Genomic DNA, 128,346 nt, shown 5'->3' on the forward strand with positions numbered 1-128,346 from the left:
TAGAGCTGATTAATTTTAACATCAACCACAGTATGTGCATCATCATACACCAAGAAAGAGGAAATCTACCTTCCCAACTATCGCGGCTGCATTTGAGAAGTGTAGCTTTGGTGCAACCTTGTTGGCAGGATGCTCTGCCCAGATTAACATTTAGTTTTGATATAAATGAAAATTCATTCTTAAGGTTGTTTGAAAAAAACAACGCCCACCTAGACCAATTAGAGATCTGGTTACTGGACTATAATGCCATATTCAGAGACACAACTAGTTCCTTGTATCCTTCAAACAGACTGTTCTCAGCACTTGATATTTCTGCCCTTTGCAGCCCTGTATTCATCGTACTATTGGGCAATGTAGTTGGTGGGTGGCTCATCTGTCCAGGGGGTGGCCTTTTTCCTGTGCTAGGCATGGTTCTACTCCCCAATAAAGGATCATGTTTGCAGCTTGGGCATGTTGAAAGATCCAGCTTGGTCACTGGAGGTCCAAGTGCCTTCCATACCATGGAACACTTTCCATCTGCCAGTGTGCTAGCTGTGTATGGTTGATGGTTTTGTACAATTATAACTACATATTACATTACATTATGGTATGGTATGATCCAGCATAAATCCAGATTTATGCTGGATCAACAGCACTGACAGAAGTGGATTTTCCACCCCTTCCTTTGCAGGGCAGCCCCTCCAGCCCCCTGAAAATGCTACACAGGGAGTCAGGAGACCCTGCTGAATGAATGGGGGAAGTGTGGTGTGTGGGGGAGGGGGAGATCCCCCCCCAATCAGGTGGAGGGATGTTATGTGTGCAGACCCCTTCCTCTCATGGATGGCAGATCCTGGATCCAACCGTTTATTTGAAAACATTTATAGTTATATCATATCACACACACACAAACAGGCTCGCACGCACGCATATAAAAAAGCAGAGAATTGCATTGTATCAGAATATGCTTAGCAGGGGTGTTGCTAGGCCTGGGCCCATGGGGCCCTGGGCCGTGGATCTATTCCCCAGAGCCCCAAGTGTCCACTGATTCCAATGGAAGATTTTCTTTTAAGCTTAATTGTATGGGGTGGGGGTAATTTTCTTCAGGAGAGAAAGAGAGAAATGGGAGTGGGAAGGGAGAAGTGGAGATGGGACAGCAAGAAATAGCAAATGAATTGCAATTAAAGAGGAATTACTGATTTGGGTTGATAAGAACATAAGAAGAGCCCTGCTGGGATCAGACCAAGGGTCCACCTAGTCCAGCATTCTGTTCACACAGTGGCCAACCAGCTGTCGACCAGGAACCCACAAGCCGGGCATGAGCACAACAGCACCCTCCCACCCATGTTCCCCAGCAACTGGTGTACATAGGCTCACTGCCTCTGGTACTGGAGGTAGCACATAGCCATCAAGATGAGTAGCCATTGATAGCCTTTTCCTCCAGGAATTTGTCTAACCCCCTTTTAAAGCCCTCCAAACTGGTTGCTGTCACTACTTCCTGTGGTAGCGAATTCCATAGTTTAACTATGCACGGTGTGAAGAAGTATTTCCTTTTATCTGTCCTGAATCTCCCACCAGTCAGCTGCATAGGATGACCCCGGGTTCTAGTATTTTGAGAGAGGGAGAAAAATGTCTCCCTATTCACATTCTCCACACCATGCATAATTTTGTACACCTCCATCATGTCTTCCCTTACCCTCTTTTTTTCCAAGCTAAACAATACCAGCTGTTGTAACCTTCTCTCATAGGGGAGCTGCTCCAGCCCCTTGATCATTTTAGTTGCCCTTTTCTGCACCTTTTCCAGCTCTACAATATCTTTTTTTAGGTGTGGAGGCCCGAACTGTACACAGTATTCCAAGTGTGATCACACCATAGATTTGTATAGGGGGAGTATGATGTTGGCAGTTCTATTCTCAGTCCCTTTTCTAGTTATGCCTAACATAAAGTTTGCTTTTTTCACAGCAGCCATACACTGAGCCGTACAACTGTACATTTTCACTGAGCTGTCCACCACAACCCCAAGATCTCTTTCCTGGTCAGTCACTGCTAGCTCAGATCCCATGTGGCTATACTTGAAGTTGGGATTTTTTGCCCCAACGTGCATCACTTTACACTTGCTTACACTGAACTGCATTTGCCACTTAGATGCTCATTCTCTCAGTTTGGAGAGATCCTTTTGGAGCTCTTCACAATCCGTTTTTGTTTTAACCACCCTAAATAATTTGGTGCCATTGGCAAACTTGGCCACCTAATTCCAGATCATTTATGAACAGGCTGAAAAGCATTGGTCCTAATACAGATCCTTGTGGGACCCCACTATTTACTTCCCTCCATTGGGAGAATTTACCATTTATTCCTCCTCTCTGCTTTCTGTTCTGTAACCAGTTACTGATCCGTAAGAGGACCTGTCCTCTTATTCCATGACTGCTAAGCTTGCTCAGGAGTGAGGGACTTAGTCAAAAGCCATTTGGAAGTCCAGGTAAACAATGTCTACCAGATCACCCCTGTCTGCATGTTTATTGACACTCTAAAAGGTTAGTGAGACAGGACTTACTTTTGTGGAAGCTGCGTTGATTCTTTTTCAGCAGAGCTTGTCCTTCTCTATGCTTACTAATTTTATCTTTAATCATGCCTTCAACCAATTTACCCGGAACAGACGTTAAGCTAATGGGCCTGTAATTTCCCGGATCCCCCCAGGATCCCTTTTTTGAAAATCGCTGTTACATTGGCCATCTTCCAGTCCTCTGGTATAGAGGCTGATCTTAGAGACATGTTGCATATTTTGGTTAGAAGATCAGCAATTTCATATTTGAGTTCCTTGAGAACTCTAGGATGGATACCATTTGGGCCCGGTGATTTATTCGCTTTCAATTTATGACTAAGGTTGAGAACTTCATCTTTTATCACCACTATTTGCCTCAGTTCCTCAGACTTCCTTCCTGAAAACATCATTTCAGGCACAGGTATCTGTCCTATATCTTCTGCAATGAAGACGGATGAAAAGAATTCATTCAGCTTCTCTGCAATCTCCTTGTCCTCCTTCAGTACTCCTTTAACTCCATTGTCATCCAATGTTTCAACTACCTCCCTAGCTGGTTCTCTGCTTCTGATATATTTAAAGAAGTCTTTATTGTTGGCCTTGATGTTGTTAGCAATATGCTGTTCAAAATGCTTTTTTGCATCTCTTATTGTCTGCTTGCATCGTCTTTGTGCAAGCTTGTGCTCCCTTTTGTTTTCCTCACTTGGACAAGACTTCCATTGTCTGAAAGAAGTTTCTTTTCTCTAATAGCTCTCTTAACACTGCTCCTTAACCACGCCAGCAACCTCTTGGACAAGTTGGTGCTACCTTTCCTAACCTGTGGTATACATTTTAGCTGGGCTTCTATTATTATGGTTTTGAGTAATCTCCAAGCATTTTGAAGGGATTTAATCCTTTTGACTCCCCCTTTTAGCTTCCGTTTCACCAGTTCTCTCATTTTAGAGAAGTTTTCTCTTTTCAAGTCAAATGTGACTGTGTTGGACTTCCTGGGCAATTTTCCACTTAAATATATATTCAGTCTGATAGCGCTGCGATCACTGTTTCCAATTGGTTCAACATCATTTACTTCTCATACTAGGTCCTGGGCGACACCATTTAGGATTAAATCCAAGGTCGCCTCCCCTCTGGTCGGTTCCATGACTAACTGTTCTAGGGCACAATCATTTCGGGCATCTAGAAATTTAACCTCTTTCTCATGGTTGGAAGATGCATTTATCCAATCAATGTGGGGGTAATTGAAGTCACCTATTATTACAACTCTTTCTCGTTTGGAGGCCTCCCTGATTTTGTTTTCCATCTCAAGGTCACTCTGAGCATTCTGGTCTGGGGGACGATAGCATGTTCCTAGCATTAAATTAATTTTGGAGCCTGGTATTGTCACCCACAGAACTTCTGTGGAAGAGCCTACCCCTTTTAGGTGTTCTAGTCCGCTCGACACTATGCCTTCTTTGACGTACAGGGCAACACCTCCCCCAGTATGCCCGTCCCTATCCTTCTTATAGAATTTATATCCAGAGATGACCGTATCCCACTGGTTCTCTCCGCTCCACCAGGTTTCTGTAATGCCCACTATATCCAGGTTTTTCTTTAAAATCAAGCACTCTTAACTCTCCCATTTTGGCATGGATGCTTCTAGCATTTGCATAGAAACACCTGCACACAGTATCCTTCCCTAGATGCCTCTGGCATGTGCATCTTTTGCTCTGGGGCATTGGCCCCTTGTTCTACCATGTACTCCTGGCCTATTTCCTCACCTTCTATATTTTGGCAATCAAAAACATTTTCATCTTCATCCCTTTGGGATGATTTAACCTGAACTGGATGCTTCTGAGCTCCTGTCGGCTTTCCCCCACAGTTTAGTTTAAGAGCTGCTCTGCCACCCCTTTTATGTTTAGTGCCAGCAGTCTGGTTCCATTTTGGTTCAAGTGGAGCCCATCCTTCTTGTACAGGCCCGGGTTGTCCCAAAACATTCCCCAGTGGCTAACAAATCTGAACCCCTCCTCCCAGCACTACTGTGTCATCCATGCATTGAGACTCCTCAGCTTTGCCTGTCTAGCTGGTGCTGCGTGTGGAACTGGTAGCATTTCCAAGAAAGCCACCTCGGCATGAGAGGATATTTGTTTGTCTACTGAGGAATGGGTCCATTCTAAGGGATCATTTCCCTCTTCCTCAGAATGATGTCCTCCTTCCCCAAGACCCGCATTCTCCATGACAGCAGAGGAGCTGTCACCCTGGGAGTGAGACACAGCTAACGGGTCCCTGAAGGTCTCATCCACCAACCTCTCTGCCTCTCTTAGCTTCTCCAGGTCAGCAACCTTGGCCTCAAGGGAACACACTTGTTCCCTGATAGCCAGGAGCTCATTACATGAAGCACACACCCACTACTTCAGTCCAGCAGGTAGATAGTTGTACATGTGGCACTCAGTACAATACACTGGATAGCCCCCTCCCCACTGCTGACTTTCTACCTTCATAACTGTTTGGGGGGCTGGTCCCTGGAAAATGAAGTTATTTACTATGAGAAGGTGGGGAAATTATTTATAGTTATTTATTTACAGTTACTGTCAGGGTGGAAACTGAGCCAATAGAGCCCCAGAGCAGTTCTGATTCTGAGGAAGAACAGCAATCTGTGGGAGAGGAGCTCGCTCATCTCTCACAAGCACAGCAGCTGGCAGAGATTCCTCCTGCTACTGCTGCCAGCATTCCTGGGATAGATAGTGACCCTGGCAGTGAGAGAGCGCTGGAGGGGGGCTTGCTGGACACTCGGCGCCGACGCAGGGAGCGACGACAGATGGAGGGCGCAGAAAGGAGACATACCGCTTGTTTGGCGCTCAAACAACAGTTGTGTCCCGCGGACCCAAGGGAAAGAGAGAGGATCTCTCCCTAGCCCATAAGTTCAGGGTCTTCCCGTGGTTCTCCTTCAAATGGGGACCAACTGCCTTACCTGGAGCTTAGGCTACTCTGCTATCTTTCCCCAGTGCTGTTCCTTGCTATGTCGCTAGTGATTAATATCTGAAAGAGTCATAAAGTAATAAAGGAATAAAGTCTCGGAAAGAATCCTCGTCGTCTGTGTCCTGAGTTGGCTATTGGTGGGGACTGCAAAAGGCAGCTAGGGTGCTCCTGACAGTTACTTTCTGTGAGTACAGAGTAAGGAGGGAAGAGTTCACTGCACTGGCTTCCTTGCCCTGTTGCTAAACTCGCACAATTGCTTAACTTGCTTGTTTGCTGATGCTTTGTCACTGGGGCTGAGATACTTTGTCACTGGGGCTCCTCATGCTCAGAGAGCTGGCTCCCTCGCAAGCATGCCTCCTTATATAGATAGGCCCAACTACTGCTGTAGTGAATCTGATTGGAGGGCCTCATTTGAATAGCAAGGGAGGCTGTGTGTGAACTCCTGATGAGCACTGGCTTTCAGTGGCTGGGAATGTAGGTCAGTTGGTCCCCCAGGGAATGGTGATTCCTATTCAGGAAGGAGGACTCTTAACAATAGTGAATGAGAGACCTATTGATGGGAGATCCTCTATTCAATGGGTCGTTGGAGGGGACAGCAAACAAAGGGTAGGTGATCTAGGAAGGCTGTGGCTTGCAAGGTCTGGATCCCTTTCCTGTGTGTTTTTTTAAACTTAAATGATATGCTGAGCCCTTAAACTTGCTATATTTAGTGAACTGCTCTTTAAGGCTGAAAGCCTGAGCCTTATCTGAAGCTAGCCTGCCCTTTTTTCCTGCTTTAAGCAGACTCTTATTCCCCCTTTCTAAGCTTGGGGTTACTTTAAAATATGTAGCTGATGTTCTTTTCAACCACTCAGTGGTCTTTGTTAATGCAAGGCTACAAGGCCTATAAGTTCTAGCTGGATTCCCCCCTCCTATTTAGCTCTCTCTCTCTCACACTCTTGTTAGTTTGTAAGGGGTTGACCCTCTGGGATGTAGCTGTGCCCTTGTTTTGGCTTCAGCTGCTATTTATCGATTTTAAATTGCTACCTGAGGTACTTTCATAGATAATTAAGTAATTTCACTTACCTTTGCCTCGCACAGTTGCTTAACTCGCTTGCTTGCTAGCGCTTTGTTACTGGGGCTGAGACACTTTGTCACTGGAGCTCATCGTGCTCAGAGAGCTGGCTACCTCGCAAGCATGCCTCTGTATATAGATAGTCCCAACTGCTGCTGTAGTGAATCTGATTGGAGGGCCTCATTTGAATAGCAAGGGAGGCTGATCTGGGTGGGGTGCCAATTTAAGAACCTATTTTATTTGAGCTGACCTGGATGAGAAATTAATTGGCTAGTTTTGCCTTCTGTGAAATTTAAATAAATCCTAGTCATTATTTCTAAATTTGAATATATTTCTATATATTAGCATATGTGAATTTGTGTCCTATGGGTCTGGGCCCCAAATCCTTTAAGTGCCTAGCAACACCCCTAATGGTTAGTACAGATGGCCCACCTTTTTGATGGTCTTTTCTCTCTTTCCTTGGGCTCTCTTTCCTGGCAGCCTTCTTACTTTCACCAACCCAAGACTGCCAAATCATTCTGATTCAAGGGCTTTGATCCCAAGCATGCATACTTGGAAGTAAGCCTCATTTGCAATCCATAGGACTTGCTTTTGAATAAACTGCTTAGCTTCCAGTTGTAAATCAGCCCTTCTTAAGCAACTGCGATTATGACACCCAGGAAGAATGAATCTTGATGACAAATGCAATTTTGTTCCCACTGAAGTGGAAAGAGATAAAAGTAATTAATCCTCATTAAGCACAACTGGATCAAGGACAAACTAAGACATAGCATGGGAAATATAAGTAATGCCAGAAGGTACCATCCCCATACACTTACTTCCTACCCAATTTCTTTCAAATTAATGGGTGCAGAGAAGAATTTGAAATTGTGGAGGCAATTTATTTTTGTAATATTTATAGCTAAATGCTACAAATGTTGAATATTCGTCTGCTGTCCTGACCTACATACTATAGCTAATGTGTCAGCATTTCACTGGAACCATGAGAGCAGACTGGTTATACAGGAAATACAGTGTGTTTTTCCATAGCATACATACAGTAGTTTCGAATTACCTTCTATCCCTCCACATCCCATACAACTAAAATTTGCAGTCAGTGCATTCAGTCAGAAAAACACAAACCCAAGACTGGCCTAAAAAGCCGCTTTTAGTCCTAAGGTGAATGTTTCTGGGCTTGCTGGCACAGGTCTTTGACCTCTCACTTGACAATGTTTTGACTTGGGCAAGGACCTGTGAAAACAAAGTTTCTAGGACTGGATTCCTATGGCCACTTCCTGTGCTCTGCTGACCACACACTGACATGCATGACGGCTTGGTTGCAGTAGGGCGGCGAGGTAATTTTAGATCCTGGTCTTACAGGGGGCCCCTTTAGATGGCCATGTTAAGTTACTTCAGTTGAGAAGGACACAACTAACGTTCCTCTCCCTCCTCCAACCAACATTCTGTGCTTTGCAACTGCTTCTACATTCCTGACATGTTAGAGAGACAGAGGGGGAGAGAGAGAGAGAGAGAGAGAGAGAGAGAGAGGAAGGAAGGAAGGAAGGAAGGAAGGAAGGAAGGAAGGAAGGTTACAAGAGCTTCGCTAGCTACTGGTCTGTTTCTGGGCACAATTCAAAATGCTGGTTATGACCTATAAATCCCTATATGACTTAGGACCAGGCTACCTGGAAGACCACATTCTCCTATATTTATTTATTTATTTATTTTATTATTACATTTATATCCTGCCTTTTTGCCTCTTGCAAGGAGCCCAAGGCAGCTTACATGGTCCTCTTCCTCTCCATGTGATCCCCACAACAACCCCATGAGGTTGGATACGCTGAGAGTCTGTGATTGGCCAAAGTCATCCAGTGTGCTTCACAGCCGAGTGGGGACTAGGACCTGGATCTCCTGATTCCCAGTCCAAGACGCTAACCATTACACTGTACTATACCACTTATGAGCCTGCCCAGGTCTTAAAATTTTCAGGAGATGCTGTCCTCTCAGTACTGCCATCTTCAGAGGCACATTTGGTAGTGACACAAGAGAATTTCCTCCCACCCCCCGCCCTATCAGGAAGAACCCTCGGCTCCAGCTGCTAATTGCCCTGGGGACAGCAGAGCTGAAGGGAGGCACACTCAGGCCCCATCTGTTACCCAGAAGATTCAGGGCTGGAGCACCTCTATTCAAGTGCCAAGTCAAGACCACCAGCAAGGGGACATCAGTCTGGTCCCAGCTGGATATAAGCAGGGATGTATGAATCAGTCTATATCTGATCTGTGCCACTTTCACATGGATTCAGTCAGAAGTCTGTCCGTCCAATTTGCTCATCATTCGGTGATTTAAACATGCACACACACACACACACACACACACACAAATGTATTTATTTTCGTACATAACTTTCCCATTTTTGAACATCTCTTTCCCCTCAAATATGCAGTTTGTATGCAATTTTCCCTGCTATATGCAATTTTGTATGCAATTTTTGGGCTGAGGACTGCATCACAAAATTTTTGAAGTGCAGATTCTGATGAATTACTATGTTTTAATCCACATATTAGTCTGGGAAGGGTGAGTTAAGTCAGTTCACTTTAAAATTAAATTGTGGACCAAATGAAATTCTCCAACATCCCTATATATAAATGCCTGTTGACAACATACCAATTTGTTCCAGCATTATCAAGCAGATTGCCTGCCTCTCTACCTTTTCCCCTGCATTCCCTTTCCCGTGTGTGTGTGTGGTCTTTTTAATTTGGGGGGGGGGGCTCTCTCTCTTTCTCATTGATGTGAGCTGCAATGGGAGACAATATTTGTCTGAAAGAGGATATTAAAATATAACTAAGTAAAGAAAAGTGAGTGGAACAAAGGCTTTGAAAGGCTCTCCAGATTTTTCTAAAAAGCTCTCGCTGTTTCAAGTCCCAAGGGAAAAAGAACAGCAACAACAAACCACATCAGAGATGTTAGGAGAGACAGCTTCTGTAACGGTTTGCCTTAAAGTGAATTTGACCCCAAAGGGTCAACCACAATTAATAAAAAAACCAGATAAACAATTACATGGGATGAGTCAAGAATAATACTTTGCATTTCATGCGTTCAAAAGGCTTTCTCTTCCCTGTTCCAACTGCTAGTGAAGAGAAGCCACAAGATCTAACAAAAGCAGGTCCAGCAAGAAGCAGCAGTTGCCAAAGAGGAGTCTGATATGTTCTGTCCTAGTAGCACAGGGACTGCAGGGAGTGACAGAGCCCTTCACGCCTCTCAGGCCTGTCCTGCTTCTGTGAATCCTGTGGAGGGAGTACTGTATATAAGCAGAGACGGGCAGTTTGCCAGATGATTAGCTATTGGCCATACTGGCTGGGCCCAGGAATGATAGGAGTTGGCAGTCGAATACATCTAGAAGGCACCAAGTTGGGGAATGCTGGTAGCTGGACAATAAAAGGAAACATCATAAAGGTTTATTGGATAAACCCATCATGCCAGCCATTTTGTGAGAGAGTCCATGACGCTCTCTCAAAATTCCAAATGTGCTCACTGACCCAACAAGGGACCCCTGGTTTATCCTATATACTACTTTCTGAGCATGGGTCCTCATGTAGCCAGAAAGACACCATCCCCACACACAAGGAAGATACCAGCAGACTCAGGGATGCTCCAAGTGGTGAAAAAGTACAAAGCACTTTAGGGGAGAAAAACCCCCAAAGTCAGGAGGTACTATCCAAAGGGGGCAGAATACTGGGGGCGGTGGAATAGCAAGATACTGTAACCCACAAATATGAGACACCTGCCATAGGCTGTGCATTGTTCATAACCAGAAATATTGTAATCAAGGTTAACAAACAGGTTTGTTTGTTTTTTGCTTCATCGTATCAGGACTGTAGAAACTGTTGTAAAGTATGGCATGTCAGTGGAAGGGGAAGAGAAAGGTTAGTTGTGTACTTCACAACTGAAGTAATTCACAGGACCATCTAAAGAGGAGGTCCTCATAAGAGCATTAAGTCCAGGGCCTAAAATTTCCTAGCTGCACCACTGTCCCTTTCCTCACCCCTGCTCTGGGCTGAACTAGAGTTTACTGTTTTTGGACAACAAATAGAGGTGGGCATTGGAGGCAAGAAAATGGTGCAGGCTCTGGCAACTTCATAGTAACACTGGGTCTGTTCACACAACATACTAACCCACACTCATGAGGCTGAATCTACACATAGTAGTTATACCGTTATCATACCATTTTCATAACTATTAGTACACATGACACCAATAGGCACCAATAGTTATGATAATGGTATGATGATGGTGTAGCTGCTATGTGTAGATTCAGCCTCAGTGGTTGAGTGTGGGTTGTTGTTGAACCACAGGTTATTTGTTGAACTGTGGGTTAGCGAGTTGTCTGAACGCAGGACATTTTCTGCAGGGTAGCTTGTTAACCATGCAATGTAGCTTGCTATCCACCCTGAACAACCCAGCAAAAAATCATGGGTTCTCAACGAGAAAAACAAGCCACACTGCATGGTTAACAGTGTGCAGAAAATGTCCTGGGTTCAGACAACACGCTAACCCATGGTTCAGAAAACAACCCCCGCTTCAACAACCCACATGCAGCCACTGAGTATGGGCTAGCGTGTTGTGCAAATGCAGTCATTGGCTCTAAACAGGGGTTCCCAAGCCAGTGTCTGAAGAAAATGGCATTTGAGAAACATGTTGATTGTGGCTGCTTTGACTAATGTTATGCCAATCTACAGAGAAACCATTTTCCAAGTAGAACAGTTCACTTTTTACTTGCACGTGCATGCGTGCACACACACAGAGACACTTATGGTGTTTGGTTATGGTGTTTCCAAGTAAGGAAGCTGGAAGAGGGGCGAGCAGGGTTGGTGAGAGGTCGGAGGAAACTGCAGCTGCAGGCCCTTCCTGCATCATCACAGACTGAGCTGAAAAGATATGGATGGGGCAATCAGATGCAGGGTGAGAAGGCAGAGAATCTGGGCTTAAGTGGTGTGGATGATCAGAGGGCCTCGTGGGCCAGTTGTGGTAGAGGGTTCTCTAAGGTAGCAAGAGGAGCTGTGACCTTGCTAAGGATCCCTTTCCCCGTGCCCATAGGTTCCATATTTAGCATGGATGACAAATACTAACATATTTCCTTATGACTTTGCTGGCAGGCAGGTGGTTAACGTCAAACCAGGAAAGTCCTGACCTGCTTTAAGGGATTGCCTGAGGGAGGCCCTCTGGGGAAGCGACTGTGATTCACGATTAATCATACAAAAGCAGCCTGGCTCTCTCATTCTATTTTTGTACCTTGAATGTAGAGCCAAAATGTTTCCGCATTCAGAAAGGAGATACGAAATCAGAAAGGACATTTCAAACTACGCTCTGTCTGTACGTTTGACACTGGGCTTTCCTTCTGCTGACTACAATGGGCTGGTTCCAACGTAATCTATGGGGGGGGCGGGTGGTTTCCTGTGGAAAGCAGTAGAAACATGAGTGGTGCTGGATGAGAGGAAAAGAGCAAAGAGGGAGTTGATCAGGGTGTAACTCTCCAGGCAAGGGGAAGAAGGGGTGCGGAGCACATCTACAAAACCGGGCTCAAGAGGAGATCTCCCAAGCCCCACAAGGCCCCTCTGCCACCAGAGAACAAAGCTCATAAGAGCAGCAGGCGATATTTCCTTCCAAGCTCTCTGCTGTGCTGCGTGCGCTGCTGCCTCGCCATACTCATGCTGTACACCCTTCTTGGAAACAATACCACATGGAGCTTACTTTCTGCAGCTGCAGTCCTATGCTCACTTCCTTGGGAATAAGCCCCATTGAACTTAATGGGAGTTACTTCTGAATAGACATGCCTGGGATTGTTCAGGGCGAGGGAGAGAGAAGACAGGAGCATGGTGCAGAGACAGGCAAAGGAGTAGGATGGTGTGTGATGTGCTCCACAGCAAAATAATTCATCTGGGAACCCGCTGTGTCCTTTGCCCTCTTCCCACATCCCAGTGGTAACAATCAGTGGCCTAGATTGTCAGCTTTCATGTTATAAAAGCTCAATAGCTCATAAACTCACATAGACTGGGTTCACACAACACGCTAACTCACACTCAGTGGTTGAATGTGGGTTGCTGTTGAACCGTGGGTTGTTGTTGTACCATGGGTTATTGTGTTGTCTGAATGCAGCATGTTATCTGCAGGGTGGCTTATTAACCATGCAGTGTGGCTTATTTTTCTCGAACAAGCTACCTTGAGAACCCATGGTTTGTTGTTGCGCTGTTCAGGGTGGATAACAAGCCACACTACATGTTTAACAAGCCACCCTGAGGAAAATGCACTGCGTCCAAGGTTCAGCAACAATCCACAGTTCAACAGCAACCCACATTCAACCATTGAGTGTGGGTTAGCGTGTTGTGTGAACCCAGCCATAGTTTAGCTGGGGAGATGGGGATCTAAACATGTCTGAGTGGAAATACTCATCTACTACATACATTATGCAGCCAATTATGGAATATTGCTTGGAGTTTGGTGTTCTTTCTTGGTTGGGCGTATCGGTAGGCGTTATAGGTACTGGTGAAAACTTTTCAAACACAAAATAGCAGTGGAAATAGCAGTGGGGATACAGGTGGCGAGGGCTGGGAGGAACAGTTGCACTTCCCAGCACCTGCCGTGTGGTTTTGTATGGCATGCATCACCCCCTGGAGTCCATGTGTGCCAGGCTTGGCCAGATCGGGGTGTGGGGAAGAAGCTGCTCTTCCCAACCCTAGCCGAGTTCCTTTCTCTATGCTGAAACAGGCTGGAACTCCGTGCCTCAAGAAAGGCAAAATGGGTGGGAGCAGGGCAATAACTTCAATGGCTGTGGCCACGCCTGTCAGGAGCGCCCTAGCTGCCTCTTGCACTCCCCTCCAATAGCCAACTCAGGACACAGATGATGAGGATTCTTTCCAAGGCTTTATTCCTTTATTCCTCGGGACGCAACCGTTGTTTGAGCGCCAAACAAGCAGAGCGCCTCCTTTCGGCGCCCTCCATCTGTCATCGCTCCCTGCATCTGCGCCAAGCATCCAGCAAGCCCCCCTCCCCCGCTATCTCACTGCCAGGGTCACTATCTGTCCCAGGAATGCTGGCAGGAGGAATCTCTGCCAGCTGCTGTGCTTGTGAGAGATGAGCAAGCTCCTCTCCCACTGATTGCTGTTCTTTCTCAGAATCAGAACTGATCTGGGGCTCCATGGGCTCAGTTTCCACCCTGACATCATCCCCACTCCCATGAGGCCCCCCTCGTGCTCCTCCCCTGGGGCCCCGGGTTTGTGGGGTACAGCTGGTGGAAACGCCTCAGCAGCAGTGGAGCATGCACAGTTTCCGCAGGTTCCCAGGATCGCTCATCTGGCCCGTACCCCCTCCAGTCCACCAGATATTGCAGGCGGCCGTAAGAAAGGCGGGAGTCCAGAATCTCTGTGACCTCAAACTCCTCCTCCCCCTCCACCAGCACTGGCGGTGGGGGGGAGGCAAGCAATGAGGGTCGCCAGAAACCAGGGGGGACAGCAAGGACCAATGAAAAACAGGATGGATCTTCATGGACAGGGGGCGAGCCAGGCGAAAAGCAACAGGGTTAATCTGGGCTGTAACCTGGAAAGGCCCCGTGCGGCGAAGCGCGAGCTTCTTTGCGGGCGAGTGAGAGGGGAGGTATTGGGTGGACAACCAAACTCAGTCCCCCAGTTGAAGAGACGGACCAGGCTGGCGCCGCTGGTCCGCAGAGGCCTTGTAGGCTGTCTTGGCTTGCTTGAGGGAGTCCTGTAAGAGGTGGTATACTGCTTGCAACTCCTCTAAAAACTCATGGGCTGCTGGCACTGAAGAAGGAGCTAGGGTGGATGGGAAAGCCTTGGGGTGGTAATCAAAACTGACAAAAAATGGAGTTTGGTGGGTGGAAGCATGGCAGGCATTGTTATAAGCAAATTCTGCAAGAGGCAGCAAGGAAAACCAGTCATCTTGCTGGATGAGGGTGCAGACCTGGCATGTATTACGGAGACCTGGCTGGCCGAGGCTGCTGCTCCAACCCTTGCAGCCATGTGTCCAGCTGGATTTTCGTATGCACAGCAGCCGAGGGCTGGGGATCAGGGAGGGGGAGTGGCTGTTATCTACCGAGAGTCCTTGGTCTTCACCAGACCCCCTCTCCGGGAGACCAGGGTTGCTGAGTGCATGTACTGGAGGTTGGGCTCGAAGGGCAGTCTGGGGATTCTGCTCGTGTACCGTCCACCCCGCTGCACGACTGACTCCCTGGCTGAGGTGATTGAGGTGGTCCATGATGTGTGTGTACAGTCCCCTAACTTATTGGTGTTGGGGGACTTCAACGTACATTCGGAGGCCATCCTCACAGGAGCACCTTGGGACTTCATGGAGACCATGGCCTCCTGGGAGCTGCACCATATTCTAACTGGGACCACCCATGTAGCCGGTCATGCACTAGACCTCATGTTTGTTTCTGGAGAAGCGGGGAGTGATCTGGAAGTTGGGGGTATGTCCACCACCCCCTTGTCATGGTCAGATCACTATCTGGTGACGTTGGACTTCTCGGTTCCACAACCCCTCTGCAGGGGTGTAGGACCCATTAAAATGGTCCGCCCCAGGCGTCTTATGGATCCAAATGGATTCCTGAACGCGCTTGGGGATTCTCTGGGGCACACCAACGGCCACTCGGTCGAGACCCTGGTGGGTGGCTGGAATGCCGCAATCACTGGGGCATTAGATCAGGTGGCTCCGAAACGCCCCCTCCCCCTGAACAGGGCTCAGACTGCACCATGGTTCAATCCGCGGTTACGAGCTCTGAAACAGGAGGTGAGACGGCTAGAGCGCCGGTGGCGGAAGTCTCTCTCCAAAGACGATCAGACACGGGCTAGAGCTGTATCTTCAGCCTATCACGTGGCGGTGAAGGCAGCAAAAAAGGAATATTATGCTGCCTTTATCGTGTCTACAGAGTGCTGTCCCAGGAGGCTGTTCCAAGTGGTCTGGAGCCTGGTTGGTCCTGTGGCTCCGGAACCACTGGAGCATTCTAAGGCCTCCTGTGAGGCCTTGGCAAAGCACTTTGCAGATAAAATTGATCAGATTAGGTGTGTTACTCTGCACGCTGTGGATACAGTTAGTGAGCAGGAGGCGGCCTGTGGCAAACCGGTTTTGTGGGATCGGTTCCAGCTTCTTCCTCCTGATGAAGGGGACAAGGTGCTTTCATCTGTAAGGCCGACCACCTGCTTGCTTGATCCTTGCCCATCTTGGCTCATTATGGGCTGCAGAGAGAGACTGGGTGAGGGGATCAGGGCGGTGGTGAACGCCTCCCTTGAGGAGGGAGTGATGCCATCAGCCCTCAAGGAGGCAGTGATAAGACCGCTCTTAAAGAAGCCCTCCTTGGATCCTCAAGTTCTGAACAACTTTCGCCCAGTCTCAAATCTGTCATTTTGGGGCAAGGTGATTGAGCGGGTGGTGGCGATGCAGTTGAAGGCACACTTGGAAGAAACTGATTATCTAGACCAATTTCAGTCGGGCTTCAGGCATGGGCATGGGACAGAAACGGCCTTGGTTGCCTTGGTAGATGATATGAGGAGGGCTCTGGATAGGGGTGAATGCTCCTTCCTTGTTCTCCTCGACCTCTCAGCGGCTTCTGATACCGTTGACCACAGTATCCTCCTGGACCGCCTGGAGGGGTTGGGCATTGGAGACACCGTATTGCGGTGGTTCCGGTCCTTCCTCTCCGGCAGGTACCAGAGGGTAGCACTGGGAGAGGAGGTTTCGGACCCGTGGCCACTCACTTGTGGTGTGCCACAGGGTTCCATCCTCTCCCCGATGCTATTTAACATCTATGTGAAGCCGCTGGGGGCTATCATCAGGAGGTTTGGGGTGCAGTGTCATCAATATGGGGATGACACGCAGCTCTACCTCTCATTCAAATCTTCACCAAGGTTGGCCATAGAATCCCTGTCTGGAGACGGTGAGTGGCTGGATGGGGAGGAATAAGCTGAAGCTGAACCCTGACAAGACCGAGGTACTTTTAGTGGGAGACAAGAGGAGGCTGGGGGATGTGGAGCTGGTGTTGAATGGGGTACAGCTACCCTTGAAAGACCAGGTCTGTAGCCTGGGGGTCATTTTGGACTCCCAGCTGTCCATGGAGGCTCAGGTGTCAGCTGTGAGCTGGACAGCGCTGTATCAACTCCATCTGATACGGTGGCTGCGCCCCTTCCTTCCCGACCATCTGCTCGCATTGGTAGTACATGCCCTGGTCTCCTCTTGTTTAGACTACTGTAATGCGCTCCACGTGGGGTTACCCTTGAAGACGGTTCGGAAGCTGCAGCTGGTACAGAACGCGGCGGCTCGCCTGATTAAAGGCAGCCACCGGCGAGATCACATCACTCCAGTGCTGAAGGAGTTGCACTGGTTACCAGTTGTTTTCCGGGCCAAATTCAAGGTGTTGGTTTTGACCTTTAAAACCCTATATGGTTCCGGCCCAGCCTATCTTAAGGAGCGCCTCCAGCAGCACCAGACAGGCCGCTTAACAAGATCAGCCTGGGATGGCCTTCTCTCTGTCCCATCAGCCAGGACAGCTAGACTGGTGGGGACGAGGGAGAGGGCCTTTTCTGTGGTGGCCCCCACTCTGTGGAACTCCCTCCCTAGGGAACTCCGTCATGCCCCCTCTTTAATGAGCTTCCGTTGTGCATTAAAAACGTGGTTGTTCAGGCAGGCATTTGGGGTGGGTTAGGTTATTTTAGAAAATGTTTTTATTGTAGAATTTTATTGTTTTAAATTGTTTTATTGTATGCTGTACATCGCCCAGAGTGGCTGGGTGACCAGCCAGATGGGCGATTAATAATTTAATAATAAATAAATAATAAATAATTGACATAACAGCGCAAATATTGCTCCAGAGTCACATTGGTGCGCTCGGTCTGACCGTCCGTCTCTGGATGGTGGGCGGAGGAAAGACGGAGCATCACATGGAGAAGTCCAAGTAGCTCCCCTCAGAAATGGGCAGTGAATTGGGCCCCCCTATCCGAAATGACACCCCCGAGCCATCAGTGGAGCCAGAAAACATGCGCCAAAAAAAGCTCTGCCATCTCCCTGGCTGTGGGCAACCCAGAGCAGGGGATGAAATGGGCCATCTCAGAAAACAAATCCACCACCACCAGAATAGTGGTCTTACTGTGTGAGCGAGGCAAGTCAGTGATGAAGTCAAGGGAGAGCAGTTTCCAAGGTCCTGAGGGGGTAGGCAGAGGATGAAGCAAGCCTGTGGGCTTGCCTGAGGGGGCCTTCACCTGCTGGCAGGTTGGGCAGGAGGCAACATAGGTCTTGATGTCCCAACACACATGAGGCCACCAAAAATCCCACATCACTCTGTGCAGGGTCTTGGCGAAGCCAAAATGCCCAGCGGTGGGAGAGTCGTGGCACTTATGGAGGACCTTCTCGCAGAGGGGTCTAGAAGGCACATAGACCTGGTTAGAATGGTAAAGCAGGCCACCTCGCAAAGAGAAGGGGGTAGAGTGGGGGGGCAGAGGCTAGCCCCAATTCCTCCACTTTTGTGCTGACAAAATCATCCTGTGCCGTTTGCGTCCCTGCAGTCAGCCGTGATAGGCTACGTAAATGTTTACGTAGCCTATCACGGCTGACTTAAAAAAAACACAAAAAAACGCGCGTACGCAAATGGCGGCGGCCATGGCCGCCGCCATTTGCGTTCCTTATTTTGGCATGTCTTAGTCTACATCAAGATTTACGTAGACTAAGACGGCGAAAATAAGGGGAACACAAATAGCGTAGCGCGTTTTTTTTTTTTAAGTCAGCTGTGATAGGCTATGTAAACATTTACGTAGCCTATCACGTTTTTTTTTTAAACTTAGCTGTGATAGGCTACGTAAATCTTTACGTAGCCTATAACTTTTTTGTTTTTTTTTTAACTGGAAATGGCGGCGGCGGCTGCCAGTTGAAAGACCGGCCGCCGCAGCCGCCGCCGCCACCACACCGCCGCCGGAGCCGCTGCCGGAGCCGCCACCGCCAGGAAGATCCGCCCCAGGTAAGTCTCGTCCTGGGGGGGTGGCGGGGGGGGGTAGACCGTTCTGCCACCGATTTCAGGGGGCCGAATGCGCTGGCATTCAGCTTCCCGGAGATCCGTGGCGGAATTCTCTGACATCCCTAAGGAAAAGGTTAAGGCCTGGCTGGGACTGGCGCCTCGGTTGGGAGGCAATGCTCCCGGCAGTAGGGAGACGAGAACTCCACTTGCTGAAGCCCCCAAGAAATCTGAGGATTATGCTTAGAGAGCCAGGAAACACCCAGCACGATTGGGTATTGGGGAACCTTGGCCAAGTGAAACTGAATGTGCTCAACGTGGGACCAGGCACGCAGAGTGATCGGAGCTTTAATCCGGGTCACCGCGCCTGAAGAAAGAGGACGCCCATTGATGGTCTCCACTGCCAAGGAGGCAGGAAGAGGCAGGGTAGGAATCTTGTGGAGGTGAGCGAACGTTTCATCCATAAAACTGGTCGTAGCCCCAGAGTCCATTAAAGCTAAGGCCTCCACCCCACTCCACTGGGAGGAGTGGAGGTGAACATGCAATAGCAGATGAGAGGGTGGGGGGGTTGCGGAAGGCACCCACCTGGTGGGGAACTGACCCCCACACTGGAGACCCCCAGCAGGCTTGGGGGGTAGTCTAGTCAGGCCTGGGGGCGAGGAGGAAGAGGAGGAGGAAGGAGAGGAGGGGGAGGCAGTGGGCCTGCGAGTCTGGTGTGGCAGGTTTTGGCGAAATGTCCCAGCTTTCCGCACCGAAAGCATCGGTGCTGCGCACGCCACCACTCTAGTTCCTCTGGCGGCAGCGGGGCTCGGGTAACTCCCAGCTGCATCGGGGTCTCCTCCGCCCCCACCGCTGGGGCAGTGGGTGGGGGAGGGGGCAGGAAACGTGGAGGAATGGGAGGAGGGAAATCTCAGCCCCCAGTGCCCCGCCGGGTCTGCCGGTGCCCCTCCAGCCGACTATCGTTCTGGAGGCAGGTCTGGATGAGGTCCTCCAAAGTAGGTGGGCTAGGCGTGCGTGCCAACTCATCCAAGATCTCGTCGTTCAAACTGTCCAAAAACTGAGCCACCAGCGTGGCATCATTCCACTGTAAATCCTGCATCAGCAAGCGAAAAGTTGTCGCGTAGCTGGAAACTGAGTCCTTGCCCTGCCTGAGGCGGCGAATCTCCTGAGAAGCTGTCTGCATGCACAGGGGGTCACCGAAAAATCTGGCCATCGCTGTCATGAAACCTTGATAGTCCCTGAGCAGGGGGTCATTTGCGAGAAGAAGTCCCGAAGCCCATTTAGCTGCCACGCCTGAAAGTAGGTTAATGATAAAGCCCACACGAACCTGTTGTGTCAGGAAATCCTCAGGTCGAAGGTGCATGTACAGCTCTGATTGGGCATGGATAATCTGAAAAAGTCCTTTCTCACCAGAAAACTTCTCTGGCAGAGCCACTGGGCACTTGCGACAGGGGGGAATCGGGGGTGGTTGGGGTTGAGCTGCAGCTTGCAGAGCCTGTACGGCAGTTGTCAGTTGAGCCACTTGATCACGAAGAGCCTGGTTCTCTTGCATGACAGCTTGCACTGCCGCATCCATGGCACCCTCCAGAAGCAGTAGGAGCAGAGAAAAAAAAAGAGGAACAGGGACCAAGCTTTCAGGAGCGCCCTAGCTGCCTCTTGCACTCCCCTCCAATAGCCAACTCAGGACACAGACGACGAGGACTCTTTCCAAGGCTTTATTCCTTTATTACTTTATGACTCTTACAGATACTAATCACTAGCGACTAAGCAAGGAACTGCACTGGGGATAGATAGCAGAGTAGCCTAAGCTCCAGGTAAGGCAGTTGGTCCCCGTTTGAAGGAGAACTGTGGGAAGAACTCTGAACTTATGAGCTATGGAGAGATCCTCCCTCTTTCCCTTGGGTCCTCGGGACGCGACCGTTGTTTGAGTGCCAAATGAGTGGAGTGCCTCCTTTCGGCACCCTCCATCTGTCGTCGCTCCCTGCGTCTGCGCCGAGCATCCAGCAAGCCCTCCTCCCCCGCTCTCTCACTGCCAGGGTCACTATCTATCCCAGGAATGCTGGCAGGAGGAATCTCTTCCAGCTGCTGTGCCTGTGAGAGATGAGCGCGCTCCCCTCCCACGGATTGCTGTTCTTCCTCAGAATCAGTACTGCTCTGGGGCTCTATGGGCTCAGTTTCCACCCTGACAACACCCATTTACATCATCCGGCCCACAAAAGGCCTGCTGTGGGGGGATCCCCACTCCACCCCGATTATAGTTCCACATGTCTGAATTACAGGCAAAATTATTCCAAGGCTGAAAAATTCACAGGAGAAATCAGTATCCTATATTTTTGTTTTTACAGCCCCCAAAGACTGCAATCCTATACAGTTACTTGGAGTAAACCCCACTGAACACATTGGGATGCACTTCTGAGTAAACAGTAACAGGATGATGCATCTGTGAGCCTGACCATTTTGTCATAGTTGCAGTACAAGCCTATTCAGAATTCATGTTCATTAAAATATTGCCAGTTGCTAAGAAAATGAGTATTTTTCTGCATATGTCAAAAGAATAGTTTAGCAATAGAAAGAACAGCAAACATTCTATGATTGTGTTCATGACTCAGTGTTTCTTCAGCAATAAAGATGGTTGGATTCAGATTAAGGTAGTCATGCTTTAGGCCCATTGGAATCAATGGGACTTAGGTTAGTCATAACCAACCTAAAGCATGACTAATTAGACTGGATCCAACCCGCTGTGTGCACAATTCTGCAACCCTTACTCAACAAGACTAATAAGTTAGTAACTCCATAATATACAAGATCATTATGGGAGGTGTATGTTTGCCTGCACATTCTAAGCTTCTATGAAAACCTACTTACATAAATTAGAACATGTGATTATGTTATACATGAAACATTGGCAGGTGTTCACAGCTGTGTGATTTGAATCTTCAGCCTGCAAACGTACCTGCTCCAAATCCAGCCCACTATTCCCACAAAAATACCGGGTTTCCATGTGCAAAGTGTGTTCTAGGGACTGCGTGGCACATAAACATTACAATGTCACTGCCCAGAAAGCTCACAAATGACACCTCCAGCACATTCCTATGCATGTTTACTTGGAAATACATTCCCACTACATTCAGTGGGGCTTCCTCCCTTGTAAGTGTTATTAGAATTGCTGCCTAAATGGAAAACACTGGGATGGGGCAAGCGGAGGCAAAGGCTAAACACTGAAGACTAGGGGATAGGGCCATCAAACGGCAAAGATTAATTTGCATTTCTAAAATGTCCATCCTGCCATTCCCTCCGAAAGGGGACTTTCATATTGACTCAGAGACTATAAATATGACTGTACAATCAAAATAAACTTCAACCTAAATCATTAAAATCCAAACCCTCCTCTGCAAGTAAACCAGCTCTCCCCAACCTGGCGCCCTCCAGATATGTTGGACGGCAACTCTCATAATTCCCATCCAGCATGGCCAGTCCAACACATCTGGAGGGTGCCGGGTTGCCTAGGTAATTACCAGCTCCCTAAATTATGCCTGGAAGCAAACAAAAGACAAGAAACAAAGCACAGGGCTCGTACGCTCCTAGGCACCCTCACCTGACAAACACAGGTGGGCTGCAGCACTTGGCACTAAGGGCTTCACCACACCAGGCTTTTTGTTGTCGGATGTCAGTAGCATTGTTTGCCTTCTGTCCACCCCCCCTGGGGTAGCCTCTCCCCCCTCTCGGCATGAACTTTTCCATTTCAACTTCCTTCCCTCCCCTTTTCACTTCTGCTGCCTCCAATCCCTGCCTTGGCAATTTCTATATACAATCCACAGTACATTTGCAACTTCAGAAGTCTGCTCTCCCCTCCCACCCCATGTGCACAGCTCAATCTCTGCCATAGTGTACTAGTGAAACACCGGTATGCTGCACTTCCGAAGTCCCCCCCCCCACGTGCGTAAATCAGTATTGTCCTTGTCAAAACAAGCAGTGACACCTTGTTCCCAGGAGTGAAATGGTGAAGGGGCTGGAGGTCAAGGGAGGAGCGGGAGGGTGACACTCCCACTCAATTGTCGCCAATAGGTGACATCAACACCGCACCACCCACCTCCTGCCTACACAAAGTGTGTCATAGCACTGTGTCAGCAATACATGGCCGGGTGATGGTGGATCCATTGCATGGCTGCAAATAATACCGCAGGGGGAAGGTGTGGGACAGCTGCTGCAGGACAACAACATTGTGTATTGCATGCGAGAAATCCCGTGAATGAATAACAATCGCACCGGGGAAAAAACCCTGTGTCAAGGAGCCCTAAGTGTAGCTTCTGCATTGTCTTCCAAGGGCAGCCCCACATATAGTGTATCACAGTAGCCAGTCCTCCTTGAGGTCACTAATGCTGAACGGTTGATGGTTGCCAAGTCCTTGAACTCCAGGATGGGGAAGTAGCGTATAACGTGTTGTCATGTTCCTGCTGTGGCCCCAGCCAATAGGAAGCTGAGCTGGCAAGTGGAGGAGGGGAACACTTTGGGGTGCTCTTGAAAAAAATGGGATTGAGGGACATTTGGAGAATTGAGGGGGAGAAGCAGCTGAAGAAGGAAAAAAGGGAGGCAAAGACAACTAATATTCAGCTAGCTCTGGAAGCAGAGATGTCAGCTGAGCAACTTACAGCTTTGCAAATGCAACTGAGGCCTGGTGCCAATGGCAATATATTAAACTGATTAAAAGACAACAGCTGTTTGGCTGCCTGAGCCTGAAGATAAGATTTGGAAAAGGCAGTAATAGATTTTGTGGTGAAGGCAAAATGTGATGAAGTAGAGGTTTATTTAGTTGTAATCAAGTGTAATATATTGTATTATATAAACAACGTAGGTTTTATGTGAAGGGGTTGTGTCAGTTTGATTTGTGAAGCCTGTGTTTATGTTTCTCCTTAATAAATAACTTCTGACGTGTTGACACAGACTGCTTTTTCCTCACTTTCTATTCCTAATTAATTAAAATGAATGTGCCAAGACAGTGCATCGGGTGGAGCTGATAAAAATTGTTGCCAGTAGCCACTGCCTGGGCTTTCAAAACTAGGGCTGGATCCAGAACTACTGCGCTCTCAGACCTCCTGCTGCCATCTTCATCCTGATGCAATGTGGCCTGAAGCCCAATGGATCAAGACAACCAGTCCGACTGGATTATACCTGGTGCTACATTGCCACTACCATGCCCACATATTGAAAATTTGGAACCGGATGTTCCAAGAACATCAGGATCTGGTGAGGGCTTTTGCAGCATCAGGGGCCACCTCATAATGACAGTAGGTGCTTCCAGACAAAGCTTGTACTGTGTCATCATCACACTGCCTCATTCGCATAATTTTACAGGAGGTCCAAGTGGCATCCTCCATTTTTTGCCCTTCTGTGTTTTCCCACTGTTCCCTCCATCTTTTTTCTGACCAGGAAATGCTAAGGAAAAAAGATTGGAATAGCTGCACAAAGCCTTTTCATTGTTAGTGATAGGAAGCCACCATTTAGCACTGCCTCCACAAATGGCCATTTATTTGGCCGTTTATTTGGCCAAAGGTCTAGAGCAGATGTGGTACTTCTTTGAGGAGCCTCTTGGCTTCCTCAGATTAAATAAACTGGACATGATTCATTTTTAAACTAGCCACAGTTCCCTGTGACATCCTAACTCAGAGAGTTGTGGTTTAATTTATTTTTAGTGAGAAGAAATCAGAATCAAGCCATGGTTTCAGATCCCAGCACATTCTCACTAATCATAATTCAAGCCGGGGGTGGGCAGTCTTCAGGTTTGTGGGATCTTTATTTTTTACTAGAACCCTGTAGATGGGGGGGTGGGCAACTGGTGGCCCTCCAGATGTTGTTGGACTGCAACTCCCATTAGCCCTAGCCAGCATAGCCAGTGGGAGGGACAATGGTAGTTGTACTCCAACAACATCTGGAGGGACACAAGTAGCCCACCCCTGCCTGAGATCCACCAACTGGCGCCACAAAGACACACACATTAGATTAAAGAATTCTAAGCCCAGGCATTTGTTTTGTGTGCCAGAACTGAACTGAAATGAACTCAAAGTTCTTCCCCATAGAAGTCCAGTCCTGGGGGGTATCTCCACCAGTGATTTACTCTCAGCTGGCTGCATGTTGAGGTCATTAGGGATACATGACGTCGTGGCCATCCAGCAGCCACTCTGGAGCTTATCAGGGAAAAACCACATTTCCTGAGACCACTAAAAGTCTGATTCTTTTCCTTAACTTGGGTTCTCTGCGGCATAGCTGTTGTGTGCCCCAATCCCCACATTTACCTCGAATATTAGCCCTGCTGAGGGGTGTGCCTTTCACTGTGACCCTGGTCAAGGGGTGTTTTTTCTATCCCCTGTGTTTCTCAGCACAAACCAATTAGTGTCTACTCAGAAGTAACTCCCATTGTGCTCAATGAGGCTTGTGCACATCAGAATTTATAGAGATCCCCAGAATTGAAATACAGATTTTAAAGCACTGATTCCCTGAAGCCTGTAAAGCGCTTTACTGAACCTGCGATTCTCCAATTCTCTGTGTCTTTATTGCTTTAGGAAATAACTACTTCACACCTTCCTTCTAGAGATCCTGAAGTTAGAAAGGGGACTGGTTTCCAATCCCTGTGTTCCCCCCCTTTCCCAGCACAAGTATGTGTGTCTACTCGAAAGTAACTCTCATTGTGCTCAATGAGGCTTGCCCTCTGAATGCCCACATCAGAATTTACAGAGATTCCCCTGAATTGATTAAAGAGTTTAAAGCACTGATTCCCTGAGGCCTGTAAAGCGCTTTACCAAACCTGCAATTCTTTGTGGCTTGGTTTATTGCCTTAGGAAGTAACTATTTCACACCTTTGTTATAGAGATCCCGCAGCTAGAAGGGGGGCTGGTTTCCCATCCCTGTGTTCCCCCCTCTTTCCCAGCACAAGCATATGTGTGTCTACTCGGAAGAAATTCCCAGTTAGCTCAATGAGGCTTGCTCCTGAAATGCAGGTGCATCTGGACTTTCAGGGGAAAGGAGAAAGGGAGGGAGAGCGGGGGATGGGGAGGGAAACCTCTCTCATTGTTTGAGCAGCCCATGCCAGTCAGATGACATTTACTCCAACCCCCACCCCACCAGGAAGTATGTTCTGTGAAGCGATTTTTACTGGTTTGGAGCCCTGCATGGACCAAAGTACAGCAAAGCTGATTCCTTTTAAAAAATCCGGTTCTCTTCCATTCGCTTCTCCTTCCATTGTCACGGACCCATGGTCCTAGTCACAGATACCCAGCTTTCTTCCTTTTAGCAGTATAACTGGGAGAGTCATGTTGTTGTTGCCACTGTTAAATCATCTGGAGTCAAAAATCCTTACCGATATACATTCAAGCTTCCAGAGATCTACCGGTAGATCCTGAACTACCTTCTCCCCTTCAAACAATGTGGGGAACTGTGGTAGGTTAAAATGGATATTCATCTCCTCCTCTGGTGTAGTGTAGTGGTTTGAGTGCTGGAGTCCCCAGGGACTGTGGAGACCCAGGTTCAAGACCCCACTTGGCCATGAAGCTCACTAGGCGACTTTGGGCCAGTCACTGATACTCAGTCTTACCTACCTCACAGCGAGGTTGCTGTGAGGATAAAATGGAGAGGAGGATCGTGTATGCTGCCTTGTGCTCCTTGGAGGAAAAGCCAGGATATAAATGTAACAAATAAAATACTACTACTAGTAACAATCATAATAAGATGAAGACGAAGATGAGGAAGAAGAAGAAGGGAGAAGGAAAGTGGAGAAGGAGTGTGCTAACCCAAGGTTTGCTATGGCTCATTCTTGTGACAGGAAACCATGGTTTCCCATTTCATCTGAACCAGGTCATAGAGTTAGTAATTATTTCATCAGAATCCCTAAATATAATTTCATCTGTGTAAGTTCAATGAAACATGATTATTAACTATTATTCGAGAGAAGTAGCTCAAGGTGAAAGGACACATTGCATGTAGTTCTGTGATTCTTTGGGTGGGGGAGGACGGACGGACGGATTTAATGTACAGTCACACAATTAAGCCATTGCAAGTGCAATTTCAAGTGAAGACTGGTGCCAAGGGAGAGGGGAGTTTTACTCTTGCCCTTGTGCCATTTTTATACTGAAATGTGCTTCCCTAGATGCTAGTGGCATCTCTTCACCAGACCAAAATCCTGCATTTAAAATGGGGCCTTCTGCTTCCATTTTAAATGCAAGACCACAATGACTCCCTTTTTCATCTGCTTCCTTTCCCCCCTCCTTCTCTCTGTATCTGAGTCTTCTATTATCTTTAACTGATCTTGCTCCTCTTCTTGCCGCTTTCCCTCTTTTCATGGAGGGATCTCAAGCGCAACACAATGGGGTAATTTGATCGCTCATTATCTGTGATCTATTTAAAAATGGAACAAAGGGCATTTAGTGCAGGAGACGCCTTAGAGGGTCACAGCATCATGTAAAATGCCCACAAACTTCTGTGAAGGAGCAGTCTCAATCCCAGGATAAAAGCTCCATGTGAAGAAAGCCTGTATCTGCTCTGGGAGAAAGGATACAGGCATGGGAAGCAATTTTCAGCAGAAAAATAGCACAAGGAGAAAGAGTTAAGATGTCCCTCCCCCGTCCCCAATCCTCCACTTCAAATTGCATTCTGAGTGCAATCTTATGCATGTCTATTCAGATGTGAGTTCCACAGTGCCCGAGGGGACTTACTGCCAAGTAACTGTGAATAGGATTGCAGCCATAATGGCTGCATTGCATGTGTGCGTGTGCAAATGTGTGCATGCATGTGTGTGTGTGTGTACTCACATACACTCTATATACATATACACACATTTAAAAAAAGCAGAGGATCAAGGAACTATGCATAACATGTAGTTCCTCCTTCAATGTTACATTTAAGGTTCCTGGAAAAGCAAGGAATACCACTTGCACAAGTTACAACATAACCGTGGCCCCCACTATAGCATGGCGTAATACCCTACTGATCACGATCTGACTACACATAAGAATGGAATGTTTAAAAGAAAAGTAATCCCTAAAAATTTCACTGGGTTTGCTCACTCTACTTTTAACCCACCTGGTGTATGCAAAATCAGGGTGATTAAATAATAAAGAATGAATGAGTATTTCCCACCTTTGCACTGCATGCTTATGGAAACAGCAAGGATTCTTATACATGTTAGCCACTGTTAGCAAAGATCCAGAGAGTGGCAGTTAAGAACGTAAGAAGAGCCCTGCTGGATCAGACCAAGGGCCTATTTAGTCCAGCATTCTGTTCACACAGTGGCCAACCATATAGGCCAACCAAATGCCTATAAGAAACCCACAAGTAGGACATGAGTGCAATAGCACCCTCCCTCTCGTATTCCCAAGTTACTGGTATACAAAAGGTTATTCAAAATATGTTCCCAGTCAAAGGAGCATGAAATGTGGAATAAAATAATATTCCAAAAATAGCTGATTTTTTTGCTTCTCTTCTTCCTGTTAATAAAGATTTGAGTGGGTGTGGGGTATCAAACTGCCTTTAGAAGGTATCATCATACATTATGATTGATTATTACTATTTCTATTACTGTTATTGCTAGGGTTTTTTAATTGACTACATTTGTTTACATATGCATTTTTTTTATAATATAGCAAAACAAACAAACAAACCTACAGTTTAATACGGATAGAAAATAAAAGAGAAGAAAGATGGGGCCAGGGGGAAGCCTGTACATTTTATATTACACACACAGAACAGAAAATGAGGCGCCATTAAAATTAGCATGAAAATCACACAGTATTTATAAAGTCGAGAACAGCACACTATGTGTTGTGCAAGGTAGACAGTACCCCAGACCGTACTCACTTAGCCTTCTTCCTGGCATGATTGTTTCCTAGGTGCAGGGATGAGTTGGTGGTGGTGGTGGTGGTTGCTGTTATTATTATTAATGGAAGAATCTTGTTAACTGCAGTATGAAGTGTTACAACTCATAAACAGCTTTCCCTCCTGCGGGTTTTTGAGGGCCTTTGGGCAAGATACCCTCAATGGGCCCCCTCCCTCAGTTAGTTTGCCTTGTCACCACCATTGTCACCAACTGCAATCGCTTCTCGTCTTCTCTCTCATCATTGCAACCCACTTACTTCCTTGACAGACAGAGAGCCAGGGAGCAAGTAGGCAGTGACTTTTACCGCTCCCCCTTCTCACCACCACTGTTGTTGGGCCAGAATGAGTCAGGTGAACAAGCAGGTTGCAATGGTGAAGAGCAGGAACAAGTCCAGAGGGTTCTTGTTAGCGGACCCCTGTTGGGGTGTGGGCTCTAGGCAAGTGCCCAACCATGCCTACCCTTGACAAAGACCCTGCCTCCTCATCTCAACTAGGCCTAAAATTAATGGGTGTCCTGAGCAGGGGAAATACATAAGGTGTAGAGAGAAATACTTGTCTGCTTTAACATTATTTTTTCTGCAGTTGGCTCAAAGAATGTCTGTCTGTTAACAGTTGAAGTTGTACTTCAACTGAATAGCAAAACTGAGTGGGCAACTTATCCTTCTCAGGGGGCTTCCAGATGGAGGTCTCCTAGTGCTACCAATCAAAAAACATTGTGCAGCTATTCTGTCTTTTCTTGCTTAACAGATTTTTTTGTGATAAGAGAAAAGACGGAAGGAGCAGTGGGAAAACATAGGAGGGTTACAAATGAAAGACGATGATGTCTGGACTTCCATGAATGAGGCAGGATAATTACACAGTAAAAGTCTCACCTGGAAGCACCCTCAGACCCACTGGGACAAAACTAATGACCCCCAAATCTGCTTGGGTAATGAAAAATGTTGAAACGTGGTTGCACAGAGAACAAAAGGTACTAAAATTTGTAATAAAAACACAACCTCCCCTCAGGGGATTTTCTCTAACTGCCATGAAAAACAAAACACAGACAATAACAGATCAAAGCCAAAGTCTACAGAAGCCACATACTTTGAAGATTGGTCATAACCCTCCTCCCCCAAATCAACACCAGCCAATTTTATTGTGGTTGCTTGAGACTGACTGAATTGCTCATCTACACCAGGGCAGCTTATAGGGCTACATCACATTCAAAAACATCTCACCACAAAATCTTAACTGAGACATCAACAGCAGCAAAAAGAAACAGAGGTGGAGGGGGCATCTGTTTTTGATACAATATTTAATACAACCCTAAGTTTCTCTGGCGCTTGGTGTTGAGGCCCTGGTATGGAACGCTTCATAACGGAGGCTGTTTGGCTTCTGCAGTTCTGCATCTTCCGAATTCTGTGCAACGTGTTGCAGCATTCCCATACTTGGAAAAACCTTCACTTTCCTTTAAAAAAAAAGCAGTTTTGGAAACAAAAAGAGAGGAGCCCACTCAACCAGGGCTCCTCCTACTCTGCCCAACATCGTGCAGCGAAGCACCCAGCCCGGCTGCAATTCTGGCTGGCGTATCTCCCCCAGGAAAGGGGGGGGGGGTTCAATGAGGCCATTGTTTCTGCCTGAGCAGCTGCCATCCAACGTACAGAACTGGCTACCCACTGGCAGCCAAAGGCAGCACTGCGCTGCTCGCTCTCAAGGGCAATACACAAAGACTCTTTGGTTGAGGCCTTCTAAAAGGCCAGGAAGGAATCTTTATTCATAGTACGACTTTGTTATAGCCTGAGCATTGGAGAGGCTAACGTGAGTGACAGAGGTGCCCACCCACCCCAGTTTTAATACTATGTAAAACACCTTTGGGGCTATTGGCTTGCTGAAGGCCCATCAGTGTGATAGGTATGCTCTGGTCCTCCCCCCCCCCACTGCATCGTCCAGCTCTTTCCTCCTCCTCCACCTCTCAGGCCTGCTTGAGATTTCGCCACATTCCTACACAACCGCTCTTTCCCCTCCTTCCCTTCCCCTCAACGTAGAAACTCTCAGCAATGCATTTGGTGTGGGCTGAAACTAAGGGGCAGCTGAAAGACAACAAGGCACGCATTGCCTCCATTGGTGTAGGCAATCTGGTGCCTTCCAGAGGTGCTGAACTGCAACTCCCATGATCCTTGACCATGGGCCATGCTTGCAGGGACTTACGGGAGGTGCAGTCCAAAGCTTCTGGAGGGCACCTTGGGTAAAATCCAACATAAGTCCTATTTAGACTAGACCCATGAAAATGAATGGGGCTTCAGTTAGTCATGGCTAACTTAAATCCCATTCAGTTTGATGGTTCTACTCTAAATAGGACTTATATTGGATTTTAGCCCCCTTTGTTGCCCACCCCTGGCTTACAGGGCTGACCCAAGACATTTTGCTGCCTGAGGTGAAGTACAAGATGGTGCCTCCCCCATTCCATATACAAAAGTTGATTGGACTGGCAGTTCAGTCTTATTTCAACTGTTGTGACAAGGCATCGTCTTCCACTGCACCTGAAAGCAGGAGGCTGGTTTAGGGGCCACAGCGTAGGCTACATGACACCTACAGCTCCATCTCCACCTCGCCCCCTCAGCATCTGCCTCCCTCTGCTAGCTGCCTTCCTCTGCCAGCCCTGCACTAAAGCAAAAGCAGCTTATTTGACACCCACCCTGAGTTTGCACTGTCAGACAGGTTGCAAATAAAACCCCAGTTGTATCAAACCCCAGTGGGCCATCACACATGGCTGCTGTGCGCTTTGAGGGCCTGTGTTACAGCTTGCATACATCCGCAATTAATGCATGGTGTGGGACTTGCCTGGCTCTGTCAACAGCTTTTCTTCTAATCCAGCAGAAAGCGTGGGGTGAGGAATGAGATTATTGCTCTTTTGAACCTCATGAAAACAACACTCACTTGAGATGACCCCTGTGGGTGGTTAACACGAAAGCACCCATAATGCTTTGCGCTGCCTGAGAAGTAAAGCTAGGATCATTCTCACTAGATCTTTTGCATATGCATCATTATAATTGACAGATGCAGGCAGTATCTGAAACAGCTAGTCTGGATCCAGTACTTCATGCCCTTTTGCCCCCTTTCCTCCTTGAAAGTGTCTTAATTTAAATTAGTGATGGGCAAACTTACCCCAAATGAGTTGGTTATTTCCTCAGAAAGTGACAAATTCATCTGCGTAATCTCAGATGAGAGTTCTCCTTTAATTCAAAATCTCATTCTGTGTATATGAGTTTTTGCACATGCACAATATCAAACTGCAGTAGTTTGGAATCGTGTAATGCGTCATGACACAATGCGTCACCATGTTATGTGCCCCTTCCTGATTGGTTGTTTCTATGTGGCCTTTTAATGTAATGTTTACTCACCATTGCCGATCTGTATATAGAGGAGAGAGCGATGGATTGGTATATGGAGGTGAATACAACCTACGTGGCTGCTTGAACATGATTGGCTTGTGAAAAGAGTTTAAATGCCAACCTCCACCTAAAGCGTTAAGTAATGTCATCACATTTTCACCTGAAAGGGTTAAACCAACCAACTCAGCACATGTGCAGATATGCCATAGTTTAGATGCAGACATGCTCCGAAGCATGCAATCTATTCCGAAATTAAGAATCAATAAGATTCTTAAGATAGCGATCCAAGCTCACTACAAAAGTGAAGATTATGAACACATGAGCCGAATACTCATGAAATTCGGCAATATCACGAATTTAAATATACATGCTAGTAATAACTGAAGATCGACAAAGCAGCTGCAATGGGAAATGCAGGAAGAATATTTCTTCCTGCTCAGGCCTGTGCTCACTGTCAAATGGCTGAACACCTTTTCCAGGGAAGCTAGCCAAATGCAGAAGACCACTTACACATGGCTATTAGTATTGGGATGACATTTTTATTTTTAATCATTTGCAGAGAGGAAATGGTCAGATAAATCTACTCACCAGCCCTTGAAGCCAAAGAAGTTGACACTGCTACACAGAGAGCTCAAAGAAAGTAGCAAGATGAGAACAGACAGTAAGCAGTGGCTGAAAAGCTTTGCACACTGTTTCCCTTTCAAGGCGCAAAGACATCCACAGAAAAAGCAAGCCAAGGTTCAGTTGAGCATGAAGTGTACACAGACAGAGCCTGTCTACCTTCCCACAATTATATACCCACCTTCACTCACTAACCTGGGGTGGGCAGATAGTACATCTCCAACTATTTGGACTTCAACTCCCAGCATTCTTGGCCATTGGCCATGCTGGCAGGGGCTTCTGGGAGTTAAAATCCCAAATATCCAGAGACCTACCTTCTGTCTACCCCTGCACTAACCAACCCCGTATTTCCTACCTTCCCAGCCCCCGGTAGCATTCCAGTCACTAAGGTTGCTTAATGGGATGAATGCCAAGGTGAAAGATTATTTTCCAAGAGTGCTTTTCTATAGAAGCGCCCAACCGAAAATAGAAAGAAGAAAACATTCCTAACTAGACTGTAGGAAGTCACCAAAGCAGTCCCCAGACCACCAAAGGTTGAGTCTAAACATGGATCTGAACAGGTACAAAACCTTAAAAACATGTCTGGAAAGTTACAAATTAGCCCTGCTAGAAGCAGCAAGTCACCTTCTGCGGTGATGATCTATGTCAACCTTCCCCAAGCTGATGCCCTCCAGATGTGCTGGAATATAACTCCCATCATCTTGACAACATGGGCATGCTGGCTGGGGATGATGGGAGGTGACGTCCAACACACCTGGAGGGCACCAGGTAGGGAAAGGCTGATATACATGTACCTGTCTCCCAGTCTTTAGCACATGTACCCTCAAAACACTGACGATGCAGACCATTGACGCACAGAGAAAGGGAAAGTGACCCAGGGAAAGTAAGTAGCCCAAGGCCAGAAAATCCTTAAACACACACTGTCAGCCTATGATTGCAATCCTTCAGCACACATACAATGAGCCCCTGCCTTATTACTAACTCTGATTGAGAGATGGAAATGGCGGCCAAAAGACACTGACTTGCCCAGGGACTCACTGAAGATTCATCTGAGAAAAATCCTTCAACACGTACAAATCCTTCATCCATACATACAGAAAAAGGGCAAAGAGCACTAACTCCCTTGGAGGCGGGTTAAGCTGCTCCCTCCCATACTTCCAAGTGCCTTGGGTCATGGGGAATCCTGTTTGTGCACCCCACTGCCACACATATAGGAAAGAAGAGTGGGGAGGAAATGACCATCAGATTACAATGGAAAATTGCTGCTGTGTGCCTTTGCTAGTGAGTCTTACATAAGAAGACCTACAAGAAGAACGCAGATCTAAATCCTGCCAGGGTACGGCACAGGAAATATTCAAGTGGGGAGGGCAGTGCCCAAAAGACTGAGCCGTCTGGACAAGTGCCAAGCAATCTTGCCCAATTAACATCAGCAGGTTCTTCCTCTACACATGACTTCCCCATTGAACAGGAGTCTTCAAGTGCCCAATCTTAGGGCACTGCTCAGAGACAAGTGCAGGCCTTGTCTGGTGGTGTTGTGGCCTCTTTATTCTAGGCATGTGCAAGATTTCCTGAAGGGAGGGAGGGCCTTCCCAACAACTTGAACACACAGGAAATAAGGTAATTTAGTGCATGCAAGCACACTGGTCTCCACTGATTAATTTTCACTTATTTATGATTATTACAAGAGTAGTACTCTGTGCTCTTGAAGAAAAAATGCCAGTTCTCAGGATGGCAGACTTCATTATAAGCCTTTATTTATTACATTTCTAGCCTGTCTTTCTGCCATCATAAACTCTGGGCAGCACACCTGTGTTCCCCAGAAGATATCCCATCCAGGGAGTAGTGAGACCCAGAGCTGCTTAGCTGCATCAAGATTGCTACATCATGTACCTCCAGACCATCCCCCTGGGACCAGAAGAACTGCTGAGCTTGCAAGATATAAAAAAAATCCCAACGGGATAAGCCAAGTCCAGTATAGTGTATAGACTCATCCCTCTTGCCTCAGAGGTGGACATGCAGACATTCACCTTTATATGATCGATACCGTTGGCACAAGAGTGCCAGGAGATCAGATATTTGGGGGAATCTGATGCCCCAACACATGGGAGCTGAACCTCTTTCAGCCCAAGGAAGGAATTCCATTTCAGAGAAGCTCTCAGGGGCTGCATTTCAGTGGCTGGTGGGGCCAAAGCCAAAAAGGGCGGGGCTGAAAATGCAAAACATACCAGCATGTTGTAGCTTCAAGCTCTTACTGCCAGAAACTAAGCCTCAGGAGAGGCTTTTCAACCTTTTAGAATGGGGGGAAATGGCACAAAAGCCGGGAAGCCACCAAATGCTTGGTGGTTGAGGGAAAGGGGGCAGGACCATCTGTGGAACCCTGGAAGCCTGGATTGCGACCCCAGGAGGGTTGGATTTGGCCCCCGGGCCTGAGGTTCTACATCCCCTGGTCTACCATACCTGCAGAGTACCAAAACAATTAATCCCAAAGAAGCAATGAGGCCCACTTTTTTACAATGCTAATATTCTTAATCATTGCAACTTGGAGTTATCTGGGACCAAGATGATCTAGTGTCCTTCCCCTTACTTCAGCCTAAGAGTCATCCACCTACAACTGGGATGCTAGAGAAATCCAAGATGGATTCAAATAAGTTTGGATTTCTATGAATTCGACCCACTGATTGCGATATACAGAGGACAAGACTGCCTTCCTGGGAATGCCTGTTGGAAAAGATAGGCTTTTAGTAGGCACCCAAAACCTAGGAGGGTTGGCACCTGCCTAATTTGTAGTGGTAGGGAGTTCCAGAGAGTGGGCGCTATGATACTAAAGGTCCTATCCTGAGCCAGGGTGATTTGCACCTCTGAAATCTTGGGTACCACTAGGAGAGTTTCTCCTGATAAGCACAGGATCAGGAGGCGGGCCAGTAGGGGATTAGGTGGTTTCTTATGTATCCTGGTCCTGAGTTGTTTAGGGCTTTGTAAACGAGTACCTAAACCTTAAACCTGGCCTGGCAGCCAGTGCGGTTCTCTCAGCAAAAGTGTAATACGCTGGCAATAAGCTGCTCCCATTACCAACCTGGCCACATCATTCTGCACCATCTGCAGAACTGTGACAACTGTGCTAGATCAATGCTAGTGCCAGAACAATGAGCATCCCACAGACTATGCATCTGCTCCTTCAGGGGGAGTGTAACCCCATCCAGAGCAGGCAACTGACCCAGTTCCTGGACATGGGAGCCACTCACCCCCAGAGCCTCAGTCTTGCCAGGATTCAGACTCTGTTTATTGGCCCTCATCCAGCCCACCACTGCACCCAGGCACTGGTCCGAGGCTTGCACAGCCTTTTCATTTTATGTCATGAAAAAAAGTCAGTAATTTTATATATGTCTGCCTGGATAGGAATTTGGGGGTGGGGGATAGAGTAGCAATATGGCCAACCAAAAATTGTCCAAAGTGGGCAAGTCTACTTATTTTGGCAAGATTCCCCAGACTGGCTATTTTAGTCCAACATCATAGTTTTAAAATACAGTAGAATATCCAACCTAACTGTAGAATAATCCATCTTTTAGCGATCTAAGTAGTCACCTCAGAACACTGAATGTGCACTCTCTCCTTCTCCCCCACTCTAAATTTCATCTCCAATGAATTACCAGAGGTTGGCAGTTAAATACTTCCAGACCTATTTCTGGTTCTCAAACAATACCTTCCTTTGGAAAACATTAGTTTCCTTTCACTAAATAACTCCACTTCAAGACAAGAAACGTTCTTAGGATAGTTTCCTTTAAATGTGTTGCTCAGTGTTTAGAATTCGATTCCCTCCTCAGATCCAGGAAGCAGAGCCCCTAATAAAAGCTGTTTCTAAAGGGGGAGCTGAGGAAATATAGAGGGCATCTCTACACCAGCCTAAAATCCTGCATTTAAAAAGGGGCTTTCTGCTTCCGTTTTAAATGCAGGATCACGACTCCCTTTATCATCCACTTCCTTTCCCCCCTCCCCTTTCCCCCTTCTCCCCGTATCTGAGTCTTCTATTATCTTTAATTGATCTTGCTCCTCTTCTTGCCGCTTTCCCTCTTTTCATGGAGGGAACGCAAGCACAACACAATGGGGTAATTTGATAGCTCATTATCTGCGACCTATTTAAAAACGGAACAAAGGGCATTTAGTGCAGGAGATGCCTTGGAGGTTAATGGTGTCATGTAAAGAGTTCGCAAACTTCCGTGAAGAAATCTGAAATGCAGGATAACTGCTCCATGTGAAGAAAGCCAGAGCCCTCTCTGTTCAAAGGGATTTGGGTGTGGAACACTTTAAAGGACTGGCATCTCCTCTTCCTGCCCCATCACTTTTTCATTTTGTATCAGTATATTAGACTGTGAGCCTGCAAGCAGGGTCCATCTTTTCTTTTAATTCCTCTCTGTATAAAACTTAGAAAAAATTGAGGTCCTTTATGATAGTGACAATAGCAATGATTATTATGATAATCAAAACAAAAGCCCCCTAAAAGCAAAACCAAAGAATAAACCATTGGAAGCAAAACCCATGCTATATTAACCGTATTAGAAAATGTGAGTATAAAGCATTATTGGCAAACAGTCGATTTCATAGAAATAAATTTTATTGAGGCATAGGTTTTCAGCACACTTCTGGACCCAGCAATGTTAAAGAGCTGTCCACCTGCCTGGGATCAAAGGACCGTTACATTACATGCCACTCCCAGTTCTCTGACCGCACTGTATGGTGCACATTTTCAAGCATTCATATCGCATACATGTTTCATTTATAGGTATATGTAGTGTGCGAAGAGCAGGTAGAACACTAAATCAATTCTTCTCCAGTGTATGTGCCATGGAGAAAAGAGCACACATATCTAGAGGTTATTGCTGCTCCTGCACTCAAGAACGGAAGATGTTGTTACTTCCCTATCTTACAGACATTATGGAGGTTACCTGGAATCCGCATTCTTAATTGCAAGGTGGAAATTCCCGATCTAACAGCATTCAAAGTAGCTTCATGAGATTTCAGCTAAGAGTAGAACATCCAAGTACATCTTGAATTTATTCAGTGCTCATCACTGCTTCAAAAATCAAGTCTCCCACCTGCATCACCCCTTTTTTAGATGAGCAATACAGATTGGACTTGATTATTAATTATTGTGCAGTACTTTTGTTGACAGCAAACTATTCTGGAAACAGCGGTGGGATTTGAGCCCAGTAACACAATCCCTAATCAGCTAAGCTGGATTGTGCTCGAGAAAGGAATAGGACATGGAAAAGCTGATAAAATGTGAATATACCACACTGTTTTGAGGCTTTAATTTGTTTTTATTCTGCTTAATTGCTTTTGTATTTTGCTACAGTTATTTGTTTTTATAATATTGCATTCATATGTTTGTGTGAAGCGTTTTATTTACATTTTTGTAGACCACCCTAGAATGCTTTCAATTAAGGACAGTTAAGCAGTATTTTAAACAAAGAAATCCTAACTTGTCTCAGATGTAGGAATGAACTAAGTAGGAAGGATACTTAGGAATAAAAATCTTGTCTACAAGGCAAACAAACAAAAGGCAATACAGAAGGGAGATAATTTTAAATAAATCCAAAGTTAGATAGTGGATGGATCAGGATTTCCAACATCTACAGGCCTTCTTTCAAACATAGAAATATGCAGAAGAGATTAACTAAATTTGGGGTGGGGAGGGGAAGAGAGAGCGGTTAGCTGCCTATTTGCATGTACATAGAATCATATTTCCTGCTGAAGCGAATCTTTGGGTCCTTTCAGATGAGGGCTCTTTGCGCTAGCAGTTAGAAGGCATCGTGAAGCTGTTCCATCTTTTTCTCCTAAGTGGATTTTCAGAGATGAGGGAAAGATGGAAGAAGTGGTAAGAAAACACAGAAAGGTCACAAATAGAAAACAACATTGTCTGGACCTGGTAAGCATCCACGAATGAGGCAGGGTGATGGCACCATGAAAGTCTCACATGGAAGCTCCCTTTCAGTTCTGATCCCGCCACCAGGGCCATTCCTTGTGGCTGGAAGTAGTCACACACTCTGCTGCATCTAACTGTTCAATTCCCCAGATTTAAGGCCTTTCTAAAAACGGACGGTATCCTATACTGCTGCTGCACCTCCTCTAGTTCTGTTGTGCCAGTGGGACCCACCACTAGTGCAACAGGAGCTAGCACTTCCTAAAGCAACCCGGGAAATGAGCAGAAATGCTTGTTTGTGGAATGGGACAAGTCAACAGCTCTCCCGTCTGAGAGCTCTGATGGCTTGCCCCATTCTGGAAACATGCATCTCCACTTGTTTCCAGAACTGCTAGCTTCCCATTGTGCTAGTGGTAGGTCCCGCTAGCATGCAGGCAGTGTAGGATACTGCCCAAAAGTTTTCCTTTCGCACAATATGCACAGTTGTAACTTGTTGGTTGTGGGAGATCCCAATGTCCTTCCACAAGGTGTCTAGAATGCACAGCGAATGTGAGAAAAGGTCCCATGAGGTAGAGGACCCAAAAGGCAAAAGCCCAGATGAAAGGAGGCCCAAGGAAAGTGGTAGAGTAGGCATCATCATGCGGAGCAAACTGTACATGGTATTATTCATGGTTTTAAAACAGCATACTTAAACTGGCCACTTTGATCTTGAAGAAAAAGCGGTGGTGGTGGTGGGAATCTGGAATGGGCCCCTGCAGCAGTTTTCTGCTGAAAATTGCCCCCTCCCAGGCTATTTGCCTCCAAAGGTGCTGTTTACAGGAAGACAGTGGGACAACAGGAGTTTGAGAGCTGCCAGGCCTAGGCACATACAAGGCTCTGGGCCTTTAGTTGCAGACAATGGCTATGCCAGGTCTGAGCGGACCCCAGGCAAGGTACTGTCTGGGGGTCATCATATGCCATCCTGGCTGCTCTGCAGTTGCTATCCCACTTTCTCCCCCCTCCGCTGGTACTCCACTGCTGCTGTCTTACTTTCCCCCCATGCTCCACTGCCCTCTCCCCCAGTGTCCTGGACACTCCATTCTCCCCCCACCCAACTTTCCAGGTGGAGGTGTGAAATTATTGTTTAGTCAGGCAGGTGCACTACACAGCAAAATGCCTGCTGCCAAGGCTCCAGACATGTCCCACCAACTTCAGTTCCCCCAAAGTCTGGAGGAAATGAAGATGGCAGGTATGGCTAGAACAACTTTGCTATGCAGTGTGCCTGCCTAAATGTTAGAATAAAAAAGAGATGCCGTGTGGTGGCAGGCATCAGCCCTGATATGCAGCTGGCCAGGCTGGGTGATGCTGCTGCCCATTTCCTGTCACCACCCCCAACATCTGCCCCATTTCCTCTGGCAGATTGGAAGTGGGGCCAGGCTGCAGAACCCTGTACCCCAAAGCAAAGCCCTAGCAGACTCACTGGTTGCATAGAAAAGTGAACTCTGCTGCCTGTAGCTTCCAGCAGCACTCCAGCATTGATACTTTTGTAAGGGGGCATGCTGAATTTCACATATTGATTTGAATTAAGCAGCCAATTCTTTCACAGGAGGGTGGTAGTCACTTCTATTCTAGGGATGTCTTAGTTCAGCCTTGAACATCTGCCTCTCTCTCATTCTCGGTGTATGTTGTAAAATGGAGTTATAACAACCTACCTCAAAGTGAATTTAGTGGAGAAATATTCTCAGCCACCCTGAAAATTAGATGTAGAGATTGGCTACAAATAAGACTTATCTCAGCCTCATTAAATTCTATTCGGTACTCATTACCTACAATTTTGGTAGACTGCAGGATGTTTCCTGAACAGTTTAGTTAATGCTAATTAATTCATCCTCCATAGATTATAAAGTGTCCCAACAAGCATAGTAAATCTCCCTGGCTGCATATCAGCAGGCCTAAAATCATCTCACTGCTGTGCATTTTTGCTGGAGAGGTATTTTTGAATTGTTCTAAGCAGATAGTTTGGGATCAGGACAGCTGGTCAATGTTAAGATACTTGGCTCTGGTTTTATTAAGCTAAGCAGGATGACAAACCTCCCCCCCCACACACACACAATAGTATAGCACAAAATTTTATTCCCTAGTATTTTCTGCAATGGCTTATGCCTTATATCAGGAATTCTTTTACAAGAATAAAACTAACCACCCGTCAAACCTGTCACTCTGAAAATAAAGGGGGTCTATAAGAGGAAGCCAGAAGCTTTATCTTGTGATTCATTCTTCATTTTCTTATGCATTGAGTCAGGTTTGTATTTGTCAGATTTGTTCTTGAGAAAAAACTTTTAATCTGCTATGAGGAAGAACAGCCTCTCACTGCACTTTCAATTTTTATTGAGCATGTTTTGGTTTTACAAGCCCAAGCAAGATCATTAGACAAAGATAAAATTAAATCTTTGAATAAAATAACTGTCTTGTGAGCTGAAGCTGAATACAGACAAGAGAGAAGTGATGTTAGTCTGGAAGCTAACTGTTCTTCAAGAGGCAAATTTGCCTTGACTGATGAAGTAGAAATTACTCTGTTGGAACAGTAAACTGCTTGAGATCACTCATGTATTCAGCTACCAGTGGGCATTTGTGGCAAGGATATCTTTAATCAGCTACACCTGCTATGCCAGCAGTGTTCTCCTCTCATCTTTGTCAGGCATACCATGCAATGTCTAGGTTTGACTACTGGAACACACACCACATAGGGCTGCACTTGGAGACTGTTTCGAAGCTTCATCCAGTGCAGAATGCCTCACCCATTCTCTAAGAATGTGGGGAAGCACAAATATGAAAGCACAATTACAGCAACTGCACTGGCTTTTTCAGACCCAATTCAAGGTGCTGGTTTTGACTTTCAAAACTGCAGACTGGAACATGCACTTCACAGAGAATACCTCTCTGAACCCTGTCACTTGCAGGAAGGAAGGAGTACGACATTTTCCAGTGTTGCTTTGAAGTTGTGGAATGAACAGCCCAAGAAGGTGCACACCTTAGATTTTTAAAGGAAGGCACATTGTCTTTTCTTTTTTAAGTTGGCTTTTTGGAATCAGCACTTCTTCTGTGGTGTGTTATATACATGTTTGAATATGTTTATATTTTTTAATAAACTGTTGGATTTGTGTTGTTTCCAAGCTGCCTTGAGCTCAAGGAATACCCAAATAAATACATTTAAATTAAGCCAACAGGTTCTTCTCAGATTTCAAGTCATCAAGGAACACCATTACATGCTTTCATTACTCATAATAGTTCCCCATCACACAGATTGCACGTTGGTAAGTGCTGCTTGTGTCTCTGCCCAGTTGTGCTTGCCACGCCACTGCAAGTACTTGTAGTATCTTTGTAAAACACTAAATGAGGAGCACTGTGAAATCATCCAAGCACGCTTCATCCCAGCTTCCTTTCCAAGTACTCCACCATGAATACTGGCACAAAGCTCTAATGAAGAGCAGAATCTGGAATCTTAGGATAACTAGCAAGTCAGCTAAAGAGGAGACTGCCCAGTTTCTTAAACCACAGTTTAATAGATCATGGTTTATAGACAGTCCTTAAACCACAGTTTCCTAGTTCAGACATCATGGGAAACTGTGCTTTAAAATTAGGAGGTCTTCTTTGCAGGAGAGTGCACAAGAGGACAGGAAGGGGCTCAAGGTTGTTGTCTGTTCATGTGCAAACCAACATTTCAGGGAGCAACCCACTGCATCTGAACTGGGTCGAGTCTCCTTTTTAGTGATTTCATTTTTCCAAGTCCAATAATGATTCCTGTTGGCTCAAGTGGTGGAGTATTTCGGAATAAGGGCACCAAAATACAACACAAATCCGAATTCCACACTTGGAATACACTATGACAGTGGCACAGTTATACTGCTGTTGTACAATTTGGAGTTCTACAGATTTCCAGATCTTTGCTTTAGGGCAGAAAGTCTCACACCCGCACATGTTCACATGGAAAGGAGTGTCAAGAAGCATTAGAGGAAAAGGAACGCAAACAATTCCACATGTGGTTCACTGAATGCATTATTGGATTTAGAGCTGGGAGATCTGAGCTCAGCCATGGACTTACTGGATAGCCTTTGGAAAGTCACTCATTCTTAGTCTCAGCTCCCCATATATAAAATGGAAATATTAATTATCTATTTATTTATAAAATATATTAGGTCACTTTTCCAATAAAAAAATGCCCAAGGCACCATACAAAAAAAAAAATAACCTACCTCACAGGATTACTGTAAAGACAAATTAGAAAGAGTTAAAGCCCTTTACACAATTATTTGAATGATTACAAATAGTAACAAATAAACAGAATCCTTTATCAGCATACAAATAATCATATGAAAGACAACACCATTAAAGCAATGTATATACATGTATGGCTTTATACAAACCATTATTTTATGTTTGGAAAACATCAGGCACTTTTCCACAAATATCCAAACGATAGTCTGAAGTGTACAGCAGTGGCACCACCATGTTCTTACAATTCACACAAATGACATGTAAAATATTTGCATGTCAGTAGTGCTGCTTGGGTAGAAAGTGGGGGGCATGAAAAGAGGGAGATCCCCTCCATAAAGGACTTTTAATGCAGTAACATTTCTTTGCTTGCATGAACCACAGCATTACTTTTAGTAATTATAAAATACAAAAAAGGTCATCTTATTTAAAAATTAGTTATAAATTAACAAGCTTGAAAATTTCATGTGAATTTAAAATCTTAAAAATAAAATAAAATAGCAACACCGATCCAGTTAACACCGATCCAGTTGAACAAGTGCAAACTTAAGGTTGCAATCCTAAAACACACTTACTAGGAGTAAGCCCCACTAAATACGGTGGGGGTTACTTCTGAGCAAACATGCACAGAATTGCACTGTAAGACTATTAAAAGAACTGGTCCACCTTAATCATATTTTCTTCTCTTCTTTAGGGATGTTCTATTGAGTTGTCAGCATTCAACAATACATTAGCTTACCAATTTATGCAACTTGTCAGTTTATCAAAGCAGAGGTCTCCTTAATGCAACTATTAATACAACATACAGTAGAAACAATACATTAAATTGGAACAGTTCTATTGTAGAATACACTTCTCAGAGACCAAGAGAGGGGAGGAAAAAGCCAAAGACAAGGCTGTTTGGTAAACACTCTGCACATTTCACAAAGCCATCATTTACATTTTTTAAAACTAAAATACTACAGAAATTAAGGTCTATGTAAAAGCATATTTTATCAACTGTCACGTAACTTTTGTTTCATCCTACCACCTTTATTATATTCTAGGTCCTCTTGCCCTAGAAGTGTGTTATTGAGCACCAGGCCCAGGTAACAGAAGTTGTCAGTGTCCAAAGAGAGTAGGGGTTTCTTCACACCTGGGCAGATGGTATCAATATCCTATTTGTTGGGAGCTTTTGTGTGCGCGTTTGTTTTATTAAACATAGGGGAGCATTTAAAAATGGTTCCCAGGATTACATGGTAGAAGTTTCAGAACATTGTCTGAGTGTCTTAATATGTTTAGAGTGGCTATTCTGCTACTACTGATATGCTAATAGTAGGTAAAATACAGCTGCGCACTGGGATGCAATGCATGAAAATATAACTGAGCACAGGGACTTCAAAACATACCTTGCTGGCTCCAACAGCCACACCTCTTTTCTTTAGTTTCCCTCTGCCCCCCACCCTAGCTGGGGCACATGATATATTAAATGATTTGTGGGGGGAGGGGAAGCTAAGCTACTGGAGCAACTTGGGAGAGAGGAGGAGAGGCATAAGGCAGCAAACATGTGCTGCCTGGCCAAAAGGAGCTTCTGACTGCCTACAAAAGGGTGAACATATTGGAAGGTGCCTCAGGGGCTATGCCCTAACCCAGGGGTGCAGAGCCTCTTTCAGCCCAAGGGCCGAATTCAATTTCAGAGAAGCTCTCAGGGTCCGCATTCCAGTGGTGGGCGGGGCTGAAGGCAAAAGTGGCAGGACCAAAACACAAAAATACCAGTATGTAGTTGCTTAAAGCTCCTACTGCCAGTGACTAAGCCTTAGGAGAGGCATCTCAACCTTCTAGAATGGGGGAAAAAATGGCACAAAAGCCCAGAACCCCCACCATTGGGGGGAAGAGGGCACAGCCATCTGGGAAACCCTGGAGGGCTGGACTGGGACCCCAGGAGTGCTGGATTTGGCCTCCGGGCATGAGGTTCTCCATCCTTGCCCTAACCTACCCTCCATTAAAACCACCCATGAGAGATGCTCATCCGTTCCTCTTAAAAACATCTAAGCATGAGGATCCCACAACTTCCCAACAAATAATTCTATTGTCCAGCTATTCTTACAGTTAGTATCTCTATACCTGGATTTTGAAGATGGGGGAAAGTAAAGATGGATGATGCCCAGTGAAGTGAGTATGTTAAGAAGCTACCAAAATTATAGCTTGCAACTTCGATATTATACATAGTTATTAACTTACATGTTGTAAGGCTGCTGTTATAAAACTCTTCAAAAAGAGCACAAAACTGAGGCTCCTCTTGAACATGTAAGTTTTTGAAGGAATAGGTCACTAAACACCAACTAAAACTATTGTTATTTATGTAACTAGACCACACAGCTTGTGACTCAGGTTCATTCCTGACAAATATATTCTTATACCATAATGTAGCATAAAGCAGACTCTAGCTCTCTGAATATCTTTAAAAGAAAATAGAAGGCATTAAAAAAAAAAAGAAATGGGAAACCCTATAATTCAGAACAAGTGAAACAAAAATGGATCAGTAATGAGAATGGTAAGAAACTGAGACGTTCTTGTCCTTGGGGTAACAAATTTGATGAAACATTCATAAAAATAAATATGAAGATGAAGATCTGTACATACCATTTAACAACACTTAACACTTTGGGGTAGTCAGTGTTAATATAGTAAGATAAGTTATCTGTATGTATACACCTACAGATCACCCTCGTGCCAGGAAAAACACACACACAATGATTTTACATTTAGAAGGCTTCTCTTTAGAAATCTAAAGAGTGCCAATATAAATTCTCTCCCCTTAATCTTATTAAAATACTGTATACAAAATGTTACGAATGTTGTTAAGTATCTTGGATTCTGCAAATGTTTTAAGGAGCTTGTATAACAATGTAGAGATAATAAAAATAGCTATATGCCTATTATAAAATTTAAGTTGATCAATAAAATCAATCAGTCAATCTAGAAGTCAGCCCCACAATAACTGTACTACATGATCAAAAACATAGATGACAAAGCTTTCAAACTGCTCTCTGATGCGGAAGTCTAAATGGCCAACAACATTGGTTAGATCTTATTCAATGATGTTCTCATACAAAATGTACAGCAATTGTAATACACTTAAGGCAGTGTCCACAGTTCTTCATGAGTTTAGCTGATCAAAAGATAAATTGGATCAGAAGTGAATGAAGGTTTAAAACTACCACAGTATTAACAGTTTTAACCTTTTCTTGGATCTAATATATTCCTAAAGAAACCATTTTACTTCTACATCTTATACTTTGTGCAGTCAATGCACAACATGATGCACAAATGTTTTCTGCTTTTCTATGACATTGTGTTGAGTTTGGCACTTCCAAATAAAGACACTTCCAATGGCACATTCCTTACTTACAGCAGCAAATAACCTGCAAGTATCTCACAAACATCATGTACAGGAAAAATCTATCTGCTGCCAAGTCTGGCAAGAGAAAAAAAAAAACATTACAGAAGAAAATGCAAAAAGGATGAAGGACATCTTTGGACTCCCTTGCTCAGTTCCTGCAGTCAGAGATGTTTGAAGTACTTTAAACTGTAGCCTAGGATAACAGAAAGAAAACACACAATGACAGAAAGCAAACACAAATATTCAAGACTGCAAGATACAATGTTATGCATACAGTGGTATCCAAATACCTAAGAGAGCCAAGAATGAAAGATTCCATCTCTTTAGGAAGCGCATCAATGTTTTATCAATGCAAGCCAATTAAAAAATAATAATATTGGCAAATCCATATTGAATGAATTGTTGTACGATTTCTCAATCTTTCCCACCACTTATTCAGAGAGGACCATTTCTAGGGAGACTAGTTTACTAGATGACTGCAATCACACTGATTGCAAACTTTTATTTCCTGTACAATAGCTGATGCAATTATCAAAACCCTCTTCAAGCCAACTGACATTTCACATGTTATACCTTGGAACAAAAAGTACATTTATAAAACAATCACGATGGCTTGGATCTAACATTTGCAATCCTTCATTGAGAATGTGGGGGCAGATCATACCTCAGAGTCATTTATGTAGTTCACTCTTTCCGTAGTTTCTCAGCAAATTTTAAGGGTAAAAATTTAAGTTGAATCACATGACATTTTGTTATCTGATGACTATTTGATGCCCTTTGAAGAACTGCCTTCTTTGGCATAGTGATGAACCTCACACAGTGCAGCTTATGTCCTGGACACTTTCAAAATGAAAGCTTTGACCCAAGATACCAGACATGGTAGATTTACAGCATAAAAAAGAGTGTACACAGACCATTCCATCCCTTCTAATTTGTTAATTTCAAAAAGTTGAAAATGAAGAGCAAGTCATTGTGGTAATTTTGTAATCAAAGTATGCCTAGATCTCATGCATGTCTATTCAGAAGTAAGCCCAACTGAGTTCAATGGGACTTACTCCCAGGTAAGTGTATATAGGATTGCAGCCTGAATCTTCTTTCTATCTGGAAGCTAATACTAGAAGCCAGAATTTTCCTCTCTTATTTCCATTCAAAAATACTTCTCTTTATTTTAAGGATTTATATCTCATCTTTCAACAACAAGGCAAAGTTATTGTTGAAACTTTCCCTTCTAGAACTTGGCCCTAATAATACAAACAAACAATGTAATGATATTTGCTTACAATCTTTGGTGTGTAATACCTTCATTTCCTTCTCCCTCCTTTGTCCAATTTCCTTCTAGTGGGGATATTCCTTTTACATTGCTAACATCTGGCTTTCACAGGCACTTTTGGGTCTAATAACTTCACAACAGGGAAGGGTTTTATATGCTCAGCTTCTCTGCTTAATGCTACATTATGATGGAAGAAGCCATACCTGGTGAATTTTGCTCTGCCGCATAACTGCTAAAGGCAGGCACAGGAGTATTCTTTTAAGTGGAGAAACTGATTGCATATGTGTAAGTAATAAAACACAGGAAACTAACCTTCTAGACTTATCCCGACACCCAGCTGTGTGTTGTTGTCTTAACACCATGCGACAAACTTTGGTTAGGCAACACACTGTCAAAGTTAAAATCTAATGTTTCCCCATCCATGAGGTCATTACGAATTATTGACTCCATATCACAGTCCAATCGTTCAATAAACATATCATCTAAGTCACTAGGGAGCTTCTCCTGATGGAAAGAGACAATTCCCACTCTTCCATAACCATTACAGCTGTTCACAGTGGTGTAAGGGTTTGTGCTGTTCATCTGCATTGGGTGGCTCATAGGCACTTGTACTGAGGTTTTTGCTGTGGATGAACGATTTAAACCTGAAGCATGAGACACAGTGCTTAGAGTGAGAGACAAGGTATGGCTGTTTACGACTGAGGTTGGTTGGACATGTCCTTGGTGTGGGTGGGGACCAGGGGCAATGATTTTGTTCTGGGACTGTTGGTTGCCATATGGGGATATTGCAGAGTTAGTGGCCATTAATACATTTTGCCCCAGCACTCGGCCACTAGGCTGGGAAACATGAGTATCTACAGATGCCAAGATATCATTGTGCGGTGGTGAATCAGAAGTAAGCAGCTCCTTCAGAAGTCCTACATGGCAGTTATATTGACTAATGTTTCCATAGCTCGATTTACTGTCTTGAATAGCTTGCATAGGTATCTGCGACAAGGAGCTCATGCTAGGCTGGGCATAACTGTATTTCCTGTAGTCTGCATTTGGTGAACCTATACTTGTGTTGGATGAAGTGTATGAATAACAGGGAGATTGCTGCATCATGGTAGTGGGTGGAGACTGAGTTGATCCAGTCAAAGATGTGTTAGGGGATAAAAGATTGAGGTTATCCAACAGGTTTTCCATGTTTTCTGAACTGCTCATCTCAGAAAGGCTGGGCAGAGTTGAAGCCATTTTGGTTGTTGATGGAGGGTAGACCATGGAGTGTACATCCCCTTCTTCAAGGTCATCTTGTTCTGACAGGATTGTACTAGCATTAGAACTGGCTCTAGATCTAAAGGTACTCCAATTATTATCGAAGTCATCATTACTGTGAGAGCTGGGGCTTGCAGGCCATTTTGAGAACTGTGCACCTGGACTGTCACCATTTCCGTCTTGACCCGCTTGAAGAGCTGCTTTTTTCTTTGCAGCTCTACCTCTGCTTTTTGCAAACTTGCTGCTATTGTCCATGGATGCAGCCCTTCTCCTGGGAGACTTGCCACTTTTGCCTCCTTCTGGGTTGAGCATCCACCAAGAGCTTTTTCCCGTTCCTTCATTCTGTACTCTAATAAACTTGCTGTGCAATGACAGGTTGTGACGGATTGAATTCTGAAAAAGAAAACAGGGAGTAAGAAAAATACTGTTGCTCTATCCCAGTTATTTATCCTAAACAGACAGCCCATTCCATCATATGCATAATAGCTATAGAAACAACCTCATTTCCCAATGCAATATTTCACTTATCCCCATAAACCAGTTATTTACCCTAAACAGACAAGCCATTCCATCAAATGCATCATCACTAACAAAAGAATCTCATTTTCCAATGCATTATTTCACTCATTTCCTTCTTTTGTTTAAGAAAAATGAGAAAAGAATTTCAATATCACTATTGTGCCTAGTTTCAAATGTAAGTCATCCTATGGATATAAAAATGTACTGGGATCTCGTCGTGGCTGTTTCTGTATGTCCTTGAGATTGGAATGCTAACTACTTATTACAGTTTATTTGTGCCTGGCTCCAGTAAGGTAGAGATTTGCCAATATGACTTTTAAAAAACTTTATTTATTACCTATTATTTACCTTTTAAAGATTCTATGAAACCTAAGTAAAATCCAAGACAGAAAGAGGCTATTTTTATGCTGTATTGGTCTTGAAACCTAACCCCCAAACTACTACAACCTGCCCCTCCCCCATAATCCAATTATAACATTGGTCCAGTTGTCACAAGTTGTTCTCAGAGCAATTAATAAACATATAAACAACCTCATTTTTATTCCACCTGATAAATTGGAAAATTATTTTATGTCAGATGTTAGTTTTCCAATCCATGGTTTGGAATACATCATAGTAATGTACAAGTAACCAATAATAAATGTTGGATTTCAGAGTAAATACCCCTCCCCCCAAAAAACCTGCCATAAAACATATAGTGTGAGTGAAAGCACCAACACCTCAGCTCAATTAAAAAACCATTTTTATTTAACAAAAACTATCACTTGTTGTTAAAAGGAAAGGCCGTCTTTAAGACCTTATGCATTCCTTATTATAAACACCATAAATGAAACCAAACAGCCTTAGCTCACACCGCCCCCCACCAACCTCCCCAATTTGCAGTTCCACCATTTTACCTAATATTTAAAATGGTCTGCAATCAAATAAATCAGCTAAAGTTTCAGTTGATTACAGTGACCAGTTAATGGATGCAGCTCTACAATGTCTGGCCAAATATTAATCTTTCTTTATGTCCAATACATTGTTTAAGCTTATCTTGCTTAATACGCACGTATTGGCAAAAATTATAAATACTACTGTGTGTGACCAATGTGAAAAAATTTCATAAAGGTTATGGATCTTCAACATTTTCCAAGACTGCTTATTGAAACTGATACTACACACTGAAGTTGGACAGAATCCCACTCTTTAAAGAAAATACACTGGTATTAAGATAACTTGCTGTTCTCTGGGCATCTCTACACCTGCAGTTTATTGCACATTTATGATTGGGCAACTCACAGAAGTTTGTGGGTCCAACACATGACGTCGTCATCCTCCAGTCATTATCCCACCATTCCCCCCTGCCTATCCCATGTTATCCTCAAATGGAAAAAAAGTGGTATTTTCCCAGTCCAGGCAACAGGAGTACTGCGCCATTTCGGGTCCTCACCATTTTCATCCTGCAGTCCTCAGAACAAGGCAGTAGAGTGACAAAGCAGCATTTCACTAGCATGCCCTGATGCACATTCCACCGTAGAGAGGAAAATCGGCCCGGCACGCCCAGCCTGCTGGAATGCCCCCATGAACTGCATTCCCGGAGGTTGAGTAAAAGGCAGAGGCATTGGCAAAACACGGAATGGGAGGATGGGGAAGCATGGGCGGTGGGCGGGGGGAGGCTGTCTGTATGTCAGTCATAGCCCAGCCACCGGTAACATGCGAGGTGAAGGAAAGGGGCAGGAACCCAGGAGGAATTATCGCAATGCCTCCCAGCATGTGCAATGGTTCTTCACGGAAAGGTGGTGATGTCTCCAAGTGGCATCACCACCCCCATGAAAAGGAAGAAAACAAAAAATTACACGATGAGGACAGCCATCTGAAGAGAACGAGCCAATCCCACAAGGATACCAGATGGGGGACGCACTGGTATTGATGTGGAATTCTCTACCCATGTGATGGAGCCCTCTGACAAATTCTCAAGTTCAAGTCTGAGCAAAAACAATGAGAATAATGGGAGAATGATAGCCAAATCTTCAAATAAAAGGCTGTGCTTTTTTGCAGTATCATTCTGACAGAGTACTAAATTTATAAGGGCTGCTTCGCATTTTGTGCAAGGTCCACCATCCATATGTGATTTCATCTATTCTTTGCTTGCTGCTTCTGAAAGGTTCAAGAGATGTGCTTTGAGTTGTCAGCTGTCCCTCTCCACCCAAAGTAATCAGTTGTTTTTAAATGTGCCTGTTTTCCATCTCAGTTATGTAATAAATTTATAGCTTTTAGGGGGTTTTGCTCGATCCTGTATTCTAGTAGCAATTAGCTTGTTAGGTTGCCAACTTCTTAGCATATTGATTTCATTATTCTTTGTTAATTATAGGGCTGGTGCTCTTTGTTGATTTTAGAGATTCAATGGGGCACAGAAAAGGAGGTATACTGGACCCAAACTAGTAGGTGCTTTCAAAGCTAAAGGAATCATTTGAATTATATTCTGAACAGCATATGTAGACAGCACAGAACACTGCTGTAATTTGCTCCTCACCTCCCATCAAGGTTCAAGGAGGTGAGCCTCTGGGCAGTATCCAATGCTCTCTGTGTGCTAGCAGGACCCATCGCTAGTGCAACAGGGAGCTGCAGATGCTGAAGCAACCAGAAATGAAATTCTGCTTATTTTTACAGTTGCTTTAGGAAGTGCTAGCTTTCTGTTGTGCTAGCGGTTGATCCTGCAGGTGCAAAAGAACGAGTGGAGGCGCAGCAAGAGTATTGGATACCGTCCTCTTTGTTTTGTACTAAAGGCCTGTGACACCCCTGCATTCTGATGTAGCTCAACACTGCCTCCTAGAGCATCTGGTAAAATGACACCATGCTGGGATGCCTGATTACGCTAATCTTCCCAATATACATCCAAAAATGTTATAATAGACTAACTGGTTCAAACTGGCTGCATCTTTTGAGATGTATGTTTAGTCATTAGGAAGGTGGGTCAAACCACTAAGTAATTTTCTGATTTGCTGGCTACTTCTTGAATAAAGTCCTATTTTTTGGGGGGGGGAGGTGTTAAATATCCTGCTTTGCTAATATAAAGAGAAGCAAGTTTTTCTGGCTTTACTTCTGTTATCTGCCTTAAAAGAGATTGGTGAGTTCCAATCAGTACCAGAAACAAATGTAGCTAACTGCTAATTTTCCTAAAGGAGCTCCTCCATTGCTTCATTGTTGCAGGATAGATCTATGACCTTGACACAATTAAATCAGCAGGAATTTCCCCATACCCATCTTAAAAGTGTAACAAGCTTAACACCATGCCCTCATTCAGAAACAAACATTCATACCTACTTTAAAATGTTTAACATGAAACAGAGTTCTGTGGAACTTGAAAGCATGAATATTTGTTGTTCCAAACAAAAGGTATTATTTTGCCAACTCTGTAAATTCTACTAAGGATGCTTCTAAATGAACAGCTCCTAGCGCTACCAATCAAAAAGTATCATGCAGCTATTCCATCTTATCTTCCTTAACATATTTGTTTCTGGTAAGAAAAAAGATGGAGGAAAGAGTGGGAAAAGACAGGAGGACTACAAATTGCCTGGACTCTCCATAAAATTCTGTGAATGAGGCAATGCAATTGCACAATAAAAGTCTTGTACCAAAGCCCTATAAGTCACTGGTGCCATTTCTGCAGATGGAGCCTTATGTTACAAACTCCCCTGGTTTCATAGAATCATAGAATAGTAGGGTTGGAAGGGGCCTACAAGACCATCGAGTCCAACCCCCTGCTCAATGCACATAGGGTACTTCCACATAGTCCTAGTGCTAACAATCTGAAGGCACTGTGCATCTATTTGGTCTTTTCTTACTTAACAGATTTTCCGTGGTGAGAAAAAAGATGAAAAAAGTGATTGGAAAACACAACAGAGCTATGAGTAAAAGAGGACGTCTGGCCCCCCCAAAATTCTATGAATGAGGCTGGGTGATAGAGCAATAAAAGTCTCACCTAGAAGCACCCATACTGCAAACTGCAAACACACAGGTTAAAAGCCAAACCAGATGAGGACTTGTATCTTAAGTATGTGTTTTCCTGTTTGCATATAAAGTGGGGGTGGGGGCTCTAAGTCTCATGTAAAATGGAGCACATAAGGAAGAAGGGTGAAACTTGACCCCTTGCCCACCTTACCGCACTATGCTCCGCTGTTTTCTCCAGTACACTTCTGGTGCTGGAGGTGGGCTGAGGAAAAGGCTTAAAGCAGCAGAGCACAGGGGGGTGAGGAAGGGAGAGGGATCAGATTTCACCTCCCTCCCCCACATGCCCCTTTTTGTGTGAGAGGTAGACCCCCACCCCACCCACACACGCACAACACATGCACACACAGTGCTTTATATGCGAATGAGGCAAATATGTGCTTTAGTTACATATAATTGCTCTGCATGTCTGGCTCTCTTAGAATATTCAGTCGGGAAATACACATGGCCTGGAAAACCCAGAGAAATGTGACATTCTGTCTGTCTTGGTCGCTTACTCAAAATAAAGGCAAATAATATTCTGCCCCCAAAAGAGTCACAAAAAACTGTTCTGTAAAACACACTGATTAAAAATAAATAAGTAGTACTGTTTTAAAATGTTTTGTAAACATCATATATCCTATCTTACCCCAGCCATAAGGTTTAGTATTTATGATGGAAACAAGCGTTATCTTGTGCACACACACATCTGTATGGAACTTTTAATCCATCCACGCATGGAAGTGTTTAGTATTTTACAGAAGCTACAGACTTCCTTAGTCATCAGAAAGTTACAATCTAGTATTCTTGCACTAAGGACATTCAAGGTCACTCTTGGAGTAGCTAAGCCATCTCCAAATTCTGCCAAAAACAACAAAAGTTCCAAACAGGAAAAGGTTTGCAGCAGAGTGCCGGTTACATAAATTCCTGTTTTTCACACAGCCAGGGGGAGATTAAAGAAATGATGATTTACTACCTTGGAAAAAAGTGTGGAAGAGGAGTAAATATTGCAAAAATATGTAGCGTAGTTAATGATGTTGTGTCTATAAAGTTTTGCCAAATGAAGACATGACTCGATAATAGTACAACTTCAAGCACTGAAACTTGGCAACAGGGCAAGCAAAGTGTAGCGACAGGATTTGGAGGCTGCCTGTCATTGTAAGTGGCTATATGCCTAGAAAGAGCCTTCAACAACACCAGAAATGCTGGAATTTAGTGTTTATTCTGAAAATAAACAAGAGTTTCACTTCAAAGCATAAAGTGTAATTCAAGTTCTATTTGCCAATTTCTTTACAGGGTTGATTGCATCTTCATCTATAAGAAAACTCTGTTGCAGTTACCAGCCTATGGAACTATGCCTTTGTGAGACAGAAGCCTTCGATCTCAGAGGCTTCCGAGTATCCAGTGCCCTGCCAGGCTGCTGCTAGCAGGGCAGGAGCTGTGCGACAGAGGCGATTTTCACCTCTCTGTCTTCCTGTTTGTATGTTCTCCTCTAGATGGGCTTCTGAGCCTGTCTAGAATAGTTGCACTGCTGGGGGCAGGACTGGGGCTGGAGAGGCCATCAGAAACATCGTATCCTGGCCTCTACTCTCCCCTCCACACCCACCAGAATGGCCCCTTTCAGGCTTCTCCAAGGTCCTCTGAGGCTGCTTTTGCAACCTCGGAAAGCAGCCAGTGGAGTTTTTTCCACAGCAGTTGTGAGGGGACAGGGGGAGGGGTCAGATTCTGGAGTCCCCCTTCTGAGATTGTGGCAGTGTCTATGGCCTCAGAGTGGGGACTCCAAAAAAATCCTATGGTCCCTGGGATGCTCTCCCAGAACCATAGCATTGCTCTCTTTGGCTCTAAACTTTACAAATATCAGCCTGGAAACACTTTTGCACATGTGAACATTTATTCCATGTTGCTCAAGGTTTCACATGCTATTATTTGCTGCCTCTTGCATCCCATCTCTTCAGTCATGTTACCTACCAAACTATGCCCTCCTCAATAATTTTAATGCTACCCAAACAACTTGTGAAAACACACACACACACACACACACACACACACACACACACAGAGGTTCAGAATGATGTATGCAGATTATGCAAGTGTATATTAATCAGATAACTTGGATTTGCAGAATTAATTTGGTTCAAAGAAGACGTCCAGTATATTTTCAGTATGGATAATGGCTTCATTTTCACTGCACTTTTAGTTTTATTTCAGCCTTAGGGAAATCAATGGTCAACCCAATTATTTTCAGTGGCCAGTAAAATAAACAGATCTTAAAAATAAAAATAAGAATCTGACCACCAATTATCACAACTTTCCAACAGCTGAGGATGAAGTTTATTTCCCACACATTTAGTTACTGAACAGCTAAACCAATAATGCACAATGTCCTCAACCTCTCCATTACCTCAGACACAAAGTAATACATTATAAGAAATATTCCAGTATCTTCTTTCTAGCACAGTAGAGGGCATTTGGTTAAATGTAAGTACAGTGAATGCATTTCAGTGGGATTCAAATGCATGTATCTTATTCATTTCAGGGAATTTCTATACCACTTTTCGTTTGTTTTTCTTAAAAACCCAGTGCAGTTTACAAGATAACATCATGATAAAAATACAATAAAACCAATCATTAAAACAATAAATCAGTGGTAAAACAACACCTCGTTAAAAAACTAGAGGTAGCTGGAAATGCTAATAGTCAGGGAAATGCCAGGGCAAACAAATGTGTCTTCAGTTGCCAGCAGAAACACTCACACTAGAAGTCCGCCTCATCTCAATAGGGAGATCATTCCACATGGTGGGCACTACAATTGAGAAGGCAATCCTTGCCCCACAGCCAAACAAACCCCAATAGGCCATGGTATGGTAAGTAAGGCCTCCCTCTCAGCATACAGAGACTGGGGCAGCCTATACAGGAAAGGGTGGTCTCTCAGATAATCTGGTCCTGAGCTCGTAGGGCCTTATAAACCAACAGTAACACCTTGGACATGGCTCAGTAGCCAAGTGGCAGCCAGTGCAGAGCTTTCAGCACATGAATCATATGTGCATGGCAACAAAATTGGGCACTATCAGTTCTAGATTTGCTAATGATCTCAGGGCATTTGTTTAACAGACCAATCTAACTTCCTAGCTACCTACCTGAATACCCAATGTTCTGATGAGACAAATTATCTGAGGGCACAAATGAGCAGTTCAAGAAAAATACATATGAAAGAGGAGACTGAAAATGTAGCACTCTTGCCTGATGCTACATCTCACTGGGAAAGCATTTATTTCCATTGCATGAATAATATATTTACCTATTAGACAGATTCCACAAGTTCCCAAATTTTCTAAGGAATTTCCAGTGGAACCCATTGAAGGCCTTCTCCATTTCTAGGGATACCATCAGAGGGGGAGGCCTCTATTCCACAGCTGCCATTGTATCAAAAATGAGTCTGGGATGGTCTGCTCAGTGCTGAACATAATGATTATTATAAACCGATATCACTTATGATTTGATCCTTTGACAATTATTATTATTTTATTATTTATTGCATTTCTATACCACCCCATAGCTGAACTTCTCTGGGCGGTTTACAAAAATTAAAACATTAAATACAATATAAAAATTTTAAAAGCCACTTACAAAAAAGCACATAAATGCACACAAACAATATACACAAACAACATATAATTAAAAACAACACTGAACTATTAGACATAACTAAAGACACATCCAGGACCAATTAAAACTCATCATGTGCTGCCAAATGCCTGGGAAAAGAGGTAGGTCTTAACCTGGCGCTGAAAAGATAATAATGTTGGTGCCAGGCGGACCTCATCAGGAGCTTGTTCCACAGATGGGGGGGCCACCACTGAGAAGGTCCTCTCCCTTGTTGCTGCCCTCTGAGCTTCCCTTGGAGGAGGCACTCGGAGGAGGGCCTCAAATGCTGAATGTAGTATATGAGTAGGTTCATTTCAGTAGAGGTGTGCCATCAGGTATTGCAGTCCCAAGCTGTGTAGGGCTTTATAGGTTAAAACCAGCACCTTGAATTGAATTTGGAAGTACATAGGCAGCCAGTGCAAGCAGGCCAGAGTCGGTATTTTATGTTCGAACCTTCTGGTCCCTGTTAACAATCTGGCTGCTGCATTTTGCACAAGCTGCAGCTTCCAAACCGTCTTCAAAGGGAGCCCCTCATAGAGTTCTATTAGAATCTGTCTGGGGCATGCTAAAACAAGCACATTTGGGACTGATCACTAATTTTGTTGCTATAAGAGGACTGGCACAAGCTCCCTTAACACATTAATAATGGCTGGATTATTAGGGGGTTTGAAAGTTACTGTAATTATCAAACTCACAAAACGTAGGACATAAGAATAGATGTAGATATACTCATTTTCAATTTAAATAGTCATTTTTGGTATTATTTTAGAACATTTATTCTAACTGAAGGGTTGGGCCAGGAGCTTTGATTGCAAATATAATGAATTCAAATAATCATGGATACACAGATATGTAACACATAATTTTGTAATTTTAAAAAGCTCTCCAGATTTTACAGAACTGCACTCCAGGATTTAATAACAGTGTATTCCTTATACTTTGCTATATAGTTAAAAGTTTCCACAGTTAGAAAGTTATCATGGTCATCTGCCTTATGCCTGACTCAGATGACTATTTACTGCATCAAAATTTCAAACAATGCCTTTAAAAGAACATCTCTCTAATACCTTTGAAGGAAGTTATGAACTGCGTCCCTGGGGACCTGAACATCTCTCTCATCTATTATTCTGTCCTATTTATAGCAGAATTATGACTTATGGGAAATTTCAAACAAATAAGGACAGTTTGTATATGTCTGTTGCTTGTTTCATTTATTGTTGCTTGTTTCATTTATTTATTCTCTATCTCTATAGTACACTGCCTTGTCAGCTTCTATGTTTTTTATTTTAAAAATGTCTATACCATTTGAACAGGCACTTTAAAAAATGAAATGTAAAAGGCTTAAAAAAATTACATAGCAGAATTAAAAATCAGCAATGTAAACTCATACAAAAGTAGGAAGTAGCTAAAAGCCCCAAGTAACCAAAGCCCAAACCATACATCATAAAAACGCTCCAAAAAAGATTAAATGCCAAAAACAAGGCTAAAAATGGAAAGTTCAGCAGAACAGAAGTTTTATAACTTGGTAATAAACAAGAGATATAATATGCAATGAGGCCTCTTGGCGGTGCCACAAAAATGGAATGGCCTTTCCAGATAACGTCCCATTCTGCACTGCAAAATATTTCACCTCCTGCAGTTATGGGGCACACAGAAGCCCAACGTACTGCATTTTCCAGTAAAATTTCCAGCACTTAATTTTTCCCATGGAAAAATTTCCATTTCATAAGTTCATTACTAACAATGAATGGATGCCAACTGCAAAGACACTATTATTTTGGCAGTTTCGAAGTTGCAACTAACATTTTCCAGGAGATTATCCCTAGCAGGTATGTGAGAGAATACCGTTATGTCACTGAAATACATTGTGCCTTTATACTATATCCTACTCATGTTTAGACAGAAAAAAGTCCTACAGCTCCCAGCATTCGCCAGCCAGCTTGGGCAATGCTAGGTTGTAGGAAATGTATAGGATTGCGTCCTTAGTGCGAAATCGAACTAATAGGTAGTGGCAGCGGAAATGAAGCTGCGCCAACAACCTCAGGGGAAGACAGTTGAACTCTGTTGAAATAGATGAATAGTTGTCAACCTATCATGCATAGTTCTTCGGGTTGTTAAAATGTATTGGTGCGTTAACAGTTTTCAATATCTTTGTTTTTTTCTTAAATGTAAACAAGGGAAGTACATGTTATTATTTTTACATTTCTGCAAGTATTCCAATAAAAATGTCTACATAATGCAATATTTAAACCACATTAAGTGTGCTTTCATTTCCCCCCCTCAAATATTTCAGGTCAAATACTTGTAGTGTATTAGGGCAAAAAAATAATTTGCGGTACTTTTTTAAAGCATTGTTTACTAAATACAAATGAAATAAACATGCTAAATTCAATCAATCTCTAGGTCTAGGGCATCAGAAAATTTTCCAGTCCAAAATTGCCATTGCACTCAGCAGTAACATTGCAGTCTAAGTTAGATTGATTTTTTAAAAAATCTAATCAAATAAGAAGTTTTCCCTGATTAACTGGGCAGCAGCTTTTAAGATATATAACTTTTAATGGAAGTGGTTATAATAGCTGGAGATGGCAAGCACCATCTTAAGAGGCATTCTCCCTTCTCTTACACACATGGGGTTTGTCTCTTCTAAGATTCTGTGTCTGCTACACAGTATGTATGCATCATCTAAAAACAAAGAAAAAATGTTTCTTGCTTTAGAAATATTATTTTTAAATCACATGCAAGTCAATCAATAGATTAGAAGATTAATCAAGCTCATATGGCTAGTTGATTAACATTTCTTTAATCAAGTTGCAGCCCTAATAGGTACAGATGGAAATCAAAATTACCCTACTTTGCTTAACACTATCCTGCAGCTAAGCACCGCCCAAAACAGTGAAGCACTTCTGAGATTTTGGATTTCTAAGCAAAGGAAGTTTCACAATTGTCCACCAAGAATGTCTTTTTAAATGCCTGTATTGTTTAAACTTAATATATAGATAGTAATCAGGAAAATGGTCTAAACCGATTTCAGCAAAGGTCTTCCCTCCTTTGTGAATTACAATCTCTGGGCTGTGTAGGTATCAAGCCATCATGGACTTATGTCAAGCACTGCACCTTCAAATGTTGCTTGGAAAGTAATGGGAAGCTAGTTCAGATGGTGAAGTGCTATGCATCACACTATCTGTAACTCATGCCTGCACCAGTTTATACACTGAACGCTCAAGCCTAGTCTACACTGTTATACTATTTATTAAAATGAGCAATACACTAGAATTGCAGATATTCAAGGATGAAAAATCAAGGAAGCCAATTGTTACACAGAGCTACAAAAGCTGGTGTTTGATTGCCATACTAGGCTAAGTAAACATTTTGAAAAGGTCACTTTTAAAAAGTCATATCCCTTCTAAGGTTGACAAATAAAACATCTTAAACTACTTTAGCTCAGGCTTTGTTCCTGTTAGTATTTCCTGCAACCCCAGAATCATAAAACTGGAATGCAACAGTCATTTCTGATGGGCCATGGGCCAAGAACCTTCATTGTTTTCAATGGAGGCACAACAGAACTGGCATAGCACACTGGAAGTGACACTGGAAGTGGAACCAGCCAGGCATCCATTCATGTTCTCTCCTCGCCTGCCCCCTCCTTGTCACCCTGCCTTCCCCTCACAGGATGAGTTTTCCTCAAAACTTCCAGTACCATATTACAAACACCAAGAGGAAAAACATGCCATACAAACCATAATGAGAAAGATAAATGTCTGTTACATTTGTATCCCACCTATCCTCCAAGGAGCTCAGTGTAACACTTGAAGACTTCCTGCAGCACCACATAAACTAGCTGAAAGAATATTGAATGGGATAGGCAGCAACCAAGATTAAAAGAATTTATCAAGGCAGCATATACAAGAATATAAAATTCTATTTAACATTACTAGCTTCTAACTGCTGTGGCACAGACTTATTCTTCACAAAGTGCTTATTTCACTGCTGGCAAAACAGCACAATATCAATATTTTTATTCCACTTATTGTAAAAATACATCCCCCCCCCAGTGCTTCAAGGAACAATTCTAATTTTCCTAAGTTCTTTATGGTCTTTTTCATTTAAATAAAAGTTCCTCCAGCTTTCTAACCTTTTACTTGTTTATAATTTTTTAAAAGTATTTGGCAGGCAATACTTTTTCTGTTTCAAAATGTTTATTTTTGTTCCTTCAAGTTATTGTCCACCTAGTCATTATTTCTTTCCAGGCTGTTTTATGCAGCCAAAAGGAAATAAGCAATATCAATGTTTTTTGACTGGGGTAAAGGTAGACTGTAGTTCAAGGATGGGCAACGTGAGGCCCTCCAGATGTTTTGGGCTACAGCTCCCATCATGCCTCACAGCTATGCTAACTAGGGCTGATGGGAGCTATAGGCCAAAACATCTGGAGGGTCACCAATTGCCCACTCCTGCGTAGACCACCTACGCAGGTTCTAGTAAAGAATGTTGGACTAGTTGAGCCTTGTTATAAAACAAGAGTGTATATAGCACACAGGCTGTAATCACACTTACTACGAGGGAGTATGTCTTACTACACACTTACTATGAGGGAATATGTCTCATTGACATCAGTATGATTTACATGTTGAAGAATATGCTGCTAGAATAGGTAGGCCTCAACTAATGAAGAGGTCCTTAGTAGGCACTCTTGCTTTGTAAATCTAACACATAGCACTGGACAATGAGGATTCTAGTAAAGAAAATGAAATGGACAAAACAATGCTGAAGTCTACCCACCTGCATACTTGGCTGTACTATTTGTTAGGAAGCCAACTTGTCTATTTAAAAACAAGAATGGAAACATTTCTATGTAATCATTCTTAAGGAGAAAAAATTATCATCACCTTTATTAATGTGAACACCAACATTCTCAGTTCAAACTAATGGTCAGCCTAACAAAATGCCCTAATGTTTAACCAGTAGTCACTAGATCCAGATTTTCTAGGAATGATATAGGGTAGTATTGAAGAGTATTTTACTGCCTGTAGTTCACTCCTGGCTTTGAGCAATTTCAAGTCGAGGAACAACTTGTGCATGAATATGTTCTAACCAACTTTAGAAATTGCTATTTTCCATGTATTTGTTTAGTTATCTCACATCAAATCAATGGTGTTGATAATCAGTACCAATAGCTGTTCAGATTTCCATAAGCTATTGTGTTAAACAAAACAAAAAAAGTTTTATACTTGATGCATAATGAATTGGATACTATCAGGTTTTAGCATCAAATATTATGATTAAACTCTTAGTAAAAAGAAATAGTGGTGGCCTTTAAACATTAGTTACCCAAATTAGCTACCCAAAATCCACAGCTGGGCTTAGAGTTGGAAAGCTGAACAACTCTATCCTCGAATTTGAATACTGAAGATGAAAATGGAGACATGAATTGAAATCCAATTTCAGCCGCTGATCATGTAAAAGGGGTTGTTTATACTGTTAAGAGAATGAATGGAAACAATAGCTTTGAAGTTGTTAATTATTAAGCTAACAGATGGGCTAAGTAGGAGGGGTGGGTTTGTCCTGCTATTGTTACTGGAGTCAGCCCAACAAGGTATCCATCATACCCTGGCTGATGGTGGCAACAGCTCCTCCTCTTTATCCTCATGGAGTAGGTACCAGCTCACAAGAATGAGAAAGAACTGCTGCAGTCTTAAAGACAAGCCTAGAGATGTGAAGGCCTGGGGGAAAAATGGGAAAATGTGGGGAAAATTTTCTTTTTTCTGAGGACCATTTTTATTTTTTTTCCAAAATAATTGGAAAAATTGAACAGCTTTGGATTATGAAATATTTTCTTTTAGAATTTAAGACAAAGTATTTATATATTGTTACCTGGCTTTTACTCCTCCCAAAACGATTTCTAAAAACGATGTAATAACACTTTTATAGAAAGACTAAGGATGTAAAATGTCTGAAAATAATGAAGCCATGGTGAAAAATATTTTTTAATCCTCTCTGTAAGATTCCCAGCACAGTTAGTTCTTTCATTCCTTATTAAAATTATTGATCTAAAACATATTTTACTGATAGACATTAGTTGCCCAGCATGTGAGTAGAGTCACCACTGTGCATTCTTGACAGCTTGGGTTTTGTTGTATAGAGTCCTGTCTTTCTGATGCTGTAGCAGTCATTTAATGTAGTTCTAATCTATTCAGAGAATAATTACATATTTACTGAGTTTACTTTTAAAAGTTTAAAAATATCATGATAATTTTATGAGCAAACTAAGTCATACTTAAAATAACTTTAGGAACAGAAAGTCTGCTTTATCTTCCTAAAGCAGCCCTCCCAAACCTGGAGCCCTCCAGATGTTTTGGACTACAGTGCCCAGCATTCCTGACCATTGTCCATGCTGCCTGAGGCTGATGGAACCTGATGTCCAAAATATCTGGTGGGCATCAGTTTGGGGAACGCTGTCTTAAGACAACAAAGTGACTTTAAATCTGTAAGGAGTGCTAAAAAATAATACTGCTTATTTTTCTATTTTTCCAAAATTTCCAATTTTTCCACACACACCCAGCAAAAAACCTGTTTTTTTTCCCATGGCCTCAAAATTTCTGAATATTTTACATCTCTACATAAGCCACAGATTGGGTAGGGATCACTCCTGATGTGAACTTTCTTATATCTACCGAATCTCCCAAGCTATAGCTACTGCTCAAAAGCTGGTCCACACCTGGAGAAGCATCCTAGTAAAAGAGCTACTACATCCTCAAAGATGACATGTAGCTAGGAGGGGAGGGGAAACAATTTCTTCCACTCCTGTAGGTTCTTATCAGCTCTGGAGGGGTCACGTACGGGGGAGGGGTCACGTACGGGGGAGGGGTCCCACCCCCATTCACCCACATGATAACAATGCTTCTCACCCACAATTAGGGACGTGTGAGAAATTTGCTCCATCAAGGTTTTTTTTTTAATGGATTTACGCAATTTGCACCTCCCAGACCGGCATGTGGACCAGAATGCAAAAATCTTCAAAGAAAAATGTATACATTTCCAAAAAGCACACAAACACACTTTAGTCAATGGGTCATGCATCCAAAAATGCATACATTTAAAAATGTGCACAAAAATGTGTGCACAAATGTATATATTACAAAAAATATGTAGAAATTTTTATACAGACTTTTTAATTTAAAAAAAAAGTTACAAGCTTGTGTAGAGATGGGCCAGAACAAGCCTGAACTCAAAAACCTAATAGATCTATCCATCCCTATCCACAATTGCTTGGTCACACTAGCGCTTCAGATTGTTTGTGCCCCTTCAAGGAGATAATGGTGCCATGCACCAGAAGTGCAAGCCTAGGAATTTGTTCTGAGTACCAGAAATGAATGGCGCTCATAGTCCTGGTTGGTTGGTTTCCTCCTCCCCCCATTTTCTTAATTTCAGAAGTAAAATGGGGTGGATAGCTCATTTTGTTGTTGCCATTGTTAAACACCTGGAAGTCAGAAATCTTTGCCGATGTACTAGAGATCAACCAGTAGATCCTGACCTATTTTCTGCCCACCCCTGGGCTACAGGATTATCACCACTGATACCTAGCAGAGATAATCATCTTGAGGATAAGACATTGCTTCCTATATTGCACTGTGCCTGATTATGTTAAGAAGAGATGCTGCCTTTTAGCCCACCCAAGAGACACACGTCTAATTAATATAACCCCATCCGACCCCCTATCCCAGCATTGGCTGAGCTCTTTTGGCAGCAGGCTGTGCTGAGGAATATGATGCAACTGAGACCATAGGAGCCAAGGAGCAGGCAGCACAACTACCAAGAAAGTTCTCCACTTTTCAAGAAAGGCTGCCACCTTTTTTTGAGGACCATAACATATTATTTTAGTACTTGCTTTATCTGAAGCCTACCATATTAGTAGAAACAATGGCTACTAACTCTTCACAGCAAACCATCTACTCAACCACCACTACCACCACCACACACCAACACATTTATTAGGGCAACAGTGGAACCTGTGGCAAATGTAATCTGTACAAAATATATTTAAAATTAGGAAGGCAGATGTCCCAAACTCATTCACCCTTTAAGCAGACCATTAATGAGCATCCATCTGCTTCCTGACCAACGTTCACCTTACCCAGTCAACCATATATACTACTCTTGCATATATAATAAGCACAAATAATAAACTGACATTCTTGTGAACTGTTGAATCTAACCCCCTATAGAATGTAACTTTTCTCAACATCCTATTTTACTAAATTCTATTTTTATTCTACTTTAAAAGTTCTCTTCATTAATTACTTGAATTTACTTCAATTATTATATTTTCCATGCCTGCTCATTGGTCTTATATACAAGTATTATGAGCAATGGCTACATAACCAGTTTACTTATGCCAGAAAGAACATGCACATGGGACTTCAAACAATGAGGAATACCCTCCTTTTCATCCATTATGATTACCTGTGTGTGAGACAGTCAAAGGTAAAGCAGGAAAAAGTAAAAGACTAGATTTTTTAATTTGACCAGTAAAGTATTATCAAATAACAGACAAGTCTTTACAGCATTAATTATCAGAACAAAAGAGAGATTAATTACAAAAAAATAAAGTTTTCTAGAAGATTCCAAAATCCAATCCCTCCCAGAAACTTACCAGAGAACTATTGAGACAAATCAGATGGAGGCCTCTCTTCCCCCACACCAAACGCAACATATTCTTAGGCACTTGTGACCTGTGTAGAGTGTCCATCTTTTGTTTACACAAATCGTGGCACCTATGGCTGAGCGCTGCTGAGCATTATACAGAATTTCTCCAAGGAGAATGAAGTCTTTCAAAAATGGACACAAGGGCAGAGAGCCTCTGACCATGCAGAGAATTACCTTGCATTTCCTTCTTTGCCTGTCCAAAGACTGTGGAATCTGGTGTCCTATGCCTTGCCTCCAGATTGCCTACCTGCCTTGGGAGGAGGCACTACCTGCCTAGGTAGTGGCCCCACAGTTACTTGGGCAAGAGGGCAGGCAACTTACTCAACTGAGTGTGAAAAATGTAGGCTTTCTTCTGAATCGACTAATTCATCAACTGGGCATCAGAAGACCAAAATGTGCACACAGTGTGCATGTGCTTGCAACATTCACGACACACCTGAGTACCCACTCCCGTCCCCCTGAATTTAAAATGTTTAGCTGGCAACCCCCAGATCTGTGTGATATTTAGGGCGCAATCCCAAGTAGAGAGGCAGCCGCCTCCGACCTCAGAGGCGACCACCTATCCAAAGCAAGGCAAGAGAGGCACGGGGGGATTGTTCCCTCTGTGCCTCTCCTGCTTTGCTCTTTTTCGCAAGACAGCCGTTTTCAGCTGTCTGGAGGCGGCAGGGCCAGCTGGGAGAGGAAGCTGCCGTACAACACATAGGATATGTTGAACACAAAGCTCTGCTGTCCCCACCCCGGAATGCCCCCCAGGCCTGCCCCTTTTCAGTCACTCCGCGCTTGTCTTCCGAGCACAGAGGATGGGGCTTCTCCATGCTGCCGCCGAGGCAGCGCAGATGAGTGGGGAGGCCAGTTCTCCAGGAACTGACCTCAGAGTGCAGGCTCCAAGGTTGGTTCCCAAAGGTCGGTTCCCAAAATAGACCATATCCAAAATAGACCATATAGGATCACTTTCTACCTAATAGCGCAGGTTGGCTTCATACTTCATCACAAGTCTGGAATTAAGCAAATGGCCAACAGCAAAACCTAGGCCATGGGCCTAAACTGAGAGGAGAGAGGGCGGCAGAAGCTCTTTTCTTTTTCTTTTAATCACATAAAATAAAATTTACAAATTAACATAAAGACTCACCCAATACATGTGTACATATCTTTCAACAAAAAATCAGATAAGGGAAAGCAACCAATACAGGTGAACATTATCTCTAAATTTATCATTCCAAAACGTGACAAAGACACTTCATCTTTCAATAAACCTATCATCAAACATTTGTTGCTCTCTAGTCCTTATATAATAAGTCAATTTCATCATTATTGCGACATTCCAGATCCTAGAAAACCAATCAGACATTGGAAGGGTAAGTATCCTTTTTCCAGAATGAAGATATTGAGATTTGTTGCTGTCAAACAATTAATTACTAATTCTACATCTTCCTTTTCCACACATCTTTTAAATAATTAAAGAGTATCCTAAGAGGATCCATTGGAAGCTTATAACCTGTTATTTGCTCAATGTAAAACACAACCAGATTCCAATAAGATTTAATTTAGCACAATGCCAAAAATGTGCATATAATCTGCTCCACAAGAACTACATCTTTATCATGTTCTAAGCCATATATTTCTTATGGTTGTAAGGTGTTAAATTTAATTGTTGTAGTGTTTTAAAATAATGTTGTTCCACTCAATTGCAACTAGGCTTTCTACCATATTTTCCCTAATCCATTGTCAAACATCTGATGGTAATGCCACTTCTAAATCCTTCTCCCATTTGGGGGGGAATTTTTTCAGCAACCCCTTTATAATCAAGTATATTTTCCTATCAATCCTTTACTAGAGGGACAAAGAGAACAATTCTCACTAGATATTAAGTCCCATATTTCCTCACCAGGTCATTAGCTGCATAACAAACCTGAAATAATTGATATCACTTCATATCATGCACGTCAAACTTTTCTTTAATATATTGAAATATATGAACTTTACCTTCTTCCAAAAAGTCTTTAACCGTTGTCAAATCTCTTTCCTCCCATTTAGACCCCTTACCTAAAAGATTCCCTTCATTTAATTTTTTCATTATATACCAAAGATGTATAAGGTAAAATTCAGGTGCTATCTGGGGTCTACACTTTCTCCAAACCTCCATCATAGTTTCAACACATGGATTCCTCAACAATCTTTCCATATCTATTTTTCTCTTATACCATACTGCCTGTTCTAAACTTGAATATACTTGTGTTTGTTCATACATTTCAATGCCTGTTTTATTAATCCAATCCTAAATAATTGCCAATATACAGGTATCATAATACTTTGAAAATAAAAGTAGATTAATTCCTGCCCTCTTCCAAGGATAACTCAGACTAGTTAATTCAATCGTAGGGCGATTTGACCAGATAAAGCTGTTACACAGATTTTGCCATTCCTTCAGCCTAGAACTTTTAACTTTAAAGGCAGACGCTTTCTGAAGAGAGTTGGAGAGCAGTGGGGATCTGCTCTTAAATGATGTGTCCCCCACCCCAATTGTCTTCAGGCTAGGGAACAAGAAGTCCTAACACTTGCTAATGATAGCTTCCCACATGCAGGGAATTTTTGATTGGGGGGGGCATTTAACTATACAATTCTGTGGGTTTTTACAGCACACAGACCATGGCACTCCTTGATGCACATATCCAGATGCCTCTGTCATTGTTTCTGGATGTCAACAACATGCAGTTGGAAAGCAACTTCATATGTGTTTTCCAGTGGCAGATTATCAATCCCCTCTACAAATACCAAGACATTACTTCTCTACCACAATCACAGTGCAGTCCAGCAGAGCTTTCCCAAGTAGTTCAGGGTGTGCTTCATCATGGCCAATCTCAGGATGTCAAAGAACCCTCAGAGGCCTGCTGTGACATGAGCGCTCTGAGGATAAAATCGCTCACATCCAACATAACTTGAATGCTACCACTGGGACAATTCAGCCTCTAGAAATGTCCAGAGAGCTGTCTGACAATGGTATTATTAAATGATTGTCAATACCTCAGTTGAAATACCATACCTCAGTTGTTAGAGGTCTGAGGATATGGACCCTGTTCTTGAACTAATACAGCCTACCACTTGTACACTCGACATGTGCCCTTCCTGGCTCATATCATCAAGTAGGTAGGGATTGGCCAACTGGGCCCAGGAGAGAGTGAATGCCTCTCTTTGAAAGGAAGTGGTCCCAGCTGTCTTGAAGGAGGCAGTTATGCAGTTGCTCCTTAAAAAAAGAACCTTGTTGGTTTCAGATTATTTTAATAACTATGGGCTGGGTATTAATGCTGCCTTTCTACACAAGGTACTTGGTGGTAGTACAATTCCAGGGATTCTTGGATGAGACTGATTATCTGGATCTATTTCAACTGAGCTTTAGGCCTGAATTTGGCAGATAACTGGCCCATTCCATCCCCCCATCCAGCTTCCTACGTCTACCAGTTTTGAATACGTGCAGAACAAATTTAAGATGTAGGGCTTCTTCACGTGAAGCTTTTATCCTGCTATTGAGATTGGTTACTCATGGAAGTTTGCAGGTCCTTTAGATGATGTCATTAACTTCCAGGGTGCCTCCCACACTAAATGACCTTTATTCCATTTTTTAAAAGATCGGAGTTAATGAGCTATCAAAGTACAGCGCTTGAGTTCCCTCATAAAAAGAGGAAAACCCACAATAAGAAGAGCTAGACCAATGAAACATATGGAAGACTCAGATAAGGGGGAAGGGGGGGCATGTAAAAGGAGTCAGTTGTGATCCTGCATTTAAAATGAAAGCAGAAAGCCCTGTTTTAAATGCAGGATTTGGGGCTGGTGTAGAGATGCTCTTAGAGTCTGCTTGAGCCTCATCCTTGTTCACTCATTCACTCCCATCACAGACCAGTAGACCAGAGCCTATGCAAGATGCTGGTGCCCCTTAGAGGTGGTGACCAAAGCTCCCCCCTCTCACCTAAAGCTCTACCTTATGCCACCTTCTCTATAGCTATTTGTGTCAGACTGCATAGTGAATAAACATAAAGGTAAAAAAATGGTTTTCTATAATAGTGATATTAAGAAAGTTAAATAATAGAAGCAGTAATCGTAAGAAAAAAATATTATTACTATTATTAATCCACAATTTTTTGTTTATGTTTGCCCCATTTTACCCCATGCTTTGTGGCCCTGAGGTTTGAATGCCATAAAGAGGCCTTCCCTACCTCTTATTTCCATAGCCAGTTAAGACCACTGCTGAGTTTTCTGGCTCAATCTCTCTTCTTCATTCTTTTCACTGAACACTGACCCAGCCAAACCTCACAATTACCCCATGACCTACTGGAGTCCTTAACTGCTTCTCTCGTTACTTAACGCATGGCCCTTCCTTCTTGCCATCCTACAGCACAAGACTCCCCATTCACGCAATAATATTCCTCAACAGAAGCTGCATGTGCAACCATATGTCCACCCCATTTACCGCTGCAGGAAAAGCATTACTGTCAGCAGCCGTCTGACAAGCCAGTCCTATCTGCACTGCCTTTTACCCATTATGTTCACAATAACCCTACATGCACATCTGCTAAACAGCAGTGGACATATGTACTTTAAAAATGTGTCCTTGCAGGCCAGTCCACAGTTGCTAAGTGGACTTTGTTCTTACAGCTTTGTGCAGAATATAAGCTTGAAAAAGAAAATCATTTAGACACATTTTCCCAATTCTGCTATTGTAATTTATCCAATTATCAATATGGTTGCCACTCAAGGCATTCACAACACGTCTTTATACAATTTATGGTCAACATCTCCTCGTGGAACTTATCCAAATAGAAGTCAACTCAAAATATCCATATAAATTCATTAGGTCAGAGATTTGCTTTATTACAATGTATTGCTCCCTAAACAGAAATCACACTGCATCACTTAACGTGCAAGCAGGAAGCCAGCTTCTGTTTTAGCATGCTCAAACTTGCATCAATAATGTAGCAGATGATACATTTTAAAATATTATGTTTGTTAAAATCAAATGAAAAGTGTTTTAATCTTCACTAGGCCAACTCTCTTAGATCTAAGATGGTTAATAATAATCACAGACTCATGACAGATCTAAAAGAGATCAAGATGAGGTCTTAGACCAATGAGAAATCTAAGGCCAGATGAATCATCCCACCATTACTTATCTATATATGCAAATGAAACAGTGTATGACAAACACAGAGACTAACAAATCAATTTGATTAGGAAAAGTTTTCAGGACCCACAGATAAAATATTAGGACCTGCAACAAAATGTTACAATGTGGAGTGTTCCTGTTTGGTGTTTCAGTCTGTCAACCATGCCTCCCCACATCATATTCCATTTCATTCCCCCTCCCACCTGGTTTTCTGTTTTTTTCCTCCAACAGTCAGTCAGCATTCTGTGGCCACTTAGCATGCTCAGCCATGGCTGGCTGGGGTATGCTGGGAGTTGTAGGACTTTTTTCTGTCTAATGCATAGGATTGCACCTTAAGTGCATTTTCTATTCCTGTTCTGACCCTGAGCATCTAGGATGGAACAAAAGGAAATCCGAAACAGATTTCTTTTTACATGCATATAAGCAGACTATAAAGGGAAATTTGGTTTTTTAGGTTTCCCTTTATCCTATCCTAGATGTTCTGGGCAAGCCGCATTATATTAGGTCAAGATATAGCAGCTTGCCAAAGGTATCCAGTGGGCTTCAATGTCTGAACAGGGATTTGAACCTTGATCTGCTGTACTGAAACTTAATAATATCTATTTTACCATACTGCAGCAGAGAAAAATAACTGCTTGTTATTTACAAATATATGTTTATGGAATATAATTTGAGTAGAGATTCTTCTTCCTGAGAACTTGTCTTTAGCTCGCTGCTTAAATGTCCGTAGTGGAAGTTGGCAACCCCTGTCAAATCCATCTAAGTTAACACTTAATGAGAAAGAAAACAAAGCTGAGCTGGCTAGAACTTTAGGTTAATTTTAGAAGGCAGTCAGTAATCACTCAACAAAAATTTGACTTGCACACTGAAGTCAGTCATGCAAATTGCAGAATTTTCCAAGGGATACTGCAGTGACCACTGGGACTATGTCCTCTTGAATTAATAAGGCATCTTGCTCCATTTCCTCAGACACAGATTGAAAACACTGAAATCTGATTAGCTTGGAAGCAAAGCCTGTCATCACTTAATGCCTCTATCAATAGTAATAAAATGTATATGAAAAATAAAGATGATAAAGAATGTTGTATTAAAAAGCAATTCATACATTATAATTTAGAGTATACTGCAAATCAAGAATAAGTCCAACTTAAACCAATTTAAAGATTCCTTATCCCGTGCTTCAGAAGCTCCATCATTATACACACCCTTAACCTGATCCCTTTCTCCTTACTAGTCTCAATAAATTACAGTAAGAACTTTTTCTACAACCGATACATTTTAATGAAGTCTCTTACCTGCAAGGAGATATTTCATGTGATGTTCAGGACCGTCTTGAACATCAGAAGCATCCTGTTTGTGGCTCACTATAATAAGCAGGTAGCCCCTAGCTTGGCACCCAAGTTGCTGTTCTAATGTCCCTCATTACTTTGATTTAAAAGGCCTGAAGGTCAGAAGGTTCACAGTAAGTCAGAGCTGAAATAATAAATGGCTTATTTTCCATCCTGGTAGAGGAAATACATCACAGTCCATTGTGGTACATTCACAGATGCTGTTTTTACAGGAAAGTGTAAAAATAACTGAATCAGTTTGCCTTGCTACTCATATTTAAACAAAGCCCCTTACTACAATTAATACTGGGAAACAAAAGGCTTGTTTTCAACACATTCAATGAACTTAGAAGAAAACAATATCTTAAGAGGGGAAATAATAGATACACTAATTATTTTAGAAATGGAAAAGACTTTGGCAAAACATAATTTGTCAGGGATGGACAAACCAGTTACTATAAGCCACTGGCCCCTTAAGTCTAGGAGAAAGTTCAGACATAGTAACACCGCTGAGGCATTGCTTTTCTACAAATCAGAAAGAAGCTCAATTAAGGCTGCAATCCCATACCCATTTATCCAGGAGTATGCCCCACTGAATTCAAGCACTGCACTGTAGAACAGTAATTCCATGTAGCACTTAATGTAATAGTCCTATATTACCCAGCAATCCCCTTCCCCATGTACAAGATCCCTCTACAATGTTTAAAAGCAAGTGCCATTAAGTAAAGTTCCCCTGCAATGTTAATTAAAAGTGTCCTCCTTGCAGGAACTGCCAGTGTTATTTCATTCTGTTCAGTACTGCTGGGATAAACACTGATCAGTGATTAATCGCCCTTTAATTAGTCAGCTTCTGTTTCCTGCAGGGCAGGACCTAACTAGTGGTTTCTTTGCATTGTTTTCTTTCCTTTAGAGTGGAAGAGCATTATTTTGCTATAAAGGAAAGAAAAAATAATGGCTTGAATCCAACTGTGTCATTCCACTAGTAGAATGGAAACTGCTGGTAGAACCCATTTCACCTCTCCCCCCCCCTGCTGCAGCCCCTCCTCCTGTGCCCCTCAAATCTGCTCCGGAGGATAGGAGGACCTTCCAGAGCAAACTGGGGGTTCACTGGAGGCTGCCGGGGGGGGGGGGAGGATGGGGAAGTCCCATTGGCTAAGGGGAAGTTGTTCACATGATGTGGATTTAACCAATGCAAAGAAACCATTACTCCCTCGCCTGCATGGAAGAGAAGCTGACTAATTAAGAGGTAATTAATCACTAAGCCCTAGTTAAGGTGAACAGGAAGCAATAAAATGAGCGGAAACTGCTAAATCAACTAGAAATTTTAATTAATGGCACAGTACCCTTTCAAAGCTCCTATAGAGCTTTGCTTGTCCAGGTTGAGTTTATTGCAAAAAATTAATAAATCAAAAACCTGGTTTTGGGGAGAGGGGACCAGGAGGAGGACAACAGAGAAAGCACTGGAATACAACCATTTGGCACCAATCTCATCTGAAATATCTGTAAAAAGTGAGTGAACAAAGCATGGCAATTCCAGAGAAAAGAACTAGTGTGGAAGTAACCACACACAAGAATGCAAATGAGTTCTATATCAGTGTGTCGACTCTTCTGAAAAAAATCATGTATGATGAGCATTTGCAAGAAGCCAGTACTTTTCCCCTTTCCCCAGGCTAATGAACTTCTATTCCTGCAACAGTTCTTGCTGTTGGCAGCTGCAAGTTAACTCTGTTCATTCAACCACAATGTCTTCTGATCACTGGGAACAAAGCAGCAGAGTGATCACAACTTTCACAAGTCACTTTGCAGTTTAAAAAAACAATCTAACTATGAGGAAGATGCTGCTACCACTACTAGGGCCCATCAGGTTTTTTTTAAGAAGGCTGTCTCTGTAGTGGGCCAATTATGTCCCAGCCACCCTCCTTCCTATCAGGGTAGATGAGGAACAGCTGGAAACATTAACTGGCAAGAAAACGGCATTTCTCCAGCATTAGCAAACAATACTTGGGGAAATGCCTGTGCAAGAGATTGGTCTGCAACTAACTAAGCTGGAGGAAGATATTGATCTCCCACAACAATACAATTATCACGATGCATTTCTCACAGACATACAAAAGAGTTGGGAAATGCCCTTGGAGAGCGATCCATTCCTAAGTAGGAGATGGAACAAAAGTGCTGGATTGTCCACCATTTCCAAAGTCCTGCCAACCTCCAAAGCCCTGCCAAAGTGGGAGATGAGAGGATGGCTTTGCTTTGCTTCTCCCCTGCATCCCACCTCACCATGGACCTTTATTTTTTGAAACCAATGGAGAATTATGCTAGTCCCAGATTGGCGTAGTTGAGGGGCCCAGCCCTGGGGCCTCCCCAGTGAATCCAATGTCACCTCTGACCCGCTCCTGGAATGCCCCATTTCAGGGCTTAGTACCAGTGAAACACTGCCAACAGTAGGTTTACACACATGGAGGTGTCCATGGGCATAACCGGGGTCTCCCGGGAGGATGTGGGTCCCCTGCCATCACAGCTCCTTTCTGCTGGCAGAAGGGTGCCTGTGCCCCATTCCTCAATCCTGCCAGCCAGAGGATTTCAGAGTTGCGATTGCTCTGTCCATCTCTCTGTTACAGCCTCCACTAACCTGGTGCCCTCCAGATGTGTTGGACTACAATTTCCATCATCTCCCAGCTAGTGTGGTCATTGGCCATGCTGGCTCAGGATGATGGAATTATAATCCAACACATCTGGTTAGGGAAGGCTGCTTTAATACACTAAAACTGATTTTCTGTTACAGAATGTTACATGGCCATTTAGATCTTAACAGATTATCTACTTTTAAAGGATGAAGAAATGCAGAATGCTGTGCTGACTTTCGTCTTCATAATAAAAACTGCATTATCATTTATGTTGTGCTTGAATATATCATAAAATACGCTAAAAGTGTGTGGGCATTCAAAAGAGTAAAGTTAACATGTCACTGCCTGGGGTAAGATGAAAATAAAGTGGAATTTGTGTGCAGTCTCTGTAGTACATTGTATAATAAAACATTTCTGATAATAGACAGTATTAAATGCCCTAAAAACAAAAAATAATCTGTTTTTCCTACAACAAAACAACCCAGTTTCGACCCTGATAAAAACAACCACAGAATATTCCAAGATGACCATGCTAGTCTGCCCCACCCCCAGAAACACTATAGGATTTGGTTGTTGTTACTTTATCTGAATGGATGAATTAACAATGGGAAGAAACCATGGACGAATTTGTATTAATGTGTCAAAAGTCTAGCTTAGGCAATGATGGTGACGTGAACTGAAGAAATGACACAGTTTTAATACCTGGAAGGTCTGTTTATACATATTGCCAAATCATGGTTTTGTACTATACAAATGATTATTTTAGTCACACATTCCCATCTCCACTTGCGTATTCAGAGTAATGAGTTACTTCTTAGTTACATCAAAACCAGAAAATTACAGTTTGCACTTGTCCTGCACAGCAGAATTTGATCCTGTTTGAAATCCTAGTATGCAGGGCAAGCAGAAATATTAGTTCGCTGGTTTGACTTAATACCACAAACCAGGAAGTAACTAATTAGGCAAAACATGCAAAGGGAGGTAGGAATGCTTATTTAATTTAAATCAGCCGGCTTATGTAATTAATTAAATTGATCAATTACATTGATATCCCACAACCTTTAGCACAAATGTTCTCAGGGCAGCTAACAAAAATATAAAACAATGCAAATCAATCAACCAATTTAAAAAATGAACGAAGTAGAAAAAGACAGGGGAGAAAACAATCAACCAACAAGTAAATGAGGGAGAGGTAATAAAACAAAACAAAAACCTTTATAGTAGCTTAAAAGGAATAAGAAAATACTAAAGCTTTGGAATAATAAAAGTATTTTTGCCTGGCAAGTCTGTTCACTTAATTCTACTAGACCACAGAACCAAGAGAAAGATTGCGCAGTACTACTGGTAAACAACAAATATTCAACTAACTGCTTGATAGATAAACAGCAGCAACTAACTGCTTGGGTTTTTTTTAACATCTAAAATCATTAACCCAAATATATTTTCTCTTAAAGAACAATTATTTCTGCTCACAGTGCAAACTCTGGCTGCTTCCAGACAGGTGGCTCCTAGAGTTATGCAATCATTGCTCTCCCGTTGTAAGCTACAAGCAGAATTGCAATTGACTTTCCACACTACTGGGAGTATTGCATTTAAAAAATAAATGGGGTCATAAAAAGGCACCCACTTCAAAGTTTATAATGAATGCATGCTGAGCTGTAATAACCAGTTACTGATCCATAAAAGGACCTCTCCTTTTATCCCATGAGCTTGCTCAGGAGCCTTTGGTTTGTCTTTGTTGTCCCTTGACATCCCAGTGTTTCTCTTCATTCATTGTCTGTACATACTCTGTTCCTTCATCACTTAGGACTTCATATCTCAAGGATCACCTCTCTGTACATGAATCTGCTCAACAATTTTGTTCTTCTTCTCTAAGTCCTTTCCTGTCATAGGTATGCTGGGAGGGCACCAGAGATAGGGTTCTGGTGCCTCAAATCAGGAATAGCCTCCCAAGAGACACACTAACCCATTCACTGCTTCCCTTTAGGTAAGCAGTAATTTTTTTTATTTCACCAGGCTTTTTCAGAATGCTGTTCTTAGAAGATATATTTGCAGTTGCTTTTCAAATGACTGATGTTGCTGGGTTTTGTTTAAGATCAATACTTACCATTTTATTATTTTGGCATTTGTAAACCACCTTGATTATGTTTTTAGAAAAGTGGGACAGAAATTCTAGAACGCTTAGAATAAGATACCTCAGGATGGTGGCCTCTGTATCTTGGGGTCAGATTACTTTTAAAATGTACAATTTTGGAAGGGAACTGCAATTCTAACTAAAAAACAGAGAAGGGAAAATCCTGAAAAATCTCTAATCCAATGTCAAGAACAACCTTCTCCATCTCCACATAGTCTTTCCTGATGGTGACTTGCCCAAGTAGTCTTGTGTGCAACTGTAAAAAGTCCAAACCTCTACAATGGTGGAGTATGGAGAATTTAAGATCTATTCAATATTTTCAAAAGGAATAGGTCATATTTATTATTGGAAAGAAAAATTATCATAGTAATATTTGCAAACATGCTCTAGCAATGCTATGTAATGTTTTGTGTTTAAGGATATATTGTATTAAGCTTTTATTCTGCTGTTTAATATCAAAGTTGTGGAGATTTTTTATATTTAGATAATATGTTCATGGTTTTACTTCAGCTGTGAATTTCTCCATGTCAGGGGTAGGCAACTGCACATTCCAGATGTCTGGGACTACAACTCCCATAATCCCTGACCACTGGCAAAGTTAGCTAAGGTTGATGGGAGTTGTAGTCCAAACCATCTGGAAAGTGCTAGGTTACCTACCCTGCTCTAAGTATATGGTTATAACTTACTTTGAATGTGGTGCTTTGTAAATTTTTATGAATCAATCTAATAATTTTGATATAAGAAAAAGCCAGAAACCTCTTCAGTGCTACAGAAGTAGTGGGACAATAGCCAGGTTTAAGGATAATTTATTGTCCAACCACAAGGGGCATTCAAAAGATGTCCCCAACCAGTCGTGTCCGACTCTAGGGTGCGGTGCTCATCCCCGTTTCTAAGCCGAAGAGCCAGTGCTGTCCGAAGATGCTTCCGTAGTCATGTGGCCGGCATGACTGAACACCAAGGTGCACGGAACGCTGTTACCTTTCCCGCCGAGGCGGTACCTATTTATCTACTTGCAATTTCTTGCTTTAGAACTGCTAGGTTGGCAGAAGCTGGGACTGAAGACGGGAGCTCACTCCGTCACGCAGCACTCGGGTCTCGAACTGCTGTCCTGACGACCTTCCGGTCTGCAGTTCAGCATCTTAACCACTAAGCCACCACAGCCCTGGTCCACTAAGCCACCGCGGCCCTGGTTTGCAATGCAAGGGGCATTGCAAAGTGATTAATATCTGTTTAATGGTGGTGCCTTTTTCCTTGTTGGAGGAAAATTCTGAGAGTGCCTTGGACTGCAAGAAGATCAAACCAGTCCATACTCCAGGAAATAAAACCAGACTGCTCACTTGAGGGAATGATATTAAAGGCAAAACTGAAGTACTTTGGCCACATAATGAGAAGACAGGATACCCTGGAGAAGATGCTGATGCTAGGGAAAGTGGAAGGCAAAAGGAAGAGGGGCCAACCAAGGGCAAGATGGATGGATGATATTCTGGAGGTGACGGACTCGACCTTCGGGGAGCTGGGGGTGGCAACGGCCGACAGGAAGCTCTGGCATGGGCTGGTCCATGAAGTCACGAAGAGTTGGAAGTGACTGAACGAATAAACAACAAATGGCGGTGCAAATGCAGGCTATCCTCACAAGCATTTCATCTAATTTCTGCTATTCTTTTACTCTCGTTTTCCATTCCAACACATTTATTTATGTATTTATTTAATCAAAGCATTTTTATCCTACTCTTCAGCTAAAGGGCTCCCACAGCAGCTTACAAGAATCAATAATCAGTCCTTGCCCTCAGGCTTACATTCTAAAAAGAAAAAGAGACACAAGGAAAGCGATTGGGTGGGAGGAGGAATAAAGCATGATGGTGATGTTTGATTCAGTAACCCAGATGGACCCAATTGCACCTATTGTCCTTCTTGGGTGCCATGTTATTTGCTGGCCTGTTCTTCTTTTCTTTCTTCTCTTCTGCAGTTTCTTTTCTCCCCTTACAGTTACACCATGTTAATTTCACAGTTGCAACTACACGCCTACCAACCTTAGATGCTTTGTGCCAAAACAAAAGGAACTTTGAACACGTGGTTGTAAAATAGTAAGGTATTAGGATCATGAGTTGACCAAATTTAACTTCTGCTTACAGAGGCATGGGCAGGTGAACAACGCAAATGTGCCAAAAAATTAAAAAGCGCAGACAATAAAGGAAATGATGGCCAGGAAAACGGATAATACAGGATTTCTATCCATGCTAATTGTAGAAATAACTCATTTGTAAACTTTGTTCAGCAAATAACCCAGAAGTGATGAGCTAATTGGAATAAAAGGTGGCAAGTCTCAGGATTTGGCATAGACTGAGCTGCCTTCTTGCATAACACACCCTGAGTAACTCAGTGATCAGCGGCGGGGCTTTGTTAACCGCGATGCTCACTACCCAAGCAAATTGTGGCATTTTCAGATACAAACCACATGAATTTGCTGGTGTGAAGAGAATCTGTATCATATCTTTCAATTCTGTTAAACACCACAGTGCACGCAAGGCCTTAAAAGGTTATTTAATATTAATCTCAGCAATTGCTTAACACTCTAAGTGCATACTATCCTCCAGAACAAAGATTGTCATGATCGATATTTGGAGTCAATGGATTTCTGCAAGTACAGGGCTGGTCAAAATAATGGGTACAGACAATGCCTTCCTGGGAATTTAAAGTTTCAGATTTTTCTCTTTTTATCTAACGTTTAAGTAAGCAGCATTGAAGGTAAAAGAAATGAAAAAGGAGCCTTTAATGGAGGTGAAGTATCAGTATCAAGCATAACTCTTAATTTCTTCTCTTGATACTCCTCTTTTTGCCCTCTGTTACCCTAGAATAGAGATGTGAAGGCCTGGGAAAAAATGGGGGGGGGGAGGAAACAAAATAATTCAGTAAAATGGTTTTTTTCCAATTTTCCAAAAATCCCTGGGAGGAGAAACAGGAAAAATGTTGGGGTTTTCTCCCCCCTCTGCCCCAAATCATCACATCTCTACCCCAGACCTAGACAAAATGGTCTAGATTTTGAAATATTGAAGTCAATATTATGCAAGTCATTTTTTTTAAAAGCAGATTTTATGATATAAATTTATGAGATAAAAATGTGAAAAGAAACCCCTTCCCCCACAAGCAAGAATTTCATGGCATGGAAAATCTCACATTGCCATTGCATCCCCACCCCACCCCACCCCACCAAAGAACTTTACAACTCTCCCACATTTATCAGAGGCTAAAGACAGGTGCACTCTGATTCTCAAAGAGTGCCCTGAAAAAGCACCTCTAATTTATGGAAAGTGTCCTATGCAGATACTCTTTAGATCAAGAGTCCTTTGGAAATCATCTCTTTGTATATAATCAATAGTTCCATCACTTCACCCTGAGAATACAACCAGAACGAAATACATACTTGTATTCTAACTGTAGAAGTGTGTACTTTTGGCCACACACATATACAAACCCCAAATCATGCCAGTCTGCCATTTGCTAGGATTAGAGTAATCAAAGGGCAGATCACCATTATGCCAGCAGCAAATGGATAAGCAAGCATTTTCATCTCCTTAACTTGTACATCCATTTTTCCTACAGAAAAATCAACAGGAAAAGCATGGGTACTCTTTTGCTAATGAATTATTGTTTGGAATGAACAATGGGCCTATTTGCATGACACAGCTAGGCCATTGTGGGTTATTTAACCCACAATGAGCTGTGGTGTGTGCTGGGCACTTGTGGCAGCCATTTTGAATATGCAACCCCCAATTGGGAAGATTGGAGATTGCGCCATGTCGTATGAACCCAGCCACCATGGGTTATTCGAGGGTTAAACAACCCTTGCACCCTACTACTAATTGAGAGTTATGCAAGGGTTGTTTAACCCTCAAATAACCCGCAGTGGCCAGATTCGCATCACACTATACAACCTCTGATCGCCCCCATAGGGGATGTATATTCAAAACAGAACCCACATGCAACCTGAATGTGCCACAGCTCATTGTGGGTTATTTAACCCACGATAACCCTCCGCATTGTGCAAACAAGGTCAATGTGTATTTCCACCAGATTAGAAGAGAGGGAGACATGGGAAGCCATTCCATTGGTTCTGCTGAGAGACCAGGGGGCTGTCCTGATGGGGGATTTGTTGCAAATTGGGAGCATTTTGAGGTCGTTGGCGGTAGATGACATTATGGCAAATCTGCAGTCACCCCGGAGAATTCTGGTGGAAAAGCTGGATTTTCTAGGACTACTTTTATTCCATTTTATTTCTTTAATTTGGGTTCTCCACACTTCTGGTGCTGTGTACCCCTATCCTCCACATTTACTTCAGATTGCTAGCCCTGCCCAAGGGTGTGTCTTTCACCCGGCCATGACCTCACTGAGACTTTCCAGCCTTCAGAATCACCCTGCACTCCCATTTCACCAGTAATTGGTCTCCATGATGATGCACTTCTCTGATGTTTGCACTACTTTGCTTCTCCTTTGTTGTGTTAAATCGCATCTCCGGTATTGTGTAAAGTTGCTTTTTTGATGCTATGTAATGTCGCTTCACCGATCTAGCGAGGTCTTGGGAGCCTGTCATTGCAAGCAGGGAGAAAGTGCCCAGAGGAGGAGAAAGGTAATGGGGGGAAGCAATAATTCCAGAACAGTTTACTGGAATGGGATGAAATTGGGGGGTGAGTGGGCTGCTCTCAGGGGGAACCTTCAGATGCTGCACTCGAGAACCAAGGATTTGGGTTTCTCAAGGCAAAAGTGCACACACGGGGAAAAATGGGGCTGGGAGATTGCTGGAATGCAGTGAAATGGGGGGGAATGCTCTCATAAGGAGCCTATCAGTTGCTCTCCATTCATAATACTGTAGTAGCAGGGGGGATCCTGGGCATGGGCTGGGAAACAAGCCTCTCATTCGTTGAGCAGCCCCTGCCAGGTTATGTTAAGTTCCACTCCACCCACCACACCTAGAAGTATGTTCTTTTCAAGCGCTATGTGACCCCCTGAAAACTGGATTTTAAAGGTATGGTACACTTGGCTTATCCTGCTGGACCAAAGCCGATACCATAAAAACCTAGGTAATACTCCAACGTGCTTCTCACTCTGTTGTCGTGAAGATCCCCACCCACAAGTCTACTTGGCTTCTCCTCCCCCTGAACTGTTTCCATTGTAGCTGGTCATAAGAACTTTGTAATTTTAAAAACTAGTGCCAGACTTTGCTTGTTTTTCTCTTCTTCCTTGCCTCCTTTTTGTGTCATGCCTTTTAGATTAGATTGTAAACCTAAGGACAGAGAACAACTTGTTCATTACTGATCTAATGTAAGCTGCTCTAGGAACCTTTTTAGCTGAAGCAGGATAAAAATGCTGTAAATATAAATGAAATCTGTCTCCTATATTGAAGTTTTACTTTTGTGCAAGAAAGAATAACTACCATAGAAATGACGTTTTCCATGACATCATCCATTCCAATCTGATTCCAGCCTGGTTATGGGACAGAAACAAGCTTTGTTGCCGTGGTGGATGACTTACGCCAGGGAATGGATGGTGAGAGTGCAACCCTGTTAATTCTTCTGGACCTCTCAGTGTCCTTTGATACCATCAATTACGTTATCCTTCTGGGTCATCATGCTGGGGTGGACTTAGCTGGCACAGTTGTGTGCTGGCTTTGGACCGTTCTGACAAGACGTACCCTGCTTCCAGAGGAAGACTTGTTGTGAAACCACTATGGCTCATTCACTCACATTTTACAGGAGTTCCACACAAAGTCATCATCCATTTGTAATCTTTCTGTTTTCCCAGTGCCGCTTCCATCTTTTTTTCTTACCAGAGAAAGTCTGACTTTTTTGAGGACAGAAGGTTGATGCTATCTCCACAGGTGTAAATACCCTTGACACTACTCTTTCATCTTCAAGAGCTCTGGTTTTTATGGGAGTAATAACCTATTGAGCAAGTGAACCTATCATAGCTCAAGCACACATTCAGTATAACCTTCACAGTGGGTGCGATTTTTATCACCTTTAAAAAAACATGTTTTTGTAGTATGGGTATATATTATATCAAAATACCACTTAAATGAAAGAGCTTTCATATACATTTTTAAAATGGGGGGGGGGGGTTTACACACGAACCTTTCCAGTCACTGCAATTTTAGCGAGGTAGTTAATGGCAGTGATCGAAAAGTCTCTCCCCGACCCAGCATTTTTAAAAATTAGCATTACAGTTGTGTAATAGGTATAGCATTACCTATTTTTTAAATTAAAAAATCATTAAAAAAAAACCCTTTCCAGTCACCACCATTAAGCACCTTGCTTAAAATACTCTTTTATTTAAATGGTAAAAAATATAGCCAGGAAAGTGCTTTAGCACTACTTAAAAGATCGATTAAAAAACAAATGGCTCATAAAAATTGTGCCCACTGTAATGAATGCTGAACTGTGACACATTCAGCTGCTTGGTAAGTCACTGCATGTATCAGAACGATGCCCCTTAAAAAGGCAGATGAGAAGAGCACTGCTCATAATGGGATATATACATAGAAAATGCACAATATCCTCCAATAGTGTGGAAAGTTAATTGCAATTCCACTTGTAGCTTAATGTGGAAGAGCAACGATTTATTAGTGCTAACAGCTGTTTGTCTGGAAGCACCCATATTTAGTTAGTGGTGCTAGGGAACTTTTGTGAACCGCTGCTTTGGCTATTAGGCAGTACAGAAATGTAATAAATAAACAAATGTTTGTTCCACTTCAAGGCCTTTGGCTTATGGGGTGCTCTAAGCTTCTCTTCTGTCCCTCACGAAGTGTTACAAGGTTTTATTCTGTCCCCCATGCTCTTTTGCATCTACATGAAATCAATGGGGGAAATCATCTGGAGGTTTGGGTTACAGTGTCATCAATATGAAGATGACATACAACTCTATCTCTCGTTTCTCTCTACTAATCCCAGGGAAGCTGTGGAACTCTGGAACAGGTGTCTGGAGGCAATTTTGAGATGGATGAGGGAGAACAAACTGAAACTTAATCCTGACAAGACAGAGCTACTGTGGATGGGAAAGCTGATTGTTCTGGATAGAGGTGTTCAACTGGTGCTGGATGGGGTTGTGCTCCCTCTGAAAGGCCAAGTACATAGCTTGGGAGTCCTCCTGGATTTGGCACTATCTGTGGAAGTACAGGTGGCAGCAATGGCTAGGAGGGCCTCTTATCAATGCCTTTAGGCCGATTCATCAGCTACAAAAATGTCTGTATACAACAAATCTTGCCACAGTTACTCATTTTATTTAGTTCAGAGAATTTCTATACTGCTTTTCATTTAAAAGAAAAACATTCCTAAAGTAGTTGGGAAGCTTTAACTGATGCAGACTGCAGTGGTCCAGATGCTGACATGAGCTAAACATTCAGACCAATTCTGCAACAGCTACACTAATTGCCTATTCATTTCCTGGCCCAATTCAAGGTGCTAGTATTGACCTTTAAAGCCCTTAATAATTTGGGACCAAAAAAGAACCACCTACATCCCTATGAACCTGCCTGAGCATTAAGGTAATATACAGAGGCCCTGATCATGTGTCCACCAGAAAGGGATGTTAGGCTGGTGAGCATGACAGACAGGGCCTTTTTGTTGGTGGCCTCCATCAGGAGTTTCGAATGGCTTCCTCCCTAAAATAGGCAAGCCCTAAAATATTTTTATTTCAGATTGTTTTTAATTCAGAGGGCAGATTAGGTTTGTATATTCTTAGGAATCCTGTTTTTAGATCTTATGGTAGAATGGCTGGCTGAAATGAAAGAACATGATTTTATTTCTATTTCTGCTCATTTTTGTTTTAAATATTGATATGTGTTTCGATTCTATTATATTTTGTATGCTGCCATGAGAAAATGTTGTATGTTGAAAGTTGACTTCTAAATCTTTTAAATAAAAGATCTGATACCTTATTTGAAAGCCACAACTACCTATTTCCCCATTCTCCATATAATTGTTAGGATCTGCCACTACTCAAAGCAGGAGCATCCTAATTTGCAAAATGATACTCAGCATAAGCCACCTGAACTTGCAGAGTGGAGGTTAAGGAGGCAAAGTGTCCTCCCACTCTCCATCTTGCAGGTAGCCTATTGGTTCTCCCTGACTTGGCCTAGCTATAAAACATTTCCAACTCAGCCTTGGATCTTCAGTGAGTATTACTAGCCAGATTCTATCTTTTTCTGTGTGGCCATTTATTACCTGGTTTCCCTACCTGTTTTACTCCCAGTCTTCCAGCGTCCTTGTCTCCTTGCTGCTCCTGTGAATTATTGTTCCACCTCTTTCTGATGGACTCCTCAGCTTCTACCCTGGCTTGGAATTGACCATCCTGTGTGATATGTATGTAACCCTACTTTCCATTTATTTCTCAGGCCTCCTGTGGTACTTGCACCGGTGCTCCAACCCAACTCTGCTCTCAGAGCTCTATCTGCTTGGCTGCCTACAGCCCAGTACTTACAGCAGTTAAAATCACAATTTCAAAACACATCTTTGTCAAGTCTTTATTTTGCAGCAAAATGAATGGTGGGGCATTCTGTATCCACTAGTTACCTTGCAGCACAAATTGCACTGAGGAAGTATTCTAAATGACATAGAGTGCTTATACACTTAAGCCCTTTAGCACAGCTGTGGAATTGCTTTTCCGCAATTAGCTGGAAGCAGAGTTAGAACAGGTTTATTTATTGCACTTTTAAACCACCCAATAACCGAAGTTCTCTGGGCAGTGCACAATACAGCACTTAATATATTGCTGTATTAGCCCTGTATTAGCACACAGCATTTAATATACTGCTGTATTAGCAACCAGTGCCCTTCGTCGTGGTCAAGACCCTTCTATAATGTCTACTCACAATTAAGTTCCATTCAGCAAATGTCCTTTCTAATGCTAATTAAAAGCGTCTTATTTGCAGGTTCAGCCTGTTTTACTGCTTCTTGTTGATCTGAGTTAGATTACTGACAAATAGCCTCCTACTGGACCCTTGAACAGCCTCTCTAAAATTATCCCAATGTCAGTTTCTTTTTCTGAGGGGGTAGAGATGTGAAGGTCCAGAAAATACCTGGTGGGGGAAACCCAATTTGTTTTCATTTCTCCCAGGCCTTTGTATTTCTACATAGGGATGAGCCGAACTTTAATTAGTTATTTCCTCTCCTTTTTTTCCCTTTTCTTCTTAAAATGGCAAAATAGCACTTTAAAAAGAACTAATTCACCATTTTAAAAATGAGAGGAAATCACTAATTAAAGCTCCTCTGCCCCTCCTCCAACACAGGAAGAGAAACTGACATCTAGGCAACCTAGAGTATTCAAGGGTCGAATCAGGGGCTATTCATTAGTAATCCCCCAAGCATATTAACAAGAAGAAAATACAAGCCAGACAGTGAATTTACAAAGAAGAAGTGTTCAGTTTAAAAGCACAGCAACCCTAAAATCATTAATAGCTCTTTGCCTGTCCACAAATCAGGTATGAAAAGAACACAAAAAGATTATTCAGAAAACCCTGGAATACAACTGGACAACGATGACATCATGTGGGTGCTCTGCAAAGTGAGTGAATGAAGGATGGCAATTCCAGAGACAAGGGCTAGTACAGAAGCACCGAATTATCAAGTTAACAGAGTATCTAAGTAATTAAAACACACACACAATTGCATTTCTATGCAGAGTTTTTTTGAATACTGTTGAGCATTTCCCACTTCCATAAGCAAGGCGAAGTGTAGGAGCAATGCTATTTTTAGTTTCCCTGGGATGAGGTAGACCTACGGTATCTTCTAATATCTATTTATTTACAAAGCATATTGGAAGCAACAAGATTCCTAAAAACAGGCAGCAAAACTACTAATACTGCTTCAGATTTCCAAAGAGCAATGGTACCTCAAGAGTAATTCCAACTAGGGACTCTTGGCAACTCCCAATTCAAAACTGCCATAATTACTTCTGGCTGTCTTCTATCCCAGCCCCAAACTCTGATGTATGTCACATTCCAAAGCCTGAAGCCATTAAAGAATATTCAGTCCTTTGTTTAATGCTCAGTTACCAGGTGATATTCCCATTAAATTCATTAAAACTTTTACATTATCTGTACAATGTGATAGAACAGCTTCTGCTCAATATCTTCACTGGGTATTAACATGATTCTATATTGTTTGCATTAGTTACAGTTTATATTTCGCCATCTGTTCCGTCTGGTGTATCCATATCAGACGTATACCCCATGTTTACTCATTCTGAGTTCTACTGAGGCAGCAAGGCAGTCTATGGAGACTTATTAGCATGATTTGATCCGTTTTATCCTCCTAGATATTTGTATATTTGGAAGTGTTGAGAATTGCACTTACAGGTAACAATTCCACCTGCTTGCAAATGAGTATCATTTGTATTAGTTATGTCACTTCTCATTACACAGACTGAGGTTCATTTAATAAATTTAGCCACTGTGGTTTTTTTAATATTAAGTATGCACATACCACAGAGTCATCATCTCTTGAAGAAGGGATGAAGAACAAGGAAGAAAAAGAGCAAGGAAAGTAAACTCCCTAGAGATACATTTGTGATATCTGATCTGCAGGATTCCCTTAGCATAGCAGGCCTAAGTGAGAAAATTTGCCCTTCTTTAAATAATATACTTTTAGCAGTTGTGCATTTGCCACTCCTCTAAAGGAAAGTAGTGAAGTGACAAACATACTGTATTTCTTCTCTCCCCCACTCCCAATTGCAACAATATGCAGGTGTCCAGCTTCGCCATTTTCTAAACAGAGAAGGACAATGCAGTGTTATGACCACTGTGTGCTCAGCAAGTGTCAGGGGCTCTATCACTCTGCATTAAAGGGCTGGCAGATTCCTAGAGCCAAAAGAGGGAAAGCACACATGCACCTGCCGCAGAGGTGTGGTATATTCCTCTAGCTAGAAATAGTACTGCAGAACTATCTTAATTGACTTTAAACTGCTGAGCAGGCATATAAAAGTAGCAGCATTACAGTAGGAGGTAGATGGGAAGAGTCTGAGGCAGAAGAACAGGGATGGGTAAACATATCCTGAATTTTTTTTTTAAATTTGCCTCTTAAAACACAGTTGCTGGATGCTAGTCTAGTTCACAACCTCTCCAATATGAATATATGTATAATATTCATGAACATAATATTCATAAAACATATTCACCTAGGCAGCTGCATCAGTGTCATACAACTAGATAAATAGTTCAACAAGAACACGAAGGGGCAAAACTGGAAAGAAGTCATACAGAACAAGATCATCAACTGGAAATGATTAGCAAATAGCCTCAAGGCTAGTTCAGTTCATCAACCACTGCTCTTTATTTTTCACCTGTGTCTAGAAACTTTCCTACAGAGTGCTCAGGAAGATATATATGAGATTCTACTATTCCTGTGAGGTAGACTAGGCAGTGACTTGCAAAAGACCATCCAGTTAACTGCTGTAGCACACGTGAACATATAGCAGTCGCTAGAGTCGCAGTAACGTTTAGGACTGCAGAGAAAGCACCATTTAAAATTTTTCCTACCGTTTGAACTGATAAACAGCTTAGACTCAGAGAGAGAGAGAGAGAGAGAGAGAGAGAGAGAGAGAGAGAGAGAACATACTGTGATAATCTTGGGGGCCCTCTACATGGCACCACTTTCAACGTTCACTCTGTTGCTTCTGCTGTGGTACACGCACGATTTACTGCAGACTTCTCCAATGGAAAAAGCTGCTATACCCTGACATGTGGCTGTTAAAGCAAAGTAAACTGCAGCAATCTCACTGCTCTAAACGCGCAGCTGCGCAGCTACGTGAGGGTGGGGCTGCAACACTTTGGGTTTTAGTGGCTGTTTTGTATTTTAGGGGTTCTTTTGTGTCTGTCCGTTCCTCTTTGGTAAGATGTGGGTAGTCTGCTCCTTCAGTACCATGCCAACTGTTTGTGCACAATCACAGTGGCAGTCCTCCAGCCCCACACTCTTGCAATGGTTCACACATGCAAAGGGGCGTGCCCACGTGAGAGGTACGTGCCCTACCATCATTCCAAAATAGATCTCTCTGAGCTTCAGGTGTACCTCTCTATTACTGTGCAGCTGCAAAGGAACAGGGAGAAACAGGGAGGAGTGAAAAGGCATCACAGAGTGACACAATCATGAAGCATGCCTACCCCATGCCCATCGCAAACTGCAAAGTCAGTTCAAGGATGGGACAGACAGCTCAGCAATCATAGTAAACCTGCAGCAAGCTAAAAAATCACAGCAAAATGCCTCTGCAAAAATTTGCATTTTCCCTGTGAAAACCATGGTTAGGCTGTGAAGTGGCAATTGCGGCATAATGTATGTCCCAAAGGTCCTCAGCTCACAGCAGCCCCGGAGTAAAAGGCTCATGTAGATGGGGCCTTGGAAAGAAAGTAGCATAGAAGAATTTAATGCCAGACCACCTGAACTTTTTGAACTAAGAGGTCCCCATTTAGGGCCCTTGTTTGTGTAGTTCATTTCAATTATGCCCATTATGACACAGAATGAAAGCTACTATTAGCACCATAGCAATTCAAGCTGTGCAGCAGCAGATAAATGTCAAAGTCACATTCATGTTCTCATTCTAATTAGCACCCTCAGACATGATTTCCAGATAAAGAGCAGTTTCTTAAACAGCACTGTGACTCCTTATCACAGTCTCTTCAACACAACACGTATAGAAAAACTAAACCTGTATTATTCCAAAGTTTCAGTCTATTCTGTAACTTTCCATTTATTCAATATTCCTTGGTTTTTATAATCTCTATATTACCACAAGAATAAAAGGGCATATTGGCAAGAGAATGCAAAACAACATTAAATACTGATCTAGAGGATTAAACAATAAAAAGTAAGGTGAGGAAACATAATGCTATTAGTTTTTCTGAAATCATAAATAAACACTTTTCCAAATATCACAAAAAGTAAGAGCTCTTAATCCACATGCCTTGCTTTTGTTTCAATATGGCAGCACAAAGAGAAATTCTGCAACACAATTTTTTGAAGTTCTTTCCTTTCTTTTTTGTATTTGGAAGGAAGCTGGACATTTAACAAAGCAGTAAATATTCCAGGCTTGTATTCCAGCATTAGTCTGATAGCCAGAGGCAACAAGGAACTGCATGCAGGCAAGTGAGCTGGCTGGTGGGAGAGGGGCAGGGTGCACCGTCTTTCTTTTGTGCCCAACATGGACACCAAGCAGGCTGCCAGAGAAGGAAGCTCCCTCCTCCACACCCAGTAAAGAAATCCAGCCGGCAACTGCAAAGGGAAGAGCTCTCTGTCCCTTCTCTGCAAGCCCCCAGCACACTAGTAAACATTTTTGCAGGCTAGTAATTTTTGTAGGCTTATTTACATGGCCAAAATTCTTCCTAATCTTTTAGATAAAGCTCAGATATTCTACCTGCTTAAGGAATAACAGACTCTATTTGTTTATTTACAAATATGAATTTAAAACTCTCTGAATCTATCAGATATTCTGCTTCCAGAAAATTATGTGCTTGAGATCAAGTATCTGTACGTTTTGAATCATTACATCACACCCTAGCATTTCTCCTGCACAGCAGCTTATCCAGGACTAAACAATTCACTGTCAACATTCTTGAGACAGGTGGTACCTCAAACTAAGGTTCTACACTTAAATGCCTAAAACCTCACAGCAAAACCGGTATTTTTTTTCCTAAAAATTATTGGTTTTTAGGGAAATGATATTGTCCCCAGTACAATATCCCAGTGGACTTGCTGGTCTTAGAGAGGGCTGTCAAAAGGAGTCCCCCTGTCGCTTGCGTTGTGAAGCACGCAAGCATCCCCCCCAACCTGCCATTCCATGCTTTACAAAGGCTTCTGCATGCCCTATGAGTCTGAATGTTCCCACCCTAGTGGAATGGTGGTAACCAGTGGTCCCAGAATTCTGGTGGCCTTGCTCATCAATCAGAATTTGTAGTCATCATTGACCCACCTTCAAGTCCTCTGGCCATAGAGACAGAATAAGCACACTCTTCTCAATAGTAACATATGCCCATTTCCTTCTGATTTGATTTGGCATCTCCATTAATCTCTGTCAGAGAGGTAAAAGCACAATGCACCTGCATTCAATTAAGATCTTGCTTTGGATTTGTGAGGAGGGTAATGGAGTTGGCAGTTTAACTAGGTTTACCTTTGCCACAACCTGACAAAAGTTTTCTATGGGATCTCTTGTGCTGTATTGTCCATTCTCAGTGTGACGACTATGCAACGATTTCAGGCAGTTTAGGGTGCAATCCTATCATCCTTTGCGTGTTTACACAGAAAAAAAAGTCCTATAACTCCCAGCACTCCCTAGCCAGCCATGCTGGCTGGAGAATCCTGGAAGTTGTAGGACTTCTTTTCTGTCTAAACATGCATAGGACTGAGCCCTTAAACTCGGAACAGTTAGCAAAATCAGTTCTTCTGACACATTTATATATTGTATTATGCAATTGTTTTCTCTATCTGCATCTTGATAGCATGTGTGTTCTGTGTAGTATTGCAGTGGTTATATTGCACCAGTATAGTTCAAATAGGCAACAATTTTAAAACCTTGATTATTAGAGAGTTGTTATAAATCACTATCAACCTCAGCTTGCATCTGAAATGTGGGAACCATAATACAAGGTGACTGTAATCCCAACCCCCACCTGCAGAATACCACCACTGGACCACAAAAAAGGGTTCTTGTAAACAACTATCAGCCCACCCCCCACCCCCTGCCTCACATCTGCAATATGGGAATGAAATATGCCTAACTTACAAAATAGCCATAATATCTCCCAACCTCACCTTCAATATCATGATAATAATACTGGGCAGTTTATTTGTCCCTTCCTAACATAGGAAATATTCCCAGGGCAATTTAAGTAACATATTAGTATTTCCCCCACACAATATAACCACAGTTTAAAGGAATATGTACTTCTGGCTTTGATTCTACTTTTTGGAGGGCAAGATGAGAGGGAGACAATGTTGTCAAATCACTGCAAAGTCATGGGTTTCTACATGATTTCTTATGAGCGGCTGTCACTTTTTCCACTCTGATAGTCATAGCGTCAAAAGTAACCAGGAAATCTGGTTTGCAGACAAAGGAATTGTCAGCAAAGTACTTTCTTATGTCTATGCCTCTGGCACATGCAGAGATCTCCCAAGAGGGAAAGGGTTCATTTCACAATGGGCTTTAAAGACAGCAGTGAAAGATTCTCAGTGCTTTAGGGGCAACTTCCAGACAAGGCTTTTATTGTGCAACCACAGAGGGTCCAGACGATGTTGTCTTCAATGTGTTGCTCTCCCGTGTTTTCCCACCACTTCTTCCATCTTTTTTCTTACTAGAAAAAACCCATTAAGGAGGAAAAGACAGAAGAGATGCGCAATGCCCTTTAATTGGTAGCACTAAGAGCCCTCTGGAAGCTCCGTAGCCTCGCATGAAGCGAGAGACTGACCTTTCCCTTCCCACAAGTTCTCTGCATGTGCCAGAGAACTTCAGAGAGAAGCAGGGTCCGTCTCTCCTGCGTAGCATAACATGAGAGATCCCCCCCACCCACTTGCACACCTAAAGTTATCTGTAATGTATGAAGGACTCCAAAAAGAAAAGAGGGCTCTCACTTTATGCTTGCCAGGCAGGCACAAGTGGTCACAGTAAGAGATCTATGGTCAGTGCTGGAGACCTGTTGACTACACCTGTGAACTTCTGAAGCACCAGAGTGGGGATAGCCATATTGCTGTTTGCTGCTTTAAAGGGGTGGGGAAGATGTGTGTTTTAGCACTGCGGACAGATCATAGCTTTCCAAGACTAAATAAAGGTTTCTTTTTTTAAAGAAGAAGGTGGTTATGAAATGGGGTAGAAATGCTCATGTGCCTAAGGGCACAGCACATTAGTACTCAACCTCTAAAGATTAATGAAAATTAAACCTTCAGGAAGAACCACACTTTCCCTCAGTGACAAAATACTATGCTTTGAGTGCTGGAAAATGGAAATATTCAGGCAACAGAAGTACTTCCTATGGGAATGGTACAGATCCCTCAAAACTGAAGAGCATCTGTATTTTTATTGCACAGCCTCCCCTGCATACACAGACAGAGAGAAAACTGAGATATCTAATTCACATTCGTATACTGATACTATTTTGGCAACCAGTTATACTCCTGCCTTATTCTTTCAGTCCAGAGAACGAGTAAAACTAGATTATTCAGATTTACTTAACCAGAATTCACATAACTGCCAGTAGGAATGGAGAGTAGTTTTCCACGAATGCTAAAATACATACTCAAGTTACACTGAAATCTATATTAGCATTCATACCTCATGCATGCTAAGTGAATGCTGCGCAACCAAAACCCTGACCCAGACTCAAATCCTGTCCTCAGAGGCTCCCCATATGAACCTACTATAACAACCATGGTATTCCAAACAGCTTAAGTACAAAGGATGGAGAAGAGTGCTATGAGAGCACCCCTTGGGCAGGCTAGAAAAAGTAGTATCAGAGGTCTCAAGAAAACTGATGTACACAGGCTGGATGGCACTCCTAGGACAAAATGAAATGTTGTTTAATCTCTTCCCAGAATTTACAATAAGCCATTGTCTCTAAGATTAGATTTAGTAGATTAAGATTCACCAAAAATATTAAATTAAAGATTAGTACAAACATTTAAAGACACAGAGTTGTTGTAGTCAATTGGTGTTCCTTTGCTGACAGAATGCTCTTTGATCCAGCTGAGGCTTCCATCAGTGGAACAGGGAGGGAGGTGTTTTCGGCAATTCCCCCTTCCCCCTGCAGTCCCCACATCACCTCCCATGAAGTGGAAGCCTCCACTGGATCAAAGAGCCTTCCGTCAGCAGAGTGACACCAATCGGATGCAACCCACATGCAGATTGCTCATTGCTTGTAAACACACCAATCACTGTACTTTCCATAAACATTACAAGATTCAGTTAATGCAGATGCTTCATGAACAAGCTCACAGTACAAGCAGCCCTCACTGGGACAAACTGCAGAGGGTAGCCCTGTTTGTTTTCACTGAAACGGACCAAGCCTTGTCACACCTTAGATACTTACACATATACTGTGGCATAAAATGGGCTTTGGCCTACAAAGGTTTATGCCACAATACATTTGTTAGTCTTTAAGGTGCCCCAAGACATAATAACCAAGAGTGCCTTACAGCTCCTTCCCCAACTCCCTTTACAATAGTAACGTTGTATAGAATAAACATGGAGAAACTGCTTAACAGAAATTTAAAAGCAAATGCAAATTTAAAATGTTAACTTCTTGAATAATTTCACACAATGAAAATGTAAGTTCTTTATGGGCCTCAGAACTTTTGCTGCTTGTGATCATCCCAACACACACACACACACCACCACCACCGCCGCTTGTAGAGACTAGCATCAAACAGAGGTCATGTGCACCTATTAATTCATTCAAATGGACTACTTCACAAATTAGTGAGAGGTCCGATATGCTTGTTGCAAGATGCAGTAACAATATGAAGACCACAAACTATTTTTGTATGAGCCTTGTAAATTTCACAGTCTCTTAAGATCCCCGGTTTAAATTAAACAAGCAGACTTTTAAAGCCCTCAGAGCTGCAGAGATATTTGAGAAGGGAAGCCATAATTCATGGCTGCTGCTTATTATCATTATTTCTCATGATTTGTCAAAGGCAGGTTTCACATGAAGACTGCACAAAGCAAATTTTGTGGAATGAGTCCAAGTCCAGTTTTAGTTTGGCATCAGCTAAGTGCATGGCAATTACTTGGGCCTAATTATATGCAGCCTAACAGCACATGAAGTATTGCCTATGTAGACCTTGCACAGCTTTGCATGTGACACAGTATTTACCAGGATAGATTTTAACGGAGTAAAAAAGCTGCTCTCTCCACCCCCACCCCCAAGTAAAAAGCTTTTTTTAAAACTTGGGATTCATGAAGAATGAAAATCTTTGGCATGTTTCATTGTATTTGTGAAGTCCAGTTGCTGGAACTGCAGTCCAACTAGCCAGTTCAAGAGACAAGGAATTGTATCAACTGCGCAGTTAGTTTAAGATAAAACTTAAAACTTAATTCCTGAATCTGGAAATTTCCCTTCTTCATTTGCTGAACTAACACACTGCTGATAAATCATCACATTAACTCACACAGTAATTTTATGTTTGGGGTACCTAGTAAATAGCACCTTGGTCAGCAGCTACTTTTTTTCTTTTTTCTTTTTAAGGGAGTGAGGTATGGAAGGACCAATACCCCATCTCCTCCCGGAAAATGGCCTGCTGCCAAATCCCATTATCACATTGTGCTCATCTGCATTCCTATTTTTCGTCTGCCAAATCTGACCCAGGGATTGCCAGGCAGTTACTTACCCTTAGCATAGTTGTTCAGCTGGAGACTCTTTTTTGTTTTATTTTCAATTATCAAACCATATTACAGGGAATCCATTGCCAATCTGCAGTAATTTTGCTTACTCTATTAATAATTTAGATTTTCCCATTTTGCCGATAAATATTAGTAAATACCATTTTGCTCTGTCCAAAACTAAGTTTTCCTGGAAAATCCTGCATGCAATATCCATAGTATAATGGATCCCACACTACCTACATGGCCAGTGCCCAGTTCAGGGTCCATCAGAAGCTATCTACCCCAAAGATCAACTATAAATTTTTTTATACCTTTTGACATTTTACCTATTGTAAGGAAGACCAAAAGGTTAAGAGTCACAACATGTTCTTTTTCTTTATACCAGGGGGGCATCGGTTCAAAGATATGTTATTAATAAACAGGTGTGTGGCAACTATTTCCTTTCACAGAGAAAGTTTACATTTCTGAGATACTGAGTTATTATATTTGTTTCTACTAGAATGTACAGTCTCTCAAAGCTAGCTTGTGTAGAAGATGGCAATTGCTATGTTTTGTAACAGGTTTCAGGGAAGGGACGCACAGGCATCTGTCTTAGTACTAAACTATGCGGAAGCAATATGGCAAGGTACCAACCAACCTCACATATGTTCCTACATCTAGACCTGTAACCTATTCAATTTATCACCAACTACACCTTAGTGGAACAAAGCAAGCAAACTGCCTACTGTTGAAGTGCCCGAGAGGCGCCCCACCACTATGCTCTGCAGGGCTGATTCCCCGTCACTTTTAGGGGCCTCTCAAATCTGCCAGAGGAAATGACACAGCTGTACTTGCAAGCCAGCTGCCTACCGAGTTACACATCCAGCACTATTAACTTTGACAAAGGCAGGAAGGCAGAAAACTATCTGGGGAATTGTCCCCTGCTCAGATCTGTAAGTGCCTAACGGTCTCCCGGTTCGCTACGCCTCAGTTGCGATCATCGTGAGCTGAAACTCGTCGTGCAGATCGAAAACAGAAGAAAACAAACCCCACGTAACACCCACCACCCAAGCATGCCCCAGCGTCAGTACACAAGTGGCGCAAACCAAAGGAAAAAGCAATGCAGGCGGACAAGCGGGGCAATTACCCCACTGCATATGCAGATTTGCCGGGCTGGGGAAGGGGAGGGGATCATGCTGCAATGGTCCTGCGCTTTCCACCTCCATCCTCCGATTTGCTGGCCTTACCCCCACCCCCGATCAACGCAGATCGTTAGCAGCAAAACAGAGCTTGCGTCCTTCCACTTTTCCTACATGCCAAAGCAAACTTTGCGAGCGTAGCGTTGGGAGCGCAAAGCCCACCGCCCACCCCTTCGCTAACCTTCCACCCGGCGGAGCTGTTGCTGTCCCCCTTGTCCTTGAAGTAGGGCACGTTCTTGACCATCCACTCGTAGATCTGGGAGAGGGTGAGCCGCTTCTCGGGGGCGCTCTCGATGGCCTTCGTGATGAGGTCCGCGTATGACAAGTTGCCCCAGGCGTTGCGGCGGGACGAGCTGCTCTTGCGAGGTCCCGCCACAGAGGCCAAGGCGGGCCCGGCCGCCTGCTGCTGCGGGTGCTGGAGGCAAGGGAAGTCCCCGCAGAGGCAGCCGCCGGCAGCCCCGAGGTCTCCCGCCCCGGCAGCAGCCGAGCCGCCCGCGCCCGCCTCGAAGCCCTCGCCGCCGCCAGCCTCCAGCAAGCTCAGCAAGTCGCCGCCGGGCGAGGAGGCGCACAGGGCCGCGACCCGCCCGCAGCGGGACGGAGAAACGGCCCTCGCCGGAGCGGGCGTCTGTCCCGGGCTGGACGGGGCGAGCTCCGGCCGGGGCAGCGGCCAAGTGCAGGAGCGAGGGCGGGCGAGCGGCTGGAAGTCAGGGTCGGTCTCCACGGGCTGAGGCGCCTCAGCCATGGCGGGGGGAGGCGAGGAAGAAAGCAGCAGGCGGCGGGGCGAGGCGGGAGGTTCCGCTCGCCTGGCAGCGGCCTCCTGTGGAGCGCCAGCCGCCGACCGCAGAAGGCGCCGCCGTGCGCCCGCCCCTGGCTCGCTGGCTGAGCGACTGGCGGGCGGCGCGGGCGCGACAGGCTCCTCGGCTCGGCGGCCCGGCTGAGCGACTACCTCCAGCGCCGCCCCCTTTTGCCCGGGGCTGAAGGACGGGCGGCCCAATGGCGGCCCCGAAACAGCCCTCGAGGCGCTCCTCGGGGGCGGAGCCTGGCTCGGGGGCGGCGGGCGGTTCTTGCGCTGGAGGAGGAGGCGCCTGCCCCGGCCCTCTTCTTTTGCTCGGCTCCGAAGCGGAGCGGGAGGGAAACAGAGGCTGCGGCCTGGCCAGCGACACACCGAGAACCGCCTGCGGCCAGGGACGAAGGCGAGCGTCGAGGGCCCCCCCTGCGGCCTTCAGCGCCTCTCCCGTTCCTTCCGGCCCTGAGGGGCCTCTCTTTCTACGAAGGCCTCGAGTTTATCGCTCCTTTCGTGAGCGGGAGGAAGAGTACACGAAGGGTGCGTGCGTGTGTGCGTGAGAGAGAGAGTGAGAGAGAGCGGGGGGAGAGGGAGAGAGTGTGTGCGTGCGTGCGTGCGCGGGGGGGGAGAGAGGTTAGGGTGTGGTTGTGGCGAGCAAGACTTTGGCAGGCAGGATGTGAGGGTGGAGGGTGTAGTAGCGGAAAGTGCGAATGCCACTATCCGGGGAGGACAGAATAGTTATTATAAGAGACACTACAGCAGTGTCCCGCTGGTTTACCAGTCTTCAGCCAATCTTTATTATTCTAGCCTTTCCCTAATCTACTAAATCTCATCTAAATTTAGTTATCCAGAGTTAGTTATATTTATCTTCTGTCTTAGAAGATAACTTTTTTTTCTTGTATCACATTTTTATCCTGACCTTCCTTCAGGAAGATCAGGATGGAATATCCGGTTCTCCCACCCACCCACAGCTTTTTATATTTCTTTTAAAATATTTATATATCTCCTTTCATAAATATAGCCCAGCGGTTTACAAAGTTAAAATGAAACACTAAAACAATAAGCAAATACAAACAACAACAAGAAAAACTACATAGCAAAACAGTACCAGAAATAGAGCAGTCAGTTCTGAAGGCCAGTTGAAATAAAAAGGATTTTACTTGCAATCAGAAAGCCAGCAGAGATAAGGAAGTACAAAGATCTCTTCATAGGGGAGGGGCTGCAACAGCAAAGGCCTTGCTCCTGATGGAGACTAATCTAGTCTCCCCATGGGATGGAGTCTGGAGCAGGGCCTCATCAGAAGGCAATAACTGCCAGGGAGCTTCAGGTGGTGAAGACACTCCCTGAGATAATCAGGACTCCAGCATTAAAGGCATGAGGCATTAAAGGTAGGAACCAGCACTTTGATTTGGGCCTAGAAATGAACTAGCAGCCAGTGCATAGAACTGTAGAGCTGGAAGGGGTTGTGAAGGTAATCTAATCCAACACCCTGCTTAATGCAGGATCTGCAATGCAGAATGCAACTCCAACGTTTCCGAGAGGTAGCTGTCCAGCATCTACATCAAAAAAGCCTCTAGCAAAGGTGAGCCAACCACCTCCAGTCCTCTCCCAAGACAAACCATCCCACTGTCAGAGCTCTTACCATTTGGTAGTTTCTCCTAATGTTTAGCCAAAAACGATTTCCATGAAATTTCCACCCATTGGAGCAACTGCGAAAAATTTCTACCTGCTCTCCGGAGCAACCAAGAACAGTCCTTCAGATATTCAGAGACAGCTATCATGTATCCACTGAACCTTCTCTTTTCCAGGCTAAACATACTAGTGTTGTGCTGAAAAATTATTCCACATTTTTTTACTATTGTCACTCAATTTGATAGAAAATAAATTGCTTTGGAAAAGAAATTCAAAGGAGAAGAAACTTTTAGAGAAATTCTCAGAGGCTGAATTCGAGATTTTTGTACTTACCTTATGATGTAGCTGAGGAGTATGCATGTGTGTCCTGTTTTTCATTGTACAATCTCTGGCAGCCTGTAATCTCCTTGACTTCCCACACAAAGCCCAGGGGAAGACACTTGAAGTAATTCTTCCCATAGGGCTTTACAGACCAGGAAGTGTAGGCAGCTGGGAAGGCTGCAGAGCAATGGAAAGAAGCGTAATAGAAAGAAAACACACACACAGCACCCTCTGCCACCTCACAGTGATTTGGTAAGCTCAAAAACACCACCCAAATAAATTTAAGATAAACTATAAAATGCCTTGAGAATGAGACGGAAAAATGGAAGCCTCTTTAGTGGGGGAAGAAGACGGAAAAATGGAAGCCTCTTTAGTGGGGGAAGAAAACTTTCCGGAAATTGGAGAACAGATTTGACATAGCACTAACTCCACCTCTTCCCTGAAGCTGGACATAGTCCTGCCCTCACACCTTCTACAGGGCTTTTAGGGAAGTAGCAGTATTATAAGAATCTAAATTGGGGAAAATGTATTCACAATCATCCCTCATAAATTTGGAAGACCCCGGGAAAGGTGCTGAACCGTGAAGAATGGCAACCAGAATTGACCCAACGTTTCTCAGAAGACATTTTTCTCAGAAAAGTTCTGAGTTTTTCTTTTCTTACCACTTTGGAAATGAAATACTACCTTGCAGAATTTTCTCCAAATTTTCTTCTCTTAGGGTGGTTGTGGCTTTCCCCCTGTGCCCCCCACCCCACAATGCCCCAGAACAATGCTAGGTATAGGGTATTGTGGAGGATGCAAAATAGGCGTCAGGTTGCCAACACAGTTGCTGCTGTTGCCAGTTACAGTGGCAGCATGCGCACACGCACACATACACACAAAACCCTTAGGAAAAAAGGAAGAAGCTGTGCTACGTCCCCTGCCAATGGTGAGCCCTACCTGTGAGAACGGTTGGAGAATTTCTCCTTCCCTTGGAGAAAGTGAGTGAAATTGTCCTAACGGTTTCTCTGCCCACAAACAGGATGAAGAATTTCAAGAGGCCATTTGTGCACAGCTCTAAAACATACCCAGCTCTTGTAACTGTTCCTCATAGCACTTGGTTTCCAGACCGCTCACCATCCTGTCCCCTCATCTGTGTTTCTTCCATTTTGTCAATGTCCTTCTCAAAAGTGGCCCCCAGAACTGGACAAAGTAGACGTAGCCTGACCGTCACAGAATAGAGTGGAACTGTGAGAGGCCACGGAGGGGTGAAAGTCTGGCTAGCCTCACATAACCCCACCTGAAGGTAATTACGGCACTCCCGAAGGAGGTGGGAGCTGGCTGCCACATGCAGCTAATGAGCCCAAGCAACAATGGGCAAGATATAAGGATGGAGGAAAGGCCAAGGAGGGGAGGAGGAGGAGATGTTGAGGAGTCCTGTTTGTGAAGCTGGACAACATACAGGCAAGTTTTCTGTTGGGGACGCTAATTGGAGAATACCTTTGAGAAAACCTTAGCCTCTGTGATGAGCCAGCTATCTCTTGTTTAGTGCCTAGCCGGAAAAATATTTAGCTTTCTCGAAGAACTGAGAGAGACTAAACATCTCCGAGAGGCATTATTGTTAGCAGCTTATCACAAGTGGTGGCCTATACAGGGAAGAATTTATTCCCTGTTTTCAGAAATATGAACCCAGGGGAGAAAAAAGAGTGAAATTGATTTTGCTGCGTTTAGTGAATAGATAGCAAAATCGCAGGGAGAATTGTTGTAATGGCTAGTATATTGAGCCAACAGGCAGTGCAGGAAGCCCTGGTAAGGGAAATGACCTTAAAAAGGCCAATGGCTCCATTGGTAGCAGAACAGGCACCAAATACAATCTTTAAGCTGACAAGGTTGACCAAGGGGGATGATATAGAAGCTTCTCCAGTGACCTTTGAGTGTATAGCTGCAGTGGCTAGGTGGCTGAGAGCACAATGGGCATCTCTGCTAGCTCCTTATTTAACAGGCCCAAACAGTATACAGATCTCTTAATACTGCTGATGCCTGAGACTATAACAAGGTAAAAGCAGCCATTTTGGTTAGGGATGTACGAAAAGCACATTCGCGGATTATGTTTATGGTTGGGGGGGAGGCGTTCCTCCCCTTGGAATCCTCGCTGGGGGGGAGGCGCTGCGTTCCTCCCCCCCCCCCCCCCCGGAATCCTGGCCGGCCGTCTGTGCTCCGCAGGGATTCTGTGGAGCCGTCAGCCGGCTCTGCCAGCAGCCGGACATCCGGTCACTGGCTAGCAGGGATGCAAATGGCGGCGGCCATAGCCGCCGCCGTTTGCATCCCTCCACTCAGCCGTGATAGGCTATGTAAATGTTTATGTAGCCTATCACGGCTGACTTAAAAAACAACAACAACAATGCGCGTATGCAAATGGCGGCCATGGCCGCCATTTGCATTCTTTATTTTGGCACGTCTTAGTCTACGTAAACATTTACGTAGACTAAGACGGCGAAAATATGGGGAACGCAAATAGCATAGTGGACGCTATTTGCGTTCCCCCTTATTTTCGCTGTCTTAGTCTACGTTTGTGTACGCGCGTTTTTGTTTTTAAAGTCAGACATGATAGGCTACGTAAACATTTACATAGCCTATCACGGTTTTTTAAAAAAACCTAGCCATGATAGGCTACGTAAATCTTTACGTAGCCTATCACTTTTTTTTTTTTTAACTGGAAATGGTGGTAGCGGCAGCCGGTCGGAAGACCGGCCGCCACCGCCAGGAAGATCCGCCCAAGGTAAGTCTCGTCCCGGGGGGCGGGGGGGTGGCAGGGCATTCCGCCACCGATTTCGGGGGGCCAAATGCACTGGCATTCGGCCTCCCCGAGATTGGTGGCAGAATTTTCGTACATCCCTAATTTTGGTTAAATATCAAATAACTGAAGAAACGTACAGGCAACAGTTTAGGAGCTATGTCAGGGCCAAAGGAGAGACCTGCCATGAAACTACCACTGCCCTAGAAGAATTGGCATGGAAGTGGTTAAAACCTGCAGGTCCAAATGGGGATGCTGTAATGGACAAAGTTGTTATTGAACAATTCTTGCTAATGATGCCACCTAAATGCCAGTCTTTGGTCATATGCCATCATCCTCCCAAGTTGGAAAATGCTACTGGTCTTATGGACAATTGTCTAGCCGCTGAAACGCCTTTTGGTGGCTTAGAAAAGACAACAACTGATAAGCTGGGTGGAGATAGTATGGAAGAGAGATGGCCCAGAGGTTCAGATGGCAGATATATGGGAGGTAAGAGAGGACAACTTCGGGGTCCTGATCCTGCCGAGGAATGGAAAGGCCTACCCAGGTATAATACTTTGCCCACATGGAAGGGAAAGACTCCTATGAATGGAGGAGGGGGAGCTGAAGGAAGCATCCCTACCCGGGAAACAGGAAAAGAAAGGGTCCCAACAGAGAGGATCCCAACTCAAGATAAGTCACAGGGACCTTGTTTTACTTGTGGGCAGATTGGACAGTATTGGAGAGATTGCCCCATGATGGAATGTGATTACCTGGAGTCTGCAACATGGACTCGTTGTGTGAAGGCAAAGGGAGACACTCCTTTGTGGGTACAGGCTCAATTATGGGGCCAGACCGTAAAAGCTCTCCTAGATAAAAGAAGTGCCGTTACAATAGTGAGGGCAGATTTGGTGCCTTCTGGGATCCCTAAATGGGGTCCTCAGGCCCTGAAGGGTATTCATGGAGATAAGGGTTGTCAGCCCTCTGTGCTGACAACCATAGAGGTTGAACCATATGAGGACTCCTTAGTGGTGTCAGTAACATCAGACTTATCCAGTAATGTACCCTTGGGAATAGACTTTCCTTACTAGAAACAGATACTGGAAGAAAATTGTATCCTACAAGAGAGAGGGGCAGGAGCTGCTTTTCTTTCAGAACCAGTGGGAGAAGAAGGAACCTCTACATCACAAGAAGTCCCTCTGCTGCTCTTTGGGGATGTGATCCAGAGTTTCGAGAATGGCAAATGCAAAATGCCTCCTTACAAACGATAAGGGACATGGTGGCTATAAGGGAAGGAGAGGTTGTAAATGGAAGAAGAGCCCAGAGAGAACCACACTTTAAACTGGTGAATGGAGTATTATGGAGGGTGACCCACTCTTCACCAAGAAGGCAAATAGTTTGCCAAATACTATTTCCACGTAGGTGTAGACAAGAGGCCTTTGTATCAGGCCCTTAGTTCTAGATGGGTAGGTCATTTTGGGATAGCAAAAGCACTAGCAAGATTGTTGGGGTACTTCTTTTGACCCTCTATAGGGGAAGGTGTGAAGACGTTTTGCAGCACCTGTGAGCATGGTCAGAAGGCTAGTTCTCGGCTTCCTGCTTACATTTAATGCCCATAGTGGGGGAGCCTTTTTCAAAAATAGGAATGGACTTCATTGACCCTCTAGAACCGCTAGGGGGAACCGCTTTGTGTTAGTAATATAGTGGACTCTGCAACTAAGTTTCCCGAAGTATATCCCATGAGGTCTAAGAAAGCCCCTGGGGTGGCAAGCGCTCTAGTGAACCTATTTTTGCAGGTAGGAATACCCCAAGAAATAATTACAGATCAAGGAAGGAGCTTTATGTCTTCAGTGTTCACACAACTTTGCCAGCTGCTGCAAATAAAACGTCTGAAAACATCAGTGTACCACCTTCAATTGATGGGTTGGTAGAGAGATTTAATCAAACCTTAACATCTATGATAAGTGTACAGATGAGCACCATGCCCAATGGGATCGTTACCTGCATCCCCTTACATTTGCCATCAGAGAGGTGCGTCAAGCATAATTAAAGAAGGTCCTATTTCAGTTATTATATAGCCATAAGGTGCGAGGATCCTTGGCACTACTGGCAGACAAGTGGGTTTGGGATCCCAAGAGGAGATGGAAGTGGAGCCATATATCCAAGACTTGTAGACACAGTTGTCTAATATGAGTAAAGTGGCCCAGAGACAGTTACAGGAGACACAGCAACGCCAAAAACAATACTATGATCGCCATGCCAAAGACCAAACTTTATTACCTGGTGATAAGGTGTTGGGGTGTCATGCACAGTACTTGGGAGGACTGAGGGGGGCCCTTGGCAAGGACCCTATGAAGTCCTGCAGAAACTAGACAGGTAAAGATGGCATGGGCCCAGTCCCAGGTGATGAACATGCATCTCAATCAGTTGAAAAAATGGAGAGAGGGGGAGGTTCTCCTGAGACTCTGTCCTCCTCCTCGGGAAGAGTGTTTCTTTCCTGGAAAAGAGGAAGGGGAGGAAGTCTTACCAGCTGTAGACCCCTCACATTTAACAGAAGAGCAGTAGCAGCAGGTTGCCTACCTCCTGCAAAAACATAGGGCCTTGTTTTTTTACCTTGCCAGGATTAGGGATGTACAAAAGTCCCTTACCTGATCCCGAAGCTTGATTCGCAGTGGGGGGGAGGCGCTCCATCCCTCCCCCTGAAATTCTGGCTGGGGGGAGAGGCGCCCCGTCCCCACTGAAATTCTGGCCGGGGGGGAGGTGCCCCATCCCTCCGGCCGCGAATCCTCCTGTCCTGCCAGGACGCAAATGGTGTTGCATCCCTGTAAATGTTTACGTAGCCTATCATGGCTGAGTGAGGAAAAAAAAAACCCGCGTGTACGCAAATGGCGGCACCCATGGGTGCCGCCATTTGCGTTCCTTATTTTGGCACGTGTAGTCTACGTAAACATTTACGTAGACTACAGCGAAAATAAGGGGTATTATTGCATACGCGCGGGTTTTTTTTTTCTTCACTCAGCCGTGATAGGCTACGTAAAGATTTACGTAGCCTATCATGGTGTTTTTTAAAAATCTAGCCATGATAGGCTACGTAAATCTTTACGTAGCCTATCACGTGTTTTTTTTTTTTTTTTTACTTGGAAATGGTGGCAGCGGCAGCCGGTCAGAAGACCAGCTGCTGCCGCCGAACCACCGCCGCCAGGGACATTCGCACAAGGTAAGTCCCGTGGGGGGGTGGGGGGGCAGACCGTTTCTCCACCAATTTCGGGGGGCCGAATGCGCTGGCATTTGGCCTCCCCGAGATTCGTGGAGAAATTCTCTGAAATCCCTAGACAGGATGGACACCAGTTATATGCCATGAGAGTCAGGCTGACCTTGGCAAGGTGGTGAGAACTCCTTCAAGCACTCTACCAAGGAAACTCTGGGAGCCAGTAAAAAACTTAGGTGCAGGAGATGCTCTGGCTGAAGGTGATAGAGCCTTCCCATAGTCCTTGGCATAGATAAATGGTGATTGTGCCAAAGCCTGGGGATGCTATAAGACTCTGTTTCGACTTCAGACCTATGAAGCAGATCTCTCATTTTGATGCCTATCCTGTGCCATGGGTAGATACCTTACTAGACCATCGGGAAGAAGCTCGATATCTGACCACTTTAAACATGACTAAAGGGTGCTGCCAGATTCCTCTCACACCTTGGTCTAAGATGGCTTTTGCCACTCCATGGGACCTGTACCAGTTCAGGACAATGCCATTTGGGTTAAAGGGGGTGACAGCCACATTTCAAAGATTGGTAATTTTTTTTGTTGGCTCCCTCTCAAGATTGTGCCACTATTTACACTGCTGATGTGATTATATTTAGCAAAGCATGGGAGGATCATCATCATCTGAAGTTGGTCTTCACAACCATCGAGGCAGCAGTCCTACATCTCAAATCAGCTAAATGCCATGTGGTAAAGACCCCCAGGTTCAGTATTTAAGTTATCTCATGGGACAAGGGGAAGTATGGCCAGTAGCAAGTAAAATAAGGGCTTTACAAGACCTTCCCATTCTATCCACACAGAAAACAAGTGTGACAGTTGTTGAGATTGATGGGTTAGTATAGTAGATTTGTACCCTTATTATTTACTTTAACAGCTCCATTAACAGTTTTGCTTCAAAAGAAAGTGGATGAACCCCTGCCTTGGACTGGGGAGGGTCAAAAAGCATTGGATACAGTACTTTCAATACCAGTGCACCCTCCAGTCCTCAAAGGTCTGGACTTTGAGAGACCTTTCGTACTAGCCATCGATGCTTCAGAGGTAGGAATTGGAGTGGTCCTCTCTCAGGAATATGAGGGAGTAGAATATCCAGTCCTGTACCTAAGTAGGAAACTGTTCCGTAGAGAATGCTACTACTGAACAGTAGAAAAGGAAGGTCTGGCTATGAAGTGGTCTACGTGTGCCTTATAGTACTATCTGCTGAACAACCGCTTTGTTGTAATTACAGACCATGCAGAACTCCATTGGCTCCACACCATGAGCTGTCACAATGCTCGGGTACAGTGGTGGATGATAGACCTGCAACCTTTACAGTGAAGCACAGGTCTGGAAGTAAACATAGTAATGCAGGTTTCTTGTCCCATTGGATGTCAAACTCAGGAGTGGCCAATGGGAATGAAGGGGTGATTTCTTTCAGGGAAGGAGTATGTGAGAGGCCATGGAAGTGTGGAAGTTTGGCTAGCCTCACAACCCCACCTGAAAGTAATTACGGCACTCCCAAAGGAAGTGGGAGCTGGCTGCCACATGCAGCTAATGTGCCCAAGCAACAATGGGCAAGATATAAGAATGGAGGAAAGAACAAGGAGGGTGGAGGAGATGCTGAGGAGTCCTGTTTTTGAAGCTGGGCAACATACAGGCATGTTTTCTGTTGGGGGCACTAATTGAGACCGGGAATACCTTTGAGAAAACCTTAGCGCCTGTGATGAGCCAGCTATCTCTTGTTTGGTGCCTAGCTGGAAAAATATTTAGCTTTCTCAAAGAACTGAAAGACTAAACAACTCTGAGAGGCATTATTGTTAGAAGCTTATCACAAGAACCGTTACTTCTCATGATCCTGTTAATACAACCTAAACTTGCATTCACTTTTTTAGTAGCTACATCATACTGCTGACTCGTGTTCAGCTTATCATTGACTAAGACACCTAGATCCTTTCCAATATACGTTATTTTTTGTAATGTTTTTATTGTATTTTAATGTGTTCTATTGTTTTAATCTATTTTAAATTGTTTTGTAAGCTGTGTTGAGTGCCATTTTTGGTAGAAAGGCAGGGTATAAATCAAAGAAATAAATAATATACTGCTACTATATGTACTGAAGAATAATATCAATAAGTTTTTAATTTTTTTTTAAGCTGACTGGATACACATGCAAAACCGTATGAGCGATAGGATAAAACAACCAAAGATAAACGCAACCAGCTAACCCTGATTTACCCAGGTCCATTATTCAAGCAGTATCTTACAGCCCTTGGTCCATCTGTCCTCAATAGGTTCTCCAGCTCCAGCACCTCTGACTCTTTCTTCCCTTTAGGACTCTGTCCTTCTTTCCTTCCTTCTTTCTCCCTCTCTCTTCTAACTCTCTGCCTCTAACTTTTATCTTCTAAATTATTTTCTCTTTCCAACTTCAACTGATCAGGAGGATAATTTCTTGTTCATTGCTGCCAGCTAAGGGTTGTATCCAGTTGAGTCCTACTTAGAGTAAACCCATTGAAATGAATGGGTCATAAGTTAGACTAATATTTGATACAAGTTTCCATTTCCTGAGTTAAATATTTTCTTCTTTTAACCTCATGTTGAACTTTATAACCTCCTGACTTCTATAATCTTAGCTAAACTTTTGACTTCTAAACTATTAACCTTATAGCCAGGGCCAGCCTGCCCAAGCTGGCGGATCTGGAAGGGCAGCAAATCCTAGATGCCCTACCACTGGGAGCTCCTGCTCCTCTTCTTCCCCACTTCCAGTGGCAGTGGCAGCAGTGACAGGTCTTCCTGCTTCAGTTGGCAGGAGGTCTTACACCAGCCCTACTTATGGCTGAAACTGACTAGTGCATGTGTGCGCGCACACACAAACACACACAGATTTAACCCCATAATATCCTACAACCAACAAAATACCAAAAATAGTTCCTATGCACCCCTGTTGATGCTATGGTTTGTTTCTGTGTATGTTTTTTAATCTGTTTCAGAAAAGCATTATCCATGTTGACCAGTTGGCTGGTCAGTCTATAGTATACTGCCAGAACAATATCATTGCTTATCTCTCATATCCTTACCCAGATGCTTTCAGTAGGGTTTCCACTCTCAGACTCAAGGATTTCCATGCAAGTATACCTCTTCTTTACATAGAACATTCCTCCTCCCTTTCTGTTGAGTCTATTACTTTTTTTCAAAAGGATACCCTCGATGATAATATTTCCAGTATCAGTCTCATCTCACCAAGGGGAGATCTTCATGACAACGGAATGAGAAGCGTGTTGGAGTATTACCTGGATTTTCATGGAATCAGCTTTGGTCTGTCAGGGACACATGAAGCAAGATAAACCGAGTGTACCATACCTTGAAAATCTGGTGTTCAGGGGTCACACAATGCTTGAAAGGAACATACTTCGGTGGGGGGCTCAGGGGAGTAGAACTGAATGCCATCAAACTGGCAGGGGCTGTTTGACCAATGAGAGAGGCTTGTTTCCCACCCCTGTCCAGGCTCCCCCTTGCTACTACATTATTATGAGTGGAGAGCAACTAATTTCCCCCATGTGTGCAGATTTCCCTGAAGAAGCCAAAATCCCTGGTTCTCAAATGCAGCATCTGAAGGGTCCTCCTGAGAGCTCCCCTCCACCCCAATTTTGCCCCATTCCAGCAATTTGTGGTGGGGTTATTGCTCCCACCCCATTTTTTCTCATGTGTGCACTTTTGCGTTGAGAAATCAAAATCCCCAGTGCTAGAGATGACTTCTCTTGAGAGCTCCCCCCCCACTCCCCCCCCCCATTCCAGCAAGCTGCTGTGGAGTTATTGCTCCCATCCCATTTTTCTCCATGTGCACACTTTTGCCTTGAGAAGCCTAAATCCCTGATTCTCTAGTGCAGCATCTGAAGGGCCCCCCTGAGAGCAGCTCAGCCCCTCAATTTTGCCCCATTCCAGCACCCTGCCCTGGTGTTATTGCTTCCAACCCACCCACCCCGCCTTTTCCCTTTCTGTTTCTTCCTGCTTGCAGTGAGAAGCTCCTGTAAACCTGAAAGATAAATGCTGCAATAAAGCAGAGAAGGGACTTTATATAACAACAGAGAAATGACTTGAAACTACAGAACATCAAAGAAGCACAGCATCACAATAGTGATTTAAGAGCGCATTGGAAAAAGCGCTTTAGAATGAGTTACTAAAGTTAACCTTTAACCCTTTCACTGCAGGGGAGTGAGATTTATTTAATTCTGAGTAAATATGCACAGAAGGGGAGGATATGTTGAAGATTAAAAGCAGGCTAGCTAAGGTGAATGAGTGTCCCCACTACTGTGGTAGTATGAGGGGTCGCTGCTGCGCTGCTGGGGATTTTCTGGGAAACAAGGGGGAATGAGGCGCCCTACCCCCTTGACCATGGGTCACAGAGGCACACCCAGTATTTAATGCAGGGGGACATGGCACACTGTGGCAAAACTGCCAGGGAGCTGTTTTCAGTAAAGAAGTGGGAGTAAAATGAGTTTCAGAAAATGTGGCTTTTCAAGAGAGAAGCAGCTGGTTGGCAGCGGATTGGTGACAACGTCATCTGTTATGAAGGAATTCAGTCTGCTCTAACTTGGCACTAAATTGCTCGTGAAGACAGCCCCCAAGTCTGAGATACATGTCAGATTATAGTTACCTTCTCACATTAGGAGTTCAAATTCATCCTGTTTGTTTCCCATACTCCATGCATTAGTATATAGACAACAGATGCTGTGAGGCTTGCACCTTGTTTCCCTGCTGAATTTACCTGCAAATAAAGATGCTTCAAAATAAATGAGATATGTGAATAGTGACAACTGTTAACAGGTGGGCAACTGCATGATGTTTGAGCTGGTTTGGAATCATCTTCAAAGACAGCACTACTGTGAATGGCCTAACACATTACAGTAGTCTAACCTGGAGGGCACCAAAGCATGAATGACAGTGGCCAGCTCTCTGTCTTCCAGCAGTAGACATAGCTGGCTCACAACAATTCTGAGCTTCATGGAGTGTGTGGGGATTTCAACTGTCTGTGCCCCTGGCCCCTCAATCTGTATATGTGCCTTTTTAGAATGGTGAGAGTTCCACTACTAATTCCAGCTATGGAAATGTAAAGCTACACACACATAGCAGGAAGTAAGTTCCATTGAACTCAGTAGGGAGTTAAAAGTGCATAAGGTTGTGTTGCCAGAAACCTAAACTATTGTCCTACTTCCCACATAGGAAAACACACATGGAGGTTTGTCCCGAAGAAAAGTAATTCTCTGGTTCCGCACTTGCAGTAATTAGCAGTATATGAATGTGTGAAGGAATGAAAAAAATCCACCTTTTAAATAAAAGTAATGTAGCTAATTATTAAATAATTATTAATTAAATAAAATAATAATTAAAATAATTATTTATTTATTTATAATATAATTATATATATTTATATATAATTATAAATATAATTTATTTAAAATAATTAAATAAAAGTAAGGTAGCTAATTTAGGAACCTGGAATGTCAGATCAATGAATCAAGGTAAGCTGGAGGTGGTCAAACATGAGATGGCAAGACTGAACATCGACATCTTGGGAATCAGCGAACTAAAATGGACAGGCATGGGCGAATTTAATTCAGGTGACCATCATATCTACTACTGTGGGCAAGAATCCCTTAGAAGAAATGGAGTAGCACTCATAGTCAACAAAAGGGTGGGAAAAGCAGTACTGGGGTACAATCTCAAAAATGATAGAATGATCTCAGTACGAATCCAAGGCAAACCATTCAACATCACAGTAATTCAAGTCTATGCCCCAACCACTGATGCCGAAGAAGCTGAGGTTGATCGGTTCTATGAAGACCTACAACACCTTCTAGAACTAACACCAAAAAAAGATGTCCTCTTCATCATAGGGGATTGGAATGCTAAAGTAGGAAGTCAAGAAATCACTGGGATAACAGGCAAGTATGGCCTTGGTGTACAAAATGAAGCAGTACAAAAGCTAATAAGAGTTTTGCCAAGAGAACACGCTGATCATAGCAAACACTCTTTTCCAACAGCACAAGAGACGACTCTACACATGGACATCACCAGATGGTCAATATCGAAATCAGATTGATTATGTCCTTTGCAGCCAAAGATGGAGAAGCTCCATACAGTCAGTAAAAACAAGACCTGGAGCTGACTGTGGCTCAGATCATGAGCTGCTTCTTGCAAAATTTTGGCTTAAATTGAAGAATGTAGGGAAAACCACTAAACCATTCAGGTATGACCTAAATCATATCCCTGATGAATATACAGTGGAGGTGAGGAATAGATTTCAGGGATTAGACCTGATAGACAGAGTGCCTGAGGAACTATGGACGGAGGTCCGTAACATTGTTCAGGAGGCAGCAACGAAATCCATCCCAAAGAAAAAGAAATGCAAGAAAGCCAAGTGGCTGTCTGATGAGGCTTTACAAGTAGCTGAGGAAAGAAGGGAAGCGAAAAGCAAGGGAGAAAGGGGAAGATATATCCAACTGAATGCCGAGTTCCAGAGAATAGCAAGGAGAGACAAGAAGGCCTTCTTCAATGAACAATGCAAAGAAATCGAGGAAAACAACAGAATGGGAAAGATTAGAGATCTCTTCAAGAAAATTGGAGACCTCAAGGGAACGTTTTGTGCAAAGACGGCCATGATAAAGGACAAAGAAGGCAGGGACCTAACAGAAGCAGATGAGATTAAGAAGAGGTGGAAAGAATACACAGAAGAACTGTACAGGAAAGATCTTAATGTCCTTGATAGCCATGATAGTAATGTCCTTGATAGCCATGATAGTGCGGTCACTGAACTGAGCCGGACATCCTCGAGAGTGAAGTCAAGTGGGCCTTAGGAAGCATTAGTAATAACAAAGCTAGTTATTGACAGTATTCCAGCTGAGCTATTTAAAATCCTAAAAGATGATGCTGTGCTGCATTCAATATGCCAACAAATTTGGAACACTCAGCAATGGCCGCAAGACTGGAAAAGGTCAGTTTACATTCCAATTCCAAAGAAGGGCAATGCCAAGGAGTGTTCAAACTACCGCACATTTCCCATGCCAGCAAGGTGATGCTCAAAATCCTACAAGCTAGGCTTCAGCAGTATGCGAACCGAGAACTACCGGAAATACAAGCTGGGTTTCGAAGAGGCAGAGGAACTAGAGATCAAATCGCCAACATTCGCTGCATCATGGAGAAAGCAAGTGAATTCCAGAAAAACGTCTATTTCTGCTTCATTGACTACGCTAAAGCCTTTGATTGTGTGGATCACAACAAACTGTGGCAAATTCTGAAAGTGATGGGAGTAGCAGACCACCTTACCTGTCTCCTGAGAAACCTGTACGAGGGTCAAGAAGCAACAGTAAGAACCAGACATGGAACAACCGATTGGTTCAAAATTGGGAAAGGAGTACGACAAGGCTGCATATTGTCACCCTGCTTATTTAACTTATATGCAGAGTACATCATGAGAAACACCAGGTTGGATGAATCACAGGTCGGAATTAAGATTGCCGGGAGAATTATCAACAACCTCCGATATGCAGACGATACCACCCTAATGGCAGAAAGCGAAGAGGATCTCAAGAGCCTCTTGTTGAGGGTGAAAGAGGAGAGTGCAAAAGCTGGTTTGAAACTCAACATTAAAAAAAACTAAGGTCATGGCATCTGGCCCTATCACTTCCTGGCATATAGAAGGGGACGAAATGGAAGCAGTGACAGATTTTACTTTCTTGGGCTCCAAGATCACCGCAGACGGTGACTGTAGCCATGAAATTAAAAGACGCTCCTTGGAAGGAAAGCTATGGGAAACCTAGACAGCATAGTAAGAAGCAGAGACATCACCTTGCCGACAAAGGTCCGTCTAATCAAAGCTATGGTTTTCCCAGTAGTAATGTATGGCTGTGAGAGCTGGACTACAAGGAAGGCTGAGCGCCGAAGAATTGATGCTTTCGAACTGCGGTGCTGGAGAAGACTCTTACAAGTCCCCTGGACTGCAAGGAGGTCAAATCAGTCCATCCTAAAGGAAATCAACCCTGAGTGCTCATTGGAAGGACTGATACTGAAGCTGAAGCTCCAATATTTTGGCCACCTAATGCGAAGAGAAAACTCTCTGGAAAAGACCCTGATGCTGGGAAAGACTGAAGGCAAAAGGAGAAGGGGACGGCAGGGGATGAGATGGCTAGATAGCATCACGGATGCAATGAATATGAACTTGAGCACGCTCCGGGAGAGAGCACAGGACAGAAAGGCCTGGCGTGCTATGGTCCATGGGGTCACGAAGAGTCGGACACGACTGAACGACTGAACAACAACAATGTAGCTAATGGAAGTATGCCCCCATGAAAATGCCATAAGTGTTAAGCCCCCCCCCCTAATCCTTTCAGTAATAACTTGGTATCCCTTTACTACTGACACTATAGTTGGGGTATGGAAACTTGGGCTCTGAGCATCTGTGCCCTATGTGCATATAATTGGAACCAAGGGCATTGCCACACCAGGTTTTTTATCCCACAACTGTACCAGGGCTTCTGCTTCTGGATTCTTTGTGGGATTAGGATTGGCTCCTTCACACACACTTCTTCTTTTCTCCCCTAGCACTTGCCTTTATCTGAATGTTCTATATGTTTCATCATTATACAGCCACTACATGCTGCTGTTATAGCACAACTCCCTCTAGCATGGTTTTTTATTACCTCATTATCTCCATTTCCAACTAGTGAGGGTTTTTTTTATTACCATTATCTCCATTTCAAATTCAAATTTTATTATCATTATCTCCATTTCAAATAAAGCCGCGAAAATGGTCAGGAAGCACAGGAGAGGCGCTGGAGGTTGACAACGTCATGTAAAGGACCCGCAAACTTCCGTGAGTAACCAATCTCAATCACAGAATAAAAGATCCCAGGTCTATCCCCCATCTAGATTTTTTAGGCTAGTGCCAGCTCCAAGTTTTGAGGGCCTTTAGGAAAAACACCCTCAATGGGCCCCCTTCCTCAATGAGTCTACGTTCTCACCACCATTGTCGTCAACTAGTATTGCTCCTTATCCTCTTTCCTATCATTGCTACTACCACTTGCTTGATTGATGGGCAGAGAGAAAATGAGCAAATAGGCAGTAGTATCTACTGCTCCTCTTTCACACTACCAGCACTGTCTGAGCCAGAGTGAGAGGCAGGTGAACAACCTGGTTGCAATGGTGACAAGGAGGATCAACTCCAAGAGGTTCTTGTCAGTGGCCCCTACTGAGGTATGGGCCCTTGGCAGGTGCTCAGCCATGCCTGCCCTTGACACCGACCCTGTTTTTGGCAGTTCTCTCTTAGGAACTGGCATGCAATTGGAACCTGAAGGGATGATGGCACTATGTCCTAGAATGAATACTGGAGCAGCCTTCCTGAACTTCTCTTGCCTGGATGGCTCCCAGGAAAATCAGGCAGGACAGTTCTGGTGAGGGTAGCCTACAACTGGATACTGTCTGATGTATTTGTTAGTTCAAAAGTTTTATGGGCAGCTTTCCCAAAATTCAAAGTGGCATACAGTATTTAAAAACAATAAGTTAAAGCCATGGCAAACAGTAACTATATAAACAGCCCCACCAAAACTACTAAGGGTGCAATTAGTTTAGACAGGAAAAAGTCCTACAGTTCCCAGCATTCCCCATGGCTGGCTGGGGCATGCTGGGAGTTGTAGGTAGGGATGTTAGAGAATTCCGCCACGGACTCCAATGAGGAGTCTGTGGCGGAACGGACCACCCACCTCCACCACCCCACAAAGTTGCTGCGGAACAGATCCTACCTGCCACCATCTGGTCCGGTCCGGCCGCTGCTGTCCTGCGGAAGAAAATGGCATCCGATATAGCAGACGCCATTTGCGTCCCTGTTCTTTGCAGTAATGGGCTACATAAATCTTTAAGTAGCCTATCACGGCAAAGAGCAGGGACACAAATGGTGTCTGCTACGCCGGACGCCATTTGCATCCCAGCGGCCGGAAGTCAGCCAGCGGCCAGAGCCGGCTGGCAGGTTTGCAGACTCGCTGCAGAGTGGAGCTGGCCAGCGAGGATTCTGGGGGGGAGGGAAGGATCACCTACCCCCCCTGCAGACTCCAGGTAAGAGGGTTGCGCACATCCCTAGTTGTAGGACTTTTTCTCTCTAAACATGCATAGGATTGTGCCCTAAATCAGCCAAACATCTGCACATTTTTAAAGAAGCCTCATAGCCTTTATGGGAAAAAGCCAGAGATAGAATCCCTCCTCTCATTTAAAGGCAGGTAGAGCCTTTCTGCATGAGGCATTTATTGTGCGCTCGTGACGCTCCTTTGCAAGCATTTTAGCATGTTTGTGTTTTTTCCAGTGTTAGAAATTTCACAACATGGGGTCAGACAGGGCTGCAGCGGATGTGGCAGGTCTGTCTGCATATCTCTACACATGTTACTCCCTGGCTGGGAAAGGAGGATCTCCACTGCTATTAGATCCTCCTCCCACTCTCCTCCACAATCTCTTTGTTGTGAGAAGTATCAGAGGAGATGAGTGTGCAATAATGTACTGCAATATCTGTCCGCCCCACCCGTGCACTGCGCACCCTCCTTTCTAGAGGCAGTTGCTCCCACCCAAGTAACAGACAGGAAACCTGACTCATAGGACTGCAGCTGTGGCCTCAAGCTATTCCAAGCCCAGCATGTGCAGATTTTGTCAAGAGCTTACCGCACCTGCAACCTGCAAGAGCATAGGTTGTATGTATGCTGCGTAGTCAGAGCAAAGTCAAAATGTAACAGAGGCAAACTCTACAGAGAAACTGATGTGTCAGGTTACAAGGTCAAAGAAGACCATAATACAGCTCCGTTAAAGTCACTGGGAAATTTGTAACGAAATGCAATGAAAGCTGGATGTGAGCCATAGCATCCAAGCACAGAACTGCATAGATAAGGTAGAGTCTATGGAGGATTCATAGATCCCCGGCGAGGATTCCGGGGTAGGGGGGAGGGACGGATTGCCTCCTTCCCCCACAGACCCAAGGTAAGGGGGGGTGCCCACACCCCTACTGCAGCCCAGTCCCTAACGGGCCATGAACTGGTACCGGTCCGCAGCCCAGGGGTTGGGGACCCCTGGTCTAAGGGACCACCGGTCTTGCTACGAACCCGCTCAGGTGATAAGATCCGCAAGAGAGGCCATGTGGAGGATACCATTCCCTGCAGAGGTCCGTTTTTGTCAGGCATGCATGAAAGGGCTCTCCCCTCTATTGCTCCCAAACTGTGGAGTGCACGCCCTCAAGAACTACTGTATGCTTCGCTCCCGTTCTTCTGGCTTTTAGGGTGTGAAGACACATGTAGCTGTTTTAATGTTTTACTTTTTAAATTGTGCTAAGGTTTGTTTTAAATTCTTGTATACCATCTTGATGGCTTTTTAGCAAATAAGGCAGTATAAAAATGATAAATAATAATAATAATAATAATAATAATAACAACAACAACAACAACAACAAGTCCCCATCCCCTCTCCAGCAACAAGTGGAAGAGAGAGAAAAGGGCAGAACTAGTCTTTGCGGAACAACAGCAGATCCAAGTTGTTGCTTTTAGAACAAAAGGTGTCAAACCCTAGGATGCAGAAAGTATTATAGCAGGAGGGCAGCGGGCTGAAGAACAGGAACCTGTCATATTCTAGTTGCCAGAATTACGAAGGGAAAGAAGCCTTACGAAGGGAAGGGAGCCAGTTCACAAACTGCTTCTCACCCAGTTCTTGCAGTGTCCCAGAACAATCGCAGATCGTTCCCCCACCAAAAACCCAAGGGAGGAAGAACAGCCATTAATTCAGGCTGATAATGCTTGAAACAGCCTTCCCCAACCTGGTGTGCTCGAGATGGGTTGGACTGCTACTCAGCGGGCTGGGAATGGTGGGAGTTGTAGTCCAACCCGTCTGGAGGGCACCAGGTTGCAGAAAGCTGGCTTAAAGCCTCTAGTCTCTGTGGGTTTCTTCCCTGCTGTAATTCAGTTGTTACCTCTCTGCTGCTGAAGCGTAGGACCTGGGCAAAAAAGGCTGCCCGTAGAAGAGGTCCATCCAAAGACATACCTGATGGGGTTGCACTCCCCCTGAAGGAGCAGGTTCATAGCTTGGGGGTCTTCCTTGAGCCATCTTTGTCACTTGAGGCTCAGGTGGCCTCAGTGGCATGGACTGCCTTCTACCAACTTCAGCTGGTGGCCCAGCTCTGCCCCTGTCTGGACAGGGATAACCTGGCTTCAGTTGCCTATGCTCCGGTAATCTCCAAGTTAGATTACTGCAATGCATTCTATGTGGGGCTGCCTTTGAAGATGGTTTAGAAGCTGCAGCTCGTGCAAAATGCAGCGGCCAGATTGATAACAGGGACCAGAAGGTCCGAACATATATGACTGACTCTGGCCCACTTGCACTGGTTCCCTGTACGATTCCAAGCCTGATTCAAGGTGCTGGTTTTAACCTATAAAGCCTTACATAGCTTGGGACCACAATACCTGATGGAGCGCCTCTCCTGACACGAACCTTCCCGTACACTACATTCAACATCCAAGGCCCCCGTCCGGCTGCCTACACCAAGGGAAGCTCGGAAGACGGCGACAAGGGAGAGGGCCTTCTTGGTGGTGGCCCCCAAATTATGGAATGATCTCCCCGACATGGCCTGCCTGCCGTCAACATTGTTATCTTTTTGGCGCCAGGTTAAGACCTTTCTCTTCCCCAGGCATTTGGCAGCATATGATAAGTTTTAATCGATCCTGGAATGTCTTAGGGTTATGGTTGTGTGTTTTTGAGATTGTCTGAAGTTGTTTTAGATATATGTTTCTTTTGTGTATATTGTCTGTTCATGTGTTTTTATGTAAATGGTTTTTATTCTCTGTATACTATATTTTAATGTTTTTAACCTTTGTAAACCACCTAGAGAAGTTTGGCTATTGGGAGGTACAGAAATGTTAATAATAATAATAATAATAATAATAATAATACCCAGAAAACCAATCCTATTTCTTTCACTCATTTCATTTTTTGTTCTTTCTGTCAGAGCTCCTTTGATTTTAAAAGCTGCATGACAGGCAGAAGTGTAACAGCTGCAGCTTTTCCCAGTAGGATATGTAGTGCTGGGAAAAGCAGCACCTGTTACATTTCTGCCAGCCGTGCAGCTTTCAAAGTAGGGGTGGGGAACCTGTGGCCCACCAGGTGTGGGACTCCAAATCCCATTAGCCCCAGCCAGTATGGCCAATGCTCAGGGATGATGGGAGTTGCCTTCCACAAGTTGTTAGATGACCACAGGTTCCTCACTTCTGTTTTAAAAGTATGCGAGCCTGACCTGAACAAAAAAGAGACATCCTTAGGAGCAAGCCAAGAACAGTACAATGAGAAACTAGGGATGGCGGAGAATTTCTCCCCGAAACTTCGGGAGGCCGAGCGCCAACGTGTTCGGCCCCCCGAACAAGTTTCGGGGAGAAATCCTCCGCACCCCCCCCGCACCCCGCACCCCCCCCCCCCGGGACGGGACTTACCTTCACCGAATGTCCCTCCCGGTGGCTGGTCCAGCCGGCGGTTCGGCGGGTGTTCGAGCGAGGCGGGAGCGGCAGCCGGTCTTTCGACCGGCTGCCGCCGCCGCCATTGCAATGAAAGGAAAAAAAAAACACCTTCCCCTGATAGGCTACGTGACGATTCACGTAGCCTATCACGGCTAGATTTGCAAAGTCAGCCGTGATAGGCTACGTGAATCGTCACATAGCCTATCACGGGTGACTAAAAAAAAAAAAAAGAGTGTACAGATAATGGCGGGCCCCATAGGGAGCCGCCATTCCCGTTCCTTATTTGGTCGCTGTAGTCTACGTAAATGTTTACGTAGACTACGGCGAAAATAAGGGCAACGATTTTCGCCGTAGTCTACGTAAACATTTACGTAGACTACAGCGACTAAATAAGGAACGCGAATGGCGGCTCCCTATGGGGGCGGCCATTCGCGTACGCGCTTTTTTTTTTTTTAAGTCACCCGTGATAGGCTACGTGACGATTCACGTAGCCTATCACGGCTGACTTTGCAGATCTAGCCGTGATAGGCTACGTGAATCGTCACGTAGCCTATCAGGGGGCGTTTTTTTTTTACTTTCGCGTTCGCGGCCGGGCGAGGCGAGGCGCCTCCTCCCCAGCCTGAATTTCGCGGGGGGACCAGCGAAACGCCTCCCCCCCACCGCGAACGGCCTTCGACAACAGGTAAGTGACTTTCGTCCACCCCTGTGAGAAACAGAGAAGTGTCTGGGCCTTCACCATGTCTGCAGGCCCAGCAAAGAACAAGCAGTGAAGCACATATTTTGGCAGGAAGAGCTCTTTGGAATACAGGCTGTGTGTTCCATGCACTGCCTCTTCCTCCTCACCACTGCACTGCTTCAGGGCATAAAACAGACAACCGTATCCCTTACCATTCAGCACACCCATAGTGGCTGACTCACAAAAAGAAGGGCAGCACTCACCGCTACTGAAGAGCACAGAGCCTATAACTGTGCAAAAATGTGCCAATAACAAAAGTTATTTTCCCAGATAAATTTAATGTGCAGAGATGGAAATGTATAAGCAATTAGATAAAGAAAGGGACATGGTAAAGAATTACAGTCTCTAGCATGTAGACATATAAGAAGGGTCGTGCACAGAGGAGCAGCAACTGCAGCATTAGCTCCTAGTTGGTCTTTATTAATACCCTTAGATGGATTTTACACTTGCACATTAAAACATTTCACGTCAGAATTGCTCACTCAGTTGTCAAATAGAGAGAAGTATCAGTGACATGAGTTATTGGACCAACTGCATAATAATTATCTCCCTCCAGTGTCAACTATTCATGATCATTCTTAGCATACAACATTGAACCAAAACTGAATAATATATTTCAAAAACAAATGCATAATTTATTAAAAGATTTTGAATTAGACATTGGAGAGCTTCACAACCTTGTTGCAGAGGTTCATAGCACATATTTATTTGTCATAGGTCCCCCCCCCCATCCTCAAGTCAGCTGTGCTGTAAGCCATTGCCATCTGGACGGAGTATCAAAACACCTGCAAGCACCTTTCTGGAAATGCTGCTAAAATAATATTTGAGCACATTGTTTTCCGTTTATTGTTCATAGTTTGAGTATCTTTTGATTGAAACACAGTAAGACATTTTTATAAATAATAATAAACAGTATTTAGAAAACCTGGTTCATCTATTTTAAAAAGGTACCGCGTGTAGTCACAAGAGGTAAGTGCATATCAAGTTTCAAATTTGGTTGCATCATAGGGGTCCACCCATATGCAAAGGCCAATGTACCAGAGAATAAACACAGCATTAACAGCATGTGTATTTTCCAGAGTGTCATGTTGCTGTTTTGATGTACAGAGAGCCATTATAGTATTACCCCACATACCACATTTCAAAGTGCATTCATAATTTGTTTTTCTATCGGGACATGCTGGAAGAAACCAACTGTGCATGGTGCCTTTGCAAATTAAATAATGTTAACATTTAAATAAGAAAGTAGAAACAGTAGATGTGATAGTTACACTATACTCCAATTCATTTTTTTTTATGGAAGAACTCCAGTTATTTATCAGTTTCACAAGTGGGATTTGCAGCAGTAATTCAATGTAATACTTTACAACTCTCTTCTTATTTACTTCATTGATGTTTTATTCCAGTTTTCTCCAGCAAAGGAAAGAGCCTGAAAGGTAAGATGTGGTAATTACATATCTATATTTTTAAATCTACATACAGATAGAATTTCTATCTCAGAAATTCACAGCTGCCAAACATAGTTTAAGAGCAGTTAAAATATAAAGACGTGAACTACCAAAATATAAATATAATAACTCCCACGTTGCATCACAGCCACCAAATGTCAGTCCACTTGCAGTCCTTGCTGGGGATGATCAGGTTTGGCAAGACCTTAGGGGAAGGGAGTTCCATAGCAATGGAGCAGCCACCAGAAATGTCTCTACCAGTCCCTTATCGAAATCTGGCACATGGCTTATTAGAAGCACAGCATTCTTGGCTGATCTTAACATTCACAATTATTATTATTTTATCTATTTAAAGAGCCCATCACAGCCTTCCCCAACCTGGTGCCCTCCAGATGTGTTCAACTAGAAATCCCACCCCCAGCCAGCATGGCCAATGGCTGGTGATGGGAATTGCAATCCAACACATCTGGAGGGCACCAGGTTGGGGAAGGCTGGGCTATCAGAGAAGGATAGTATTCCTTATCTCGCTCACTCCTAGCCAGCCCAGTCCCACATGGAGTTAGGCATGCCTAACTTTATTGAAATAATTTAAAATATGGAACAGTGAGCCAAAGAGATACTTGCATGTCCAAGACTAGCAGATGGGTTTATGACTCCAGTTAACATTCAAACTAGAATTTGAAACTAGGTTTTCTGGGTGTGAGATCTATCCTTACATGGATGACACAGCTCAGGATCGCAATACCTGATGGTGCGCCTCTCCTGGCATGAACCTACATTCTTCATCTAAGGCCCTCTTCCAGGTGCCCCCTCCGTGGGAGGCTTAGAAGACAGCAACAAGGGAAAGGGCCTTCTCAGTAGTGCCCCCCCCCATTTATGGAACAATATCCCTGATGAGGCCCGCCTGGCACCAATATTGTTATCTTTTCAGCGCCAGACCATCCTCTTCTCTCAGGCATTTAGCAACATATGATGAGGTTTTAATCAGGTCCTGGATTTTTCTTATTGTTGATTGTTTAAAATTATTTAGATACAGTCAGGGCCAGAAATATCGGAACAAGGATAACTGTTTTGGCAGTTGGCCTCTGTACACCACCACATTGAAGTTGAAAGGAAACACACCCAGATGGGAGCAAAGTCAGGACTTTGACTTTGACAGGGGGTTGACAAAAGTGGGGCACTAACCATTCAGGAAGTATAGCCAGTGGCATACACACACACCCATCATTGGTGGCTCATAAGTAATGGAACAAACCAACATCATTTCAAACTTGAGGATCGCCTTTAATACCTGGATGAAAATCCTTTGCAGTCAATGACTGCCTGAAGTCTGGAACCCATGGACATGACCCAATGCTGAGTTTCCTCCCTCGAGATGCTTTGCCAGGCCTTTACTGCAGCTGCCTTCAGTTGCTGCTTGTTGGGTCTTTCTGCCTTCAGTCTTGTCTTCAGGAAGTGAAAAGCATGCTCTATTGGGTTGAGATCAAGTGAATGACTTGGTCATTGAAGAACTTCCCACTTCTTTGCCTTGAGAAACTCTTGGGTAGCTTTTGCTGTATGTTTTGGGTCATTATCCATCTGCAATATGAAGCAGCGTCCTATCAGTTTGGCAGCATTCAGCTGAATCTGAGCAGAAAATATAGCCCTATACACTTCAGAATTCATCCTGCTGCTTTTATCAGCAGTCAGGTCATCAATAAACACTAGTGAGCCGGTTCCATTGGCAGCCATACATGCCCATGCCATAACACTGCCTCCACCATGTTTGACAGATGATGTGGTATGCTCTGGATCATGAGCTGTTCCTTTCCTTCTCCATACGTTTCTCTTCCCATCATTCGGGTACAAGTTAATCTTGGTTTCATCAGTCCAAAGAATCTTATTCCAGAACTGGGCAGGCTTTTGTATGTGTTTGCTGGCAAAGGCTAATATGGCCTGTCTGTTCTTGAGCGTTCCCAGTGGTTTGCACCTTGTTGTGAAGCCTCTGTATTTACATTCCTAAAGCCGTCTCTTGACTGTAGATGTTGACAATGACATGCCTACCTCCACAAGAGCGTTCTTGACCTGGCTAGATGTTGTGAAAGGGTTCCTCTTCACCATGAGGAGAATTCTGTGGTCATCCACTTTAGTGGTCTTCTGTGGTCTTCCAGGCCTTTTGCTGTTGCTGAACTTGCTAGTTAATTCCTTCTTTTTCAGGATGTTCCAAATTGTTGTATTGGCTACTCCCACTGTTTTTGCTATCTCTCTGACGAGTTTATTTTGTTTCCTCAGCCTAATGATACCCTCTTTCACTTGCATGGACACCTCTTTGGACCTCATGTTGGGTGTTCCAGTGAACAGCTACCAAATGCAAATGTAACACTCAGAACCACCTCCAGGCCTTTTATCTGCTTGATTGGTCATGGGGTACCCAGGAAACAGGCCACACCTGGCCATGCAGCTGCTTGTCAGCCATTCGTTCCATTACTTATGAGCCACCAACGATGGGGGTGTGTCACGTGTATGCCACTGGCTGTACTTCCTGAATGGTTAGTGCCCCACTTTTGTCAAACCCCTGTCAAAGTCAAAGTCCTGACTTGGCTCCCATCTGGGTGTGTTTCCTTTCAACTTCAATGTGGTGGTGTACAGAGGCCAACCGCCAAAAGAGTTATCCTTGTTCCAATATTTCTGGCCCTGACTGTATATGTATGTCTGTGTGTGTACTGTCTGTTTATATGTAAATGTTTTTAAATAGTATGTCAAATGTATTTTTAATTATTTTTAATCTTTGTAAAATGCCCAGAGAGCTTTGGCTATTGGGGAGTATAGAAATGTAATAAATGAAACGAAATCCTATCCGCTGAATCACACTGAAAGAGGTTTGTCTTTCCATGTTTTCAGAGTAATGGTGGCTTGAATCTAAAGGTGGTGCAGTAGTGGAAGGCACTTCTGTTTGTGCAAGGCAGATCCCTGATTTGCACTGATTTCTTCTACCTGCCGCAGCTCTCATATTACATCCACTATGGCTCCTCTAAGTCAGGGGTGGGGAATGTGTGCCCTCCAGATGATGGTAGACTACAGCTCCCATCAGCCCTAGCCAGAATAGCCAATAGTGAGGGATATGGGAGATGCAATCCAACAATGTCTAGGGGGTCACAGGTTCCCCATTCCTGCTCCAAGGCAAGTAATTCGTGCAGATGTGAGCACACCCTGTACATATAGCTCTGTCTCTCTGACTGTCTATATTGTCTATTAACCTGTAGACTGCCAGATATAAAGCTAGCAACTTTTGAAATTAGTCAGGTTTGCTTTCGCTCCCTTTTTAACTGCTAGTTTCTGCTTGCATTTGCATATTTGAAGGGAAGTCAAGTGGGTAATTGCTTATGTAGCAATTTTATCATATCAGACCTTTAACTAGTGGTTCAGAATTTTTGTGAAGGATGGCTGCATTTACCACTCAAAGCTGATTACTTGGTTAGAAAAACTGCAGCAGTAGCAAATGTCTGTGAAATCTCCATTTGTAACGACCTGGAAGATGCGAATCTTGATGAATAAAATGGAATGTATGCTTAAACTAAGGACCTCTGTATAAGAATATATTCTAATCCCAAATGAAATTAGTTTTGAGTATCGAAATCAAATCTTTACAGTAACTAAGTACTGTCATATTACCCTAAATGAAGTGCTGAAAAGGTGTACTTGAAGATTATTGGAAATCAATAGAGATTAGTAGTATTTTTGGACATTAAGGGCACAATCCTATCCAGATAGGTGGCTGCCTCCGAACTTGGAGGCGACCACCTATCCAACGCAGGGCAGGAGAAGCTCAGAGGGGATTGTTCCCTCCACACTTCAGCTGCCCTGCATTTTCGGCTAGACAGCTGATTGCGGCTGTCTAGCCGTGGGAGGACGGAGCGGGGAAGGAGGCTGCTGTACGACACATAGGATGTGTCGTATGGGCATTTCTGCCCTCCCTGTCCCAGAACGGCCCCCCAGCCATGCCCCTTTTTAGCCACTCTGCACTCCTCTTGCAAGTGTAGAGGACAGGGCTGTTTCGCGCCGCCTCAGAGGCAGTGCAGAATTGGGGGGAGGTCGGTTCTCCAGGAATCGACCTCGAAGTGTAGGCTCTGAGGTCGGTTCCCAGAAAACAGGATATCCTATGGCCATCTAGCCGCTGTCTAGCGGCCATAGGATTGCTCCCTCCCTTGCTGATTTATAGCCATCGTCTACTCAGACAGTGCATTTCCAAGAATGTTTGTCAAAGCCTGTGTTGTTAGTCCCTGTGATTTCACTAGCATTGCTATGGTATCTACAACGGTATGTAGGGAGTAGTTACTATGGATTGTTCAACAAACCAGAATCAAACTGTAGTTCTGGCTTGTTCTCTAGCCATAGCTTAAACTAACCAAAGTTCCTGAATTTGGCTGTAACAAGGAATTCTGGTTAGTTTAAAAGTACAAGCAGGCTCCTCCAATCTCCTCCTCATGACTGTGCCAAAAGAGAGAGGGCAAGTACGTGATCCTGAAGCTCATGCATATAACACTAAATCAAAACTTAGCATTATGCCTGAACTGAGGCATTATGCTGGTTTATGTGTAGCTGCCCCAACCATTCCAGTAAGATATCCCATAGGAAGATATAGGTCGCAGTCCTATACAGTCAGCCTTCCCCAACTTGGTGCTCTCCATATGTTTTGGACTACAACTCCCAGGATTCTTGACCATTGGCCATGCTTTCTAGGGTTGATGGGCGGGGTGACATGCACAACATCTGGAAGGCACCAGGTTGGGGAAGGCTGCTATTCAGACTTACCTGGGAGTAACTCCAATGGAAATCAGTTGGGCTTAGTTCTGATTAGAAAAGTACGAGATTGGTTCAAGCATCACACCTCTCTTCTCCCTTTCCAGTTTTAACCATCACCCCTGCCCCGCCCCTTCACCAGAATTCTAAGCCCTTGGTAGCAGTTCCCTGGAGCTGTGCACGCTCTCCTGGCCCCACATGTCCTTCATAAGAATGTAAGAAGAGCCATGCTGGATCAGACCAAGGGTCCATCTAGTCCAGCATTCTGTTCACACAGTGGCCAACCAGCTGCTCCCAGGAAATCCACAAGCAGGTCATGAGCCCAACAGCACCCTCCCACCCGTGTTCTCCAGCAACTGGTGTACATAGGCATACTGCCCCTGATACTGGAAGTAGCATATAGTCATCAGGACTAGTAGCCATTGATAGCCTTCTTCTCTATGAACTTGTCTAACTACCTTTTAAAGCCATCCAAATTGGTGGCCATCACTATGTCTTGTGGTAGCAAATTCCATAGTTTATCCATTGTGTGAAGAAGTACTTCCTCTTATCTGTCTGGAATCTCCCATTAATCAGCTTCATGGGATGATCCTGGGTTCTAGTATTATGAAGGAGAAAAATTTTCTCTATCTACTTTCTCCACACCACACATAATTCTGTACACTGCTTTCAAGTCTCCCATTACTCACCTTTTCTCCAAGCTAAACAATCCCAGCTGTTGTAACCTTTCTTCATAGGGGAGTTGCTCCAGCCCCTTGATCATTTTAGTTGCCTTTTCGGCACTTCTTTTTCACTTTCTGTTTCTGCCACAGTGTTAGTACTTTTTAGGGATCTGGAATTAGTTATAGCTCCCCAACAGCTGTTGCTGTGTAATAGAGCTGTTTCAAGTAACTTTAAAAGCCTGTGGTGTTACAGACTTGGACAGCCATGCACACATAAATGGAAACCAGAGGACACCAGTGGTGTGTGTGTCTTTATTCAGTTGTTTGGCCACAGAGAAGACATTTTCAATGTGTTTAAGTGTCCAAAACATAATCTCTGCTATCTTGTAAAGACGTTAATCCCTGCATTTCTGCCTTTTAACAACTTTATCAAGCACAAGGCAGAAGAACAGCCATCTGCAGTTCTACAGAAACCAATCCTGAACATTACTTGGCAATAGTTGAACAATATTCTTTTCTCCAGTCTAGTCCCTTGTCAGAAGCACAGCCATCAGAATCATAAAATGATAGTAAACTACCAGAAAAGGTGTAATTGTGAGATCTGGAAGAAATTAATCTCACCATGGCTAAGCATCCTGCTTGGCTGTCTTGCTTAAGAAGAGCTCGATTTATTTGCACTGTATAAATTGTAGAAGCAGGATGCAGAAGCAGATGAGATTAAAAAGAGGTGGAAAGAATACATAGAAGAACTATACAGGAAAGATCTGAATGTCTCTGATAGCCATGATAGTGCGGTCACTGAACTTGAGCCCGACATCCTAGAGAGTGAAGTCAAGTGGGCCTTAGGAAGCATTACCAACAACAAAGCTAGCGGAGATGACAGTATTGCAGCTGAGCTATTTAAAATCCTAAAAGATGATGCTGTTAAAGTGCTGCACTCAATATGCCAACAAATTTGGAACACTCAACAATGGCCACAAGAATGGAAAAGGTCAGTTTACATTCCAATTCCAAAGAAGGGCAATGCCAAAGTGTGTTCAAACTACCGTACAATTGTGCTCATTTCACATGCCAGCAAGGTGATGCTCAAAATCCTACAAGCTAGGCTTCAGCAGTATGTGAACCAAGAACTACTGGAAATACAAGCTGGGTTTCGAAGAGGCAGAGGAACTAGAGATCAAATCGCCAACATTCGCTGGATCATGGAGAAAGCAAGAGAATTCCAGAAAAACATCTATTTCTGCTTCATTGACTACGCTATAGCCTTTGATTGTGTGGATCACAACAAACTGTGGCAAATTCTTAAAGAGCTGGGAGTACCAGACCACCTTACCTGTCTCCTGAGAAACCTGTACGAGGGTCAAGAAGCAACAGTAAGAACCAGACATGGAACAACCGATTGGTTCAAAATTGGGAAAGGAGCACAACAAGGCTGTATATTGTCGCCCTGTTTATTTAATGTATATGCAGAGTACATCATGAGAAACACCAGGTTGGATGAATCACAGGTTAATTAAGATTGCTGGGAGAATTATCAACAACCTCAGATATGCAGACGATACCACCCTAATGGCAGAAAGCGAAGAGGATCTAAACAGCCTCTTGTCAAGGGTGAAAGTGGAGCGTGCAAAAGCTGGTTTGAAACTCAGCATTAAAAAAACTAAGATCATGGCATCTGGCCCCATCACTTCCTGGCATATAGAAGGGGAAGAAATGGAAGCAGTGACAGATTTTACTTTCTTGGCCTCCAAGATCACTGCAGACGGTGACTGTAGCCATGAAATTAAAAGATGCTTGCTCCTTGGGAGGAAAGCTGTGGCACACCTAGACAGCATAGTAAGAAGCAGAGACATCACCTTGCCGACAAAGGTCCGTCTAATCAAAGCTATGGTTTTCCCAGTAGTAATGTATGGCTGTGAGAGCTGGACTACAAGGAAGGCTGAGCGCTGAAGAATCAATGCTTTCTAACTGTGGTGCTGGAGAAGACTCCTACGAGTCCCCTGGACTGCAAGGAGGTCAAATCAGTCCATCCTAAAGGAAATCAACCCTGACTGCTCATTGGAGGGACAGATACTGAAGCTGAAGCTCCAGTATTTTGGCCACCTAATGCGAAGAGAAAACTCCCTGGAAAAGACCCTGATGCTGGGAAAGATTGAAGGCAAAAGGAGAAGGGGGCGGCAGAGGATGAGATGGCTAGATAGCATCACCGATGCAATGAATATGGACTTGAGCACACCCCAGGAGAGAGTGGAGCACAGGAAGGCCTGGCGTGCTGTTGTCGATGGGATCACCAAGAGTCGGACACGACTTAACGACTGAACAACAACAACAATAAATTGTGCTGCTGGACACCCGCTGTTTCCTTATGGCCTGGATCAAATCACTTGGTCAGGTTGAGTGTATAAACGGGTTGGCAGATGGAGGTAGAAGGCTTGACTAGATG

At 43.8% G+C, this 128,346-nt stretch overlaps 2 protein-coding genes and 1 long non-coding RNA gene across 4 annotated transcripts; 2 read left to right on the forward strand and 1 right to left on the reverse strand.

Moving 5' to 3' along the window:
• Positions 1–42,653: 42,653 nt before the first annotated feature.
• Positions 42,654–97,243, reverse strand: FOXO1 (forkhead box O1). 2 transcript variants are annotated; one of them, XM_084826248.1, is made up of 3 exons: positions 96,216–96,878; positions 47,493–48,827; positions 42,654–46,103 (listed from the first exon to the last, which is right to left on the reverse strand). In XM_084826248.1, exons 1-2 carry the CDS (start codon positions 96,774–96,776, stop codon positions 47,502–47,504), a joined length of 1,887 nt encoding a protein of 628 aa, XP_084682374.1. In that variant the 5' UTR covers positions 96,777–96,878; the 3' UTR covers positions 42,654–46,103; positions 47,493–47,501. The 2 variants fall into 2 exon arrangements, with proteins under 2 accessions (XP_084682374.1, XP_084682383.1); XM_084826257.1 differs by having other exon boundaries at positions 42,654–48,827; positions 96,216–97,243.
• Positions 97,053–106,874, forward strand: LOC146359032 (uncharacterized). Its single transcript, XR_014786510.1, has 3 exons — positions 97,053–97,358; positions 105,382–105,486; positions 106,008–106,874. It is a non-coding gene; the product is annotated as an uncharacterized LOC146359032 (long non-coding RNA).
• Positions 101,258–102,712, forward strand: LOC146359033 (uncharacterized). The gene has a single exon (XM_084826310.1). The coding sequence runs from the start codon at positions 101,355–101,357 to the stop codon at positions 102,612–102,614; it is 1,260 nt and encodes a 419-aa protein (XP_084682436.1). The 5' UTR covers positions 101,258–101,354; the 3' UTR covers positions 102,615–102,712.
• Positions 106,875–128,346: the final 21,472 nt, after the last annotated feature.

The sequence above is a fragment of the Heloderma suspectum genome, chromosome 1, assembly GCF_057233095.1.
Source record: "Heloderma suspectum isolate Gila_16-S chromosome 1, 16-S_ref, whole genome shotgun sequence".
In the NCBI taxonomy this organism is placed as follows: Eukaryota; Metazoa; Chordata; class Lepidosauria; order Squamata; family Helodermatidae; genus Heloderma; species Heloderma suspectum.

Bases quoted from the DNA above. Each gene is read 5' to 3' on its own strand.
- FOXO1 (XM_084826257.1), bottom strand. From the start codon at position 96,776: ATGGCTGAGGCGCCTCAGCCCGTGGAGACCGACCCTGACTTCCAGCCG. The intron at 48,828-96,215 runs GTTAGCGAAGGG...TTTCTTTTTCAG, and splicing joins ACAGCTCCGCCGGGTGGAAG to AATTCAATCCGTCACAACCT.
- LOC146359033 (XM_084826310.1), top strand. From the start codon at position 101,355: ATGATAGGCTACGTAAACATTTACATAGCCTATCACGGTTTTTTAAAA.